At 37.0% G+C, this 144,179-nt stretch overlaps 7 protein-coding genes, 1 long non-coding RNA gene, 1 other non-coding gene and 1 pseudogene across 15 annotated transcripts; 5 read left to right on the top strand and 5 right to left on the bottom strand.

Moving 5' to 3' along the window:
- Positions 1-6,476: 6,476 nt before the first annotated feature.
- On the top strand, positions 6,477-9,860 carry LOC121986159 (translationally-controlled tumor protein homolog). Its single transcript, XM_042539986.1, has 5 exons — positions 6,477-6,626; positions 8,616-8,689; positions 8,927-9,055; positions 9,157-9,314; positions 9,590-9,860. The coding sequence occupies exons 1-5, from the start codon at positions 6,599-6,601 to the stop codon at positions 9,705-9,707; spliced, it is 507 nt and encodes a 168-aa protein (XP_042395920.1). The 5' UTR covers positions 6,477-6,598; the 3' UTR covers positions 9,708-9,860.
- Positions 9,861-28,306: 18,446 nt separating this feature from the next.
- LOC121986158 lies at positions 28,307-34,754 on the bottom strand. The gene is made up of 3 exons (XM_042539985.1): positions 34,402-34,754; positions 33,094-33,221; positions 28,307-29,053 (listed from the first exon to the last, which is right to left on the bottom strand). Exons 1-3 carry the CDS (start codon positions 34,568-34,570, stop codon positions 28,769-28,771), a joined length of 582 nt encoding a protein of 193 aa, XP_042395919.1. The 5' UTR covers positions 34,571-34,754; the 3' UTR covers positions 28,307-28,768.
- A 2,496-nt stretch (positions 34,755-37,250) lies between these two features.
- Positions 37,251-41,409, top strand: LOC121986157. Its single transcript, XR_006113349.1, has 3 exons — positions 37,251-37,503; positions 38,313-38,376; positions 41,112-41,409. It is a non-coding gene; the product is annotated as an uncharacterized LOC121986157 (long non-coding RNA).
- A 3,609-nt stretch (positions 41,410-45,018) lies between these two features.
- LOC121986156 (piezo-type mechanosensitive ion channel homolog) lies at positions 45,019-107,622 on the bottom strand. 3 transcript variants are annotated; one of them, XM_042539982.1, is made up of 21 exons: positions 107,257-107,616; positions 103,504-103,584; positions 100,138-100,297; positions 95,498-95,643; positions 92,519-92,675; positions 92,202-92,388; positions 88,160-88,275; positions 78,894-78,978; positions 78,002-78,217; positions 77,750-77,927; positions 77,124-77,252; positions 74,714-74,887; positions 70,446-70,679; positions 68,331-69,845; positions 65,628-68,173; positions 65,105-65,500; positions 59,419-59,577; positions 51,644-52,147; positions 51,412-51,550; positions 49,952-50,096; positions 45,019-45,480 (listed from the first exon to the last, which is right to left on the bottom strand). In XM_042539982.1, the coding sequence occupies exons 1-21, from the start codon at positions 107,351-107,353 to the stop codon at positions 45,345-45,347; spliced, it is 7,500 nt and encodes a 2,499-aa protein (XP_042395916.1). In that variant the 5' UTR covers positions 107,354-107,616; the 3' UTR covers positions 45,019-45,344. The 3 variants fall into 3 exon arrangements, with proteins under 3 accessions (XP_042395916.1, XP_042395918.1, XP_042395917.1); XM_042539983.1 differs by lacking the exons at positions 45,019-45,480; positions 51,412-51,550; positions 51,644-52,147 and having other exon boundaries at positions 49,979-50,096; positions 107,257-107,622; XM_042539984.1 differs by lacking the exons at positions 92,202-92,388; positions 92,519-92,675; positions 95,498-95,643; ... (1 more) ...; positions 103,504-103,584; positions 107,257-107,616 and adding an exon at positions 91,726-91,816.
- Positions 107,623-108,732: 1,110 nt separating this feature from the next.
- Positions 108,733-112,238, bottom strand: LOC121986155 (haloacid dehalogenase-like hydrolase domain-containing protein 3). Of its 5 annotated transcripts, none has more exons than XM_042539977.1 (4): positions 112,073-112,238; positions 110,023-110,322; positions 109,368-109,574; positions 108,733-109,268 (listed from the first exon to the last, which is right to left on the bottom strand). In XM_042539977.1, the coding sequence occupies exons 2-4, from the start codon at positions 110,278-110,280 to the stop codon at positions 108,957-108,959; spliced, it is 777 nt and encodes a 258-aa protein (XP_042395911.1). In that variant the 5' UTR covers positions 110,281-110,322; positions 112,073-112,238; the 3' UTR covers positions 108,733-108,956. The 5 variants fall into 5 exon arrangements, with proteins under 5 accessions (XP_042395911.1, XP_042395914.1, XP_042395910.1 ...); XM_042539980.1 differs by having other exon boundaries at positions 110,023-110,297; XM_042539976.1 differs by having other exon boundaries at positions 110,023-110,301; positions 112,073-112,237.
- A 5,547-nt stretch (positions 112,239-117,785) lies between these two features.
- LOC121987084 (ethylene-responsive transcription factor ERF034-like) lies at positions 117,786-121,177 on the top strand. Its single transcript, XM_042540989.1, has 2 exons — positions 117,786-117,884; positions 120,653-121,177. Exons 1-2 carry the CDS (start codon positions 117,786-117,788, stop codon positions 121,175-121,177), a joined length of 624 nt encoding a protein of 207 aa, XP_042396923.1.
- Positions 121,178-121,230: 53 nt separating this feature from the next.
- On the top strand, positions 121,231-121,923 carry LOC121986154 (annotated as a pseudogene).
- Positions 121,924-124,235: 2,312 nt separating this feature from the next.
- LOC121986153 lies at positions 124,236-124,907 on the top strand. Its single transcript, XM_042539975.1, has 3 exons — positions 124,236-124,356; positions 124,446-124,624; positions 124,719-124,907. Exons 1-3 carry the CDS (start codon positions 124,261-124,263, stop codon positions 124,816-124,818), a joined length of 375 nt encoding a protein of 124 aa, XP_042395909.1. The 5' UTR covers positions 124,236-124,260; the 3' UTR covers positions 124,819-124,907.
- On the bottom strand, positions 124,279-124,356 carry LOC121988241. The gene has a single exon (XR_006113975.1). It is a non-coding gene; the product is annotated as a small nucleolar RNA snoR35 (small nucleolar RNA).
- Positions 124,908-129,801: 4,894 nt separating the features above from the next.
- Positions 129,802-131,347, bottom strand: LOC121986152 (probable mannitol dehydrogenase). Its single transcript, XM_042539974.1, has 4 exons — positions 131,203-131,347; positions 131,006-131,119; positions 130,256-130,923; positions 129,802-130,157 (listed from the first exon to the last, which is right to left on the bottom strand). Exons 1-4 carry the CDS (start codon positions 131,316-131,318, stop codon positions 129,955-129,957), a joined length of 1,101 nt encoding a protein of 366 aa, XP_042395908.1. The 5' UTR covers positions 131,319-131,347; the 3' UTR covers positions 129,802-129,954.
- Positions 131,348-144,179: the final 12,832 nt, after the last annotated feature.

Below are 144,179 nucleotides of genomic sequence, written 5' to 3'. Positions count from 1 at the left end.
TGGTCGGGAATTTTTGTCCCAAAACTGTCAACCCACTATCCAGATGATAAACCACTATCATCTAGATAAACTGGTTGATTGTACCACTATAGTCAACCAAGATTTGTGTGCCCAGTTCTATCACAACCTTGAAAAGGTTGATGATAGAACCTATTCCACCATAGTTGGTGGTACTGATCTTCAGCTTACACCCTCCCTACTTCGCACCAGCCTAGAGCTTAGGGAGTCCGAGTGTACATTCTTATGTTATCCGAGTAGGAACCTACCCTTCGGTGATCTCTATTCCCACATTACTTTAGATGATATCTATATGCATTTCTTTGGGGAAGAGAGACCCTTGGGCCTGACCGAGTTCAGATCCACTCTTCTTCGTGTTCAGGATTATGCTATGTACAGAGTCCTGACAGCCTGCATACTACCCATCTCATCTCGAGACGTCTCGAAGATGCGACCGCCCCACTCGTTCTTTTTGTACGCCCTCAGCCAACGCCTTGATATAGACATAGCCCTCCATATGTTTCATAACATTGTCCTTGCATCTAGTACAGTTACATCTGGAGTGGTTCATATGCCTTACTGCCATATCCTGACCAAGATATTCTCCAGCTCTAGGGTAGACATCACTAGAGGGGTACTCATCCCGCTTACCATTTATGATGAGGTCGGTCAGCGTAGCCTTAGATTAGCAGGGGCAGAGGTCACTGCCGAGGGGATTCTGGCCTGGAAGGGCCGACCACCACCAGTTGCTGCCCCTGGTGCTCCAGAGGCCGAGGACGCACCAGATGCGGATGAGGAGTGGCCCGATTTTCTGGCAGAGGACTTTTTCACAGATCCTTCCACCTCTGTCGGACCCTCCACCTCAGCCGGGCCTTCATCTTCAACACCACTCTCTGTCGAGGATAGACTCACTCGACTCGAGGTCCAGACCACTCAGACGCGACGAGTTGTGTTATATAGCCATCGTTTCCTTCGATCTATGCGATCTGAGATGGATGCTGGTTTCGCATCTCTCCGAGGCGAGATTCAGCGTCAGGGACAGCATCAGCCGGCACCCGAGCAGCATCTAGCCGATCCTCCAGCTGACGATCCACCTGCTTGATTCTATCTTTTAGACTGTCTGGACATGTTATTCACTTCTTGGATCTGCCCATATTACTCAGATTTTGGTTTGTATCTTGGATCCTTTAGATTGTCTGAACATGTTATTGAGTACTTATGTGTTATGTTTTGTAAGCTTAGGTTCAAAAATATCTATTAAATTGGTTTTTAAAACTTTTAGGAAAAATAATTTTCAAAATTCAACTTTATTAGACTTTTCAATAATTGGACTAAGCCTAAGCTTTCCCCCTAGAAATCATGTTCCCCTAGACTTAAGCCAGAGCATCTCACAAACACATAGGTATACCTTGATTGTGACTGAAAGACATAGAACGGTGTGAGATGCATAGGGTACAGCCTGGACTCAAGAATGCTTATATCTGTGCATCAATGTGAGTCTGGCCGTTAAATACGCAATATACATCAATCAAGTTAAGTCTTCCAGTTCTAGTCAAATTTATCTGGACCAAATTGACTTAACTTGACTAACCATGTGAAAGCTGTTGTCCAGGCAATCAGCAAGTAGAAAAAGGTTAGACAGTTGGTGAAGGATACTCAATTTTCTGGTTAAGCATGTTTTTGATCTTTAGGGCTCTGATACCTCTTAAAGTCAATCTATTATACTTGACTCATGCTTGGACTTAAGGACCAACTGACTTCCTAAACCAAATTTTTTAGCTACTCTGCTTCCTCCCAGCCATAAAATTTAATAAGTGTTGTCTAAAATTAAGTATCAATCTTTATTTTCAAAATTTAAAACTTGTCTTACTTTGAATTCTAACTTTGTAAATTTCTAAGTAAAGCACAGTTTTGCAAAAATTAACTCATTGTTTTCAAAAATTAAAAAAATGAGAGTTATAAACTATTAAGTGCTTTCAAAATACTGTTTAATCAGATGTCTATTTTTGCTTATTTTTTGATATATGGCAAAGGGGGAGAATAGCAAATTCAAAACTAGCCAATTCAAAATACTTAATGAATATTAAAGGGGGAGCCTATATAGTAGCCAATTCAAAATACTAAATGAATATTAAAGGGGGAGCAACAGTTAAGGTGGAGCCTATACTTTAAATTCATAGAATTTAATTTAGCAAAATTGCTAAGCGTGTGTTAAATGTGTTAAACTATTGTGTTAATCTATTCGTTTGTGAAATCTGTTTACTTGACTTTGAATTCGAGTTGTCATAATAAAAAAGGGGGAGATTGTTGGTGCGGGAAGCATCCGACGATCGAACTCGTGTTTTGATAATGGCAAAGGATTCAAAGTTAAGGTGTTTTGTAATCTAACAAGACTGTTTGAGTATTTCAGGAAAGTCCTAGCTGCGGTTAGGCAAAGGAAAAACCCTAGGGGGTGGTAACCCTAGGTCATAGGGAGTGGTAACCCTATGCGAAAAGTCTTGGCAGGTCGATGGCTTTAGGCAAAAGTCCTAGGGGTTGGTAACCCTAGGTGGAAAGTCCTGGTGTCGCGAACCAGGTGAAAGACTGGACTAGCCGGGAAGCGGATGTCCAGCAGAAAATCCGGAAGCGTCGAGTGCTGAGCAAAAATCCAGTCGATCTGGAGAATCGCACTGACAACAGGTAAATCTCCTGAGTGGAGTAGGTGAGGACGCGTTCCCCGTAGAGGGAACAGTAGGCGTCGGGTCGACCTAGGGTTTCCGGTCGGAAATTTGAAGTCAGACCCGGACAGTCCGTAGACTGTCATAATATTCGTTATCATATTCATTCTGCTGGTTATGCTAACTTTGTGTTGCAGGATAGTTGTTTGGACTAACATGTCTTGCAGGTACAAAATAATGAAGTTTTCCCTCGGATGAACAGTGTCCGAGGCGCCTCCAAGCTCCTTGGAGGCGCCTCGGGTGCAAAAGCTGACCTGACTGCGAAGCTTCAATGGAGGCGCCTTGAAGGGAGTATAAGGCGCCTTGGAAGGCGCCTTGAGTAGGGTTTAAGGCGCCTTAAGCAGATGAAGTTCGACCAGATCAAGCTTGATCCACGCGGAGGATTCGGCAGCATGGAGGCGCCTTGAACAGCCTTCAAGGCGCCTTGAACACCCTTTATAAGGGGGTTTCGACCAACACTTCAGATCATCAAGTTCCAGGCTTTCTTTCTTCAACGTGATGCTAACAAAGTCATTCCGAAGTGCTGCTGCAACATTCCGACGACCCGGAGCTCTGTTTTTCTTCTTCTTTAAGTTGTCGGTACAAAGTTATTTTAATACTTTCATTGTAATTTGTAATTCTTATCGAGCTTATAGTTGTTGCCCACCGGAAGCGATCAAGGATCGCGGGCCTTTGAGTAGGAGTCGCCTTAGGCTCCGAACGAAGTAAATCCCTTTGTGTCTTTGTGTTTATTCTATTCCGCTGCGTTTTAATTACTCCGATAGTTTTCCGATAATCGAACGAAATAGCCACGAGCGCTATTCACCCCCCCTCTAGCCCTTCTCGATCCAACAGTATCCAGTCAACTTTGACCTACTTGACTCTTCTTTACATTGAATTGGTCAACCTTGACTAATCTTCTCAAACGTATAATTGCACCTACAATTTCCATATATTGTCAAACATCAAGACTTAAGTTTGAGTAAACTCAAGCTTAGTCAAACTTGTCAACTTTGACTTAGGGAAATTGCACAAACATAAATGACTTAGATCTATGAAATTTTATAATGAGATGGAAGTGTAGAGTGTAGAGAAGGTATAAATGGTGTACCATCGTAGTCCTAATACACATAAGCAAAGCTATGATCGCGTGCCAACTAGTACAAACTATGATGCTGATTTTTGAAGACTGACATCAAAGAGCAGGACCATAGTGTTGGTTTTGACCAACACTGTGGTTTTGATCTTCAGAAACCGGTACCATTATGGTGTTGGTCTTTGGAAGCTAGGGGTGTAAACGAGCCAAGCCGCTCGTAAATTATTCGGGTCTCGGCTCGAAAAAAATCCGTTTGAGTTCGCTCGATTAAGTTAACGAGCCAAACTCGAGCCTAATTTCAAGCTCGAAAATATTATCAAGCCGAACTCAAGCTTAACAGTATTTGGTTTGTGAACTTGCGAAGATGTTTGTTTAGAAGCTCATGAATATATTTGTTAAGAGGCTCGTGAATATGTTCGTTAAGAGATTTGTTTATCTTATGATATATATAACTAAATATCACATAATTTTATTACGAGCTGAACTCTAACTTAAGAACTAAAATTTGAATCGAACTCGAGTCGAGCTCGAACTTAGGGATAAACAACCGAGTCCAAGCTAAAGCTTCTTATTGTTCAGTTCGATTACACCGCTATAAGAAGCTAGCGACATTGGTAGTTAAGTTGCGTTGTTAGTTTTTGAAGACAAGTACCAGTGCGGATCTACTGCATGACTAGGGGGGAGCATGACCCCCTAGCTCTGGACACGAGTACATAGATTGGATTCACTGTATGCTTAAAAGTCATGTGATCGATGTGACAAAAGATACATCAGCCATATCAAATCTAATGTACTATCTTAATGCTCATCTCCATTTGTATTTTCTTCTGTGCCTCAATCTACAATGCAGATACCTTTTCTTGAGTCTCTCTAATTACCTTGATTTGTTTCCGTGCGGGTTCATCACTTCGAAATTGTGCTCTAATGCCATGATGATCAAAAGTAGCATGGAGTTCGACGGGACCAATGGAGGAGGACTTGCCTATGAACGCAAGTATGTATAAGATGATTCTCTTAATATATTTTCTTGTGAGTCCTCGTAAAATTATTTGAGACGGGAGAGGATTATTAGATATAGAGCTTGGTAAAGGACAACTTCTTGATTAATAAGACAATAATCACAATATGACCAATACGAGACGTCATATATCAATGTGAGTGTTCTATTTGTTTTTATAATTATTGTATGTTTATTATTGAGAATTATATACCATTTGTTTTTATCATTTAATATTCTGTGCTCAAATTTAAAATTATAGATTTGTCTCTGCCGATAGGTTGATCATGCTACATATTTATGGGGCAAGTCATCACATAATTCGAAAAAGTGTAAACTCGGAAATTTTAAAATTAAAATAAATATAAACAAATTTAAACTGTTTAAATTAATTTTAGAGAGAGAGAAGAGAGAGGCAAATGAATTGATTAATTAAATGTTACATTCAACGGAGATAAAATAAGAATCTAAGAGCACTAGGAAGAATGAAATTTGAGTGTTTTGGACAAAATTAAATTTGAGGTGCGCCCTTTAAAAATTTCTTTTATTTTATATTTAATTTAAAATTATTTACAGATGATTATATATTTTTTATACTTAATTTTTCGGTTAAAAAATAATGAATAATTATATTGGAGAATAAAAAATACACTAAGGTTATAATTTGGTAGGATGTAATCCATGTTTATAATGTAATAAAGATTATATTATAAAATTAATTATTTTATTTGATACCGTTTTAAAGTTAGAATATAATATAATCTAGATTAAAATGGTAATAAAATTTTCTAATCTCGATTACAAATAAACACTATATAATTTAATTACATTATGAAATCTAACTAAAATTTAAATGTCAAATATATCCTTAGTTTATTTTCGACATCAATCAATCATCGACGGTCCCTTCCACCACCAGCTGCCAATCGATCGCCGTCATCACCATTACCATCGGTCACCAACTAGCTACCACCAACCACCTCCGGGCACCACAGTCGGCCACGACCGTCGACCACCATCTAGGTAGAGGTACAACAATGATCTCCAGTAAAAATCATAGAATATTACTTATAAAAAATGTTGGACACCATAAAAAAAAAAATGTTACTTTTATAATAAAAAATTACATGTAGTAATGTAATAACGTTAAATTATATTATAAAGTTAATACACCAGCTTAATTATATTACCCCTAATTAAATATAGCCTAATGGATTATAGATATCCATTGATACATATTTAGGATCATTAAACATTTTTAATAAAAATATTTAATAAAATAATTGACACTTTGGCTTTGCATTTTTAAATTGCACATTATACTTTGTATTTTATGATGCATTTTTTCAACCAAAAAAATAATTTTTTTATTTAAATTTAATCAATGTGATTAAAGATTTTTTTAAAATTATTTTATGGAGGACTTTTTGAATATTTTTTTTATGATATTAAATATTTTTAATTTACGTTAAATTAATAGAGAGTTGAGTAAACCGTTCTTCAGATTTTAACCGTTTTTCATTTTTTATTAAATAAAATCATTAATGAAACTTGGAATATATTATATTCTACAAAACCACTTCCAGTTAGGGTTAGATATGCGCGGCTGAGATCACAATTATAGCCGTTGGTTCATCATCCTGCGGTTAAGATGAAAGAGTAGAGCCGAGACGGAAGGGTACACTGCGTCGCGAGCCCTAAACATCCACTATAAGTTTATCGGCCTCCCTCGATCAACTTCTCTCTCTTCCTCACGCCGCCACTTCCCTCCTATTCTCTGCGTGAGGTGTCGATCAACTCATCTCGGGCATCATGTTGGTTTATCAGGATCTCCTTTCTGGTATGAGTAAAAATCCACTTTTTATTATTTTTTTTCTCTTTCTTTGGATGCTTGTTTTTCGATTGATCGTGGTTTTCGTAGAATTGAAGTAGGGATCTGGCGTAAAATTGGGTCTTTGGGGTTATGCTTCCATAGCTGATGTTTCTTCATTTTTTCCCTTCTTTACTTGCCAATTCTATGTTGCTGCGCCGCTTTCTTATGCACGTCGAACCATGAGTACGATTTTTTTTTTAATTTCTTTTTTGAGATTAAGGTTCGTTCAGAAGAATTGTTCATGAATAGCTAACTAGTTCGCAAGCGGTGTGGTGGTGATTGCCGCGTCTTGCAAAATGGTCTCTTTCATTCTTATAATAGAGTCTGGAGATTTTTACGCCGCTTGGTTTTTGAAGCTTATGATCTTATACTAAAATCTTACAAAATTGTACTTTCTATAAGGAATTATCTCCACAGTTTTCTTATTTGACGCCACTCTTAGAGTTTTAACAATTCTATAAAATACAGTATTTCTTTGATTACAAAATTTATTTTTTTATCTTTAGAAATGCTTAAATTTAATTTAAGATTTATTGCAGTTTCGTCGCAGCACTTATATTTTTTGTGCTTTATTATGATTCAACTTGGCGTGGAGTGACTTCTTGTGAGGAGTAGATCTCCTTCAATTACGTTGCCAATTTTTTTAATAAGCTCTCTTGTGTATTAGAACACATGCATAAATCCATGTCTTGTATTAGGGTTGATACATGTATGCAAAAAAGTGCTATTAATCCATGTCATTTCAACGTAGGATCCTAAATTATCTACTTATCCTTGAATGACAAAATTGCAAATAAACATATTATTTTACTTATAATTTCAAATTTCAATTTTGTAAATATGCAGTTACAAATCAGGAAATCATGCATTAGATCAATTGGATTTTTTTTTTAAAAAAAAATAGTAATAGAGTTTTGTTGATTGGTAATGTTGCCCTTGACTTTGAAACACAAAGTTCTTTTGAAGCAGATCATTATTGATATTTGGACTATTTTGGTTAATTTGTTATATTATATTTGATATTTTTTGATGATAAGTTGACACTTGAATGAAAAAATAGTTAAAATGAAAAAATGTAAAGCGAAGGAGAAACATTAAAATAAATAATTTGAAAAATCATAATAGGACATTTTGGGAATATAATTCTAACTAAACATCATTGAGCTAAGTTTAGTTGAAACTAATGGTTTTTGATGGAATTTTGTAGGGTTAGAGACATGTGTAATATTAATTTTTTTAAAAGTAAATATTTTATTCATGGTTTTGAAAGGTTTAGTGTGTATAATGCAGCATTGATGTGGAAGTAACTATGGATAGACAATAGAGCATAAGTCATCCATATTGAGTCCTCTTTATATATATGTTCATCAAAGATGATTGTCATTATGGTTTTTGTTGTCTGAAATATAGGCAACTACCAAAAGTTGTTGTCTATTGGTTCATAGTCAATTGCCTGAGTTCAAGCTGGATACATTTTGAATGTGTCGCACTTTGAATGTTTCACAATTGTATTAGTCATTAGTTGCAATTTGAATGGAAGATATGATGATTCATTTTCCAACCTATTCTTGTGCGACAATGAACGTATTCATGAGTAAACATGTTGTATTCACTCTAAGATAACAAAGAATTCATATATTTTCTCCATTGCATAGCCTATTGAGAGTTCCCCTTGCAATATTCAATTCAATTTCCATCCATGCATTGATTTCACTGAGAAATTAATTTGTTTCTAATGTAAAATCTTATTTTTGGGTAGTCAAGCCTCTTTGTTTTAGTGAATAAATTAGAGATACAAGTGCATTTATTATTCATCCTCTTGGGCACATCTTAGTCTTGTTTCTTAAATTGCTCTTTTGTCCCTCTTTCTCAATATTTTCAATACTGTCGGTGTCAAATAATGTCTTCATGTTCTTTTACATATGTTTAATCAAATGTAATTGTCTTATTTTCTAGGTGATGAGCTCTTGTCTGACTCATTTCCATACAAGGAAATTGAAAATGGGATGCTCTGGGAGGTTGAAGGGAAGGTAATTTATTTCATTCTTATTTGATTTCAAATTTTTTATCATTTGATTTTAAATTAAGTTGATCAATCATTGCATTTGATTTCTATGTTTGTTTTGAATGTTCCCTGTCGTGAACTGACTATAATCTTCTATCAATAGTTATGTTACTTTATTTTGTTTGCTCAGATAACACTGCAATTAGTATTCTAGTGTTCCTTGGAAGATAAGAGTACAAATATTGTTTTCAAATTTTGGCAGTGGGTAGTCAAAGGAGCTGTTGATGTGGACATTGGTGCAAACCCTTCAGCCGAAGGGGGAGGAGAAGATGAAGGTGTTGATGATAGTGCCATTAAGGTTGTCGACATAGTTGACACTTTTAGACTTCAGGTTAATATTTTTTCACTTTTTCTTCTTAAATAAGCATAGACTTCATGATTTATTCTTTCAAGATATCGACTATAAGTTTTTGTTTCTATCATGGTAAACAGGAACAACCTCCATTCGATAAAAAACAGTTTGTGACCTTCATTAAGCGTTACATCAAGCTGTTAACACCTAAGCTAGATGAGGAAAAGCAAGAACTGTTCAAGAAACATATCGAAGGAGCCACAAAGTTTCTACTTCCAAAGCTCAAAGATCTGCAATTGTAAGAATTAAATATTCTTTTATACTTCATTTAGCTAGTGCTTAATAAAGTATATCATTTAGAAAATTTTGATATGCCCATAAAGAGCGCTCAGTGCACAGTTGTTTTTCAATGTGGGGGAGAAGGTTTCTAATGTCTGTAGCTTTACTCGAACCTGTCATCGAATGACAACAATTTTATTATTGCTCCTGGACTCTCCAAAATTTTGATATGTGCCCATGATAGTTGTAAAATCTTCACGTTTCTGACTAATCTTCTTTTATCATATTTGATAGTTTTGTAGGGGAGGGCATGCACGATGATGCAAGTGTTGTTCTTGCATACTACAAGGATGGCGCAGTCGATCCAACTTTTCTGTATTTTGCTTATGGATTGAAAGAGATTAAGTGTTAGAAGACATGCATGCACCAATGGAATAAGTTTTACTTATTTTTTCTACGAAGAATATTCAAGTTTATGTATTTGTACTGTTTTGGAGTTGTTCAAGTGGGTGGTTTGTACGACGATTTTTGTCTATTTAATTTATGAAACAAGTTGCTGTGGTTATTCTCGTTGCTTTTAATTGAAAAAACAATGCGACTCTAACTGAGATTTTGAACTGGTTTTTACTTAAATTTGTTCTTAATTTTACTTAATAGCACATTTCAGTTATTTTATATGATATGAATTTATATATTTAAATTTCTACAATTTGTGTATATCTATCTATTCTTTTGTAAACTTTTTTTTTTAAAATTTAACTATTTAAGTGTGGATATGAATTTGTAGTTTATAAAATTATAGAATATGAATTTTTATATTGATTTTCATTATAAGTTTAGACTTCATTAGATGGAAACTTGAGCTATAATTCTTAACAATAAAATTTCATAAATCAGACATTCATACCCTAATGGATGTGAACATCTTGAGCTATAGTTTGGCTATATATATTTGAAAAGGTCTAAATTTTATTTTATTTTTTATATGAAGAGTAATCCAAATGATATTTGTCGATTTATTTCTTTTTATACTAATTATGATTAGTTTAACTCCCAACTTAAGTTTTGAATTCTTTTGGGTAAATGAAGTTCTAAAATATTTAAATCATATAGTATAGCAATTGATTTGTGAATTTTAATTTGATTGGAAATAAGTTAAAAAAAATTATTGTTCTAATGTGTCAAATTGACGTTTGATAACACTGATAAATTCAGAAGAATTATAATATTAGTTCTTCTAATTGTATTTTTTCAAACATTAGTTTCATATTTCATATTAAGAATAATGATTTTTCAAATACGCCCAATTCGATGAGATGTATGAGCATTGTTCATAAGACGAAAGACATTGGAGTTGAGGTATCTATATCATCTCTGATGATTCAGGATAAACACGGGACGAGGATAAATCACTAAATATTTTGGATTCGATGGCTATTTATACTTGTTTTAAAAAATATACATAATTAAAAACTCTTGGTCTGTCAATTAGCTCGATCATATCCCAAATATTTAACGTTTTGTCCTCTACCCGTGACTACCCTACATCATCGGAGATGGTCCTAACCTCCACGGTAATGGCATAGCCATCCCAAGTGAACTACCCAAGCGGTGGCTCATGAGCGTCGATGCCAACGTCATTCCAAGCTAGCCCCCTCTTTTCATCCTCAACATCGTCACCCTGGACTAACTTTCTTTTTACCCAGATGAGATCTCTGGTCCGTAAATTATGGACCAGAGAATGATTCACTAATTGTGATTGGTAAATTATGATGGACTCATATATTTAATGATGAGATCCATCAAAATGGATCAATCCATAAAATAAATCATCCAATGGTCCGCAAATTGCAGACTAGAAAATCCGTACTCCTTTTTACAATGTTTTTTTTCCTCTTCCTTTCACGTAAATATTTTTCTCACCCCTATTGGGCCTCCAAGCTAAAGCCCAAGTAACCATAAACGGGCTCCACCCTTTCTCCACGATCGTCAGTCTCACTAAACAATTCTTGTACATCCTATCGAATCATCAATCAACGCCCCCAATCGAGGAAATGCAGCTGGGACGAGGGGGCGACAAAAATCTCCCGAACCCTAATTCTCCCTAACTCACCATGAAGACGGGCTTGAATCCGCCCTCGCTGAGTTTATTCTTAGGGCTAAACTTGTGAATGGCCGCCACCGACACGTCATAAGTCATACCCGAAGACCCTTCGCTCCTTGGACATGATCGCCTCCATGCCCTCCTCCCTCTCCTCCTTCCCCTCTGTTTTCGCCACGTGGAGCAAATGAATAAGCCTTCTCAAAAAAAAAAAAAAACTCAAAATTGAGAAAGTGGCCATCCGGCTGTCACCTTTGGTTCCGTCGAATAAGTGGTTGATGAGGCTCTTTTGGAATTTCTTGGACCTCGGCATCGCTGTCAATGATGAATAGGAGAAGATTTCGTAGATCCATGATCCGCTAAGTGGCTTGAAAGTGTTCGACGACTTACGCCCACGATAAATAAAAAGTTGAAAGAGGAATTTTGATATATCATTATTTCGATATTGACTTCTACATGGGGGTGTGAATTCGTCCATTTTGTTTGACAATTTTGACTACGCCATTTATTACGAGTGTGAGTGTGAGTATAAGATGGCTAATCTCGTCATGTATGCCATTGATGTGGACCATTTTGACATTTTATTCGCGGTGATCCTCGACCCCAACTGGTCAGGTTCCATGAGTTATAGTGTTCTACACCCTGTGCATGGTTCATGGTTGGTTGAACATGCCTCACAGGGTTATCTGGGGTGATTAGTGCGTAGAAGCTTGCCACTTGAGAGCGTGAGTTCGAACCTCGGGGTAGTCAGGACGTAATTCCTTGGTCCCTGTGTACCTCTTCCCATTGCGCACTAACTTCTCTAGCTACTGTGATTTACCTCCCTCATGAAGACTTTGAGCAGGGTATGATGCAAGCGCTAGGGATGAGCAATTGCCACATGGTTGGCTGAACATGCTTAAGTTATTTTTCATTCATTCATGTTAGTTATTTCTTTAATTTAATTTAATGAATATCTAAATGAAGATAGATAATCTATGAATATTCCGCTCCTATCTGTTATATTTTTGTTGTTTGGTCACAAACTTTAATGGTCATTGACTTGTTTGACATCCACTCTGAATTTTAATATATTCGTGAATATTATGTTTTCACAAATATCTCCACTCAAAATGAAATTTATTTTAATGTGGAACTGAAATACATTATGATGTAGGTAAAAACGGACTGACACTGAGGATCAATTTCTAATGTCAGCGAGGGGAGGGGGCCAGCGTCTCTTACCATCAGAATCGGACCTGTGCGGCCGATAAAAGTAGTTGAATTATCTGTAAATAAAAATTAATTTTTGTTCTTGATGAATAGAATTAAGAAATATTTATTTTAAAAAAAATAATTAAAAAGGAAAAAGATAAATATGTTTACTTGATTTATAATTAAGAGGTTGATAGTCCAAGGTGTTAAAAAACTTACTATCAAAATTTCTTTTGACGAAGGAACCTCTAACAATAATTTAAGAGTGGAACAGAAAGAAATTTATTTACATGTGATGTTCTAAACTATTGAGACCAAAATTCTATTTATAATCTGTTAATTAAATCTGACTGTTTGCTGACATGATAGTTCCGGACGACTGGACATGGATAAAACTTTATCTACATTGACACCAGACACCCAGACATGTCCGGGTACTCGGACGCAACTAACATGCCCTCGCTCAACAGCGCGTAGAGGAGGTGCCTCTAGGTGCCTGGGAGTTCGGGCGCTTGGACTTGGTCCAGGTGCCTGGACAGTCAACATCAAGTTGACTGTCTGGATTCTCCTCCATTCCGGCCCCGTTCACTTAGGTGATTTCGGCCATCTGAAATTCGGTTCACTCGAACTTATCTTTTGACATTCTTCTCGAGCAATCTTCTGCTCCAGCTTCTTGTCCCTCGGAAATGTCGTGCGTTTTCTTCTCGTTTGCCAGTGTACTCTTCTGCAGCATGTCGTCCCTCAGATGTACCGAGTCCGTTTACTTTCTCTTGTGTCATCCTTCTCATTAGCTGCGTCTTTCGCTCGTCTTCTTGTACTCCTAAGTTCCTGCACACTTCGACACAAGATATCAAATATACACATGACTTAACTTAACTCGGTTGACCATATTAAAATTATTTTGGAGTATTTACCATCTTTCTTTTTTTTGATGTATATTAACCCGAGTTAGAGTTTGGGAAACACATATAACAATAAAAACTAAAATTTTACAAACTACAAAATTATAAATATAATTTTTCCTAGATTTAAGCTCTCATCTCTCCTTTTATCACATTAAAATAAAGTTAAAAAAATAAAAAATATAGAAATATAAATTTGAGAGTTTCCAAGGAGTTAATGAAGTAGATACCGATGTGAAAAGTTTTTTAAAAATATATATTTTTTTTCGAAAAATGAATTTTTAAGATTAATAATCATATTTATATAAATTAATTTTAAAAATAATTTAATGCTTCCAAAATTCAAAAAAAATTCCACAACATTAAACAGAATGATATGGATCATAATAAAAAAATTTCAGAAAAATATCTAATTATTTTAACATAAATAAATTATTTTGTATAGAAACATATTTTTTATAAAATAAATAGAAAAAATAGATTCTGATTAAAAAAAATTCTTTCATATTGTTTTAAAGTATCAAAGGCAGAATAAATAACAACACAAATATTTACATTTTTGAAAATAAATTTTTGTGATTTTTTTCCATTTAAAAATTAGTTTTTCTATAAATAATTCATAGAAATTTTATTAAATTTAAATTTTAAATTATGATTTTTCAATCAAGAATTAAAAGGAAATTATTTATTTGATGAAAAATCTCAAAAAAATTTATATGAACAGGTTGTTTATTGTTGCAATATAGTGAAAAATTTAAGAAAAAAAATATGGAAAGTAATTATACTAAATTAATTTTGTAAATAAAATTAAGTAGATGGAATTCTGCTTTATCATTAGTCACGAAGTCGGCTTATTTCTTCTTTACCCACATGTATTCTTCTTTATTAGCTTTGTGCTGATCCTTAGGTGCTACAAAGTCATACTTTATAATTAACAGAATTTCAAAGTCAGTTTTGAAGAATACCACTTTTTCTATATTACAAAATTTCTTTCGAATTTCAGTGGGTAGATCAATGCTGGATCCAATCATTTCTTGTGCTTCGGATGGTGGTTAATCCTTTTGAAATATCTTGGTTTTGATACCATTTATAGAATCCATACGGCCGGTAAGAACGGGGGATTGTCCTAAAAATAAAAATCAAACTTTTTTCGACTTTTCAAATTAAATTAAGAAATACTTATTTAAAAAGAAATTAAAAAAAGATAAATATTTTTACTTAATTTATAATCAGAAGATTAGTAGTCTAAGACATTTGGAAGTTTATTATCAAAACTCCTTCGAATGTTTGCAAAATCAGGTTTGCTGACTGTGTTGCACTTTGAATGTTTCCTGGGCAAGTGTTTAGTCATTAATTAGTTGCAATTTGAGGGAAAATATGATGATTCTTTTTCCTCTCTATTCTCGTGAGACAGCGAACGAACGAATTCATGAGTAAACATGTTGTCTTCACTCTAAGATCACAAACAATTCAAATATTTTCTCCATTGCATAGCCTATTGATAGTTCCCCTTGCAATATTCAATTATTCTTTCATCCATGTGCTGATTTCACTGAGAAATTAACTTGTCTCTAATGAAAATTTTTATTTTTGGGTAGTGCAAGCCTCTTTGTTTTAATGTGAAAAATTAAGAGATGCAAGTGCATTTATTATTCATCATCTTGTACACATCTTATTTTAGTTCCTTAAATTGCTGTTTTGTTCCTCTTTCTCAATTATTTTTTTTTGTAATTTTTAATGTCATCCAATTTCATATCAATTTGCCTATTTCTCTTTGTTGTCTTTAGATATCTTGATTAATTGTTTAAGGATGTTTATGAATGCTGTTGGTGTCAAATAATGTCTTCTTCATGTCGCATGTGTTTGATATTTCTATAATCGAATGTAATTGTCTTATTTTCTAGGTGATGAGCTCTTTGTATTATGACTCATTTCCATACAAGAAAATTGAAAATGGGATGCTCTGGGAGGTTTAAGGTAAGGTAATTTATTTCATTCTGATTTGATTTCAACTTTTCTAACATTTGATTTTAAATTAAGTTGATCAATCTTTGCATTTGATTTCTATATATGTTTGTTTTAAATGTTTCCCGTTGTGAACTAACTATAATCTTCTACCAATAGTTATGTACATAGTACGTACGATATGAACATAAACGTGGTATATCATAAACCTAACATATTTAAAGCATACATGAACATAAACATAGCATATCATGAACCTCAACATATACATAGCATAACATGAACATAAACATATCATAAAATCTTTTTAAGACAAGTTTGGATCGTTGACATTGACTAGTTATTATCATATGATCGATCGATCAATCTCAGTTGTAACACCATGGTACCAGGTGGCGGGACATCAGCAATCACTTTTTCGTTACTGTGTCTTGGGCTTTGTTGGCGGGGTCTCCAACAACCCTTTTGTCACTGGGCGGTGGCCTATGGAAATCTGATGTTGCGTTCCCTCTGAGTCTTAGCTTGTAAACGGGGTCTCTCTGGGACCTTTTTCCTCACAGTATTCTCATAAATCATTACCATAATCGTTTCGTCACAGTCAACTTACCCGATATTGGGCTCCCTCTAGGGCCTTGTCCCGTAAACGGGGTCCCTCTGGGGTCTTTTCTTTTACGGTATCCTTATTCAAGCTTTATCATTATCATTTTCTTTATCACTAGGATGAGTTGTTAAGGTTACTGATTTCATAACATTTATCATGAAATTTAAGCTATAACTTGTGATATTAAACAATTAACATGTCAACAAGATCATTTAATAGCCTTAATACATGGAATATGAAGATCCCCACATATTTTTACAGTATTTAAGGGACCTTAAATTTTGATAAAATATCCTAAAATATTCTCTATATAGTAACCATGAGTTTCATAATCCTAAGGGTCATTGTATGCATAAATAAAATGAAGAAACTACATAAAAAGTTAAAACTACAAATAAGGATCCGATTTAATAAAGTGGGAAGAATCCTAACACGTTCACCAATGATTAAATGACATTAAATTAATATTTAATTCATGTAAATGTTCTTCATATAGTAACTATGAGTTCTATAATTTTAGGAGTCATTATATGCAACAAAAGAATGAAGAAACTATATGAAATGTTAAAACAACAATCAATATTCCGATTTCATGAAGTATGAAGGAACCTAACGTGTTCACCAGCAATTACATGACATTAAATTTGGATTTAATTCACCTAAAAGTTCTCCATATAGTAACCATGAGTTCTCTAATTTTTAAGGTTATTATACGCTTCAAAAGTATGAAGAAACTTCATGAATGTTACAACAACAACCAATATTCCGATTTTATGAAGCATGAGGGAACCTAACATTTTCATCAGCAATTAAATGACTTTAAATTAAGATTTAATTCATCTAAATATTCTCCATACAGTAACCATGAGTTCTCTAATTTTTAATATCATTATATGCATCAAAAGAATGAGGAAACTTCATGAATGTTAAAACAATAACCAAATGTTCCGATTTTATGAAGCAGGAGGGAACCTAACATTTTTACCATCAATTAAATGATTTTAATTTCATATTTAATTCATCTAAATATTCTCCATCTAGTAACCATGAGTTCTCTAATTTTTAAGGTCATTATAAGCATAAAAGAATGAAGAAACTTCATGAATGTTAAAACAACAACCAAATGTTCTAATTTTATGAAGCATGAGGGAACCTAACATTTTCACCTTCAATTAAATGACTTTAATTTCAGATTTAATTTATTTAAATGTTCTTCATACAGTAACCATGAATTCTCTAATTTTTATGATCATTATACACATAAAAAAATGAAGAAACTTTATGAATGTTAAAATAACAAACAATAACATCAATCATGTTACCCGAAATACACAAACTATATAAGCCAACTAAAACATTAACAAGGTAGGGTGTAGGATCGAAAAGCGCGCGCGCGCGCGCGGTGAATAGTACTTGTAGCTAATTCGTTCATTTTAAAAAAATCGATCAAAGATACATAGCGGGATAGTAAACATCAAACACAAACACCAAGATTTTACTTGGTTCGGAGCCTATGACGACTCCTACTCCAAGGTCCGCACGTAAGAGTGCTTTCGATGGGCAATCATTATAGCTTCAGAAATTTACAAATCGAAGTACACTTTAAATGCAATAAATAGAAGTATACCGACTGATACAGTGCATAATAGTGGGGTCGAACAACGGACGTGGTCAGAAGTCAAGCCTGTGTGGCGGTCAGAAGTCAAGCTCACGTGGCGGTCAGAAGTCAGACCTACGTGGTGGTCAAGAGTCTGGCCTACATGGAAGTCAAGAATCCGACCTATGTGGAGATCAAAGGGTCAGGTTACAAGATGGTCCTGGTTAGGCACAAGTGGCAGTCCGAGGTTAGACCTACGCGCCGAGTAGGAACTCGGAAGCAAGGATACATGTCAGGATTTATAGCTTTGCGGCACAGGATACCTGGACCAAAGCGTACAAGTCGGGATGTGCAAACCAAGGATACAAGTCAGGACTTATAGCCTTGCGGCACAGAACACAAGGACATAAATGTACAGGTCGGGACGTGCAAACCAAGAATACAGGTCAGGACTTATAGCCTTGCGACATAAAGCACAGGGACCGAAGCATACAGGTCGGGATGTGCCAACCAAGGATACAGGTTAGGACTTATAGCCTTGCGGCACAGAACATAGAGACCAAAACATGCAGGTTGGAATGTGCAAACCAAGGACACATGTCAGGATTTATAGCCTTATGACACAGTATACCTGGATCAAAGCGTGTAGGTCGAGATGTGCAAGCTATGGATACATGTCAGGACTTCTGGCATAGAACACAGGGACCAAAACGTGCAAGTCGAGATGGGCCAGCTAAGGATACAGGTCAGGATTTCTAACATAGGACACATGGATTAAGGCGTACAGGTCGGGACTGTTAGAACCCCAAGGTTGTTTTGGTGTGATCAACAAGTTAAGGTAGGTCCTGTTTGTTTTAACATTGTGTCTAAGTGTGCAGGAGCTTAGGAACACAGGTAGTCGAGTGGAAGAATCAGCTAGCGAGAAGGACGACAGTCCGAGGGATGAGATGCTGCGGAAGAGAACACCGGCGGACGAGAAGGAAGCGTGCGGTGGTTCCGAGGGACGAAAGCTGGAGCGGAAGATTGCTAGGGGAGCAAGAGACGCAGCTAGCGAGAAGGACGGCACGCGGTGCGTCCGAGGGACGAAGACTGCGGATGAGTACGCCGGCGGACGAGAAGGAAACACGCAGTGATTCCGAGGGACGAGAAGCCGGAGGGAAGCTCGCTCGAGAAGACCGGAAGTTGGGTTCGGGTGAGCCCTTTTCCGGATGGCAGAGATCACTCAAGCGAGCGGATCCGGAGGAGAAGAACCGGACCGAGGAGGGACTGAACCAGAGAAGAGGTCCCGGACGAAAAAGTCAACACTGTTGACTTTGGGCTCCGGGGCGCCCGGAGCCATCCGGGGCGCCCGGAACCCTTCCGGGCGCCCGGACCCTGATTTTGACCAGGATCGCGATTTACGCGATCTGAACATTGGGGGATAAAGTTTTATCCCCCCAGGGCGCCCGGAACCCTTCCAGGCGCCCCGACCAAGGCTATAAATATAGCCTTGGTCCAGAAGCTTTTTATCAACTCAGTAATTAGCATTCCAAACACTTGTGCGCTCACTGTTCTAGTTTAGCTTCTGTTTTTGTGCTTTCACCGGTGTAAGAGGCTTCTCCGCCCGAAGGAGTTTTTAGTGCGATCACTTTCCTTGGATTAACAACCTCCCCGGTTGTAACCAAGTCAAACACGGTGTCTCGTTTCTTTCTTGTATTTCTGCTTAGCTAATTTTATACAAGTGTTAGTTTAAGAGTTCGAGAAGGGTTGTTTTTATTTTTTTTTACAAGGCTATTCAACCCCCCCTTCTAGCCGACCCAATGGTCCTACAAGTGGTATCACAGCCGAGACGCTTAAGGAGGACTACCCGCCGAACGAAGCAACGCAATGGCCGGACCAAGCATCCACCCACCGAAATATGAAGGGGACTTCGCTACCTGGAAAAAACTGATGCAGGTATTTTTTACAACAGATATTGAATTATTTTTAACAATGGAATTTGGCTTTGAAGCTCCAGAGGACAAGGAAATAGATAAATGGACAAAAAAGGAGCAGGCCGACTTCGTGGCGAACGGCAAAGCAGAGTACCATCTGCTAAGCGTTCTTCCACCTCAAGAAGTCAACAGGATCGGTAAATACAACTCCGCAAAGGAACTTTGGGAGAAGTTCCTCAAGCTGCATGAAGGTACTCCCGAAGCCAAGCTCGCTAGACGAGATCTGCTTCGCAATCAGCTCACCAGCATGCGACTTGGGGAAGACGAGACAGTCGCACATCTGCACTCCAGAATAAAAGAAATCATCACCGGACTCACGAATCTCGGAGAAAAGGTAAGTAACCGAGATTCGCTCAGGTACGCGTTAAATTCATTTCCGAGAAATTCAAAATGGGCATCACTAGTAGATGCTTTTTACATTTCTAAGGACTTAGAAAAAATTTCATTAGAAGAATTTTTTTCAACATTTGAAGTCCATGAGTCAAGATGTGCAGGAATGAAGGAGCCCAAGAACAACGTCGCCCTCAAAGCTTCGAGAGATGAACCTGAGTCGGAATCCTCTCGACGACGAGGAAATGGTAATGATGGTAAGAAGATTCAAGAAACTCTGTAAATCTAGATCTACTAACCATCTGCAGGGGAAGAAGAAAAGGACGATTCGTTGCTACCACTGCGACGAATAAGGGCACGTCAAGGACAACTGCCCCAAGCTGAAGAACAAAGACAAGGAGAAGGGTAAGAAGCCTATCCAGAAACGAAAGGCCCTGAAGGCGACGTGGGACGATACGTCGTCCGAATCGGAAGTTAAAGCATTCTCCGGACTCGCACTGATGGCGAGACATCAAGACGACGACTGCGATTCAAGCTCTTCCGAAATGAGCATCGAGAGCATCGATGAAGGGGGAGACACGTCGGAAGAAAGCAGCAGCTCAGGGGGAGAAACGGACAACGAGATCAGCAAGGTAAGTCAGGTACGATCTCTTCCTCCCGATAAAATGTTTAAGTTCGTTAAACTTTTAACAAAAGATTGCTGCAAATTAGAAAGTAAAAATAAAAATTTAAAAGTAATTCTAGCTAAGTCTTGTCTCTTAGAAGAATTAGATAAATTAAAATTTAAAAATGAAAAATTGGAATTAGAAAATCAAAATTTGAAAATTCAAATAGATAACTTAAAAAACTATGCATGTTCATCTAAAACTAATTTTAGAAGATTTAATAATTTAAATTGGTACTTTAGATATCACCCGGGACAAATTAGGAACATTTCAATAAAATATGTCCCTAAAAACTTTTTAATTAATCCAGTAGGTTGGAACCTATATTGGGTTCCTAAATCATGCTTAAATTAATTTTAAAATTAAAATTAGCGCTTTAAGTGAGAAAATTAAATAAAGAATTTCTTTATGAGGCTTTGTCTAAGTAAGTGGTTGTTGCTCCAATAACCAAGAAGGCCTAGTGCCTCGCCACGACCTGGAAGCCAAAATATTGAAATAAATATTTAATTAACTTACTAATGAAGCATTAATACAAGAATTAATTAGTGCTTGAAAAAGGTTATTCAAAATATTTTATTTCAAATTAGAAATTGACTTACTTAGAAATTTTTTTTGATTTTTTTTAAATATTCTCAAAAATTATTTTTTCCTATGTTAAGAATTTTTTTTTCTTGAAACTAGAAATCTCAGCTTAAATTACTTAGAAAAATTTTATAAAATTCTTACAAAAAACTTAGAATTTTTTTTAGAAATACTTTTTCTAAGTCTTTAACCCTTAGATTGTTTTTTTTTGAACCCCATTTTTTTGTGATCAAAGGGGGAGAAGGGAAAGTATAAGTCTAGGGGGAGGTAGGTAGATGGATTTAATTTTTGTTCTATCTTTTTGCACTTAAATTGCGATTTAAGTTAATTTACTTAATTCTATTTTATGTCTATTTTAACCCTAGCTTAACTTGGGTTGATCACACCAAAAAGGGGGAGATTGTTGGAACCTCAAGGTTGTTTCGGTGTGATCAACAAGTTAAGGTAGGTCCTGTTTGTTTTAACCTTGTGTCTAAGTGTGCAAGAACTTAGGAACACAGGTAGTCGAGCGGAAGACGCAGCTAGCGAGAAGGACGACAGTCCGAGGGACGAGGTGCTGCGGAAGAGTACACCGGCGGACGAGAAGGAAGCGTGCGGTGGTTCCGAGGGACGAAAGCTGGAGCGGAAGATTGCTCGGGGAGCAAGAGACGCAGCTAGCGAGAAGGACGGCACGCGGTGCGTCCGAGGGATGAAGACTGCGGATGAGTACGCCGGCGGACGAGAAGGAAACACGCAGCGATTCCGAGGGACGAGAAGCCGGAGGGAAGCTCGCTCGAGAAGACCGAAAATTGGGTTCGGGTGAGCCCTTTTCCGGATGGCAGAGATCACCCAAGCGAGCGGATCCGGAGGAGAAGAACCGGACCGAGAAGGGACTGAACCAGAGAAGAGGTCCCGGACGAAAAAGTCAACGCTGTTGACTTTGGGCTCCGGGGCGCTCGGAGCCATCCGGGGCGCCCGGAACCCTTCCGGGCGCCCAGCCCTGATTTTGACCAGGATCGCGATTTACGCGATCTGAACATTGGGGGATAAAGTTTTATCCCCCCAGGGCGCCCGGAACCCTTCTAGGCGCCCTGACCAAGGCTATAAATATAGCCTTAGTACAGAAGCTTTTTATCAACTCAGTAATTAGCATTCCAAACACTTGTGTGCTCACTATTCTAGTTTAGCTTCTGTTTTTATGCTTTCACCGGTGTAAGAGGCTTCTCTGCCCGAAGGAGTTTTTAGTGCGATCACTTTCCTTGGATTAACAACCTCTCCGGTTGTAACCAAGTCAAACACGGTGCCACGTTTCTTTCTTGTATTTCTGCTTAGCTAATTTTATACAAGTGTTAGTTTAAGAGTTCGAGAAGGGTTGCTTTTGTTTTTTTTTACAGGGCTATTCAACCCCCCCTTCTTGCCGGCCCAACGGTCCTACAGGGACAGACAGAATCAGATGGAGACATACAGGTCGAAACAGACGGAATCAGATTAAGGCGTACAGGTTGGGACAGACATAATCGAACGGAGGCGTACAAGTCGGGACGCAGGATAAGTGGAACCAAACCAAGACATACACGTAATGATACAAGGTAAGGCAGGTCAGGAGTTCACAAGACAGGGCATGCAGGACAGGGCTGGGTGTATAGATCTGGATTTGTGAAGCGGCAACGCAGGTTTGGAAATATAGGTATGCACCCCACAGAGCAAGGACGACAAGCATAGGGACCCAGTCCAGGGTTAACAGATCAGGGCAAGCATACACTACACGACAAGCAAGTCAGAGAATCGTAACAACCTGTTAGGAAATAATCACTGTCTGTTATAGAATATGCTAACGGTCTGGTGCTCACCACCCGCTGATTCCTTCCTAGACCTATAGGGGGACACCATGTGTCATTCACCGCCAGACAAAAGCCTGACATTCGATATTCTCTGACACCCGTCAGATTCCAGAAGCACCCATTGCAGTATAAAAGGGAAGCTTTGTCCCTTACGCAGGTACGCTCACCCGTCATTTCATTCTCGTCCTTTACTTTTCATCATTTTCACTGTGCTTCTGGGGAAAAAGTACCTGACTTGAGCGTCGGAAGGCCTGACCTAGGGACTTTTCCCTGGTTCTTGGTCTCTAACATAGAGGCGACTTGTCTGAGTGTGCGCAGGGCCTTCGCGTCATCATCTACATCATCACCCCCCATCATCCGAGCGTGTAAGACTTTCCGGCAGGTGCCAGATTGACCTGGCTTCGTAATGACTTTCCGTCAACACCAGCGACAATGCGACCCGCTATCACCGACAAATAAGAAAAGAGAATTTAAGGCTTCCGGTTGTCGGAGTTGAGTTACGACTTTGTCGGATCGTCCTTTGAGCAATTGCGCAGTAGAAAGATTGCCAAAATCAAGTGTTGTTCAGCCTCCACTCGAGACTGCCTCAAGTAGCCCATTGAGGGCACCTCCAACCTCCATAGGAGGCGCCTCCAACCAAGAATCTATTCCTGTTTCCATGGTGCCGATAAGCTATGCTGCATGCGTTGCTTATCCACCTTAAGGCACCTCCAAGCTCCATGGAGGGCGCTCTCCATCCAGCGTTCAAGGTACCTTCCATCTCCTTGGAAGGCGCCTTCACGCCTTGCTGCGTAAGGCTTTCAACCAAGGCACTCGAGATGCCTTCAAGCTCCATGGAGGGCGCCTTGGGAACTGTTCATCTGAGGCTTTTAAGAACTTTTCTCTCCCTGCAAGATGCGTTAGTCCAAAATACAAAACATATAATGCAAAATAGGATTAGCACAATAAAATATGAAATAATAATTTATTTTGATAGCCTCCGGACTGTCCGGTTATGACTTCGGATTTCACCTCTGGAAACCCTAGGTCGAACCAACACCTACTGTTCCCTCACTAGGGAACACACCCTCACATACTCCTCTCAGGAGAATTTACCTGTTGCTAGACCGGTCCTCCAGATTGACTGGATTTTTCCTCCGCGTCCGATGCTTCCGGTCTTCATGCTGGACGTCCGCTCCACGACCCGCCCAGACTTCCACCCGGTCCGCGACCACTAGGATTTCAATCTAGAGTCCCCAACTCTAGGATTTTTCCCAAAGCACTCGACCCGCTAAGACTTTCCGCCTAGTGTTACCACCCCCTAAGACCTAGGGTTATGACCCCCTAGGGTTTTCCACCCGCCTAACCGCGGCTAGGATTTTTACCTAAGAACACTTAGACTTTCTTGCAATCTCATTCAAACTTGTCAAACAACAAATAACCTTAACTTTGAATCCTTTGACATAATCAAAACATAGGTTCGATCGTCTGGTGCTTCTCGCACCAACATAGGAAACATGCCTTTGATCCTTTAGCTATTACCCCTCTCTTCTTGTCTTCCCATGGAGCTATGGAACCAGTGTAACTTGGTGAGGGTGGGGGCTTAAGGCCGGTGGGAATCAAAGGAGCAAGGTGGAGTTTCATGTTAAGTTTTATATAAGGTGGGGATATTAGGACTTGTTCTAAGTCTTATATATTAAATCATGTAAATTTTCATTCTAAATAGATTTTATAAATGCTAAGTCCTATATATAATTTTTATAAAACTTAATACTAAGTCTAAATAGAAACCTATATCCATGGTTATACAATTCCATATATATCCACATATATAAAATTCGTAAGTTATATATTTATAAATACTAAGTCATTTATATTATTTTTATGAAAACTTAATACTAAACCTATATCCATGGTTATATAATTTCATATATATATATATATATATATATATATATATATATATATATATATATATATATATATATATATATATATATATACCAAGTCATCAACTTGATATTAAATCCCAAATTCCATATATATCTGCATAGAATTGCGTAGGTTATAATGCTTAATTATTTTCATTAATCTTTTATTTAATTTGGTATGCACTATATAAATTTATATTTTCTTCTATATTGTTTAAATGAATAACCCACAATAGAACTTATAAGTCTTTAATACCATTGTTTACTAAAATCGTAATTAAATATACTAATTTCATATTTATATATCTCGATGTATATGTATATATCATATGGTAATATATATAATCAATATTATAATTTCTTAATTATTATATATATATATATATATATATATATATTAATTAATTAATTAAATGCTAAGTCCTATAATTTCTATATACTAAATTTTATCCATTTATAATTCACATATTATAGTTTCTTAATTATCATATACACATTACATTATATTTATACTTTATATTATAATATATATTATTTATATTTCATTTCTATATTGATTAGATGGATAAGTTACACATAAATACTAAGTCTTTGTATCTTATTATTTTCTTAATATAATTCACTAATCTAAATTTCTTAATTGTAGGCTAACTTAATTAATTAGGTCTATTTATGTAAATAAATTCTTAATTAAATTAAATGGACAATTATAATTAACCCAATAAATATCCTTAATTAAATAAATTTAAAATCTAATTAAATTGTAATTAATCTAATAAATTGCCCTTAATTAAATAAATCCGGGTTCTAATTAAATTATAATTTAATCCAATAATTCCCCTTAATTAAATAAGTAGTTTCGAACACTACAGAACTACTTGTGATAGCACCGCATCAACATCTAGTGCTCGGTTGCGTGCATGATTTTACTGTTATATTCTGGGAAACAGAAGCCCCTAGAGAACCTCGAAGTACAGTTAGAGATGAGACAAATCTGTTCCAAGGAAACTGCATTAAACACAGGCCTCAGTATTTTAGTCAGTGAATTTTCTTCTCGATTCGATGATCGACTCCCGATTCTGTTACGCACCGCATCAACTTTACAACTCAAATCACTGGAAGATTTGCAGAACCAGCCCTGCTGACAGCCTGAGATTATCCGTTCAGGTTATCTCAACAAATAAACTAGAATTGATTTTGTATAATTTTAATTCTGTAATTTTTCCAATATCTCTAGCAACATATTGTTCAACAACATATTGGGCTATAGTTTGATATTTTACTTTTTATATTATGAATATATATATATATATATAATTTAGTTAGAAGAGAAACTTATTAGTGTTTGAGTTTCTAAAATTAATTTGTGGAAACACCTTCATTCAAATAGACATAAATGTCAAAAGAGGCCGAGTTATAGTGCACAACAAAACGCTTCTGCAGTTGATATTCACTTTAGATTAATTTCTTCCGGTGGAAATATAATCTTGGAATGTTATTTGCGGAGCTATATGCCATTTACATTTTTAAATTTACCTTAATAGCTGATGAAATTTTCACATAGTCATATTGGAGGCTTGAGGGAGGAGTCTCGTGAAGTTAAAGAGTTTCTTGTGGCTTGTTGAGGCTTAAAATGTTTTGAAGGAAAAAAGACAACCCTTCTCATGGCTATGACAAAGGATCGTGGTGTTTCAAAAGAGTTAAAATTTTATGTTTTTTGGACAAATTTTATGAAAACATATCTATAGAATATTTTTTTTGTTATTAAAAATTAAAATGAATGAATTTGATCCATATATTAATTTCGACTCAAACTACTAGGTGGGTACTTTTAGAGCTTATCTATTCATAAAAAAAAACTTTTAAGAATATTGATGAGGATATTTTGGAAGGAAAAAAACAGAAAAGAAATCAGAGTATAATTAATGGAAAATAAAATGCACGAACAACTTTTGAGAATTTTATCCAACAATCTGTTGGTGCTGTGCATGTATGGATTTTGATATATAACTAAGGATAAAATTAGATTAGTGGTAATTTAAGTAATTGTATCAAGTTTGTCAAGGAAGGATGCTTGATTGGTGTTAAAAGAAAGTTCTAGTTGTGAATAGATAGTGATCAAGTTCTAGTAGATTTAGGCATCTAAGTCTTGAGTAGGAATCATCTAAGTCCTTACTAGAAATCAGACATGAGCTAAATCTTGGTTAGAGACCAAGCAGATACAATTTTTGATTGGAGATTAGGTGAATCAAGTCTGAATGATTAAAACTTGACAAATAAAATTCCTAGCCTGAGAGGAGATGAATCAAGTCTAAGTGATTAAGGTTTGATAGATAAATTCCTAACTGTGGGTTAGATAACACAAGTTTAAGTGTGTGGAATCAACTAAAGGATAATTGTTTGACACAAGTTTGGAATCAGTTGGAAGCTGATTGCTTGATAAAATTGAATTAGATAAGTTAGTCTAGTCAAGTAAATGTAAGTAACTTTATATTTTATATCATACTCATTACGTGTAATTGCTGTAGGAAAGCATACTCGACAGATCTAGGCAACCAGATGATGCTCTGGGGCGACTAGCTGGTATTAACTCTCGAAGAAGGGATTTCAGAGGGTCCATGCGACTTGAGTATACTGGCTACTGGAGCGGCTTTTAGGTGACTAGGAAGATGAAATTATTGGCAACTCGAGCAAGTTGGATCATATGAGATTTAACCCCTCTACATGCGATCGAAAAGGATATTAGGAAACGTTATCTACTGGATAAAAGTTATAGCTACGTCAACACATACATAGGCGTAAGGCGATTAAGGAGCTCCCAGATGACCAAGGGAGTGCTATATAAAGAGTTTTGAGGTAAAACTTGCATATCATCTATTGCTCAATCATCTAATTTTGTTCTCGTGTTATGAGTACTCTGTCGTCTTTTGTGTTACGACACACTGTGACTTATGTTTTATTTCTAATGGACAACACCTAGAATAATATATTTTTTATTTAATGATACCTTAATCTATTTTATTACGCTTCATATTTTTTTTATTTTTCTATAAGATTTAAATTAAAAATAAGAACCACAACTTGTTTGATCAACTGGTATGTTTAAACTATTAGATTTTATTATTATCTGTCTCACTTTGTTAAATCAGTCTAAATTAATTTATTATTTCTGTTATAATAATTAATTTAATTACTACCCGCTCATTTGCTGAAAAAAACATATTCATAACACTATTCACCTGACTCAATTTCGATCCTACAAAATCAACAACAACAGAAATAATAATATTTTCTCCATATCCAACACAAGTATATCTATCTATATCTTATTAGATAAAACAAAGAAAGACTTAAAAACAAAAAACATGACGAAGTTGAAAATACTTGTCATTGCTCTCAATTGAAAGTTTAATCATAGCTCAAATGCTGATCTTTGGCAATTCTGATTCACATTCAAGTCCTAACTTGAACAACTAATTCTTTTGCTGTTTAACATACTTAATCGATAATATTATCGAATGCAAAATTAGTATTAGCCTGTAAAACCAGAACAAGGTCGCAATCTGATTTTCAAGGACAAAAGTATACATTCGATCGATATCTTATTGCAGAAGGCTCATCCACTCGCTGTAAATACTATCTGGATCCTCAGCTTCAACTGGCATGAAAAAAACTAGCAGAAAATATGATAGGTCATGCCGAGATACTGAGGCATTGTTCTTCAAGATCATTGCAGCTGAAATATAACTTGTTCGTGAAGATCTGGGTTGAATTTATTGAGTCTTATGTCAAGCATGCGAAGAGATTCAAACAAAAGTTAGCAGTTCTAGCCGCTATCTATTGCTATTGTTTTTCTTTCCATCTTCTGGAGGCAGTGACATAAATTGTATAATTTGCTGAACATGCTCAACATCAACTCCATATCGTTTGGCGATGTCTTGGACATCCATTTTACCTGGGTGGTCCTCGGCTTTACCCTGATGCAAAAGGATTATTTGACGAACATGCTCGATGGAAAGTGTCCCAGGAGGTAATGTATTCTGTTCACTTGCTCCAGGCTCTGCTCTTGAACTCCGAAGCTTTGGCAATGATCTAGTATATCTTTCACGTACGATAGCCTACAATCAATGACTTAAATTAGAGTAAACAATTTGACCAAATCAAAGGATGCATACTAATTAGTATCACATCACAATTGTAGTCTCGTGCAGAAACTTTGTTAGTGATTATGGCATTGGTTAACACACCGATTTGGGGGAAGCTGATGGATGAGATGCTTGGCGAAATAGAACAAGAAATTGAACCCCAAATGGTTACATTCTGCTCATTGGTCAATGCAGGGTGTCATCAAATAACATATAACAGGATTTCAGGAATTGGTGTTGGAACTACTACAGCTCCATTGTGAGATTGAACCTGTGACATGGCACAAGGGTTTGATTTCCTCCACTAGGGATGGAAAAAACTGAGATATCAGATACCGTAAGTCCTAGAAGGGATCTTTCTCATGTTGCTTGAATTAGAGATTTTGATATGGAAACTAAAAATCATAGTAATAAAATAAAAATAAAAAATTAAAACAAACTGTGTTTCAAGTAAGGTAAAAAATTGATAAAACTAAAAGTAGAACTACTCACCATTAAACTGCCTTAATTATTAGATACAACGACCTTTTTAGGTGATAAACAGTAGACCTACTCACCAAAAATAGAACCACCCGCTACATTCAGACTATCAAGTATGATTATTGCAAAATCAACGTGTTGTCTTAGGCTTAATTATTTAGGATCCAACTATACTCTTAATAATTCTCTCTAAAGACTAAAGTTCTCTTTAAACCTTCTCTATGATTAGTCATTCAAACATTAATCAATAATTTAATTAATGAAATTATATCTATATCAACTCTTTTAAATTTCAAAAGCAATATCATCCAAACTAAATTTTTCCATGACATTTTCTTAAAAGCTTCTTTAACCACTTTGTAATATTACTAAATCTATCATTAGGAAAAGTGTATATTGATTCTCAAACTTACCATATTTTCAATATTTAAACCTAAATAAAAAATGATAGCGGTGTAATATATCATAATGACTACAGTTTACTTGGTTACTGATGACTTAGTCACTAGCCACACCCTGATGCTGGCAGAGGTATGAAGAGAAAGATGTCACAGAATTGACAAGGGATCACTAAGTAGGATGCAGTGGTTATGAAGAAGATGAGGAATTGGGATAAGAGATGGAGTAAAAAGTAACAAGGATGAGAACAGGACACTGGAGAATGGGATGTGATATAAAAAGGGAGACCTGAATGATGGAGAGAAAAACAGATCACAAAAATGATAGGAGAGAAGGATAAGAGAGCAGAGAAGCAGAAGGGAAAGAATACAAGTAGAAGTCTAAGTAGGAGACAAGGGAAAGAGAGTTAAGTGAAACAGAGTGCAGAAGAATAAGAGGAGGGAGAGGGACATGAACAGGAATAGAAGAAGAGGGAGAAAAGTCAAGAAGCAAAAGTTTAATTCCAATACCAAACAGATTCAGGTATGAGAGAGGCAGTGGAAGAAAAAAAAGTCTTCAAATTACGATCACAATTAGTTAACTAAAAAATTAGATAGGAAGCTTCTTAAAGACACTAAAAAATGAAAATTATCCACTAAAATGAGAACTAGCTTGAGTACAAAAATGCAAAAACATTCCTAAAATCCCCCCGTGCATCATTTCCGAAAGGAAGGAATAAATCTACAATCAAATTGGAAGACCATGCTTGTTTTTTTTTTTTTTGAAAATGATAAAGAAATGATGATATAGAATCCAGGAGAGTAGGAGAGAAAGGCAAGGAGGTTTTCCTTATTCCTTCCCTTAAAATGACTGCAATTAAAACGAGGTGCAAAACAGAAGCAAACAAAAAATGTCCAACTCATAATTGAGTTTATCAACTTTTGCTTTGTGATAAACAATGAAAAGTATAGGGCGAACGCCCATTTCATAATTTTTCTTTTTCACTTTTTTCCAACCACATTTCTTATCCTTTCAACCTTCAAGTAAATAGTATTAAGAATAGTCTACTATAGATATAGAAGATTTTAGATAATAGAATACTAAAATTAGCTGTAGAACCATACCAGACTAATAAGATATTCCAAGAGCCCAATGAAAACGTCCCACAGAATTTTGTATGAAGAAAATGACAAGGAGTTTACAAGAGTTGAAAGAATCAAGTTAGGAGGGAATACACTAACACATCTAACATGGGATATCATGGTTACCTTTGAAAAAGTTCATACAACAATCTCACCCAATTTTCTCATAATTTATCATCAACTAGCTGCACCTAACTACCCTTAGATACCAATATTTTTTATTTTATCCGTTCTAGTAATGCTACACGTCCAACAATTATAGGGACATTATTTGTTATATATCATAAACTTTTTTACCTATAACTAGGGCTGTAAATGAACCAAACGTTCGTGAACAAGCTTGGTGTTCGGCTTGGTAAGAGCTTGTTTATGTTCGTTCAATATACACAAGATTAATTAAACAAAAAAGCTTGAACAACTCATTAAACTAAACAAACAAGCTTGAACACATATGTGTTCAGCTCGTTAACGTTCGTGAACAATGTTCACGAACCATATTCATTAATAAAACTCTTTTCAATATGCTAAATAAATAATAAAATAAAATAAACAAATAGGTTTAAATTATCAAGCTCAATAACTAATCAAACAACTAAAAGTTTCAAACAATCAAACAAGCTTGCATTGAGAGCTTAATAACATCTAAACGAACCAAGCTCGAGCTAAGTTTAAGCCATGATTGAATTGAGAGCTCGAAAACATCTAAACGAATCAAGCTCAAGTCAAGCTTCAAACGACCTTAAGCTCATAAAAAATAAACCAAGCCAAGCTTGAACAATCATTTCAAAAGCTTGGTTCATTTTAAGCTTGGCTCGGCTCGATTATCTTATTAAACAAGCTTGAACACCCCAAAGCTCGGTTCGGCTCGGCTCGTTTATAGCCCTACCTATAATTTCCATTAATTGTCAAAACTTTTGGTACTTGACATTTCAAATTTAACAATTAAAAACTACATGTGCTAAAATGGACGTGGACTATCAATTAGTAATTATGATTTAACATATATGATGGAATTAAAAAAGGTATGTATAGTAATGCAAAAAAGCAAGCATAGGAATCTTGAAAGTGAACCAATCCATGTACTGGTAAATTAAAACGTAATAAAAGAAAAACTCATATCAACCAGTATTAGAGAAATGATCAGGCATTGATCAACAAATAAATGTTGAAAAAATAAAGAAATGAAAAACTTGTTAATGAAGAAACAGATATACTAAAATTCTTTAGAAATTTTCCTTAACATGATCAGTTAGATGCATCAGAAACATACTGATACTTAATGGAGTATAGTTGTTGTTAGTAACTCAAAACACATTGTTCTTTCCTTCAATCAAAGTGACAGTTAAATGGAATAAGTAATATATTCCTGAAGATTCATAAGTGTCTATGCCTCAAGGATTTAGACAAGAATATGAAATTTTCTCACTGCAATATGACAGCATGGAATAACACATAATTGACAAATAAGAAACTAATATTTGTGAAAATATCATCAGCTACATGTCATATAATATTTACCAAAAGTACGTTGTGTAGAAAAAACCCCTATTCCTTAACAATTAAAGATACTAATTATTGTCAGTGAGGTGCTCATGACTGGAATTTCCTCTCTACAAGGAATACAAAAAAGACAACTAGATATCATTCTATATAGTTACAACTTTTTGTACAAACCAAAAATGCAGCATTTAAAAAAAATCATGCATTTCAATTATTACATGACTTAGGGAGGTAGATCCTAAATATTTTGATTTTGATGTTCATTGTTGCAAAGTTGAATATTATGAGATGAAGCTTTAACTTTTATTCAGATGCACACCACTGTTACATTGGCTAAAACACTTCATATGATTATGAGAAGGTTGCTCATTTGTAAGTACATCACAAAATGAGAGAAACAAGACAAAAGCAACATTAGATAGCCATATGCAACTGGTACAAGCCCCAGGTATACATGCATTTACAACAAAAATATATATATTTAAAAACACACGAACACATTTAATTTCTCACCTCACCCATTACTGCTTTCCCTCCTGGCCTAGACCTTATCCTTCCCACCATTTGTTTAAGCATATCATCATATTTTGGATCCCTGTCTTCAAGGACACTACTCTCATGTTCCCTCGTGGCAGTGATCTCTGTGAAAACAAAGGTACATGACAGTTAAAATGGTTTGATTGTGTATATGAAATTAGTACACAAGAAAAATGGTTTCAAAAACAAAAGTAACTCACAAGACAACTCTACATAGTACTAGGAACATTCAACAGGGGATAATATAACACCTCTGAGATCCAAAAGAATCATAAAGTTAAGTTTTCAGTACAAGGATAAAGTTCTAGTAAATCAAACAAGCATAAATACAATGTCAAAGGAATTTAAACAGACACGACTAGTGTTCCTATACTTGCAATAACGACATAATTGATAAGACTCCAATTCTCAAGCATACTTCATAACTGCCATGCAGGGTTTCAGTGAAATCAGAAGTGAGCATCAAGGAATAAAAGTTCTTTGTCAATACTGAAAACAAAATATAAGAGAGAAAATTTAAAAGGAAAGCATGGAATGATAGTTAGGCATCTATATGAGTAAAGGAAGTATACATCTGATTTCACAAGAAAACAAAGGAACAAAATACATTTCATTTTGTCAATTTCCTTTAGTTTCTCAAGGATGCTAGATGAAAATCATCACATATGGAGGACACAAATTTACTGATCATGAAATCTAGTATAACTCTATTTCAGTTCTCTCAAATTATTAAAAGTAACCTACGGAGAAAAAGATTTCAGGGCCCTTGCCAATTTTGGTGAGAATGGTGCAGCACAACCATGCGGGCCTATAGTTGTATGTGAGAAAACTAGAGATTACTATTCAGTAGAATATATAACAGATTTGCCCTCCTAATTCTTTTCTTAATATGTTCATTTTACCCCGTAGTCACCTTATCGTGAAAAAAAAGGAAAAAGAACTCATGTTCATTATAATGATTATTTGTGAATTCGCTATTGTAGTAACCAACAATATAGACTTCCTGTGAAAATTAAAAGAGATTGTAGAAATGGAATTGAAGCACAATAAAGATGTAAAGAGGAATTAACAACAAAAATGATATTTCATACTAAGTAGAATGAAGTCACCAAGCCCTTCCTAGTTTTATCTTTTTGAGCTTCCGTATGAAAATAAAAAGAAAACCCAAGTTTCGTTCATTTTCCTACGAGAAGAAAAGTTAATGGATAACCAGGTCATGGGACAAACGATAACAGGAAAGCTACTTCATTTCTGCACCTACGAGAAGAAATGAGAACCGGATACCTGCATCAGGAACTCCAAGCTGATCTGGGGCATCTGTGGACGAGGCAGCAGGAGGAGGCGGGTCAGCAGTGGCGGAGGGACGCGCAGGTCTCTGCGCCGGAGGCGGCGGCGGCGGGTCGATCCGGCTGGGCCGCACCCTTCCGGTAGCACGCCGCAGGGCCTGCCCCATTCCACCTTATCTTCGTTTCTTCTTCTCCTTATTCTTTCGAGATCTCTATGGTGACACCGACGGAAGAGGCTGCAGCAGCACCACCGCCGCCCTGCTGGCTTGCAGTTGCAGGCTTCTTCACAAGGGGGAGGATTCGGGAACCGAAGGACCTCCCCTCCGACAGATTTTGTGAATAAAGTTGACCCAAATTGAATCGAATAGGTCGGGTTAGGTTTTGATCTAGCGAATTATTCGATTTGCTCCCTGTAAATTTTCATTTTTATATTACCCCCTCCTCTGTTTCTGGTGTAAATTTGCTTCTTTATTATTCGAACTCTTTTAATAAATTTTTTCTTTTTCTTTTTATAATTATTTTTATTCTAACTAAATATAATTCACAAGTAAATGTAAATCACACAAAATTTGTTTATAATTGTTCAAATGACAAGTAAACTAAATGATAATTTTTCTTATTTTTTAAATATTCTATTCACTTTTATTTTACCACTTGCCAATTCTTGCATGGCCGTTACTGGGGCAGACACCTGAAACGTTTCATAGAGTTATATTTAACGGTGCCGTCTACTCACTAACATCTCTATTACTAACATACCCTCACAGTCGATGTATAATTACATTATAATTTATATGAAATGATGAAAAAAAAAGTATAATCAATTCAGGTGAGTGGCATTTTGGTAAATTACGGAAAAATTAGGTTCCTTTTCATACTCATAGATTTTTTCGGCAGTTTACCGTTTGAGGACGTTAAGCTCCGGCCGCCTTTTTCTGGCGGGCACATAAACCAGCAGCTTCCTCTGGAAGAGCAGCAGGGTTTAAAGCCTTCAGAGGCACGCCGGAGAAGGTATATAAGTCCCTCCTCCTCATCTCTTCTTCGTCTCATCGATGGCCGAGGAACGCGACGACGATCGGCCGACCGACTTAGAAGGTGCTCTGCTCGACAAGTTCCATTCCGGCTGATGTTTGCGCTCCTCATTGATCTTGTCCTTCTTCTTTTGTTTTGGTTGTGCTCAGATGAGATAAGGACGCTGGATTTGGATGAGAGAGGATGCCAGCTGTGGTCGCCACCGCCCACGCCGCCGGAGGCTGCGGAGGAGGCCGCCTATCCTGAGAGACCTGGGCGACCGAACTGCGACTTCTACATGCGCACCGGAGCTTGCCTCTACGACTCCTCCTGCCGCTACCATCACCCTCGCGAGCGCTTAGCGGTAATGATTCCCCGAGTTCTTTAACAAGATCACCAACTATTTAATTTCTTGTTCTTCCATCTATGGAATCCGACTGATCAATAAGCAACAAACCTTCTCAGGCGATCGCCGGAGAAGCAAGAAGCGGCCCCGTGGCACGCAAAATCCGAACTCCATGCAGGGTATTTCAGCAGCAAATTGAAAATTTTAAACTTTTTTAATTTTATTTTATTGTATCGATCGACTGATACCAGTTTCTCTTGTTCTTTCCAGTTCTTTGCCGATACCAGGACTTGTAAACATGGCGACGCATGCATATTTGAGCACACAGGGCAACATCGACATGCACGTTTGACACCTACTAACAAATATGGATTCCCCCTGCGTGTTGTCAGTCTTCTCTTCCCTTATGTTCTTTCAGAAATCCAACTCAAGCAAAAGCTGAAATTACTCCGTCTTCTTGAATATTTTCAGGGCAAAAAAGAGTGTTCCTTCTACATGAGGACAGGGCAGTGTAAGTTTGGAAGAACCTGTAAATTCAACCACCCGGAAGACTATGCTTCTTCCAGAATTCTTCAGTCCTCTGTACTGCCTCAGACAAACTTGCAGAGCTCTTTTGCACCCATGCAAAATCTTGGACCGAACAGTTTCATGGTCTGTAGTGCTCTTTCTATTCTTTCCTTGATTCCATGTTTGTTCAAGATGTGATGATGCTTCATGCACTCTCAGGCCAGCAACTTAAATGCTCCTCCTACACAGCACAATATTGCTCTTCGGGAACATTCACAATTTGGTTCAGGGATGCCCTTTGCTACCTACATTGTTCCTCAACTAAATTTGGGTGTGCCTGATCATGATGATTATAAAGAGTTTTATCCGAGAGTGGCTTCCCCGATCGACCAGGCCAGTGATGATCAGATCGAACACATGCTCCCGGACACTCTCGATCTCGAGTACCCGGCATTCGAGAAGGAGAGTTTCAGGAGAGATTGATTTTCCAAAGCTTTTGAATTACTTTCAAGGCGATTTAAACTTTATTATTTTCCTTGTCATTGTTCTTTGAATTACTTTTGCTTAAAGAGATTGAAATTTTCTGTTCCTGATTGAATTGATGTATTCATATGTTCAGAAATTGTTCAAATTCTAATAGTTTCACATGGTTGTGTGTATCTGAAAGTGATTTAGGATATCGATCGATTAGTGTTAGAGAGTAAACCTACACTTTCATTGCTGTGGAGGGCCCTTGTAACATAAATAAAACCTTGAGAGATAGGATCGATTTTTAAGAACTGACGATCTGAGTTTATCCCATCATACCCAGCGCTTGTGTACTTGCATGTACCTCCTTCTTTATCCATAGGGCCGGCACTAGGGGCTAGCGGATCTATATTTTTTTTCGAAAGATACATTTAAAGATTGTTAAATATTAGGGGCTTTTCTAAAATTTCTCTTTTTAAATAGAAAATGGCATCAAATGGTCAACAAAAGAAAACTCCGGGTGGTAAATGGAAAAAAGAGCGATTTCTTCGATCCCTCTGCTTGCGACGACCAGCGGAATTCGCCGAGCTGGGCCATCGGTGCGGCGGAGACAATGTACAACGGCGCCAGCGACGAATAAGGCGGAGGCGGACACGCTCTCGCTACGCATAAGAAGATCCCTTCTGCGTCCTGGGTCCGAATTCTTCGGCGACTGACGGATCCGGCGCCGGCGTTCAGTTTCGCCTCCGTCTCTAATTCGTTTCTTTGGTGATAATCTTGTCTGATTCAATATTAAGTCATGTTGTTGTTTAGGTGATAGATAATCTTAATACGAAGCAATGGCATGTGGGATTGGGGTAACCAGCAACTTCTGTTTTTGGAACTTCTAATTTGCTGATGCTTGCTCTTCTTCTTTATGTTCTATCTGGTAACTCAATCTCTATTTAGAAACTCTTGAAAAATGTGCATCACAAATTCACAATCCTGTCACAGTTAACAATCCTATGAGGAATGATAATGCAAAATTACTCCTTTGGTCACAATTTGGAAATATAAAGAGTATTCATACTATTGTCAACCAGTTATCTGAAAATTTTCTAGCATCAATGTTCTCATGTATCTTCTCTTTTCTTTCTTTTAGCATTAGGTTTCCCTTACACAAGTAAGAATTGATATGAGTGAGCTTGATGAAGATTCTGATGGTTTTTTTTTCTACCTTGCATATAACATAAACTTAATATTTAGAGTTGAAATTGGTAACAGATCTAAAATCCCTTGGTTTTCTACCCAAATTTAACTGTTAGTGGACTGCAGGAAATGGAGCTTATATATTTCCAAGATCTTATTTCTAATTTGGCACAATTTCATGATATGCCTGGAACCTTTGTTAAGATGTGTTTTCTAATAGTTGCATGCACATTCTTGTTCTTCTGTGATCCTCATAGGTGAGGTTTTTCATCAAACCTTTGTACCAATTGAAATATGCTGCAGAAGGACTTACCAAGTTTCTACTAAAGTAAATTGTTAATTACTGGTTAACGCTAATATGGATTTGTTTGAACTTTGAATAATCATAGGAAAGAATGCATAAAGAAAGTACTGCTTAGCAACTGTCTGCAGGATCTCATGGAACTTCACCAGGTATCTTTTCTACTGTAGATATCTGCCTTTTTAGTGCTACTTAGTTTTTCAATCATCAATGACTAAGCTATACAATTTTGTCTACTGAGAGATTTGCACCGTGATTGATACATATGCATGTCTATTCCTATTTATTATTTGCTTGGAGAACAAATTTTTTTCCTTCTTATTTTTCTTTTTTCTCAAACAACTTGTAATATCTGGTAGAGTTGTGCCTATTTTGAAAAGTAGGCATGGCTTCTTCTTCTTTAAGGCTTGGTGGACATTTAGTTGAAATGTTGGATGAGTTTTTTGGTTAGTATTCCATCAAAAATAAGACATGCTAGCCTAAATTGGATGTTTTCCTTTTCTCGTAGTCGCTTTGATCAATTTTGCTTTCATTTCCAAGTATCACTGATCAATTAGTTTTTCAGGTTTCTTTGGTCCTTGAGCTTACAAGTTTTATGCAATATGGTATTCTGGCCTGTGTTCTTCACTGGGTCACCATGCAAGACATATATTTGATGCTTGACTCAATGTATCTATAAAAGAAAAGGGGTCAAGCATAATTCAACATGTTCAACGAAATAAAACAGAGTTCAAAAGGCATAATACAAGTAGTAACAAGCAATTATGTAGAAATACCTATGTCTGAGCTTTTAGCAAAATTAGGTATGTTGATGCATGATTCCCTTTCTTGTGAGTCTTCCTGATTCAACGAGAGTGAGGAAAAATAAACTACCACTGTGATTTACTAAAAATCAATAATAAATTTCTATGATTATGCAAAGGCACTTGTCATTGCAGTCAACACCCGAATTGTATATTGTGATAAAAATTGCTAAAACATATTGGCACTAAGGAATTTACACATTGAATTGTCTGCTATTTCTATGCTCCTTTCTATTTCTATGATCAGTACAATTATTATTATTATTTCTTTCCTAGCATTATCAAATCAGAATTACATGTTAATCAACAAAGCACACTTTCCGGTGTGGACCAGTTCCAACAATAATTTGCTTTCCAGAATCTGTTTGGTCTCACTTTGCCATTATCCTCTTATGCTTGATTGAATGCATACGTATTGAGAACTCAAATCAGCATCTAATCAACTTATTGCTTTCAACCTTGTTTATGATGCCCTCCATAAAAGCTCATATCTTTAACAATACATTAATACTGATAATTGACAACATGAAGGCTAATTAATTTGCTCTATAATTAATTTTCACACCTCGCAACAGCATCAGTAAACATGAACTCATATGTGTTATCTCTCCATCTATGTTGATGGTTAAAGCCATAGAGCACCTGCTTCCCTTAGCAAGGGCACAAGATTGCCTCCAAGGTGCAGCGACATGACTCTGTCCGTTAAGCCAATAAGCCGGCCACCAATAAAGACGGCTGGCACTGGCGGCCTTCTCCCCAACAGTTTTATCAATGCCTTCTCCATCTCTGCTCCTCGTGGTTCCTGGTCAAGCTCGTAGACTACAGCATTAACTCCTAGCTCATGGAACAGGCTTTTCACAGTGTAGGTCATGTAGCATGAGCTCAAGCTAAAGATGACCACAGCTCGTTGCGAGGCTAAATTCATCACCTTATCCATATAATTGTGACCAAGATTGTTGGGCAATGGCTGAGTTGTAGTTAGCTATGGGGTGTTTGAATTGTGTATATATAGGTGTGCAAAAGTTGCACTAGGACTTGGAATATCAACAATACAAGCGATTTGACATCAGAGGAGGGAGATAAAGTTGGTAGTTGAAGGACTTGGATAATGTGTCCTTTTTTCCATTTTTTTTTTTTGGTTTCAGGTGCATATATAGATGTGGCCAACACAACACTTGCAGGAATATTTTGGATGCCAAAAAAGTGGATTGGATTTTGATAAGGATTGAAATTCCCTCTACGTGGTTTTGGATTGCAATGTGTGTACTGGGGATGTCTCTGGGCATAGGAAGATGCATGTATAAGGGAATCAAATGTGCTACTTGGCAGCATATGGGCAGATGGCAAACATGATCACATGGAGATTGATCGTGAAGACAGCCATTTGCAATCGGGAGTACGATAGCGTTGACATCTTAAGATACCCTGCTTTGCTCTCTATGACATCCTCAAGTGATGGATTGATAGCATTTGAATGGAAGGAGAATAGAGGAGGGAATAAGAATAAGATGCATTGACTTTTAGTTATATTGCAACTTGAAGTGTTTATCATTTTTATGGATGTTGAAGATGTGGAAAGTAATCTTTGAAGTTAAGATGGGGAGGGATTTAACTTGCCGTGCCTATTTTGAACAGGAATTAGTCTCATATCTAATATGGTGCAGGGATGCCTGCGATTAAGTAATGTACCCGGAGAGCATATGCTTAATTAGGTGAAGGACCTTCTTTTAGTTGTAGAGAACACTCTTTGTCGATTAGCTGTAGAACAAGTTTAAATTTCGGTCAAACTCGACGGCTAAAAGGGTGCAACTAGCCATACACCGAAAAATCTTATGGAGGGTCCCGCCATAAAATTTCTGTTCTATAATTTTTTTTTCTCAGAATATATTCTTCATCTTCCTGTAGCATTATCCTTGCTCAAAACATGAATCTTCCATCTGTTCAGCTATGTGCGCATTGCATATATGAATAAAATCCTGCACCATTATACTTTTTGATGAAGGATCAGGTCTCAACCTTTGAGCAAATTAAATAAATTCATGTACCTCAAAGTTGATGTTTCTTGAGCTAAAGTTCCATTGCAGGACTCATCTTCTTCAAGTGGATCGGGTCATCACTTTGTCAAAGAGATTTTGAATATTTTCTTCCAAAGTTATATTCTTCTAAAGAGATTTAGTGTCATTTTTTTTTCTTTCTTTTATGGAGAAATATTGTAGATAATATCATGTTTTGTTTTTTTTTGTTTTTAAAAAGCTTAGATGCTTTGATGCGGCTTTTGTTGTCAAAGTGATGGCTTTAAGAAATGAAACATTTTTATTATTGTAGGGAGAAAAATGGTTTTATAATTTTTATCTTTTATTTTTATCCTTCAATAATAATGATGTTTTTTCTTCTTCTTTTGTTTATTGAACATGTAATGTCTCATAAGGTATGGTAGATATATCATTACTGTTTGTTGGTGCTACATATATTGCTTTTGAAAATAGCACCACTTTTAGTTTTATCGATTTTTTGATAGCCCTAGACATTTTTTTTCCCATTAAATGATATATGTGGTATTTTCTAGCAAGTAAACATTTTAGCATAGAATCAATACAATAACCACATATAGAAGGCTCTAAAAGCTCATCTCTATATCGACTAGAGTTTTTAGTTAAAGTTATAGGTGGAACGATAGAATATTGACTAGGGCCTTGAAGTTTGCCAAACTAATAGAAGACTGCTTAGACGACATAGGCTCGGGGGCATTTCAAAAATAATCAAAGGACTCAGAGTACATCTTTTGCCAAAGTTACATCCTATCAAGAAGGGGTTGTTAGAGCTAGGAAGCCCCCATGGGCTTAGCTGAGGTGGTAGTTGAATGGTTATTTGCCACTTGAGGTCAAGGGATTGAACCGTAAGACTGGCATAGCATAATGTAATTTCCTGCACCTCATATACTCATCCTCCATTTACCTACCTCCTCAATTATCGTGATTTATCTCCTTCGTATTGATCCTGTAATTGACTGGCGGGGGTGGTGAGGACGAGCGAATCGTCTTTTGCCATCAGGAAATATATTGCTCTTACTTTATTATACAAAGCTCTTATTGAGGGCACAATAAAAGAAGGATATAGCTAACTTTCTTACTCAATATTTTGTGGGTCAGCAAGTGAAGGTAAAACATTAGCACTATCTTAGAAAGCTCTGGAGGCCCCTATTCTAATATTAAAATAGAAAAATATTACTATGAATTTTGTCTCGGTGCTTCTACGAACTCGGAAGTGACTAACTTAGCAGAGTTGTATTGTTAAGAGGTCATCGAATAGCATAGTGATCTAGTAGTAGATCGAGACTCTTAGTTTGTAGTTTGCATGTTTGCATTGGGTTATAGGCTTGGAGTTGCATTTTGGTATTTAACCAACAACTAGTGTACATCATCTCAATAGTTGAGGGTATGCTTCGAGCATATGCGTTAACTTTGCTAGCAATTGGGAATATCCTCTCCACTTAGTTGAATTTGCTTATAATACTAACAACCACTTGTGCATTTATTAGATGATACGCTTAAAGGCATTATATGGTGACGAGATTGAGATAATTGAGAGGATCAAAGAGAGATTTAGGGTTTAGAGTTTATAATCTAGAGTAGATAGAAGAGGAGCTATAATTTTAAGTTCTTAATAGGTGATTATATATCTCTATCAAAGGTGTCGTAAAGTTTGATCACTAAAAGAAGTTGCTTCCTTGATGTTTCTAACAATTTTAAGAGCGAATCAAATACACACTTGCTTTGTTTTCTACTTCAAGCAAGGAGCATCAATCTTCCATGTTTTGTTGTTGAGAGAGTATGATTCTGAATCTAACATCCCATCTATAAAACTTGTGAAGAGGCTCATACAGTTTTCTTTTATACACAGCTTCTAACTTCATAAAATTTAGCAATTGGCTTGCTGAAAGGTTATATCACCAGTCTCAGGCTACTGGTTTTGGAAGTTGAAAGTAATCTTCTTGTGTCGATTCATATCGTTCAGATATCTCGTCGCATTGTACTCCTCTTCGTCATAGACCTCATCAGAGTATGCCCTCCTGCTGACCTGGTCCTGTTACACTAATTCTGCTCTCGTTGTAGCCTTGGAACCTCCACACATCAAGAAGTCTGTTATCCTTCTACTTGCGTAATGAGATTGATAAAGGTGCATTATTTCTTCTTGCATTATTTCTTCTTCTTCTTCCTGTCTTGTCTGAGAAAAATAGTTAATTTAATTTGTTGAGTTCGAGCAGAGATGGAAGCAATGTCAGTCAAAGGAGGAGGGCAGAGGGAGAAGAGGTGGCCGCGAGAGCTCCGCTCGAGGAGAGGCTAAAAATGGAATAAGGCTGGCAATATCACCTAAAATTGAGCGAAAATGAATTCTTTTTTTTTTTGTTTTCTTTAAAAGATCGTCTTAAATTCCACAGCTTAAACTCTCACGGTGACACTATCAGACTGTAAACTCATGGTCACGATAATGTCAGGAGGTTACGACGATCATGAGTTTCCACTGGGCTTTACAGGTAGTTGGGATTGAAAGACATACAATTCCAAGACTTGATCTCACTTGCATAGGAAAGATTCATGTACCAAGGCCAACCTCATCTCCGATCAACCGTGCTGGTAGCAGCAGCAAGCAAGAGGGCTTGTGTTTAGCATTGTCTTGTTTTGCCGCTGCTCCTCATCACAATCTGTGAAAGATGCATGGAAGGTTAGAGATTAATAGATAATAAATGGCAGGGAAGGGAACAAATAAAAGAAAGAAACCACAAAAGAGAAACAAATAAATGAGAGGGCATGGAAATTTTTTTAAAATAATAATAATAAATCCAGGAAACCTGGAGAAGCAGAGTTTCTCATCTGTAATAATATTATAGATTAGCAAAGCTATGAGAAAGAGTGAACAACTCTGGTACTACTAGCCTATCAAGTCGGTCAGATGATGAAAACATAATTCACAACAAAGATGATTGTAGTTTTATTTTGTTGACAAAGCATATGAACACCCATTCCATGGAAATATAGATGAGAACCAAAACCAATGAGTATTTGAATCTCCAAGTGAAGGAGCTTTTGTATGTTACAAAGGGCATGTTACAACTATGACTTTCCTTCTATGCAAATATTCTCTCAATAAAACTCTATAAATATGAACCTTCAAATCTTAGACAGATATATTCCCTCAATCAGTTGGAGAGATGAAACTTCTTCAAGCTGGCAAACTCCAAAACTTGGTCGACTTATGACTGTCGGCATGACAAACAAATGCTTCTTATGTGGTTGCTTTCTTCTTTGTTTGTCACTGGCATGCAGTCTTTCGAATTCATTTCTCTCCTTGTATGAATTAAAGAACCTGGTGGATCCTGTTGCACAAGGAATATGTAAAAATATCAGATACCAATTTTATGACTCGTAGGAACTGACAACATATTGTATCTTTATCCACTGCGTGAATTGAAGCAGATAAATGAACATGTAATTTTACTCAGAACTCATAGGTGATTAAATAGTTGGGGAGATTACATGGACAAAATAGTGTTGCAGCACTCTTGTTTGTCCCACCTTGGTGGAATCCAAAGTTGATTAATACATTCATTCAAAATGAACCTGTAATAAGAGATTGCTACCAAAACTAATATGTTTTATGTGAGATAAAGAGAAGCTCAAGTCATGAAACAAGAAATACACTGACCAACTTGAAGGTTTTTTCGACTTTGTAGATACTTTTGTTCAACAATTGATGAAAAAAATGACTTCAAGCTGTTTTAACTCTGAAAAAATCAGAAATAAACTAAAATACAAGATCAGTCACATGAGTTGAAAGCAAATAAATGTCACCATGCCATTAACCCTGAATGTACACTTTTAGCATGACAGTTCCAAGAACAAGATACATTCAGCTTATAGAGTTCCACAATAAAAAAAGGACTTGCATGTAAGTTTGCAAAGTTGCACAACTTGATATAAGACAAACGGTGTATAAATACAAGAAAAATTAAGCTTTGTAAGTAACATCTATTTACATATATTGTTACACCTAAGATTAACGAGGTTATCATGGCATTTGGATGTTGCCAAAAAATGGCAATCCAATGTTACCTATTTCAGACAAACTCATCTGCAAACAAATAAATAATTAATTTGATAAATCTAAGAAGAGCTAAATTCAAAACTTCTCAAGTACATTTTGATGCCAAATGAAATAAACAAACTTTTGATTTTGATGTCAATTGCTGTAATGTTCTTCACATGTCTGTAATCTTCTTTGTGTGTCCAATCAATCTTTAGTGACATGGATGCCTAGTTTCAATCTGACTTGGTGTACTCGAGAAGCATGTGTGGAGATCTGTAGATCTTTATTAGGGTCCAATAGAGAACCTCCTCAACTTCTAACTCGCCTTCAGCTCGAGCAGCATATATGTTCTCACATATTGCTATCAGTCTACACCCAAAGATGTGAAACACTTTTATGATATAATAAAGAGAATGCAAGAAATGCTGAGATACATATGATTTTTCATGGATGATTTAGTTTTCTGACATTGTAAAATAAAGATCAAGAGTTTGAGAAGAAAGAACAAAACTGCAAGCGAATTAGCTTTGCTGTTGTACCTTTTATCGGCTGTGTTTTTATACCGTAGAACAATTAACAATAACAAAAAAAAATTGAGTCTCATACAACATCTATATGAATCTTTTTTAATCATTGAGCTATATGCGAGGTCATATGAAATATTAGAAATCTGATTTTATAGAGCACTCCTATGTCCTAATCAACATTATAATTTATAGAGCATGAGTCATGCAATATTACTGAAGCATAAAAAGTTTTCCTTGCTAAGCATTTGAAGGAAGCTGACCAAACCTGTAATAACATGCCACTGAAAATATATAGATAAAAATATCAACTTGTGACTAATTTCCATTTTGCAAGACTTTCTCGTCCTAAGGAAGCCTATTCATGTAAAATGTATCGATAAAAGAATATTTTTAATTTCCATCAATATCGAACAACTATCTACATTGGAATCATCATTGAAAATATTACGACTTAATAATCAAATGCATTAGTTTATGAAATATATAAATCAATTAATTGATTGATTCATATAATGTGCATGCATGATGCTCAAATCATGTACCCCACACATACCATTTGCAAGTCATCTATGCCACTTTTTAAATAATTTATGTTTTAAAATACAAAAAGTACAGTATTGTCAGATTCATTCTTCCAATTACACAAAATGGAATAGTTATATTAAATGAACATTTTTTTTTAAAAAAAAATTGCACCCTGAATTCATTGATTACTACATAGCATGATTTAAATCATAAAAAACACATGTAATGCCTATGAAACTTTTTTTAAAAAACTTTTTAATATAAAAATTTATTTGCAATTTAACCAAAATTTAAATTATTTGAAAATTTATTATAAAGTTTAGTGTGTGATTGTTAAGTCAAATATGGATTTACTTCAAAAATATATTTATCGTCCAAAACAATAAGATATTTCATTTTAGACTTCTTGAACTCGACTTCTTATTTGATCCAATTAAAGTACAATAAAGTATAGGAGTATTGATGATAAATTTTAGATATTTATTTTGAAATAGTAAATAAAGGATCTATAAACAAATATTACATATTTAGGTTTTATTAGGTATTCAGGTGTAGTGGATTTAGTCCCACATTAGTACTTTTAGGTGTAGGTTTTATTGCTCCCTATAAAACATAGTCTAAAATTTCATACCGTATCAAATCAAACTGTTGAAACATATTGTTCTCGTAAATTACCAAAACTCGATATTAGTTGGCAAAGGTAATAATATGAATATTACTCGGCACAGGTAATGTCTCATGTATCGTTGTGTCAACCATACTAATCAGTATTTTCTTATGCCACAACACTCAACACCTCTTACATACTATAATATAAGTCAAGATAATGTCCAAATCGTACCATTTTAGGCGGCAAACAAAATTTATATTTAAGTATATAGTTGTATTATATATAATGGATCCTTCCCTGGGACTCCGCATGGCGGGAGCTTCGTGCACGGACTACCCTTTTTTTAAGTATATAGTTGTATACTTGTATTATCTTTTTTCCTTTTTCCACCTCCAATTCCCCACCAACTGCATACATTAGAACATTGACACAATACTGCAACGTCAAAGATTGAAACTCCAGCATAGCTCAAGATTTTGAATCTTGCTATAAAATACTATGTAATAATTCTCATCAACTAATACAACCTTCACATGGTGCTAGAGCTAGTTTTCAATTCTGGGACCTATGGGTTGGGCACATAAATATTTCCATCGCACCACCCTGATCCAATCTTCTCTATATCATTTTCCTGCTCCTTGACATCTCTTGCACGTGGGCAGCTACTGCTCACACCACATATGGCAATCCCTTGATGACTTCTCTATGAGCCAACTCCACAAGAACATCTCCACATGAACATCACCAATTCAACGAGTTCCTTGAGTTCTTCTTCATCAATAGATCCAAACATTGCATCTCTAGATTAAAGGCTTTTCTTTATTGGGTCATGTCTAGAGCCTACACTAGTTAAAGGAAGCAATAAGAGGCATTTGATTTATCAGTAAGGTATAGTGGGATAATCATGTATTGGTACTTTTAGGTTTTTGGAAGCACCAATACATTAGAAAAATAGTCTACAGTTCTAGGGAAAGAAGTGTGGTAGGGAAAAAGTTTGTAGGGAAAGGATAAGAAAGATTTTACCTTGTTGATGTTCCTGGAAGGAAACTATTAAAAAAATATTTTTGCATTCCGTAGTGCGGTACTTTGCTCCTGCCATGAGTGTTTTAAAGAGCTTTTCTTCCCTTGGGGACATGCTTTCTCCTATTGGATTCTCCCCTGCACGCTATCATGTCCTGGTGTATGTGTCCCTAGTGCTTTACTTGAAGGATGAGTGTATCCTTGTTGCTTTCGATATGCGTCTGAACCTCTCCAGTTTGTTCGCTTAGACCGTTGCTAGTGTCGACAGAGATTCCCCTAGCGGCCCTTTTGTAATCAACCCTATATGGACGCATAGGCCTACTCCCGTATATTCCACGTAGGGTCATATTCCTATTTACCCATCTAGCCGTCTTCATCTACCTGTTTGCCGTATATTGGTATCTTTATTGTGACTTTTCATGGTTCTCGTTGAGAACAATTCAACCGTTGGTAGGAGAATTTGGTAGTTGGTAAGAAAAGTCGCTTGTGCAATCCCACGCACAAGATTTTCTGGCAAAGGGTTCAAATCTGGAATTTATCAGTTTGATGAGTTAGGTTGTTCTGCACTCTATTCGTTCAACAGGAATTGACCTGCCCTAGCGCGACTTAGGTGTCTTTTTGAAGTCATGGCCTTGTCTCCCGATCCATGCATGTGGGGCTCGTACCCGCTTTTGGATTTGCTCTTCCCGTCCCATTCACTGCTATTGCACTTTTTGTGGTGATTTGTTTGGTCTGGTCGTGGGCATTTCCCTTTCCCCCTTATTATGTTCCTAGGCGTTAGACTTTTAGGGGCACGGTGTCTTGTTAGCGAATTCAATTGTGTAGAACCCCCTTTCTGGCTTCCCAGTGTTCTGTTTATTTGGATGTTGACTTGCGTACTGCAACAGGATTTGTGTGGGTCCCAAGTTCGGTAACGAGCCTTTTGTTCCTTTGGTGAACCTCTGGAACTTCCCCAACGCAGTAAATCCTTGGGTGTGTTTTTTTCGATTGGGAGGTGCCAGGGTAGTGGGTTTACCAACAGGGCTCTATCCTTTGTACCACGGACTGTTTAGGTCTAGACTTCTCATTTGGAATTAGACATTCGCCTCTCCTAATTTAATTGTTCCACACCGACCAACGCGTTGTAGGATTTCTCTTTTCCAGGTTCTTTGCATTTCAATTTTTATGTTGCATGTTTTTCAAGCATGCGAGTTATGTTGTGTGGCCCTGAGCAGCCTCTCACTCCTAACTCCATAAACCACATGAACCTCAATGTGTAGTTCTACACTCCTTAGAACTGACGCTCATTGAGTTTTTCAACTCTGACTCTGGAGTTGGTTCTCCCCCTCACCTAGTTCCTTTGGCTTTTAAAACTAATTTTTCTAAATACATTAAAGTAACTAAATAATACACAAGATTTTACAAAACATATAATTATAATTCTATTTTTGGGCTTAAAATCAGCATTTGGGTGGATTTTGGTGTTTCCACTTGATTGGAGCATAAACCAAAATGGTATGAGGAATGGGTACCAAGGAATTTCTTTCCCACTACTTGTTTCCTTCATTGGTCTTTCCACCGTATGGTTTATAACAGATATACATCAACTTTTAGAAATGTAGCAAGTATAAGAGTTAGTTGGTAGAGTTGTAAATTAGCCGACTATGATTTTTTTCGAGCTTATTTTTTAGAAAAATAATTGATCTAGAACTAAATTCAATATAGATCAATTTGAAAACTTCTATTTTCAAGCTTGTTTATTAAAATGAACCTGGCTTGAGCTTTTACTGACCTCAACTATAGGAATAGTTGTCCTCATAAGTTTATAGTCAAGTTCATTTATCTTGTTGAACTTTATGTTTCAATTATTTTCCATTCTCTTTTCTTATTGAAAAAACAAATCTGTTTGCACAAGAGCATTTGGTTCATTCATTTACAGCCATGATCTTTATGTTCAAGAACAACTCTGTCTGCCTAAAATAAAGGTTAACCATATGTGACTCTAATTCATGATTAGATGAAATGTAAGACAATGAATTGATTTTTAAAATGATCTATGAATCAGTGATTTTGTAGTTGAAATTGGAGGAAACCACAGCCATAGTTTTACATGTTATCTTCATCTACTATTTTCTGTCCATATTAACAAGAGAGAAGTCTGAAAAAAAAAACTCATTACCTGTCACATGAGGGGAGATTCTCATAGGGTATTCTCATTCTCAAGTCAGAACACTGAAGTCTAATAAATCGTCCAACAGCCAGAACAAAAGTAAGATAGAGACTCCAGATGCTGAACTTGCTAATAGTTTCACCAAGGATACCTTCTGGAAGAAGAAAGAACAACACTCGTGAAGATACTAAAACAATAAATAACATGTTAGGTTAATCCCTGTAAAAAAGTTGCAATATGGATCTCAGTAATAGTAGTCACTAGTAATAAGGTCACGTGGACTTTTTTTTTCTCTCGAATAGATTCCATACTACAAACAACAGAAACTTTACAAATGCAACCTTTAGGCTTTGGTACAAGCGAAAAAATAAATTTATTCAGACTCTTAAGCAGTTTCATCAAAAAGCAAAAACACTAAAAACTTCACTAGATTTTCAAGATCACAAAATATAATAATTTGAATATCATCTATTATCATATGAAAAATATTGCCGACCCCACCTAGTGGGATAAGACTTGGTTGTTATTGTATCATATGAAAAATATTCTCATTAAATTAAAGGAGAAACAATTTTATCTTTCTAAAATAATTACAAAAGCAATGAACATAACTATATTTCTTTCTTCATATATATTGTTAAGAACCAGAACATACATTACTCTTTGTTGATCAATGCTCCATTGTCAGTCTACTTAAATTTTCTTTCCGCACTCCTTTCTATGCTATCTATTTTCTTTTCATGTTTTTAATCTTATTGTGTTTTCCTTCATCTCCTCTTTACCCAATCTTCATCTTTGTTGTCCATTCAACCTCCTCTTTGTGTCTCTTCACATACTTCATTCTCATTTAAGGGCTCACATATTCTTTTACTAAATGCAACAATGTTTTCTTTTCCTCTTATAAGTTACGACCTGTTCACTAGTTTTCATTTTTTTTCCTCTTCTTGTTTTCACTGAAAATATTGAACGAGAATTAAAAAGAAAACATTTTACCAACTCTGTCATTAAATTGTTGGGGATCATGGTACAGAATTAATCAATTAAAGCATGATTAACCTAAGCCATAATTTGACAAATTCCTTATTTCTATAGCTACAATGGGTTTTAACAAGCTTGAACTATGTTATAAAGTAGACAATACTTGAATTAAATTGGATATCGAGAATATATGTAAGAGTTAAGATAAGCTTCAAATGGGGTTATCTTTCGAGAAAACACCAAAATGCCACCTGGGCAAGAGAATTTTCTGCTTTTTATATAGAGGCTACCATGCCAAACTTAGTAAAGGCATTCTTCCTTAATAAAATATGTTGAGGAATTGACAACTAGAGATGACTATGATAGCTGGGTCCAAATGTTAAGAACCTGTTTAAATCCATAGAAATTTATTCAATAGATGCTTGTTGTATACTTATGTATTGTACCCAATATAACAAGAATGCAAAAAAAAAAAAAAAAACTGTACATACGTGGTGTCTCTTCAGACACAACAACAACACTTGGTCCAATCAGTCCATTGCATTCCTGGGAATCTGTAACATTAATATTGAAGGACCACCATGGAGGGTTCCCATTATTTATGAAAAGATCGCCACTTACAGATTTTACCTGCATTTTAAAGGACTAGGATCATTTGTTGTTTTGCAAATTAAGCCATTGCCTTGTGGGAAAATATTAGGCAGAGTCACAAGAGTTACATACAAGTGCTTCAAGAGGCCTTACTTCACCAGAGCTAGTTACCCGAAAGTATTGAGGATAAGCATCAGGTATATTAAATCCATCTAGTGTGCCAGTGCCACTCAGCACTTGTTTGACATTATCTAAGCAGGGACAATTTTCAACATTTGATTCATATTTCACAGCTTCCTTCCCCTTTGGCCTCTCCCTTGTGAAGATCCAAGTGAAAATAATAGTGGTATTTTGATCAATGGATCTGGCATATCTGCTCTGAACTATAGAGGGGGCCATAAAAATGGTGCTTGAATCAGCTTCACAGCAGATCAGTTGAATGTCGTCAATATTGTATGTATCCAGATAATTATGAAGGTTAAGTATGTCATAGTTACCCAGACTGCCCCCGGGAAATTTTTCACATATAGTTGACTGGTATAGGGTGAGCCTCCCACCCAATGATTTGATATCAATTTGAATACTAACATCAACTACAGGATTAGCTATGTTGGTTGGATTACCACTGCTGTATATCTGTAAGGAAAGATAAGGCATCATTTTAGCAGACTGTAACCTCATGAAAGCAAACAAGATCTACAACATCAATAACTGGTAAATTAAGACCGTGTATGGATTTCGCCAATAGACATCTGAACTACTTATCACAATCTATGCCAAACTACACATCACTAGGATTGATGATTTATTAAGAAATGTTCAAGCATGGTGCCAGAGTCATACTAGTGCAATGACATTGTATCAAATACGATCAAATTTGGAGGTCCAAGGCTGGATTTGAGAGTTCTTTACCAAATTACATTTGAGGGCCAAAGTACCTTGGGAGTTAATTAAAATATTAGGTAAACACATTTAAAGCGTTTTTCCTCTAAAAACTGTATTTCAAAAGCAACTTTGCCAATGCAATTGGAAGAGTATTTTTTCCAAAGAATTGTTTTAGATAGTTCAAAAAAATAATATTGATATTTAAAATAAATAATAAAATATTAATATCAAATACCATGATTATTAATATTGAATATTTAAAACAATATGAATATAAAGATATGACATATTGTATCATAATATTAAATAAGAATTTGATGTATAAATTAGTATTTTATAATTCTGCTAACCGCTTCTTAACAATCAGTTACTTGATATGTACATCTTCCCTTTGAACTTCAACAAAATGAACAAAGTTGCTCTTACAATTTTAGAAATATTTCTTGGGTTAGATTATTATGATGTGAAATTTCTCTCTTAATTGATTGACCAAGGAAACTATCAACATTTATACAAAGTTCCACATTTGGTGTCATGATCTGAAGTTTTCATGGATAATGATGCAAGAACCTTTTCAAAAGCTCAATGTTAGGAAGTATTCATCTTTCAATTTGCTTGTACTTGAGATGTTGCTCTTGCTGAATTTTTATTGTCATGTGCAGACTGGAAATGTTGAAGAGATTGCTTTAAAGATATCAGCAGTGCCAAAGGCACAAGGAACCACAAAGGGACTACTATTATCACTCAAGGTTGTGATCCAGTAGTTGTGTCGGAATATGGGAAGGTAGGACTTCATGAGAATTTTTAATTCATGAAGAAAGCATCTAATTTACAATCAAATTTGTTCCCGCATGCAATTGGAATACATATGTTTACCAATAAACTTTACAAATGTTTACTAGTTGCATAATAGCAAACTCCAAGTATTTAAGAGAAATAGAAGTTGATGAGAAAGCAAAGTATCACTAGCGAGAAGATTAAAACATGGTTGTAACTTGAAACATCATTGCCTTTTGACACTGTGTCTAAAGAGATGTTCAAACTGAAGATAGCAATGCCAACAACAATACAACTATATAATTTTTTACTCCAACACTTGAAATCTGGACATGTGAGTAATGTTATACAAATGCAATTCAAGATGATGATCATGACACCAAGTTATCGAGAGTACGATATAAGAGTGACAAACAAAATGAAACTCATAATTATAAAATATATAGGAGAGTTTAGCTGATTCTGACCAATAAACGAGGCTTATCATACTCACAACCTTTCTTAATATAGATATGATGTATCATATAGTGAACCATTATATTAGAACTCAAGAATATATGTGTATTGTTATTATATAGTTGTACCAGTTTCAATTCCAATGGTACTACCAATCCAAGTTCAAGACTAATTATTTACTTTGGGGGTTAGAAAACTATTTAGTTGATCCAACAAAGATGTTGCAAGAAACGATATTCACATCTGATACACAACATTTATTTCGGCATTAGTGAGTTGGTCGAGATTCTTATAATAATTTGTAAACTATTATTTTAAATTATCAATGAAGTGATCTTTTTTCTAGTTGGCATACACTTTTACTGGAAATAAATAAATAATAAAACCCTAATGGCACAATACAATTTAGTACCAAAATTACATCATTTTGATTAGAAATCAAAACTCCAGCACAACTCAAGATTTTAAACTTTGCATTTAAACATTTATCATGTAATTAGACTTTGTTGTTTTCTTTTAAACTCTTCAAACTTGGTTTGTTAACAATATAAATACACAGATTGATATCTTTCCTAGCTAATAACTTGATTTTTCTTTTTTCTTTTTTGACAAAATGGCTAGCAAATCAACATTGATACGTATAGAATAGGCTTTGTGTTTGATTCTTGTCAATTTTAGTATATAAAAATATATTGCCCTAGTTAAGTCAGTCCACTTATTGGGTTTAGGCCAATATAGCTCCTTCACCCACATGTAACTAGGAATATTTAGAATAAAAAGTGTATACATTGGTCCATTTTTGACAACTTTAGTATTTACATAAATTTCAACCTTAACAAAATTGGAATATTATAACTTTGATATGTATAGTGGGATGTAATAAAGCCTCCTTCCTGCATGGTATATTACAAACATAAGATTGATCCACAAACAAAGGCGTAGAAGCTTATAGCCATAGGGATTTAAGGAAAGGCTGTTATATCCTGCAATTCAATTAGGGATTTATCATGGATTAGAGAGTTAATTAAGGTAAATGGTTGTTTTTTACATTGAATTAATTCATCTAATGCTGAATTTTTATATAGGGGCTGAATTTGATGTACACGGGCTCCATTGGCATTCCATTGGAAGTTTGTTAGGCTCTTTAAGCTCACGGTTAGGTGGAGCTCAAGTTAATATTGAGTTGGGCTTGAAATAGGCTTGAATGGGAGTCAAATTGATTAACTTTGGTCAAAACCAAAGGAGATGTTTTTTAAGTTAGGGTTTTAGCTTGGTTCGAGGGAGAATACCTGGTCACCACCATCCCCTACTCTCTTTATGAGCTCCACCTTTGTAATTCGTAGCATTCTACTTTTATCTCTATTTTGGATGATGTATGATTCACTAGACTATTTCAGAAGTTTCAACTAATCCATGATGGCGATAGATTACAATCAATGACATAACATTAGATTCTAATGGCACATTGAACCTTGTTAATATTCCTTTTAGAAAGTCTATTGTATGTTGTAAGAGGGGACTTATTATCTAAACATCCTAATGTCTCCATCAATAAATTTAAAGCTCAGTTAGTGATGAAAGAATATACTTGGGTATATAAACATTCACTAAGTATATACATTCTCTCTCATGATTATAATCTATAATTCCATTCCTCACCAATTAGAAAAAGTGCAACATCTCGTTCCATTTGCTAAAACAGACATGTGGAAGTCTTCCAACAATGAAACATAATTACGACAGCACAAGACTCATATGAGGCTTCACCCAAGGCTTTCCTATGATCTACTGTGATGTACAATGACAAGCTTCCCTAAGGCAACACATTACAAAGACGTGAGACTTCATGTGAAGATGACAAGGTTTTTAATTGGTACCTGATTACCACGAGGCAGGTGACTATCGACCTACTCCATTGCTTAGCACAACCACTAACATTGAACATCCTCATACACCTCTTCCTAGTTCTTTGTTGTCTACTAGGGTTGGTGCTCGGCACACAACCAACCTATCTTGATTCAGTCAATGACCATCTCTAGCTTGGAATAAGATTCCAAACCTTGATGTGACTAAGATTACCTCAATATGCCTTTTGCATATATTGATAGGTATATCTTTGTGGTCATTATATCAATTCAATATTAAAAGTTCTTTCCTTCAGAGTGATCTAGATGAAGTATACAAGGACTAACCTTTGGTTTATTGCACAGGAGTAGACTAATCTTGTGTTTAAGCTGAAGAAGTCTTTATATGGGTTAAAGCAATCAACTAGCACATGATTTGCTAAATTCTACAATACTTTTCTTTAGTTTGAGATAATTAGAAGCACTTAAGATCTATCAACATTTTATACTCTTTCTTAATTTAGAACATATATTCTTCTTATCAATGTTCAAAATCTCAAGTTGTATTGAAGTTTCAGTCTTTGGGTAAAACAATATTATTTCAATACCGCATCGACGTTCCAACGTATATGTCAGTGATGAATCAGTGGTGAAAGGAAATGAAGAAAAAGAAGAAGAAAAAAAAGAAGACTTTGTATGCCATGTGAAACGATACAATTTTAACAATGTATATTATAGAAGCATAAGTTACAAAAAATTATATTAGTTCAATAATCATAACGCATGTTGTAGCATGCCAAAGGTTGTCGAATGCCAACATAACATAATACTAATTGACAAAACGCTACCCAAATTATTATATGCGGCAAGTAGTAACAAGCTTTGGAAATTTATTTAAACAATAGGTTTTGACCATAGTACCCAACACCAACACACTGAGATTTCAAGCGATGATTCTTATTGTTTACGTTCATGGCATTCTTATCGCCTATAATGATGCTATAAGAATCACAGAGTTTGAAAACTATATTTATCAACACCTTTCAAACCAAGCACTTAGGCATTCTAAAGTATTTTCTCTATATCCATAGAGGTTGGTTGCTATAGGAGAGACATCTTAATTTCATAAAGGAATTATATAGTTGATATGCATAAAGAAGAAAGTACACTAGGAGTTAAACTAGTTATAACATCCTAAAGTATGCTAAGATCTAAACTAATTAAAGCACTAGAGGAATTATTATCCGACTCACACAATAACACGAGATAAGTAGTTGAAAGTCTCAAGCAGTGTAACAGTTTTGACCATACAATGCTAGGGTGCTGAAGTATGCTAGTGGCAAATTGGAGATGGAGGAAGCAACGAAATGAAGGGGAAAATAAAGATAAGAATATTCCTAGGAGTAAGATTTAAAGAATGTGTTATATTGTTTAAATTTTCAAGGACCTAGTTGTAAATTTACGAACCCTGATCCATATATTTCTCCCTTAACCCTAATCTTCTCCCACCCATGAACCCACCACCGCCTCCTCCTCCTAACCTCTGGTGAAAACCTAAGGCTCTGTTTACTTCAAATGATGGAAAGGGGAAGGAAAGGAATTGATGGTGGGAAAAAATCCATAGGGCAGAGTAAAGAGAAAAGAAAATAATTTGAGGGAAAGGAAAAAGGAAAGAGAAAAAAATGAAGGAAAAAAAATCAAGAATCGTGTGGAGCCACCGGTCTCGACCGCCCTAGGCGACCTTGCGCTGGCCCGATGAAAGCGGCCACATGAGGTCGCCGCTTCATAGGGATTGCTAATCATGGTGGCGCTGCGTCACCTTGCGCGAGACCTAGTTGCAACTTTTGCGAATTGGGTTGGAGAAATTCGACTATAGAGCGAGTTGGGAAGGAATTGCTTTCCGCCCGATTTGGGCGGATAAAAAATATCAAAAATGGATCCATAGACAAATCCATAATTTCATTTGCTTATCTGGTAAACAAAATAAAGGAAAATAATTCATCTTTTTTATGAAGTAAATAGGGGAAAGTTTTTCACTGTAGAAATCTTTCTATAGTTTTTTATTTCCGTCCTCCCAAGTAAACATAGCATAAAGTCCTTTTCTCAAGTTGTTGCCATCGTGACCCATCATCGTTGCTACTGACACTGCACGCTGACACCAGAATGGTTGCAGAAATGTCGTTCACATAGTTGTTGCCCCTCCCAACTGCTGACACCCATTATAGTTGCGCCACTCGCTGTTGGTCTTGCACTAGCGTTGTATCTTTACAACTTCCATTAACAAGGTAGCAATGACAATACCCATTATTTATTCCGCCACAGTAGAGAAGTTTATCCGATATATTTTTACTTATAAGAGTAGCAACCCTAAGTCTCGTGTTGGCTTTGACAGCTGACTCACAACACAATGATATATTCATGAAAGGAGTGTAGCGTTTCTTAAGGCAAACCAGTGTGATTTGAGCCAGTATCAATGGAGGTTTTTCAATTTGTTTCGTTATAATCATTTTATGCATGATTAAATATAGAGCATTAGTGATATTAGATAGCCATGATAATACCTTCAAAAAAGAAATCATGAACATATTTGCTTGATTATGAAATGAGAAATAAATAAAAAAATTGTAGTGGATTTTTCTTACTTGGTTCTCTTAGCAAAATTCTCTTGTGCATGGTTAATTGGATAAAATAGATGCTATAATTTTCTTGCTACTTGACAAATTTCTATTAGGTTGCTTGTTATCTTCATATTCTAGTTGTTTAGCTATTTTACCTATTCTTTGTTGAGGCTCATCTCTTAGATTACCAAAAGGTAACTCTGACTTAAAATCAAACTTTGCAAACCTAGGATAGTTCCCTTGAAAGAATTGAAACAGTCATTTGAGCTATGATAAATTAAATTATAAAATTAATTATCTAGACTAGGCAGATAATAAATAAATCATATGAAAGAGCTTCGGTTCTGTGCTCTTAACTGAGTTAGATGATGAATCTGACTAAGTTAACAATGAAATAAATGCAACTCAGGTATCATTGAACTTTGGCTCTATACTTATATAAAAGTGCATAACTACTTACGCCAGAATAAGAATTTAATAAATTCTTATAGCATTGGTTCCACGCTCAAAAAGAACTTTCAAGTCTTTTCACACATTCATACGCTGTGACCATATTGCATAAGATGTTTTACTCATGCATTAGTTCTGATGATCAATTAGTATATCAGCCAAGTGTTCAGAAGGTCCTAGATTGCTAGATTGAGCATATTTGTAAAAAAAGCTAACACTCTTGCAGTATTTTTGAACCAACTTGGAAGAATTTAGGGGACTACCTATATTAATGTAGAAGGGGACTCCCTTAGGAGAATGCCCTAAAAGTTCCCCATCGACAATTATGGTAGTTGTCAGCCTACAACCTGTTATCACGACAGTAGAGAAGTGAGGATTGGAGCAGCAGGTTGGGGAACCCATATGGGACGCAAGTTTGTCACATTCTGACAAAGCACATGAACTTACATAGGCCATGGCAAAGACTTCATAGAAAATGGGAGGCCCTTCCAGAAAGATGCCAAACAAAGCAGTAACATTATTCCATGTCTGTGACGACTGAGATAGATAGGAGGAAAAATAATGTTTAAAATGGAGGAAAAGAAAGTTGCTGTCTTTCTAATTTTAGAAAGAAAGTTGGGTGTTTTGATCTTCTTGTGCTTCTTCACTCTCACTTTCTTTCCGAGTAACCAATATTTTTTAAATCTATTTTCCTTCAAGCCCTCCCTAATTTCCCCTCCTTAAGTTCTCCCTGAGTAAAGAGGGGTTAAAGAATCCCCTGGCACACAACTAACTGGTTTTCTGCTTCTATCAGTGAATCCAAGTACCCTTGCCAAGTCAATATCAAATGTCACAAACTCAAGAAATTCTCAAGAACAGAATTAGTGTAGCACATTACCAGCATAGGGGCCCAGATTACACATATTAAAATGAAGAATAAACAAATGCCACTGCAGAATTTGGTCATTTTACTTTGTCTTTGGCCTAGATTGTGTCTTGCTCTGTTTAGATCAGCATCACATTTGACAAGAAATAAACTTGCATAGATGTCCTCCAACTATCAAGAAAGAAATGTCATTTAAAAAGAAAAGAAATTTTGAGCAGAAGCAACATAAACTATTATATCAACAATCGCACTATCATTAACCAAACTAAACAAAATATAAGTGATATTTGGAAACAGTACAAATGATATAAGCATCATAACCTGATTATTTAAAAAAATAAACATTTTCTCATGGATAATAAACAAAGTGTTCAGGCCTATGTTGTGGACCATGGTCAGAACAGTTTCACTGATCAATATTTCTGAAAGATTAATTCAACAATTTGCCACTTTTGTCCCTAGTTTGCAGTTAATTTCTTTTAGTCTCTATGCAGTATTAAGCCTACTCAGGTTCCTCGAGACACAATATAGAGAGATGAGGTTAAATCATGGTTTGAAATATCATACCGTGCCGAGTGAAGAGGTCAAAACTTATTGTTCCAGGAAATCATTGAAACTCAATACACTCAACACCAAAGTTTAAAATCTTGAGTGATCTTTGATTCCGGCACTAGGGGGACCGCTAAGGTAGTGGATCTACCTTTGAGTGATCTTTGATTGGAAATATATTTTTCCAGTATCGTATGACGCTTTGATGCATGGTGTTGGTGACAGATCTAATTGTTGAAAGAGATGAAACATAGGAAGGAGACATTGTCTAGCTGAGTGGTATTAAGTTTCTACCATAACATTCAGATATGTTTTGATTATTTTACCTGACATGGTACACTCCTCCCTATGTTTCCTCTCCTTCCTTCTTTAACTCCAATCCATTACCCATATTATGTATCGAAACATATCGTTCTAGTCAAAGACCGAAAACTTTGACACGGCTCTAGATTTTGAACCTTGACTTAAATGATCTCAACTTGGTATTGCCTAGTACCTAATTGGTTACTTGTCAACAGATGTAGGGCTGAGCAGTCAGTTCAAAAACAAACCAATTTATCCAAAACCAAACAAACCAAAATTTTTTCAAGTTAACCAAACTGACCGAACTTTCAAACAAAAACCGAACAAACAGAATCAATAAAATATAGGGTAATTCGGTTTTTGATCAAATTAACGAAACTTTTCAATATTGATACATTTCTATCCAATTTTAAATTTTAAGTCTAACGTCTTTGAGAACATGTGTTTGCCTATCATTGCTAGTGACAACTTTAAGAATGTGGTTTCATTGAAGATTATCAAAATCACAAGTTAAATATTCTCTCATCCAAATCCCTAACAAAATTTTGGTTTATTCGATTTAACCAAATTAGAAGTTTTAAAACCGAAACCAAACCGAATTAACAGAAATAACCGATATTTTTTTTTAAAAAAAATCAAATTTCCAAAATAACTGAACCGAATTTTTAAATTCGATTAAACCAAACTTAGATGTAGTGCTAAATATGCAAAAGTTCGTATTGCAAAGTTCGACTGTAACGTATCAGCAAGGACCACTACATCTCAATAAGAACTTGAGTGTAGTGCTAAATAGGCAAGAGTTCTTACACCATAAGTTGAATAAGAACAGATATGATAGGAAAACTAATAGCTTAAGATTTGGAACATGGAATATAGGAACCCTCGCTGGTAAATCAATGAAGGTAGTAGATACGATGATTAGGAGAAGAATTAGTATTTTGTATGTAAAGAGATAAAATAGGTAGGCGAGAAGACAAAGATGATAGAGAACTCGGGTTTTAAGTTATGGTATAGAGGAAAGAGTAAAGCAAAAAATAGAGTGGGTATTGTTATAAATAGTTCGTTAAAAGATGAAGTTATAGGAATAGTTAGAAAAGGGGATCAAATTATAGCCCTTAAGATAATAATGGCGAAAGAAACTATGAACATAATTAGTGTATATGCACCGTAAGTATGATTAGATGAAACTACCAAATCAAGGTTTTAAGACGACTTAGATGAAGTATTACAAAACATTCCACTAAATAAAATGATTTTAATAGGAAGTAATTTAAATGGGCATGTCGGAGTGAAAAATGAGGAATATGAGAAGGTACATGGAGGTTATGAGTTTGGAACGAGAAATGAAGGAGAGAAAACTATATTAGATTTTGCGATAGCATATGACCTTATATTAGCTAATATATTTTTTAAGAAAAGAGAAGAACACTTAGTCACGTTCAAAAGTGAGAATAATAAATTACAAATTAACTTTCCTATGGTGAGGAAGAAGAATAGAAAGATTTGTAAAGATTGCAAGGTCATCTCGAGAAAACTTAACTACCCAATATAAGTTGGTAGTGTTGGATATACGCCTCAAGCATAATATCAATAGAAAGAAAATATATACAACTTCTACAATTAAGCGGTGGAAGTTAATATATTTAAAGAATGAGAAACAAAATATATTTACGGAGAAGGTAGGAGTACAAATATTAAGTGACATATATCGTGACTTTAATATGACATGGGAAGATGTATCAAAGTTGAAAATAGTAGCTAAAAGTGTACTCGGTGAATCAAAGGGACATGCACCACTAAATAAGAAATCTTGGTGGTGGAATGAGAAAATACAAGAGAAAGTGAAGGAAAAACAAAATTCTTGTAAGGAATTATATATTTGTAAGATTGAGAAATTTTTTTTAAAATATACAATAGTAAAAAAAAAAAGGCTAAGAAAGTAGTGAATAAACCAATTCATAAAACTTTTGAACGATTATATCAAAAACTAGATACAAAAGAAGGGCAAAGAGACATTAATAGAATAGCTAAAGTGAGAAAAAGAAAGACAAGATATCTTATCCAAATAAAATGTATTAGAGATGAATGTAATACAGTACTAGTAAACGAAGGAGAAATAAAAGAACGGTAGAAGATATATTTTGATCAACCTTTTAATGAAGATTTAAGTGACCAACTTAACTTATATAATTTAAGTAGGCCAAATGAGTATAGAAATTTAATTTTTATTGTAGAATTCAAACTTCAGAAGTAGGACAACCGTTGGACCAGATGATATTCCGATAGAGGTATGGAAGTGCATAAGGAAACAATATATTGAATGAGTTACAAAATTATTTAATATAACATTAAAAATGCAAAAAAATGTCAAATCAAATGAAGGGTAAGTACTCTAGTTCCTTATATAAGAATAAGGGAGATGTATAGATTGTGCAAACTATAAGGGTATTAAACTAATAAGTCATATCATGAAACTTTGAAAAAAAAATAATAGAAAAAAGATTAAAGAAGGAGACCACGGTGACTGAAAATCAAGTTGGGTTCATGCCTGGAAGGTCAACAATAGAAGTTATACATCTTCTAAAATAACTAATTGAAAAATATCAGGAGCAAAAACAAGATCTACACATGATATTCATTGACTTAGGAAAAGCTTATGATAGTCCCGAAAGAAATTATATGGAGAATTCTAGAAAAGAGAGGTGTTAGCGTAACATATATTGAACTAATTAAGGATATGTACAAGGATGTAACAACCAGAGTAAAAACTTCAAATAGTAGTATTTCCAATAAAAATAAGGTTACATCAAAGATCAGCTCTGAGTACCTATCTCTTTTACACTAATTATAGACGAACTCAAGGCACAATACTGTGGTATATGTTGTTTGCAGGTGATATTGTTTTGGTAGATGAAACACGTGAAGGAGTAAATGCTAAACTAGAATCTCGATGGGAAATACTAGAAGGGAAAGGTTTTCGATTTAGTAAAATAAAGACAGGATATATGAAATTTAAGTTTAGCAATATTTTACGTAATGAGACAATTGTTAAGAGAAGAGATGATTTGCCTGGAACCGAGAGCTTTAAATATTTAAAATCATTCTTGCAAAACGATGGAGGGATTGAAAGAGATATCTTACATAAAATACAAGTAGGATAGTTAAAATGAAGAGGAGCATCGGGTGTTTTATGTGACGGTAAAATACCTCTAAAACTTAAAGAAAAATTCTACAAAATTACAGTTAGACCTGCTATGTTATATGGAGCTGAATGTTAGGCTATAACTTGAGCACATCAGCAGAAGGTGAGAGTTGTAGAGATGAGAATGTTAAGGTGGATGTGTGGACATACAAGGATGGGCAGAATAAGAAATGAGAGCATTAAAGAGAAAATCGGAATTGCATCTACTAAGGAAAAATTCTGAGACGCACGTTTAAGATGGTACGGGCATGTACTTAGACGATCAATAAATGCTCTAGTTAAGACAAATAAACATATCAAACGAAAAAGAGGAAGGCCAAAAAAGACTTAATTAACAATAATAAAACAAGATAAAATTTATTTAAATATAAATGATATAGTAAGAAATAGAGCTCAATGGCATAAAAGGATCCATATAGCCGACCCCACCTAATGGGATAAGGCTTGGTTGTTGTTGATGGTGGTGGTCAAACCGAACTTTTGCTCACCCCTAAGGAAAGGTACCAAAACACTTGTCAAGATTGGATTGGGTGACCGCTTGTCCCATAAGAATGCACGCACAAAGCATGGAGAAGCCCAAGGCCAATACCAACAAATAGTAGCATATGTAGAATCCAGACAGACAGGATTCAAACTGATGAGCAAGGGTCTTGGTATCATCTTAAGATACGATTGTGTGATCATTTCTCCAACACGCTAAAGGTATCAGAAAATAACCAAATTTATAGATTTATAATTTATGTCACCATGCCAACTCACTACCTAACTATGTTGGCAAGTAATGAAAGGAAAGGCAACTAAAAGACGCAATGATAACTGTAATTGAACAACTGGTCATTTTTATGCTCGAGAAAATTCAATTTTCAACATGACTAACTAGTATTCTTAGTTGCACATTTAAACAAGATGAGAGGTCTTGTAATGTACAAGATGGGAATCACCATATGGCAATCAGTTTCCTTATTGCTTAAAATATGAGGATTGCCAAAATCATATACCTAACTTTAACATGTTATTCAGCAAGTATTAAACTTGGTCAAATTCAGTTGAATCTGACAAGTTCCTTTCTAATAGCTCGAGCTTGATGGGTAATTATTGTGTCTTGACTCAAGGGATTCAACCTCTTCATCCTTAGCCTGTTCTTTTATGTTGAATGGGCTGTTGGTGCATGTGCCATTACCTGCTTGACTGCTCTTACTACTGGATATGCCTCCTGGGGTGCAAAAGCAGAAGCCAAAAACCAGGATTAGAATAATCAGATGTATGAGCAAATCTGTCAAGGCAAGAGCCAATTCCATGGGCACAAGCTTCATCATGAGAGTCAAATGCCTTTCTGTCGGCTCTTTGGATTAATGGTTGACTAAAGGGGTGCTACTGCCAGCCAGCAAAACTTCAATATTGTTACATTTTGACATATTTTAAACAAATGAATATAGTGTCAATTCCAGAATAAGCGGATTACCAACTTGAGGAAAGGAAAAAATTTCACGCATATTAGTAAACTTATGTCCTAATAGCAAATATTTAAGTAAAAGATAGAGAAATAGATAACATCATAAAAAGAAGGTACATACACTATTCTTTTTTACTCATAGTACTAGCTGGAATAAATAAAATCAAATTTTTAGATGAAACATATATTACCTTCAACCAATCATAAATTGTCAGAGATGTATAAGTGCATGACCAATCCAGTACACATCGGAGTTCGTATAAGAATGGTATAACACGGTAAAGTCTAAAACCCAAATAATGTATTTGTGTAACTTTGCTTGTCAAAAAATGACGATATAAGGTGCTTTTGTTTGGAATCCCATAGCGGATTTGTAATGCCTGTAATACTAAGGAAATAGATTTTGTTACAAATATAGCTCGAAGAGCAAGTTCTCCAATATGATTGCTTGATATTCTCATAGACCAAGCATAATCTGTGATTGAGTATGTGAAGAGGATGAGATTGAAAAGGTAAAAAATAACTTTGGTGATGCCAAAAGAACATAGGTATATAATGCGGTCAAGAACAATTAAGAAAAAGAGTACCTGTACATAAAGATAAAAGAAATAACATTAGAAACCATAACTATGTAAAGATTAAGACACGACAACATTTACTTAATAGCAAGATTCAAACATGCAGAGGAGAAATAGAATATACGAATGCACTAACCATCAGTATGAAAACAAATTCCTTGGGAAACTGATCTTCAAGTCGATAAACATCAATAAGCTTGCTATTGTTCTTGATAACTGATTGATAAAACATAGCAACTAGAAAGAAAACTGCCAAATCAGCACCAAATACATATGCATATAAATCAATTTCTCTTTTGCCGCCTCCAATCACAGAAATAATAGGGTATGGGAATTGAATATTTTTGAGAATTCCAAATTCAAGAGAGTTCTGAATCTCTGCTGCTACATCTGCAGCTGGAGTTAATGATCTGTACCATTCTACTGGCACACATCTGACAGGAGCACAAGCATACACAACTTCAAGAACAGCAAGAATGATATTGTTATTTTCTTGACTTCTGTCAATGCTTTGAATTCGAACTCTACTAGCAGAATGGCATGGCAATTCATCTTCTGCATCACATTTTTTTTCATGAGATTTAATAAGCAACTCATTTATTTTAGATTCTATGCTCTCTGGTTGGATTCCACCATCTGGCCATGGATTAACTTCCATCGACAGTTGTACAAAGTATGGGGGTGCCTCTGATCCTCGAGTAATTGACCTCCAGTACCTAGTGAAGCTTCTCGATATCATCCACAATGGATTCATTAGTGATGAAATTAGCCTTTGCATCTTATCCTTCCAACCAGTTACTGACCTAAAGCCTTCGTCAAAATGATGTTGGCCAAATGAAATTTTAAAATCTGCCACTGGTGCCCACTCACCGTCTTTGGCTGTTATTGAACTTTGCAGAAGAGTTGATATATACACAAGAAACAGAGGTAATGTGCTTACAACAAAGGATGCCTTTATTTTATGTTCAGGGAACCCCAATTTTTGCAATAGAGGTAGCTCCATGATCAGTCCACAGTGCTGGATAATAATCTGATACAAGTATTGCACCAAAATATTGAACTCAGTGTAGATCAGCATTATAATCCAGAACATGAAAGTAGGGCCAGAATTTACACAAAGGGCATAAAGGAAAAGAGCAGCAAGGTAAAACATTGATAGCAAACTAAAATTCCACAGAAACACAAGTATGAAGCAACAGTAGCAAACAACATCATTATTTGAGCGCATTTGTGACCATATAAACTGAAAGATCCTTCCTATTTGCAAACTAGCTGATGGTCTTGTTGTGGCTGTACTAGAATTAACAGAGGACATTTCATCCGAATAAGCATATTCTGGATTCCACTGTCTCTCTAGTCCCTTATCTATTGCAGCATCTGTATTGGAATGCCCAGTTGAATCAGGGTCTTCAGGCTCAATGTTTAAGAAACTCACAATGTTAGTAACTGCCTGATTTCCAAGAGACTGAACTTGTGAAACACCATCACCAATTAGCTGCACGGCAGAAGACAAAGGATTCTCTTTATTCTTGATCTTGTCTCTCTCTCTTCTATGTGTATTCCACAATGTTAATTCATCTATATCACCAACTTCGCTTATCTCACAAATATTATCTGAGTTATGCTTCATATCTACAGAAATTGAGCTTCCGCTTTTTGCACTAGTTGGTGAGCTTTGGAAATCAGATATTAACTGAGACGTGACATTTGTGTATATTTCAGGCACTGCAAAGTCAAAGGAATGGTAGAATTCATTATTGCTATCCTCATCCTTCTTAGAAGGTGATCTAAATTTGTTATCCGGCATCCAACCTACTTTTTCTTTACTGATGGATGAGCTTCTGTGTCGAAGACCTGTTTGCAGTGTGCCATCGTCAAGAGGCTGAACAGAGTTAAAGCTATTGAGCTGAACTTGTAGATTAAGCATCTCAGATTTTATCTTTTCAACTTGCATATTCCGTTGACATTTTTGTTCTAATGTTTTACGGGTATGCTGCAATTGTGCAATTTTCCAAGAAGCCATTTTTTCTTGCTCTTGAACCATAGCACCAATATGTTCTGCTTCAAGATATCTCGCTACATAATCAAACTCTCCAGGGTAGAAGATATATGACTGCACAGAAACTAGAAGAAAAATTATTATCTCAACCAACGCAGACCTTGATGTTATTCTGAATCCATAATCATATTTATAAAAACCAATAACTTCATATATGTAGTCAATCTGCTCACACTTGCCAGCACTAAAGACACCAAGATAGGGAGATTGATAGGCAAGAGAAAGTACAATGACTGTAAAATTATATATTCGCAAAAATTTGAAGATTTTGTTCTTCTTTTTAAGTATTTCTAGTCTCATCCGGAAGAACACAAGGGCAAAGCCAAGGTATCCAAGATGCAAAACATCATATTCCAAAGTTCCAGTAATCAAAATTAAGGCAAGTACAATATCTAGTAAATGGCAATAAGAGTACAGCCTCAGATAGTCAAGAAATGTCCAGAAGCTTTTTGTTTCAAATGAGAGATCTTTCCATACAGATGCCCTTATCCTTTGGGACATCATCTGAAAGTAGGTATGTGATTCAGAGAAGCCTAAATAATGATCAGCACGGAGTTTGAAAGAAGAAAAGATAAAAACCAAATAGTAGCTCACAAGCATTCGTGAATCATCAACAATCATCCCTGCATTACAGAAAAAATAGTTGTTTCTTCTAGTTCAGAAATGATAAATAAAAATCTTACAAATACATGAATGTATAAATGGATGAAATAGCTTTGCGCTTCTGCAAGTATGTTCACTGATATGGAAATCAATTTAAACATAGTCACAGAAGTGTACCTAGCCAACATTGCTTGCAAAATCTGAAGTAGCGGTCTGACTTACTCCAACAATCATGGCAGTGAATTTCAACCCCACTAGTTTCCCTAGTCCATGGAACTAGATCTTTCCAGGTGACAAAGTATTCAACAATCAAGACAGAGGCAAATATGAAAACAAATACAGGCCACAACTTACGAATAACTTCTCGTTTTAGAAGAATGCACGTGACAAGGCATAATATGTAAAACATAGATATAGCATTCAACACTGCAAAACTTGCCAATAATAATACGATCATGTTAATCTCAAGTCCTCGGAGTTTAAATAAATTTTCTAACCAAAATTTTGTAAAGCTTTTCAAAGTAGTCTTCTGCATCTCGAGCCTCTCTTTTCTTAAAGCAAGGATACGTTTTTTGTTCCACTTGTGGCTTTCTTTGGAACTCCCCCATATGTCTGAAAACAAGTATCTCTTATTGTTGTTCTCTGAAGCATTAACAAACTCTGGTGTTCTGTTGAGGTTGGAGTTAAAGGATGGAGAAAAGGTTCTTTCGCTTGAAGTAATTGAGTCTAACAATCCCTCATTTTCTTCAGCACACACCATAGCATTTCTTGATGAATGTTCTGTTGAAATAAACAACTGACATGGTTCCTCCCACTTACCCTTATGTACTAGAGCAGCCGGCATCATGCTTAACCAGTGAAATACATTGTACTGTAGTGAGCATGCAACAATTACCAAAATTTTTCCCCTTAAACCAGACTCAAGGCCCCAAAATCCTGGTTCATAATACCTGAAACCAAGAAAGAGAGCTAGATGATAGAGTTGCTGATCAGGACACATGTCAGCAAGCTTGCACCACATTTGGAATAAATATTCGGACACAACCAGTAATCCTGTATAAACAAGGAATACTTTGGATGGAATCCTCGCAACTTTTGGTAGAAAAGAACAGAGAGTAAGACCAAGAAGATAAACAAGACCAAATACACTTATTGAAGACAAAGAAGCATAAAAGAGAGCAATTGACAAGAGCTTTTCACTATGCCATATCAGGAACCTTCTGACAAAACCAAGAAATCCAAATTCTGACACTGCAGATGAATCAACTGTCTTATTTTTGCTCTGTCTCCTTTCGTAGCTGTAGAGTTGCATAACAATTAGAACAGCAACAGATTCCCAGACATTCTCCAACAAAGAAGCTTCAGGATTAAAACCCAAATCAGGATATAGGTTCACCAACTTAGACACCCATGATGCCAAGACAGTAGAAGTGCTCAAGCTATAGGTGCAAATAAAAACTACTGCTGAATAGACCTTTAAGGGAAACCAAAGTCTAGTTTTTGTCTGCTCCACGAGTTGCCTTCCAATTATCCAAACCAAGAGGAAGAAAAGATATCCAAACGATACATAATTTGGTGTAACAAGGTAGAGTGTGAAAAGGATTGTTAAAAATGCAACATATGTTCCAAAAGAGTGATAGGTGGACAAGAATATTTCACTCACTTTGCGGAGATACGCTGCTATCTGTTTCTCTACACAATACAATGAATATTGTTAAAGAAAGAATGAAACAAATATCAATACTTCAACTAAATCTGACTGACTTAAAATAAAGTATGAAATATAAATCAGCAATCAACTACCTCAAACAGACCAACAAACTAGCAAGCGAAGGTGAAGATGGAGAAAGTGAAGATAGGGAAAATAAGAAAGTAGGATACAAATATGTTTTTTACTTGTTACTGATGGCTACATTATTGCGTATTTAGGTGAGAAAAAAAAGGAGAAACAAATTTGTAGATAACATGCATGCCTAGTCAGAGCAATGTGTAAAACAAGTATTTTGCAAATTCCATGATATACAATTTTAACTCTTCATGACAGAATACCAAAAGCAATTCAAGTATCTTAATGGCTATCCTTTTAACAAGATATGTGATGCACATGTTAGATTTAACACTACCTAATACCCAACAGCTAGTCAGGTAAGCATCGCATCACACAGCTCTACTGATTGTGACAAGTTTAAAAGGGTTATGACCTAACTTGTGATGCAAAGAAAGAGAAAAGGGCAAAAAAGGTTTGTAATGCACATGATTTTCTGGTGCATAATCTCAATTAAAGGCATTTACCATGTGAAGAGCGTTGGTGTCTGTCTCTGGAGCTTGTTGAGTTGTACACAGATAGCAGCACTGATTTCTTAAGACCGGCTTTTAAGACACTAAATCCAAGTGGAGGACGTGGTGTATGTTGGAGAACAGCAGAAAATGAACAGAGGATGTCGAATCCATGATTTTGCAAAGCAGAAAAACACACCAGTACTCCTATCTTCAGAAAATCCATGTAGCCAGCATGCTGCTGCAGACCTGCAAGCCAAAAAGCACATACTTTCACTCCAATTCAGTAAGAAAATGGAAAGAACTATAAGTGTCAAGTGATGACAATGACATTTGATGAGCTAAAAGTTGATAGCATAACTAGTGTAATAATCATGACAATGCATTCAAGAAGGGTTGGATTAACAAATTCCAACACAAGTACTTACTAGTCAGATCAAGTAACAGTACACTAGATTAGTGTTTGTATAGCTATTTCAATGGTGTTTACTTTTACCAAGGTTTGTAATTTCAATACCAATTTGATTTCAATATCAGCCAAGAATGGTGCTGGTTGGATTAACAAATTCCAACACAAGTACCTACTAGTCAGATCAAGTAACAGTATATTAGATTAGTGTTTGTATAGCTACTTCAATGGTGTTTACTTTTACCAAGGTTTGTAATTTCAATACCAATTTGATTTCAATATCAGCCAAGAATGGTGCTGGCTTAGTGTCTAGATATGCTGACAAGAGTTGGGCCATGACAACTAAGCTTTGGAACTAATTAATTGAATCCGTGGTGAAATTTAACCTAAATAACTTCAAAATAAAGCCTAAAGATACTAGTTATAATTATGGAATGTCGTGTATAGGCTCAAAGTGATTTTGAACCAGTGATAAATTGATTTAGAATGGTTCAGTCGAGTGAGTTAGGATTTTAGGTATTATTAAATATCCATATTCCTACTCTCCCATTTTATTCTTGAGTGAACCCTCTTCCTCTCTTGAGATTGCACCCAGTAGTCGTCATCGCTGCCTCTTCCTGAAACAGCCATTGCTGCCTCAGCCCCAAGCAACTGTGGATCTCCTCTGATGGCAGCTGTCACTGATCTTTATGCTCTTGGCAACCTTCACCACCCCTTTCTCATTGGCAACACTAGATTCAGTCAAGAAGAGTACCTCTTGCAATCTCATTGCAGACAGTGGCCCTCACTTCCTGCCATCGTTTCCAAGAAGACTTTGAAGCAAGATGTTGCTTGGTCAAGTTTGTGCCATCAATGATGCCTTATCAGCATAAGGTGCCGCAAAGACTACGAGACTGTTTTGCAATATCTGTCCAACATTGGAGTGGTTGTCAAATCAGCAACTAGTTGCTAAGATTTGATCTCATGTTATTAGTATTAGGGTCATGCTTTCAGTGATCAGGCTCGACCTTGGATTTTGAAGGTTGGCAAAGATTAGGATTATCCTTGTATTTGATACAACGTATCAAACTGTATATGAGTACATTTGGAGGTTAGCATCAGTCATATCCCTCACACTTTGGAATCTCATACCGTGCCGTACGAAACATATTATTCCGATAAATTATCGAAACTCAATACTACTTAGTCATTGTGTCAACTGTGACGAGTATCATTTCATGTTAACATTCAACACCCCTTGGCATGCTAAAATTGAAAAAATGTTATTAGACTTTTTTTATAGTTCAACTCCATACAAGATAATATCCAAATTGTAGCAATCTAGATGACAAGCATACATTGAGCTTGACTATATAGTTATCTTATGTTTTTCTTCATCTCTTTCCTTCTTCCACCTCCAATTTATCATTACCACCATAAGTCAAAACGTCAGCACGAGACCAAAATAGTGTGATCCTAGTCAAAAATTGAAATATCAACACGACTCGAGATTTCAAACCCTATGAGCTCACAGTTCTAATAACTGGTATTAGAGCGAGATAGCTATTGGAGGACTAATTGCCAACAAAGCCAAGGATCAAATAGAGCATCTATCCACAAAAATTTGAGAGAGAATTTTAAATGTGGAAACAATGGATGAGGGAATCCTTTAAAATTGAATTTGATATCACTTTAGTAATGTAAAATGGTTTTTTAAAGCCTAGGGAAGTTGATGGGAATATTATGGATATAAATTATACAAAAAAAACTAAGAGAGCATATGGAAAGTTGAATAGCTAAATGTCCTTTCGACAAATGAGATCAACTGCATTTGTTCCGATTCATATACCAAGAAGCTTTAGAAAAATAGTTAGTCCTATTAACATGTAATAATTAGTCTAGTAGTTAGTGATGATCAAATAACTCAAACCAAAGTTTAAAAACTCCAACCATGTGCAGTTTTGATTTTGATAAGTAATTTATCATGTCATGTCGATATTGTTTCGAGTCCTATCTAGTAGCAATTAATGATCAAATAACTCCAACTGAGTATTTAAACCAACTGAAGTTTAAATACTCGAGTTGTGCTAAAGTTTTGATTTTGATAGGTACTATATGTGTCATGTCATGTCATAATTGAGTCTTATTTCCTTCTACGTGTGTGTGTGTGTGTGTGTGTGTGTGTACACACACACATGACATTTTTATGCTTCAGGCCGCCAATTCAGACTTACGCTGCGAACTAGAGACGCACAGGTTTTTTTTTATTTTTTTTTTAACTTGTGGTTATGTCATTTAGGATTTTGTCTTTAGAGTTTAGGGATTGGGTTATAGTATTAAGCACAAAAAAAAAATTCAAATAATATATATATATATAGAGCTTGGGATTTCGTGATCTACGAGCTTGGAACTTAGCCCTTTTAGCAAAAGTACTTTGGCTGATACAAACTAAGGAGGATGTGCTATGGATAAAGTGGGTGCATCACTTACATGAAGCGTGCAGATATATGGACATGGGAGGTAGCCCATTCGGATTCCCCTCTGATCAAGCGCTTGCTGCAAAGACGAAATCTTCTATTATTAACTGTTGGCTTCCCGGAGGCTACTGGACAAAGACTAGCGGAGTGGTTTGCTCGAGATGGCGGGGTGGCTCAAGTATATGACTTCTTTAAACATCCTGATCCTAAGAAGGCATGGACTCGAACAATGTGGAAGACCTACTTACAGCCGAGTCATGCCATCACACTTTGGATGTTGGCAAAGAGGCGTCTTCCCACAAGAGACGGACAAGATTACATGGAGGATCAACAATGCACTTTTGTAGACAGGTATTGGAGTCGCAGGAGCACTTATTCTTCGAATGCCCCCCTATTATAAAGTTATGGAAGAGGATCCGAAATTGGCTACACGTGCAGCAGGAGATGTCAACCTACCAGAGGACATTGAGTCTTCGAGAGATACTATCGTGGGAGTAGAATGTTGGCAAAGACCCGACATCTTGCCTTGTCCTCTTTGGTCCACTATGTGTGGAGAGCAAGAAATAGTAGTTTCTTTAATGAGGTGCAGTTAGACTGTGAGAAGATTTTTAAAAGTATACAAATTCATATATTCCAATCCTTAATAGTGTACTTTGATTGACACTTTGTCAATCATGAGCCGCAACTAAAGTCCACTTATTGTACGCTTTGTACTATATATAAAATTTTAATTATCAATATATATATATATAAAAGATACTAGTATTATGTTGATTACTAATACTAAATTGGGAGAAGGGGCTAATGAAAAAAAGGTAAAGTCATGATCATGACTCCGAAAGCAATGTGAATCATGACTGAACTTGGCGAGTTTGTCACCCTCTTTCTACTCACTGTCATTGGAACTTTTCCCTCCACTACTTTCCTTCCTCCATGGCTCCACCCTTGACCAAGTATGTCTTCTCATCTAATTTGGGCTTTGATTTATTCATCTTCTCTAATTCTCATCCTTGATTTCTGGATCACGAGTTGTCTAGACAAAACAACTTTATGGAGGAAGAGGAGAAAGAACAGAAGCATAGCTGTCCGAGTTGGTATCAACACCATTCCATGTCTCAATGCGGAGCAGAACAGTAAGCATCAGCCATGTAGAGCAGCATGGCTTGATATGTAAACCAATTTTTAACATTGTGCATAAGGAATTGATGAACTGAAGAAATAAGAATCCTTAAATGAGTGAAGTTATTGGGATAAATCAATTTTTTATGTTTAAAGCATTATAATCGGATGATTAAAACAGATATAATAAACACCTTACGAATAATTAGAAATTATGCCTATTAATCGAGATTATACAAAATAGAAAGATGATTATTTCTCAATTAAACTATCAGTAAAGATATTGATATAAATTGTACCTAATTGGGAAAGAATTAGATGAGTCAAGGAACTACTACGCTCCAAGGCTTTTGATATAAGATCAAGCTGCAAGATATATGACACTGCAAAATGCGCTTCACAAAAGATAACTAAAGCTTGCCGCAGCTTTTTGCTGATAGAGTGGCTCAACAGAAATACCAGGAAGAAACACACTGAAAGAAAACATTAAAATTCTCAGTATGTTACCTTAGCATAATATCATGCAGAAAAGAAGACAACTAGAATTACAAGGAAACCCTTCATTTATCACAAACACAATAGAATAATCAATTCGTATGTCTAAAAGATACGAGACAAGAGCATGTCAGGTAAACTAGGATGTAAAGAAGCCATGCAGAGTAGCTGTACTCCATGTGAACTTATATTATCTATTGAAAGTTTTGCAATTAAATAAATAACTAAAGAGCACAATAAAACATTTCCAAGATTAAAATACACCATACATGTGGCTCTTATTTTTTTAGAATGCAGGCATCAAAACTCATTGAAAACTATCCAAATTTAAAATATAAGTATGGACACCATCCATGATTTTGTTTTGTATAAGTTGTAACTTTTAATTAAATTTATATTATAATTAATTGTTTACTTAATAATTAATTAGATTGTTAATACATTTTTTTTCTTATATTTATATTTGTGATTAATTCCACTACCTCAATTTTTAGAGTTAAAAATGCTTGCAATTATTTTCTTTTTTTTTTTATCTTTAGTTACTTATCACGAGTTTAAGTCGTGAAAACAACCTCTTGTAATGCATGATAAGATGCATACAATAGACCCAATATGATCCGACCCTTCTCGAGATCATGTATTAGTGGGAATTTCATGCACCGAACTGCCATTTTTTTATTTTATTTTTTTTAATCCTGGTATCCAGAACTTCGGCCCGACTAGTCCTGGAGGTGGACGGTCTTCACCCATTTTACCCGTAAATCCGGTAGTGCAACGACACTTGACACGGCAATCCAGATGCATGAGAATACTGTCGTTGAGCACATCTTATCTAACTCTAGTTGTTCTTTGATGCTCAAACCAAAGTTAAAAGACAAACCTCTACAAAATCTAATCGAACCCTAGTAAGTTTTCCATAATATTTCGACATCAAAAAATTGAAAACAAAAAAAATCTTTGTTGATGTTTTAAAATTTTATCAATACCAAATTTTATCCTGTATATATTTCTAAATTTTAAATTATTTGTTTAAAAAAATTGATAGCTAATTAAGCTAAGTTAAATTAATATTTACAATTTTAGGCTCAATTAAAATTCACTTAGATTAGATAGAATCCATTGAGTACATGGGGATTAGGATCAAGTGAGTTCAAATTGGACTCAATTTGGATTTATTTTGGCAAGTTTAAAAGTTAACCAAAAATGATAATCCCAGTTAGCCTCATTGACTATCCCTGGGTGACCGGCCCGGTCCCACGGATGTTTCCCACCGGCCACAAGGGAAATCGGAAAGCGCACGCGGCGGCCAGCCCAGAAGCCCAACATCCTTTGATTACGCCTCCATTTAGAGGAAAAATTCCTGCAAATATACCATAGTTGGGGTTCGAACTGCGAGTGCCTGGGTGACAACCTGGATGTCCTACCGCGGCACCATGGCTCCGGAGACAAAAGTTTAAAAGTTAACCAAGTTTATATATAGGATGGACTAATTCAATGTATTTAATTACATTATTAATATTTTTAAAAGGTTACAAATTATTTAATTCCCTTTCTCCCTTCTCTCACCACACACCTCTCTCCCTCTCCCTCAATTCCTCTTGCCTGTTGTTGCATGTTGTCTATTGCCCACCCACAGTGTCAATCGTTGCCCTCCCATTGCAACCAATGGTAAATTCTACCCGTGTCTATTGGCATATCTCAAAACTTTAATTCTTGATGAAGGCACAATTATTCATGGTTTTGAAATAAAGTATTATAACCAATAAAGACCAAAAATGATATGATGACATTTATATTTATGAAAGAGCATGCTAAAATTTGTTGCGAGTTTAAACTACTTGGGGTCACTACATTAAAGTAATCTCTTAATTGAAGCCTATGTAAGGTAAGGATCTATCATCAATATTTTGATCAATAAAATAACTTTATATTAGATTAATTACAACTTTGTTTTGGCCTCTCTAATCCATGGCCATTTAATTCTAATCAAATCAACATATTTAACTATAGAACCCCTAGATGTTTTTGGATTTTGTACGTTTGTTATAGGTTGTAGTAAAAAAATTCTTTTGTGAATAACCAAGACAGTAAAAGTATTATTTTTATTTTCATTGAAAAATATTAGAATTGAATCAAACTAGTTGACAACATATAACAACTTATAAAAATTTAAAGCAAAATAAAGAACAAAAATAAGAATGTTGTTCACCGTACTATAAGCAGCATGAACAAGGCCAGGTTTCATGACAAGAAGAAACAACAGCACAAGGGTAATTGGACGAGAAATTTTGCGTAGCCCCCAAGCTATAGTAGCTACAATTAGAACTTTAGTGTCCTCCGTTTCTGCAACAAAGATTGGAGACTTAACATGATAGTATCATATATTCCTTAAATTTTCTAATGCAACAATAAAGTAGTTAATAATCAACCTCTGATTTTGAATAGAAAGTATGATCCTAGAAATTCATTCTAAACTAATTGTTATTTCAAAATTTAACTAAAATGTAATAAATTTTAGTGAAAGACCAATGAAAATTAGTATACAGCATTTCAGTATCAAACCGTACCAACACTTCCATTGGCAAAAGGTTAGTCAAAATAAGTTGCTGATCGGTAATACAGATTTTAGTACTGATGGAAGTTGATAAAACTAGCAGATACCAGTTATTATCAAAAATAATTTCCAAGAAAACCATTTTTTCTCTCAATTTCCTTATGCAAACTTCAAAAAGATAGAGGACACCAGTGACATCTAGCACACAGTTACAAGAAACAGCAAAAACAAGCTAAAGGATAAGTACAATGAGAATCAAATGCAAATGTAGCATTACCACAATTACCTTCAACTATATTGTCAGTATTAGATAATTGCCCACCCTCATCATACAAGTACTGAAAAACAGAATTGTTTGCAAGATTAACCAATGCCACAAGCCCTCCTAGACCAAATTGTGCAAGTAGGAAAAATCCCGGAATAGGATAATGCCATAGTCCAATAGTTTCCCAAATCACCATGTCCTAGATAAGCATAAAAATGTAAATTTAGGTCATATGAGTGCCACAAGAAGCAAATGTGTGGAAAAATCAACTACCTTCTGGATTTTTTTGTTAAGGAATGTGAAAGCCACATTGAATACGTATGTGCTAGTAGCCCACAGCAGAATGAATACTAGAAGCATCCCATTTAACCGGTGTAGTTCAACAATAGAGGGAAAGGCAAATAACACATATCCAACATATGCAAGCAATCCAAAAGCACATATACTGTTGAAACTGAAGCTCCAAAAAGAAAGTGAAAATAGCAACACCTGTGTCATGGTCACATGAGACGTTTATCAATATGGAACAAGTAAAAGAATCAAACAACAATGAAGTTGATATAGATACATTTTACATCTTATTAATTGTCCTCCCATGTTAATTAGTCAAAGGCAATTAAGTGAATGTAGATAGACCCACAATTATCCCAGATCCTCAGGCACACTATAGAACTAGAATGAGAGTGAAGGACTCTAGTGGAAGAATTGATGAACCTACAGGTAAGGGGTGAGTATAGAATAGTAGGTTATGTATGTACGTCTAATTTCCTTATCTTTTCAGGTTAGTGACGATGATTTCCTACGTATAGATTTATCAGTATTAAGTAATCTCTTTTTCTATCAGACAAAGATTTTCAGTGTTCTCTTTCTTTGTCAGTTCCCAAGTTTCTTGAATAATTAACTTCAAACTCCATGCCCTTGTTATTGAGTCAATTTAAATTAAATTCAACTGACTCACTGCTTTGCTGAAGTTGTCTGCAGTTAATTAATTAGTTCTTGTTGTTTTATCATTATCATGAATCTACTTGCATCATCTACCTAAAAAAAATAATTTTTCAGTCTTCACTTGAAATTTAAGAACAATTATAGTCTAGAATTGACTAAAAGACACAAAACAAAAGCTAGAAAAAACATAAGGAAGCACAAAATGTAGGAGACACCATACCGGAAAACCATAAATGAAGAAGTTAACGCTGAAATTCCGGAAAACAGATCCTCTCAACATAAAATTAGTATGCCTCATACCTGACCTGCAAATGATAAACTGTTAAGAAAATTTCCCTAGAATGAGAAAACCATTAAAAATCCAACAGAAGATACCAGGTTAAATACAAGATTTGTGTCAAAAAATTATAATAATCAAAAAGGCTTCTAAAAAATCAGGAATGAGAATGTCATTTCAAAAACTTGGAATACAGATAAAGTTAGGAAACAGAAAATAATTATTCGGTTGATCCCCAAGGTTGTCAACTCTAACTATATATATATTATCTTATTATTATTCTACATTACAACCCTATGTTTCGTGGACTTGCAACTAGATCGTCATCTAATTGTAATTAGGTCTCAAAAAGTCCCTAAAGTAGTTCAAATATATTATAAAACCTTATCTTGCTACAAGTTTACCAATTCTAAGACCTCGCAAAGACAGCAAATCTACTAATGGATTCTTGGAGCTATAAATGAAATGATAATCAACTTACTTTGGATTTTTTTAAGTGACAGAATGGCAATCAATCTTTATATATTTCACATCTTGAAATAGAGGATATGCATGGTCACTTGATTGTCAAAATATAGCATCATTAGTTCAGTTAGAGGATTTTCCAATTGAATAATCAACTATTCAGGACAAATGAGCTCACATATGACCAGCCTCAATACGCTATCTAGCCACTACAATCTGTCAATCTGTTCCTTGCTATTCGGAGATATCAGATTCCCTCCCATGCGAATACAATAACCCTAAGTGAAATGCATAGCTATAGGAGAATTACAGGCTGAATATGATCACCTAAACCATATAGAATACTTTTTGTTGGAACACTCTAAATTTATCGTAAAATTCTCACAGGTGCCTCCTAATGATCATGGCACAACATCACAAAAAATTGACTAATCACAATGACAACAAATGAGATGTCTGCTCTGATTTGACAAAGCAACACTCTAGCTTTATGATCCATAGGAGAGTCAACAAGCTAATACTCATAAAGCCAACTTCCTTCAACAAATCAAGCACATAATTTCATTAATAGATATGAATACCTCCCCTGAATGAGCAATCATTGGACCAAGGAAGTACCTTAGATCACCTAGATCCATGGTGTGGAAGTGAAGATGAAGATACAATTTTAGATTTGTGATTTTTAAAATCATCACCAGATATAAGCAATAAGAAGAATGTGATTTCCAAATTGAGAGGTAAGGTGAAATTCTGAGAAACCTAAAAAACTTCTACTCATCCAAAATTGGAGAACAGTAACTGAAGTTATCAAACTATCTATAAGGGATTGTTTCAGCAACCCAAGAGATTGCTCGATTTATATTTATTCACTAAGATGACTATGATGACAGACATTCTTGGCATCCATCTGATAAAATGGGCACTGGAGCATTGTTGCAAAAGTATGGAAAATATCTTGAATCAATGCAATGTTAGCTACCATAGGAAGAGCATCGAGACAATGAATACCGAAAACTTAAGTGTATCACTTGCCCACAAACCTTGCATTTAACGAATCCACTATGCACATTCAGATGATATCTTGACAGAAAATATACACAATCATCAACTATGAATTTGCTAGGAGGAAGAGGAAGAAACTCTCAAGTTTCGTTAGCAGTGTTATTATCTCATCTTTTCTGCTTGTTTTCTCGCTGAATCACCTCAAATAAAAAATGCCTACGGAATAGTCAGGACTGGAAGCTAAAACTAAAGAAGAAATAAAGGCTAAATATCCAAGTGACAGAGAGGCATAAAAGATGCAACAAGGAAAAAAATTTGAAATAATTCATTTGTGGAGGGCAATAGCAAAGTCTGTCAAAGACTGAATGATTGTGGATGGTGCGTCAAGAACAGTAGTGTCTCAAGTGTTTGTCATGGTACACTTTTGGCCTTCTGTTATCCATTCATAATGGATGAGGATATGGTGCTATTATCTCTACAGAAGGAGATGGTGAGATAGAAAATAGGATACAAATAGAAAGCACCTCCACAAAAGCATTAAAAATAGATGATTTGGTTGAAAAGACAGGAGTGAACACAAAAAAAGTTCTATATGCAAATATAAAGGGACATTGTAATTCAGGAAAGTAACAATGATACTTTGTTTATGTGTTACTAGCCAAGAAAGACCTTCAGGAGCAATTTGTCTTTACCTAAAGACTTGGCATAGACAAAATAAGTACAACGAAATTCCCATGGTGGAACATAGTATATTGGCATCGTATGAGAAAAGAATGGTAAATGGAATCTGATGGTTCTCTCTACCAGGTACTTAATTCTCCTTTGAGCAATAATATTTTGTTGGTGTATGAGAACAAGATGTCTAGTGAAGAATAATTGGTTAGAAATTAAAAAAAAAAGTAAGAGAACAATACTCCTTAAAATTGTCTATCTTTAAAATTATATTACACACACCAATCTCAGTCCTTATATCTACATAAAAGGGTTGAAAAGTGGAATAGAAGTGAGATGATCTTCCATTAAGAGAAGTCATGATATTCTACAATAGTCGTCAAAGAAGAATAAAATATTTAAAATAAAAAATTTAAGCAAGCATGACAAGGAACCTAAATATCATAATGCACTAAAGAAAAGGATACAAAAGCATATTTTTGGGAACTATTAGGGGGAAACGACCAAACATGCTTGTGCTTCTCTAACTGACGTCGCATAACAGAGGGAAACAATGATTAACAAGCATTGTTCCAAAAAAATTTTCCTTCTATCAGTTCTTCCACCATATGAAACACACCATTACAACATAGGTCATTCACTGTTCTTCCAGTACTTTTTGACTCAACTAGAATTCCTTATCATAAAAGTACGGTTGAATATGGTAGGTTAATTATAGGGATTGTGATTGATTAGCTTGACGTGATTGATTGTAATTAGCAATATGATAGGCATAATAATAGGGAGTATGATGTATATAATATATTAGTGTATTTGATAGAAAAGTGAATGTGAGATATATCTTTTTCATATTTTCTCTTCTACATGGTATCAGAGCAAGGTTTAAACCTTCTCTGACCTAATTTTTTTTTCTGCTGCCGCCACTACCAGAAATCCTAATGGCTAATACTGCTGCACTGCCTGTTGCTGCGCCAATACCAGCCCTCTCCTTTCAGCCTCCTCTCATCTACTGGATCTCAGGCAGTTGGATCTCAAGTGCTGCTGAATCGCCGGAGGAGGGGATCAACCGACACATTTTTAATCTACGACTACTCAGATTTCTGTCATAAATTTCTCCTGCAATGAAGTCTCTTCATATTCTAAACCCAATTTAGCTACCACTATTAAATTGAATGGGTCCAACTATCACTTGTGATCCCGTTCATTTGAACTATTTATGGATCTCACAATAAGAAGGAACATATTATGTCCAGCCCTCCTGATCCTAAAGATCCAAAATATTCAGATTGGGTTTCAGACGACTGTTCTATTATAGCTTGGCTCCTCAACAACATGGAGGAGTCCGTGAGCACAAATATTATATTCGTAGAAATTGCCAAAAAGATGTGGGATGCCTTAACGGGTATGTATTCGAATGACAAGAATGTTTCTCGTGTTTTCGAATTATAAGAGAAACTCTTTCACTCGCCAAGACGGTCAGTTTGTTAATAACTACTTTGCTACTCTTAAGGGAGCTGCCGATGAAATTCTATTATACCATCCTCTCTCTTGTGACGCTAAACAATCAATGGGATGAATTCTTTGTCGCAAAGTTCCTATCCGATTTAGATTCCACTTGACCGGTTAGGTATAATCTAATAGCACGTGAGAACATTCCCACATTATCGAATGCTCTGCCTCAGATTCTTCGTGTGACCACAAGTCATTCTGACATCGGTTCTTCCCCATCTTCCGATACTTCGGCTATGGCTACTTGTGGTTGGAGGTCCTCTCAGGACCGTAATGGTGGTCGCGGTCGGGTCACAAATCTGATGCCACGAGGGGTGGTCATTCATGTGTTCACAGTGGACGTTCCAACCATGCCTCAGAGAAATGTTGGGCGAAGTTTGGTAAGCCTGATTAAGCTAATAGTGCATCTACCGAATCATCACCAAACGATGATATGGTCTGTTTCTCGTACTACTATGAGAAATTGCTTTGTTCTTCTACTAACATTCCTTCTGTCACTGCTGCCTCATCCTCTGCTGGTGTGTTTGCTATATCTCATGATAAGCCTTGGATGTTGGATTCAGGTGCTTCTACCCATATTACTAGTAACAAATTTGTCCTCTCTTCCTCTTTTGTTTCCTCAACTTTATCTCATGTTCGTCTAGCCAATGGTACCTATTCTCCGATTACGGGAATAGATGTTGTCAAATTTGTTGGAGTGTATACTAATAGTCAAGCTTTTGTAAACATTTATTTTTGAAATAAAAGAATCACATTGGTCAATATCTACATTTATTTGTTAAATGTAATTGTTCAATTAATTTATATAAGTAGATAACATGGTGTGTGGTGTCACACTCAGAAGATCATGTTGTCGGTTCTTTATAAATTATAAACAGTTGTTGACGACTAAGATGAAAAGGAACAAACCATCGGAATAGTCGTAGTGTAATTAAGTATTAGTTTATCTTGATTAATAAATTACACTGGTACACTCTAAGTGTATTGAGTAGGACCATTTTAGGTAAGTTCTTTTTGTACTGACTTAATAAAAAAACTAGACCTTAGTTATTATGGAAGTGTGTGCTCTTAATCCTAATATAATAACAAACACATATATTTAATACTTATTTCTTTGACTTATCAAAGGGTGAGGTTTAGCTCGATAAATCAATATGTCCGATAAGTTGGGAAATGATATTACTTATAGTGTGTGTTGTTGATTATAGAAGGAATCTGTGTCCTACTTATCTAGGTTGAGAATGTCCCCAAGAGGAGCTCATAAGGATTGTCATGTTAAACCCTGCAGGTGGACTTAGTCCGACATGATAATAAAGTTGAGTGGTACTACTCTTGGAGCTAGATATTAATTAAATGAGTTGTCAGTAACTTACTTAATTAGTGGACATTCGTTATTTTAAACACAGGGAGACTAACACACTCATGATAAGAAGGAGCCCATAATGTAATTTGGGATTGGTGCGGTAGTGCGATAATAACTCTCTAGTGGAATGAGTTATTATCGATGAACTTGAGTTGTGTTCGGGGCGAACACGGGATACTCAAGCTCATCGGAAGGCCAAAACCAATTTCTCTTCTAGGTCCCCGTAGCCTCATTATAGCCTCAAGTCCATCCAAATATAAGCCCATCTTGGTGTCCAAGAAGGGGGCCGATCCAATGCTTGGTGACCAAACAAGGGCCGGCCACATCCTCTTCTATAGGGGCCGGGTAGGGGCCGGCCACAATAATTCAAACAAGGAGGGTTGTTTTGAATTTTTAAAATCTTCTCTTTGTAGAAAACTATAAGTTTTAAAAGAGATATTTCAATTTTAAAAACTTTCCTTATTTGAATTAGGTCACATGTTTTAATAGAGAGTTTTAAAAGTTTTAAAGCTTTTCTTTTTTAACCATCCTCATGGTTAAGAAAAAAAAGGAATATAAGTTTTAAAATTTAAATTTTCTATCACTATATTAAAAAAAGAAATTTTATAAGAGAAGTTTTAAATTTTAAAACATAGTTTTAATTTTTAGAACTTTCCTTTTTTAACTCCTACTTTAGGAAAGAGAGCTTGTAAAATTTTATAAGAGTTTTTCTTCTTATAAAATTTTATAAAAAATAATATTCCTTTCCTCTTATGGGAGCCGGCCACCCTTGCTTGGTGTCCAAGAAAGGTGGCCGGCCATATTGAAAAAAATAAAATCATCAATTAATTTTTGATGATTGATTCAATCAAAAGGAAAGAAAAGGAAAAATTAAAACGGAAAAGGAAAATTAGAGGAAGATTTTAATTTTTGTAAAAATTCTTCCCTTATTTGCCTTGGGCAACTAATATAAAAGAAGGGGTGAGGAGGCCTCATGAGACATAACTCTTATTCTCTTGCTTGGAGGATCTCTTGGTGGTCGACCCTCTCTCTTCTTCCTTTCCCTTTGCTCTCTTCTCCTTGGTGGTGGTGGTGGCCGGATTTTAGAGGAAGAGGAAGAAAGATTTTGGGTGGTGTTCATCTTGGAGGATCGTCGCCCACACGACGTCCAAGCCGAGACGAGGAATACGGCAAAAGATCTCGAGGTCATTAGCATACAAAGAGAAGGTATAATTAGCAATTGTTTTCCGCATCATACTAGTTATTTCTTTTTGTAAGAATTCCAAACACAAGAGGCATTAGATTTAGTTTTTCGAATTAGTTTTTCGATTTTGTGTTTTCTTCTTTTTCGAATTTGTGATTCGATTGTTCTTTTTGGTTAACCTAGAGTTATTTAAGGAAATTAAATATTAGCTTTCCTTAAAAGGCTTTGTCTAGGCGGTGGTGGTTGCTCCCATATCCAAGAAGGCCATGTGCCTCGCCATGCAGTCCTGGAAGCCAATTTTGGAAATTAATATTTAATGAAATTAATAACATAGGTGGATTTGAATCAATAGTCTTAAGTTCCGCTTGTGATTCAAATCTAAACCATTAAGAACAGATAAGTTAAATTTGGAATCAATGATGTTAAGTTCCGTCTGCGATTCCTAATTTAACTTCTAAAGAACACAATAGGTTATTTAAGGAAAGGTTCGATACTTGTACAAATTTTTGTACAGTGGGATCGGTACGATTTTCCTAGGACTAACCAACAAGACTCACTGCAAATATCACTCTTGATAATGTTCTTTTCCCACCAAAATTTCCTGATAGTTTAGTGTCCATAAGTCAACTCACAAAAACTCACAACTGTTCGATATCGTCTTATCCATCCTATTGTATTTTCAAACCTGCAAAGGAAGATGATGATTGGTGGGGGACATGAGCGTGATGACCTATGCTATCTGGATTCTGTTACACCTACATGTTCTGGTACAGTCACGGAAACTGTTTCTTCTTATTAATGGCATTGTCGTCTAGGTCACCCTTCTCCTTCCTCTCTTAAAAATTTAGTTCTGTTCAATCTACTGTGAGTTCAGCAAGCATCATCGCACGGCTTTTCCTTCTAAAATTGATAAACATAATTCTTTTGCTTTTGAACTTGTTTATTGTGATGTTTGGAGACCTAGTAGAGTTGAGCCTAGAGAGGGCTTTTAGTATTTTATAATTTTTATTGATGATTATTCCCACACGACATGGTTATATCCACTCAAAAATATTAGTGAGGTTCCTACTATACTATTATCGTTTTATAATGAAATAAAAACCCAATATTCTTTGACTTGCTCACTCTCCGTCATGATAATGCACTTGAGTTCACTCGGAAAATTATTTCTACATTCTGTGATTCTCATGGCATAATTCATCAAACGTCTTGCTCATATACTTCCCAATGAACGCAAACACCGTCATATTTTAGACATAGCTCATACATTGTCCCATGTATGTCCCAAAGTATTTGTGGGGTGATGTGGTTGTCACAGCTTGCTTCCTCATAAATAGGATGTCGTCTAAGGATATGGGACGTCCTAAGTATTTCTTGGGAATTGAAATTGCTCACAATAATTCTTGAGTTTCACTATGCCAACGAAAGTATGCTATATATTTTCTCAAAGAAACTGGATTGCTTGGAATGAAGTCAGTTGATACTCCTATAGATATCAATCCAAGTGTTTGGGATGATACTGGAAAATCTTTGAGGATAAGGTAAAATATAGACAGCTTGTTGGGAAAACTCATTTATTTAAATGTAACGAGACCTGACATCTCCTTTGCATTAGGAATGGTCGGTCATTTTATGGATAAGCCTAAGCAAGTTCACTAGGATGTTGCAATCAGGATTCTTAAGTACATCAAGAAATCTCCAGGGAAAGGGCTGTCATTTAAGAGATGGGCACCTAAAGATCGAAGCCTATTCTAATGCTGACTATGTTAGATCAAAGACCGACAGACGGTCCACTTCTGGATATTGTACTTATATAAGGGGAAATCTAGTAACAAAGCAAAGTAAGAAACAAACTACCATTGCTAGGTCTACTGCTGAAGCTGAGAGTCATGGCTCACACAGTAACTGAGATGTTATGGCTAAAGAATTTGCTTAAAGAATTAGGATTCACCTACAATGAACCACTGCTTATGTACTTGATAATCAAGCAGTATTCACATCGCAAGTAACATAGTTTTTTATGAGAGGACTAAACATATTGAGGTTGACTGTTACTTTATTCACAAGTGTAATAAGCTAGAAAATTGCTACTCCATTCACATCGTCATTCAACCAAGTTGTTGACGTCTTCACTAAAGCATTAGGAGAAAAATAATTCTCCAAACTTTGTGACAAGCTCGATATGATTGACATATATGCTCCTGCTTGAGGGGGAGTGTTGAATATGGTAGCTTAATTATAGGGATTGTGATTGATTGTAATTAGCAATATGATAGGCATAATTATAGGGAGTCATATGTATATAAATACTGGTGTATTAATGCATCTCTTTTTTGTAACCTTTTGTGATTTGAAGGAAGTCAAGGAAGAATATTTAGACTATTTTGAAGATCAGATCTAAGTCAAAATATCTTACAAGGATTGATTCCAACTTGAATGTAGAACAAAAAAATTGGCATCTTTAAAATACTGCACCAACTTTGTGTCTTCATACTTTTCATTAAATATCTTTTCTATTTATTGTTCTGTTTGTGAAATTTTTTCTATTTTCTGTAATAAATTAGAAATTGATTAATATCAACACTTCAACTTGGAAGTGTGGAATTTTGGTATTGTATCATAATTTAGGTCTAGTCCCGCGTGTGTAATCATTTAGTCATTAGGTTTTGTACTTCTCTTTGAATCTCAATTAGAAGAAAGAAGATAAAACAAAATTCAAAGGACTAGCAACAAGGGTAACTGTTGGTGATATGATGGGGTGAAACGAACGTTAGTCTTTAATACCAAATTATACACTAGTACAAGGAACCACAAAACAGGGAAAAGAAAAAAGGAAATATTTTGCTCCACGTGAATAGCAAACAGATTTTTCATATTATTTATTGTCCTTTTTAGACTTGAAGGGAAATAGAACTCCGTCTGAATTATATGGAGGTGGCCTGCAATACATATTAGTCACTAGATGTATAACTACCTTCTTAATTATATTTATCTGAATTGTAAAATTCAACATACCGAGATTCACGAATGAAAAATGAATGCCTTGATGGAAGAAGTTGCTCCACCAAACTGCTATTCTTCATAGACATTATAAAGTCCATTTCTTGCAGATCACACTTGACGGAGGATAACTACCACAAAATGCAGGAAACAAGAATAAGTTGATACAGAAATTGTGTGTGTGTGTGTGTATATTGATCACAATACATGACCTAACAAGAGGATGATTTAACAGATGGACCGCTCAAATTCACTTCAATTTCCAAAACATGAGGTATTCAACAACGATCTAAAATTTGGTATTCGTGCAAAAAAAATAGTCAGTGTCCATGTAGGTTTGCTCGAGATGACAAAGCTATCTATAATGTCTACAGAAGGATAAAATTTGTTTCAAAATATTTCATACCATATTCTGCATAAGATTCATATGTTTGTTTGATTTTCAAAAAGCCACTTAAATAAATTTCTTGAAAATTTGAGCAATTTTATATGGGTGAAGAACAACTACATATGGTTGTCATCGTCGGAATAGGTTGCTCAAGATGGATAAGATTTTTACAATCTCAACAAAAGGAAGAAATCGTTTCAAAATATTTCATACCAAATTGTGCAAGAGATTCATATGTTTGGCTGATGTTCAGGAAGCCACTTATATGAAAATTGGGGGGAGTATATACATGTGTGAAGGACTGCATATATGATTGTTAAGTGTCTATTTATGAATATGTAAATGTACTAGGGCCTTAGTAAATGTTACCAATTTAATACGTAGGCATAGGTAGAGGTGGAGAAATCTAGGGAAAAGATCCTAATTCTTCTCCGATAATTCTCATACTATCAGAACCCTAATTCCCACACCTATTATATTTTCTCATTGTAAAGAAGCTCAAGGACTAGTTACCCTCTCATTTCCCTATGTGAAAAGACCAAAATCTACTTCTCATCTAGTGAACCTTGAGAAACTATATCTACATCTGCTCATCATTACTGTTCAAGAACAACTAGAGCATGCTTCTCCCATAGAGGACCTTGCACAACAAGCGCAATCTTCTGATACATCTACATTTGTATTCTTGTCAAAAACCAACACCCAAACACCAACTATTTGAGTGGAAATACAATGTCCCTAATTTCACAAGCAGGGTTTGAAATCTTGACCTGAGCCACGTTTCAGTCAATGGCCAGTTCAAGAGGGTGTTGTTGCTCCCGGTATTGACATTGAAGATGTGTCCGAGGAGAATGTGGTGCAGGTGTTGGTGTTGGAGGAAGAGGAATAAGATGAGTAGGAGCCGGAGGTGTGCCAAAGAAGAACAATACTTGGTCTTGATTTGTTAATGCTTCGTAGAACTTCAATGGCATCACAAGTAGGCCCTTCTATTCTGGATAATTAGTTGAAATGTAACTCCTTCCATGACTGAAAACAATCAAACATCAGATTGGGCAATGGTTTGTAACTATTAAAGAAAATGCATATACAGACTGGGTGATACAACCAGTTTAGGTCCATCAAGTAACTATTGATCAAAACTTCTTGATGGCCTTCTAAAACTCAAAAAATCAAAAGTGAACTGAAGCAAGATCTGGACTCAGACTCCCAAAAACACAAATCATGTGTTGCATCAAAAATATGAATGATGTGAATCCAAATTGCTTAACAGCCTTCCAAAATTGCAAAAGTAAAACTGCAACCACACTTGGACTTCATAGGTTCCCAGGAACACAAACAATGGGCAATATGAATAATTTGGTCTATCAAGAAGTTTTGGCTCAAAACTCTTTCATGGTCTTCCAAGATTCCAAAACCTGAACTGTGACCACATTTGGACTCTCCGAGCTCCCATGAACATAGCTTATGTCTTGGATTTGCAATATGAATAGTTTATGTCCATCAAGTAGTTTCAAATCAAAATTGTTTGACAACCTGCCTAGACTCTGAAGGGGAGCCTTGGCACAACGGTAAAGTTGTTGCCATGTGACCAAAAGATCACGGGTTCGAATCCTGGAAATAACCTCTTGCAAAAAACAGGATAAGGTTGCGTACAATGGATCCTTCCCCGAGACCCCGCATGGCGGGAGCTTCGTGCCTAGACTCTGAAGGGGAGCCTTGGCGCAACGGTAAAGTTGTTGCCATGTGACCAAAAGGTTACGGGTTCGAATCCTAGAAACAGCCTCTTGCAAAAAATAGGGTAAGGTTACGTACAATGAATCTTTCCCCGAGACCCCACATGACGGGAGCTTCGTGCACGGGCTGCCCTTTTTTTTTTTTTTTAACCTGCCTAGACTCTAAAATCAAAATGACACCATGATTTGATTCCCAGGTTCTCATATTATGTGTCAAACGCCCACTATAAGCTCTTAGGAACATTATATAGCAGTAGTATGATAGCAGAAGTGAAGTCACATTCTTACAAAATTCTCCATTATAAGAACCAAAAGAAAAAGAAGAAAAAAAAAAGCAAATAGACATGCATGGTCTCCTTGAATGTTGTTAGATGTCTTCCGATAATGAAGAAGAGTTGACCAAATTGGAAAAAAAAAAAACAGAATTTCAAGCAAAGAAAAAATAATCGCACCGAGAAGAGGCTGAAATTAACCCAAGGCAATGCTCTTTGTTTTAACTAAAATAATGTTTTGGTTACTAAACTACGGACGGTCAAGTCATTTGCTCACTAGTTCAGTTTATCCACAATGTGAACCAAACTGCACAGGCTTGAAGGCTGCATGGTCATATGGAGGCATGACAAAACAGAAAAGGTGTACAATTTGCACATAAACAAATTACGGGACATGATTTAGACAACAGTGAAATTAAAGTGCACCGTATGGGATTTTTTGTCATCGAACATTTGCCATTTATTCATCGGTTACTACTGAATGGTGGGGACAACATACATGTGCCGACCTTAGTTGGGAAGAGTATTGCAGTTATCCATTATTTTCAGATTTTTTCCCCCATGTTTATACAGTTTAATTAGGAATATGTTTTCAAATTGTCCACTCAGCCAATCCAATTATTTGATCCTATGTTTCACATAACAGATATAAACAATATAGGAAAGAGAGACTGAAGCCTTTGGCTTACAGACATCCTCTTTCTCCAATGGAATACTCATGATGGATATTGGGGGAACAAGCACATCCAATGTAGTTCTGCGACAAACTTATTACTAAGTCCTCACTCTTTGCTATTTTTTGTTATTTTTCCTCTATTTTTAAAAATCTCTTCTTCCTCAAACAACAATGTGAAATTTTATTATTGAAAGGAGTGTACCAAGGTTTTAAAACTGACAGAACACACGTGTCAGCAATAATCACATCAAATGTTGCAAATTAAGTTCGTAATTTGTTCCGAGGTACAAAAACGGAGGCCCCAATGTACAAGGCTTCTACCATTGTGAGCATTGTAAGGTTGTTTTTTTAACTTTTGGCTGTCAGAGGCAGAAACCATGACTTAGAAAAAGATTAAAACAACCTAAAAAATTTTACTGTCAATATCATATAGTTGGTGATGCAAAAAAATAAAATAAAATAAAAATAAAAATCTTATATACATCAGAAAAGTACAAAATAAATCAAAATACCCTTAGTGATTTTCAGTTGATCTTGTGTGCTAACATTTCAAACCCAAGCAGTATGCAAAGCAATTGAGATGCTGATTACTGCTATAAACAAATGGCGATAATGCAAAATAGTCCCTAAAAGGTAGCAGGTAATGATCAGAAGAAGAAGAATATGGATCATAAATGCCAATAGTTATACATAAGAGGCATACTGAAGACTAGCAGAAGATGAGACATGAAAGGCACCTTTTTCGCACACATATCAGATCAAATAATTTATTCAACTTGTAGACACATTTATTAAAAAATATTAAAGATGTACAATTAATACAACGATGCTATCATCTGGAAACCTAGTTTAAACTTGAACCATATTTTGGATAAGAGCCTAGGAACTCTTAGTGAAAGTTGTAATTGGTCATCAAATTTGAATCCAGTTGAGCTTTTCTTTCTGATGAATAATGAAAAAAAATGAGAAAAAATAGCCCAATGCTTACCATGTAGTAAAATAAAAGAAGAGATGCCCCAGAACAGAGTTCGGGAAAGTCTGATCTTCCTGTTATTTTGTACAGGCCAACAAAATCAGCAAATGTGAGGAACATGTTAGGAAAACTCACAGGAAGCTGGTAGGTGTAAATGAGAAGAATACTGAAGCAAGTATATATCAGGAGAGGCCTCCACCACCTAGAAATATCATAATTGATCAAAATTGTCATAGGAAAAAAAGTCAAAAAAGCTAAGAATCTACCATTGCCCTGTTAATATTGCCCAAACAGTGTGATAATGTGAAATATGTGCCTTTTCAAATGCTTACCGAAAAAGGCCAAGAAAGTTGCTAGTTAGAGACCAATCAACAAGGCCAATACAACTACAAATAAAGAAGGGTAGAGATATCCAAGATGGATGACTAATTCCCACAACGAGCTGAATAGCTGGAAGGATTAAACAGCAAACAACTCTCAGGTGATAACCTAGAAAGTAAAATCAAACATGGCTATTAGCAATATAATTATTACAAATTAACATATGCATCCAAGTATATATAAGCAAATTAATTGATAAAAACATATAAAAGCTCAGCTGCATGTTACAATAAGTTGTCAACCATATTGAATTACTCTTTATAAAGCCTCTATATGTAGATCAAGGAGACATTTTTAAAATCTTTAAACGTGCTGCTAGAGTATGGGTCTCTAAAAATGGTTCCAATCAATTAAATTTTTAATATTAGTGACTTGTTAAATGTATACTTCTTTCGTATATGTCATAATGGCATACACTTAAAAATTTACTCAATGTTTGAATGAGCAATGAGAAAATAACTTTCCCTAGTCATCTATAAATTGGAGAATACTTTCTTTTAAATTTGCAACATTGGAGCAATCCCAAATTCGAAGACTCAAAAGGTATTTATTACTGCATATGTTAATTAATTATGTTTTTGACTTGTAAGTTTAAGTATTTTTTTAACATTTCAGTAAAATATTGCATTCATCATAATTTTTTAAAACTTGAGTTCAAAGTTATTGTAGATTGTAAAGTGTGAATTTTTATGGAACTATGTAATCACTTTTGAAATTTGTTTATGAACATCAAAAAATTTTAAGCATAATTTTGTTTGATAAAATCCTAAACAAAGCTCATGGATATAATGAAACAATTCAAAATTCTATCATTTGATTTTAATTTGGTTATGCTCCTTCCATGTAACTACACTTATTCAAGTGGAAGAAAAATAGAGAAAATCTAAAAGAATTTAGAGAACAAATTTTATTTGATTTTATAAGTATAAAATCTACAAAAAAAAAATGGATGAGACTTGACTCAATCAAACATGAAGATTTTAGAGTTAAGATTTTTTCAATAAAATCAAATTTGAATTTGAAATTTTGTTATGCATTCAAATTGAATGGGATAAAATTATATTATATTTTATCCGCTCATGACGAACCAGTCATGGTCGATCCCAAGCCCAGATAAAGAAGGAGGGTTGAGTTAAGTTGCCCGCCAGCGTTAAAACTATGGCAAATATTCAATGAATGAATCCATTTTTAAAGATATTCCAACAAAATGAATTAAAAATAGTAAAAGAAAATTAAAGGAATTATTTTCTCAACTTAATCAAATATAATTTTCATTTAAATAATATGTCATGCCAAACTCTAGTTACTATGATATGCGACGGAGCATAAGCTAAATACTTTGAACCTAATTTTTCCGTCGTTTGCTTACACGATCTCCCTGTCTCTCCTATTGTCACAGAAGTCAAAACACAAAGATCAAGGCAAATTTATCCTATGTAAATTTTAGCATCTTAAATTATTTTTTTAATGTTAAGAAATTAATTAAACTTAACTGAACTAATACTTTGGGGTTTGGAGACCATAAGAAATTCAGTTTAGGGTTTTAGGGATGAGTGCAACCCATCTAGTAGACAAAGTTAGGTGAATTTAAATTGTGCTATATTTGGATTTATTTTTTCACTTTAGATCTAAACCAACCAAGTTTATATATAGATAGTCTTAATCAATTATGTTTAATTAGGTCAGTTAAATTTTTAAATAGCTAGGAATTATTAAATTTTCCTCTCTCTACATACTCTCATCTTCCCTCTCTTCCCCCATCATTCCTTCTCTTCCTCTACCTTGCTCACCACCGCCTGCTTGCACTATTTGCCAGCGAGTGCCAATCCCATTCTCCCGTCTCCAGAACCTTTATCTCTCTTTTAGTCTTTCTCGTGGTCTCTCTCCTTGTCTCTCTATTAGTGCCACATAAGTTGCCACCGTGAGGGATAGAGTTACAAAGTAAGGAGATCTAATTGAATTTGCCTCAGTTGCAATATAAAAGTCTCACACGCTAGTCAACATGAGGAATGCTAAATTCCACCTATACCGACTAGCATGGCTCGTCACTTTAATCCATGGTTATCATGAAATCTTGGTATTTAATTAACCCAAATTGTATAATTAATAAGTAATTATTTGGAATTAGATCTTAGTTAAATTTGGTTTTAAAGGATTTGAGTTGGATTTCATAGGATTTAAGATTGTTTAGCCAACTAAAGTTCATATCGTGACACCACTCACGCATCCTGACTTACTTCTGGTACACTAGCAAAATACTATCTATTGCTCATGTCGATCGAAGTGAATGAATTTTACTGAACACTTGAGATTCCAAGTTCATTAGCTAACCTCAAACTTTAAGTCCACTCTGAACTGGTAATCTCAAAGTAGCCAAGTGACCAGAGAGAGAGATCTGATTTCTCTAGCTGAGTAGACTCTCTATAACATCTTGCCCGAAAAACATTTGAAATCTACTAGTTCTACCATTAAGTAGGAGTTGAAGTTGAACACTCTTCATTAGATTTTACTACTGTCCACATAAGGAAGCAAAATCCAGTTGACCAATGACCCCACAGATTGCACCCAGTAAGAACAAGTTATGTATATTACAAAGACTAGAAAATGTTTAACTAGAAAACTTGATTAAGAAATAGTAACTAGACATTCACTGCTAAAATTTAAACTCATCATTATTACCAAGAAGAGTAACCGAGTATTATATTTGTTAAGTACACTAATTATACAATAATAATAATTGTTTTCATAAAGAACCAATGAAAAATCATCAATTTTCAAATAAGTTATCAAAGGAAGAATGTTAAGTGTATAGAACTCTCAAAATCCCAGCACATGGGATATTAAAGAACCTCAGCTGTGGCTTCTGGATTCCCACATCATGGAAATCAAATATTACCTAATAGAAAAGAAGAAAAAGACAAATGGCCAACCTATATCATTTGTAGACATTGAAAAGTTTAGCAAGAAAGAGCCTTGGTGAAATCTATTACTGAGAACTTCAACTAAAGCAACAAGAGCAGTTGATAGCTGTATAATAACAAAATAAATAGCTGATGTTGGTCCCCATGGCTGGTCTCTGCAATAGAAGCACAATTTGTCATATAGAGCAACTCCAGACAAGTTAAACTAATAAAAACTTGTTCAAAAAGGCTAACAGAGATGGCTAAGGTGAGATGCTTTGATTACCTACATATATTGCAAAATTAAGTAAGAAAAAGAACTAAGACTAAAATGAAATGTTCACCTTATGCGTAGGTTTCAGGAATTACCAAATTTATTTTAAAAAAGGAAATATAGAACTAACAAAATTTACAGGAAGATAAATTGGTCATAATACCCATCCCAGTATTTTGCAGGAAGGAACTGAGGGTGGTTATTAGATCTATCAACTTTTAAGATTTTGAAAAACCAAGTGGATTACCGATATTCACTCTTGTTAGAATTACTAGTTTTTAGTCCCACGTGAAGTATTTTTTCTATGGCTTATCATGGTTGTTTATCTATGAGACTACTATCTCATTTCTTTTAAGAATAATGGGGAACTTATTCATGTTTCTTACCCTAGACGATTCCCTCTATATGTACTCATATTCACTATTATTGCTTTACACTTTACACCCTTTACTATTTACAATTAGCCAGCAATCAGATTGACCCAAGTCGCAACCTGCCCAGCCTATTTGGCATCTCTAAGTGGCTTCTCCTGTCTTAACACCAATTTGATAATCCACAAGATTTTACACCTTCACTATTTACAATTAGGCCACAAATAGACTGGCCACGGTGGCCACCTGCCGGGCACATTTGGCATCTCTAAATGGCTCCCCATCTTGACACCAATTAGATAATCCAAAAGATATGCCCTACACCAATTATCTTGCCTATCCTCAAACCGCCGATGAAAACAAAAGTATAATTAAATGTTACAAAATATTTTTTGAACTTACTATGTCTATTCATGGGTAATAAGCTCAATAACTTGAGTATTTGAAATACAAATATAGGGTCAACAATGGTGATAGAGAAACACCCTTGGTCGTTGTTATGAGACCTACTGGCTAGTGATATTGGTAGGACATGTTACCAGCATCTGAGCAAAGAAAGAGATGTTACCATAAATGTGCTTAGATCTTGTATTGTTCAACTTTTCTATGATAAACATAATGGAGCTCAAAAGTCCTAAAAGACTAGTGCTAGGAAGCATCGAGAAAGTATTCAAGCAATATAACATTTTGAATTGAAGGGAGCTTCCCAGGAATAAGGCAAACACAGAGAGGATGTTGTTATTGTCTGAAGTAGGAGCTACTCACAGGCAAAGAGGACATGAAAAATATCTGCTTTCTACCCTTGATATGAAGATGAGGTGCTCTCAAAATAAGAGGAATAGAGGATGGCGGGAGACGTCATGAGAAAGATTCTAGTAAATGGGCCATGGACTCCAAAGCTACTGTTGTGTTGGAGGTATAACCAGTAGGCATTGCATAATGTTGGAGATGCAATGCATAGAGGAAGGATTTTGGCACACCAATTATTGCTCGTGAAGTAGCAGCTAAAGAGAAGCAATTAGGAATGGAGGAATCGGCAATAGCTAGTAGGTATGCTTCCCAGTCAACTTTGATACGATATCAGAAATATTAGGGAGATTAGCAGCGCTGTGTTAAGCATATAATTGTACACTAATTATACTACAAGAGATCAAGTTCACAGGTGATGCACAAAGGGAAGAGAATCCAAAGAGGGGGGCACCTCCAAGCTGCCAGGAGCTAGGAAACCTGTTTCCCTTCTCTTCTTTCTTCCCATGTTGCTGTGAATATCAAGTCCTGACAGAGCTTTCTGTGTGCTATGGACGCTGGAATTGCTGGAAGTAGCAGGTATGCTGTGATTGCTAGAATGATTGCAGGAATAGCTAAAATTAATACTGGAACCACAGCTGAAATGGCTGAATGGTGGCTGTGGATGCAGAAACAAGAAGGACAAGGAGAAGTTGGAAGGAAGAATGAGGGAAGCCCAGTTTCAATGGAAAATTAAAAATTTTAATTGATTGATGATGCAATGTCTTATATGTGAAGATTATAGACTTTCTACATGCTGTAATGATTATGTAATGAATACATTGAATAATGCAAAAACATAATTGCCTCTATGTTAAGTTATCCTTATATGGGTTGGATGTGATCGTGCATGGATGCTGGTGGCATCGTGTTGAAAGTTTCAATTTATCCTTATCTCCTTGTGCAGTTGTGCTGGACAAGATCAAGAATGAGATTGTAGGTATGCTTCTACTGGTGTTGAAAGCTTCTCAAGTAGTGATTGATTGAAAAACTCAATTGACTTGGTTTGCTTTCTCTTGGATATGCCACCTTCCATGGAAATACCTCCTGTAAGTTACAAGGTGCTTGCCCTTAAGCAATATGCCATCTTAGTGCAGGTGTAACTTCTCTGCTTCACATGAAGCCTCTGCTGATCACAAACCTAGTTAACAGAACAAAAATTCCCTTTTCCTTGAATCTAAGGAGAGTCCAAAACAATATATGATGTTGCCAAGACAAGACCATCTTTGAAAGTAAGCAGCATAGGTCCAGTTGTGTCTGAATATCTACTAGGCAGGCAAGCCAATTCAAGAGCAACTTTACCAATGTCTTTTGATGTGAAAGGGCCCAAAAGTAGTAAGAAAAAAGTTTCTTATTGCTGCGCTAGAGTAGAAATATCTAGCTGTATGTTTGTAGCTTCAAGAGAAACAAATCACCATCTGCAAATCCCAAGTCCCGATGACTTTGATCACAATGTTTAATAGACTGTTGTGTCTATTGGAATCTCTTGTGATAGTTATAAGAAATCATCTCATTATAGCAGAGCATGTCAACCATTTCTAGTTGTGAGGTGCCAACTGATTAGTTTCAAAATAGGGAAGATGACCATAAACAACTTCAAGGGGGTGAGCTTCAAACAGGTGCTATAGACGCTAGCATTGCAATAAAACAGATCAAGGAATCCAGTCAACCAACTTTAATGATTTATCACCAGTAGAACATATAAATATATTTCAATGCAGCAGCTGATGACCTAGGTTTGACTGCATTTTCAGTTGATTTGCCAAACTGAACTTTAGAGATGTACCACTGAAACAAAATCACTCTTTCCAAAAAGATATTGTAAATGTCAAGACACAGTCACAAATGAATGCCAACAGATGGAGCTTTCGTATAGAGGTCACAGAGTAGGGGTGAGATAATGGCAAGAAGTGAGCATATTTGAGAAATCTATTGACTACTGTTAAATGAGTAGTGGACCCCTTGACTTCGACAAGCCATCAATAAAGTCAATTAACAAGTCTTCCAAAAATTGAGTAAGAATTGGTAGGGACGATAAGCAACTTGCAGGCTAAAGTTATTCAATGTTGTGTTTTGACATGTAACAGGTTTGAACATGTTTTTGCACATATATGTGCATGCCTTCCCATACAATTTGGCTCCTACACAGTGAAGAGTCTTTTGATACTCTTCATGAGTATAGTCATCAATCTCTTTAGGCATTTCCTTTAACAATGGTAAATTCGCAGGTAGGAAGAGTATTTTTAAAAGAAACCAAGTTATCTTATATCCTCCAATTTCTGCAAATTCTTTCAACTTATACTACTAAAACAAGACTCTTAGGGTCTGGGTTCCTAAACGTTTTTACTCTCTTAAAGGGAAGTCATGGTTTGATATAGCTATGAGAAATAGGATTCATTTTAGTACTTCAATTGATATTTTATTCAGGAATTTAAGTTCATTTGTTATTTAAATTGATGCATATGTCCTACGGATAAGAGTAATATTAGAATTAACCTTTTCTTATGGATTTTTAATAGGGAAATTTTAGAAAAGGAGGCCTTGTTTGGGCATTTTTGGACAATAGGGGCCTAATTTGAGCTTTTTCCCTTTCATAAAGACTATTTTGATCCAAGAGACAAGCTCCATTGAGATCGCATGCACAATTCATGGATAAAAAGAGATCGAATGCCCCATTTAGGTAATGAGATTAATAACTTTCCCGTGGAAAAATTAATATAGAAATAGTTTCTCAATTTCTTAACAATATTGTAAGCTAATAAGTTTTTTTCAAACATTATTTCTGAAAGACCATGAGGTTTATCTTTTCTAATAATTAACTTTCTACAAATTTTTCCTAAAACAAAAGGTTCTCGAGATTTTAAACCTGGACACTTCATGAAGCCTAAAATCTGAGAGCCTACTTCCTCAATCTAGATGGCAATCCAATTCTCATATTTAATATGAAACTGTTTCGCACGGCAATTCCAAATGCTTGGGAATGTCAGAAAGTAATTGAAACAAACATGGCAGATAGCATTCCCTTAATACATTATTAGGATTTTTTTACATGAATTAAATACACTCAAAAGGTTATGCAATGGTTGTATATATTAGGGCTATGAGGTTTCTTCAAAAAAATTAATGTTTTTCAAAACAATTGAGACACCATTGAAAAATGGCTTTGAGTAACAAGTGGCAAGTCCGTTCATCTGAGAGTAAAATATAAAATCGGGGGAGAAAAACAAGATGCATGTCACCTCACAAATCCAATTAGCTTGAACCAGCCAGCATCAGCAACAATCCATTTGTCCCCTTTAATATGCCAAAGAATATGAAATATTGTTTCTGCTATAAGCACAAGTACTGAAAAGATGACAGTACAGCAAGCTATAGTATACACTCTCCAAGAATTGAATCCTGCCAAAATGAAATAGCATATCATGAAAAAAAACTAATTGGCAGAAACCAAAGAGATTTATTCCAAAATAATCTAGTAGCTAATCTGAACCATCACATTAAAACTAAATATTCTGCTTGTCAGCTTATTGGAAGAAACCAAAAAGAATTATTCCAAAACAATCTAGTAGCTAATCTGAATCATTCACATTGAGACTAAATGTTCCACTTCCTCGCTTAGATTTCTGGAAAAACAATATGACAGCAATAAAAATCAAAAAGATCAGAGATTCAGAATTAGAAAAACTTAAAAGAGAAACATAAATATAATAATAATTACATCATGAAACAATGGCTGGCAAATCAGGTCAAAATTTGCTGAGATTAAATTAAATTAGATTTTCCATCTAGAAACTTACATTTTTTAGCGAATTTCAAAGCAAAGCATAATAAATTAGAAGTTCCGAACTTCCAATATCTTCCAAGAATATAATTGTGAATTAGAGTATTTGTATGTACTTATTAGACTTCCCTATATAAAAAACCATGTTGGGGTGAAGAGAAAAATTTTATTACATGCAAACTTTTAAGGCAATGAAGATATAGCGATATAAATGGAAAAGTTGTGGAAGAACCAAGCGATGGTTGTTCCCAAATGAAAATATGGGTCTGCAAGAAGTGTTGACTTGCAAGTAGAAGAAGGCCAAAGTTGTCTACGATACTCCTGCAGTGCAGGACTCTTGAGCAATTGGTGTTGAGGTGGGAAGCTTCACAAGGCACTAGATAGTATCACTAATTTATATAAGTGAGGAGATAACGTGCAAGAGGAGCTAGTGTCACAAATGAGATGTCAAAGAGATAATGTGCAACTGGAGATAGTATAACTAATTTATATAAGTTATATCGTTCTCAAAGAAGTATCCAAAAGAACCCAATGAGATGAACACCAACCAGATGGAGGAAAACGGGAGGAGTAAGAAACTTTACCTCTTTGCCTATTAACCTTTAATTGAACTAGAGGATTTGATTTTCAAGGAGTAGTGTGATGCCAACTTGGAAGAGCCCTTTGATAACACTCTAGATGAACCATTTGACGATAAGAACTTAGATGATCCTCCTATTGACTTGACCCTTTCGAAGAATGATAGACTGCATCTATCTGACTAAAAATATAATTCATTCTGCTACCCTCACATGCATTCACTGATTGCAGGATACCAATTTAATGATTAACAAATCAATTAAGACTTATACTATCATGTGTCCATTTGTGGTTATTCATGACTTTAAATCTTGTTAGCCTAATGAGTTAGTTTCCTTATCTACTAATGTTTTTATCAAGTGAGTACTGATTATTATAAAATTCTTAGTGATATGGTAGATTATGATCTTGCATTCATAAATTTAAATCGTCTCATAATTACTTCTCCAAAAACATTCATTTCTTTATTTCTTATTGTGAGGAAAATTAATACTCATGCTTATTTAATTTATCATATTCTTTAACCAAAAGTTAAAATTTTAAATTAGAGAATATGCAAATTACTAGCAATATTTAATTCCATATTAACTTTCTCAAAGGTGCTTCCAAACGAAGACCATAGTGGAGCTACAAAGAGCATTCCTTCTTTATAATTAGCCATTAGAAGAGGCGGCTCAAAAGCAAAAAAGGTGTCAATGAAGCCAATGCTTAGTCCCTCAAGAATGGGAAAAATAAATAAAACTATTCTTTACTAATTTGAAAGAGTGTTCAAAGAAGAAGATAATAAACTAATGTGATTTCTCAAGAAATAAAGCGAAGATAGAGATAAACTGGTTTCTCTTTTTTTAGGAAATAATGCTTGACAAAATTGATGAAACAATTGCTCCTACCCTTGGAGTCAAGTTCACTTTAGCAGAAGAATAATTCAGATAAAAATTTAGGGTTTAAATTATCTTTAAATTATAAAAGTTATCAACAAGTGTTCAAATTATTTTATGAATTTCAAAAAGCTGACAAGGTCATTATTGTAAACTTTAGAAAATTTAAACTGGTCTTAGGAGACTTCGAACAGTTCGTGTAAAGTGATTCTTCAATTTTAAAAAAATTCTGCTTTCCTTAAAGTCTATGATTACCTCCTTTCTGAGATCATCTCCAGTGTTGTATCAGGTGTTCTACCAATAAAACAAGGATAGAATATAGAAAAGAAAATTGGGGAAGTACTAAAAGTCTAATGTCCTTTCTTAGCACCAAATCTCCTTAGTGATATTCACTCATATCATGTGTGAGCCTGAAATCATAATCAGGAGAGTCAATGAAGAAATGATATGGGACCTCTCCATTGAACTTCAACTCAGCAAGGTTCTGTGCTAACCTCAAATAGGGTAGAGAAAGTTCCCTTATAGGAACTTAGCATCAGCCAATTTGCAAAATCCTAGGCATTCAACCTCTATCCTTTTACAATGAACAAGGTTTAATACCTGCCTTAAATAGGGTAGAGCAAGTTAACTTGTAGGAACTTAGCATCAGACCATTTTTGCACATGCCGTCATTATCTGGCCCATTGTGTTACATGCATATTAGTGTACCATATGACATTAAAATTAGGATCAAGAAAAAGATAAATTACAAGCAAACATATTAGGTAACACCTTCAGCACACTAGCCCTGAAGAAAAAGATAAGTTCTCAACCCAAATCAATAGTTTGGACTTATTGCCTAAGTTCATCTGAATTAGGTAAAAGGTGCAAGGGCCGTATGAGGTGGTTATTTAGATGGAGCGAATACAATGGATATGTCATTTTTTTCCCTTGGCTTTGCTCATCTCACATAAACCTTATTTCCCCGTATTTATATTTAGCGGTGGAGTTCTTTTTCCTTGTATCTGTGTGTCTCCACTTCCATCTAGTTAAACCAAATTAACCAGAACCACATCAAGCAAAGCATTTTGATGGAAAAAGCTGGCTAAAAGCTTGAATCTATAACTTTAAGACATGCAAGCATATCCATGTTTACTTTAAGAGAAAAAAAAGGTTGACAACAATAAAAGAACTGCTTTATCATTTGGCTAAGAATTTTTTTAGCAAAGATCATCATCAACTTATAAAGAAGGTATTTTGAGTTCCTTAAAATGAAATAACAACTAATTTCCCAACATTCTAAGGAATTGGAAAATTGGATCCTAATGAGCTCCACCAGAACAAGAATCCAAAGTATGCAAATAATTCATGTAAGGGAAAAATCTTACCTACTCTTGGAGTAGTAAATTGAATGGCAAAAAACAAGAGCATATTGACCAGAGAAATCAAATTCCAACCAACCAAAGAAGCTGCAAAATAATAGGAAAGTTTATTCACAGAGGAAATGATAGGCATATTCCAGTTTATTATGAATTTTCCATTAAAATAAAAAAGAACATGTGAGCAATTTCAGCACATATGTGCCACAAAAGAAATATGACAACAAGCATGGTAAGAACATTTTAGTTATTCCACCAAAGAAAATTAAAATTCCAGATTTATAGCCCAGGTATACGTAGATGACATAGCATTTGGGTCAACCAACTTAAAATTTTTAAAAGAATTCTTAACTTTAATGGAAAACGAATTTGAAATGAGCCTAGTTAGAGAGTCAAACTATTTTTTAGGACTACAAATTAAACAAATTAAAGAAGGAAATTATGTTCACCAAGCCAAATATACAAAAGAACTAACTAGGAAATTTGGTATGGAAAGCTCTAAAGAACTAAAAACACCTATGGCAAGTACCATAAACCTAGACAATGACTCAAATAGTAATTCAGTTGACTTAAAACACTATAGAAGTATAATAGGAAGCTTACTATACTTAACTGCAAGCACAAGCAGACCCGACATATTATTTGCAGTGAGTATGTGTGCTAGATATCAAACTTGCGCTAAAGAATCCCACTTATCAAATGTTAAAAGAATAATTAGATATCTAAAAGGAACGGTAAATGTAAGAATGTGGTACCCAAGAACACCACAATTCGAGTTTGTTGGCTATTCTAATTCAGATTACTTGTTGTAAGTTAGATAGAAAGAGTACAAGTGGAGGATGTCAACTGCTAGGATCATCTTTAGTTAGCTGGTTTAGTAGAAAGCAACATTGTGATTTAGGTCAGTAATTCAAAAAGTTGTAATAACTATTAGACATAGTTCAAGAAAACAAGTAAACCATAATTTGTGGGCAAAAACAACTTTCCGGGCAATAAACAGCAACAGTTGCAATGCCTTCCAAGTATCTCTAATAAAGAGAACTGGATTGAGAAGAGAAATAGACTCCTTAAAGCAAATGGGACGAATGCAGAGGAATATACTGTTGAATTAAACAATTTGTCAATGAGACCAATTGTTTAATCCAATACAGCCACTAGGGATGAGATGAGGGTGAGCGCGTTTAATCTAGAAGATGCTTAACTGTGAGCGAGTATAGCACTACAGATCTAGAAGGCCTGAAGGGGAAAAAAAACTATATTCCAGAAGTGTATGGTGGAATAACATTGAGACCAAGCCACCGAGGTAAATGAGAAAACTAGATGCCAGCAAGTTGAAAGTGGTAGAGGGTGAAAAGGCAAAAACATAGTAAATAATTGACAGAAACAACACAATCTCCACAGGGCCACTAGGGATGAGACGAGGGCGAGTGTGTTCGACCTAGAAGATGCCTAACTTGAGTGAGTATAGTACCACGGATCTAGAAGGCATTTATCAAGGAGAAATGCTTCACGGATCTGAACAGAAAAAAAAACTATATTCCAGCAGTGTGTGATGGAATAACATTGAGACCAATCCACTAAGTCAAATGAGAATACTAGATACCAGCAAGTTGCGAGTAGTATAGAGGGTGAAAAGACAAAACCATAGTAACCAATTGAGCAAGACAATACAATCTACACTAATTAGTGATGATAAGTCAAACTGAGTGTGACAAATTTAGTGATCAGTACAGTATTGCATATAACATTATCTGGCCCGTTGTGTTACATGCATATTAGTGTACATATGACATTAAAATTAGGCTCAATAAAAAAGATGAATTACAAGCAAACATATTGGATAATACCGTCGGCACACTAGCCCTGAAGAAAAAGATAAGTTACCAACCCAAATCAGATTCAATAGTTTGGATTAAATGTGATGATTAATAGTTTGGCACACTATTACTGGATAAATTGTGATGAATAATTATTAGTTAGTCATTTAATTTTAAGAATAATATGCTATATTTTTATGAAAAGGGGTTAAAATGATGTTTTAAGGATTAACGTGCAGGTATAATCTTGGATTGGATAGAAGCAAGGGATGGAATGGTATTTTAAATATGATATTATATCCCCAGTCCATAGACACTTTTTTTATTTTGCTTTACCTTCATATGTTGAATCTAGGATGGCAATCTCTACATACACTCATTTAGATACGAAATATGGGCTTTTCATGTATATTTTATAATGCATTAATTAACTTTAATGGAATAAAAATATGGTTAACTTAGGTTAATCCTAATGTTGTAATGAATTATGGAAGGATGATAACTGGAGCATAACGTGATAGAACTTAAAGTGAAATATAAAATGAACCAAATGATGATTGAAACACAAGAGATTTATCAAGAGAATTAGAGTGGAAATGGTGAAAAATTAATAGCCAGGCCATATGATCTTATTAGGACTTCGGTCACTTTCGTTGGGGGGCTTCAACTCATTGTTGTATTTTTTTTTTTTTATTACAGCTTCAGTCCTCATTCTTGAGTTGAGAATTAGGCCCATTAGTGTGCTGGCTAAGGGCTTCAACCCATGTATGGTTAATGAATATGGCTATTGGACGTCACTCTAAATAAGAGGTGAATTGGAAATTAAGATTATTAAAAATGATGATAACTCTAAGATCGATAAATTGAGATTTAATAAAAATTACAAAAAAAGTAACAATTAAAGAGGTAACATTGGAGATAAAAATTAACAAGTTTTTATTTCTTGAACTTTCTAAGAGATATAATTCATGCACATCCATTTCGAACCCCATATGCACATTTGGGCTCACTCTGTTATGTGAGATATGATGGATATGAATGTCTGACATATACTATTAGGGATACGGTGGTTGTATGATAGAGACATCTTCCAAAATGAAAAACTTAATCCTTCAAAATGGACAAGAAAAATCTTGCATCCTCTCAAGAAGAGGCATCTATTTTCCTTACTAGTTCCACAGTTGAGAAATTTGACAAGAAAAAAAAAATGCAAAGAAGTAGTAATTGCCCATGCCATGACAGACCACGTTGTTGATAGTGGAAGAGCAACTGAAGTTTTTTTTTTTTTTTTTAAGGAATTGGTGCTGTTACAACTTCATGACAGGTGATTTGCACATGCTCTTGATGTGAATGACAGATATGTTCAAGAGACTAAAATAAAGTTGAAGAAGGTGGGTCCTGAGATATATGGCAAGATGAACAAAACTAATCTAATCCTTAGGGGTATGGTTCAGCAACATTCTTGAATAAATTTTTCCAATTCAGTTAGCACTGCTCTTGTAGAAGCACAGACTGAAATTTGCCTAAACCTCACTTTTCTTAACATGTGTAAGAATATGTGGTTTACCATTTTGGTCATTGAATAAGGAATTATGTCACACGCAAGAGCAGATTCTGAAAGTTAACTCAATGGACTTGAAAAGAACAAAATTAGAAATCTATGGGAGAATTCATTTCCCTTGACGAAAATAACTAGAAATTGATTTTATTGAAAATCACTTTTTTATTGAAAATGAGAAGAAAAAAAATCCCCATTTTAATTCTCAACCAAATTGTACGCATTTAACCTACGTAAAGACACACATGAAACCTACTCCACCAGTCTCTATTTAATAAACCAAATCAAATATAGACTTCAACCAGTCACCAGATAAAGAAAAAGGAAAGAATCATGAAGGCAGATAGCTGCGCTATCAAACGAGGAGAGAAGGGTTCGTTGACCGACCTGCCAGAAGCAGTAGAGGCAGCAGGAAACTACCAAGAAATCCCGTCATCGGTCCTGTCCGGGTACGAGCTGACAGATCATCAATCCAGGGAGGCATAAACCCTATCTCGAATTCCCCCTCTGCCGCCGCCGCGATACATCGGCGACTTCCGGCGAACGCAATCGCGCATGGGGATCAGGAGAAAGCGGGGATGAGGACGAACCACGGATACGCCGATTAGAATGTGCTCGTCACGGGACGGATCGGGCTATTGCAGCCAGATTTGGGCTTCGGGCTCGGGCGGCACGAAACGGGATTCCCCGTTCGCGGTCGGACGAGGCACTGCGCTTCCCAAATTAGACTCCGCAGGGAACGTTGCTCCGTCAGAAAAGAAATAATTGCAAGCTTTTCACACTCGATTACGGATCACCCATCGGCACACCCGGGAATGACAATCCTCTACCATCCAATTCCTAGACGGGTTTCGGTCGAGCGACTTGTAATTCCAGTACGAATACTAATCTCTCGAAAAAGACTGTAACGGTCGGGGAAAGGCAACATTCTTGATGCGGCCGTCCATTGCGCTAGACTGGAAGGTGAGATCCCGGGAAGGGGAGCGTGGGACCCACTAAGGACAACTGTTGCTAAAATTTTTGTGGGGACTTGAAATATGCGGACGCGTACATATTTTACTTCTGCCTGGTAAAATTGTTACCTACCGTCAGCAACTATCTCCTATTTATCATATACTAATAAAAAAGATGAAAATTATTTTGAAAAGAAAACTCCAAGAGTGATTTACTTCCGAAGACACGGAGTGCAGATTACACTTTACAGTTCAAAAGATAGATTATTATATTCATTGATTAATTTAGATAAATACTACTTATTAAGTAAATGAGATATATTCAAATTAATCAATCAACTTATGTGATCCCACCTACCGGAGACAGATTAACAGAGATGTTGGACCCAACGTTCTTAGATTAATCATCTATTAAATTCATCTATTAATTTATTAAAATTAAAATTCAAACCTTACCAACCTAAAAAACTGATAAAACACTTGAACCATTGCCTCAGTCTAATAAGACATTCTTAACGTCTATATGAAAGTATTCCTTTTTTATTTTTTTATTTAGATATCTAAATCCTAACTAATTCTAAAAATGATTGATCCGACCGTAAAAAAAAAGTAACCACATAAGAATTTTTTTTACTGACCATCAAAATAAATCAAAAAAATACTAAACTCATTCAAATGATCAACATCTTAAATTTGTCATCCCAGAGAAAAATATCTATAGTAAAATTTTCCATCAACCAACAAAGTAAATCAAGTCTATCCAAACAGCTAACATTCTTATATTTATCGTCCCATTAAAATTCAAACCTAAAGATGTCTGATTAAGAGTCTAACTGTTTTACGGTAATCCTGATGGCATATGAAAATTTTCCTAATGCATAGACTGAAAGAGTAAACACCAAGGAAAAGATGGCCTACAAGATCAAATTGTTCCTTCACTTGTGTTTCCTATCAATGATAGAAACTCATCCCAGCATATTACAATCACAGTAGAGTTTCAAGAATCTCAGCCAGCCAACACTACCTGTAAGAAACACAATTAATAGCCAAATGAAGGTAATTTCTTTCTCCTCCCTTTTTTTCAGTTTTTTTTTTTTTTTTGTGTTTGTTTGCGTCTGCTTGTGATTGCAGATTCTAGGCTTCTTGAGCTGCGTTAGCAGTTTCTTCCTTGGTGAGCAATTCTTGAACAGCCACCAGATCAGGAAGCACAATTGCACCAGATTGTCTCCAACTTTCGGCGTCTGATGTCTTAAATCTATCCAATAGTATACTGCGCATACCGACGCTTCTGGCAGGGATGTAATCCTTGCGCATACTGTCCCCAATGTGCAGTGCTTCGTCTGGGGCAATGTTTCCTGCCATCTCAAGTGCAATCTCGTAGATCCTTGGATCTGGTTTCTCAACACCCACTATGCCTGAGAATACACCAAAGTCCCACTCTGACCTCTGGAAATGCAACTTTGTTAATCTAACGACATCATGCACCCTCATTTGGAGATCATAACATGTGGACTATAAAGGGTGAACAAGGAGACAATCTAATACCTGATTGAGTCCTAAGGCAGGAAGAATTACATCTTGATATCGATACTCTGCATTGCTGACAATCCCAACTTTGAGGCCCTTACGACGTACCCATCTAAGGAAGGGTTGAGAATCAGGAAATACAGAATAGGGTGCAGAAGATCCAAACGTTGAATATATGCGCTTGAACACTTTTTCAAATGTCTCATTGTCATATTCGTAGCCTGCCTGCAACAACCAAGAAAGGTAAATGGAAAACTTCTAAGTATCAAAATAAACACATGAAACAAGCTATTTTGACATGTGAGCACACATTTATTGAATATAATCACATTAATCATTTGAGAATACTGTCAATCTTTGACAATTAACAGTCTAGTACCATTTAGCAAACCGACAACAAATCTTATAAGGGTGAATTAGCATACCATAGATTCTAAAGAGTGAAAAGCCGCAACAAGGTCTAACAGAGGGAAAAATAAAATAACCATTTAGTGAAATGGCAAATTTTTAAGAAAAGTTCTTTACCTGCCTGGATATTGCATTCACTTGTGTGTATATCCCAAATACTAACTTTATCTAGTGACGTCATGACAAAAGCTAACAGAAAAACTATAATAAATACCGAGGAATATATTTAAAAAGTTTGTTTCAACGTAGACTATGTTCTGCTTACCCTGATAAATGAATCTTTAACACATGATCTCCACCAATCAATATTCGACATTTTAGCTGCGTGCCCAAAACATGGATACTCTTTTGCCATGTCTGTATATGCAGACTTGAAGCCTTCGTGCATGCGCTTGTAATCAGGACAAGCCAACCCTACTGCTTTAGCTGCCATGCAGTAGTAATCCCCAAGTTCTCCCTTGTAAGCTATTAGAGTGCCAGTAACATCTACAGTTATACAGCGCAGCTTGGACAACATCGACATTACGGTGGTAGTTGAGTCTTCCTTCAAATGTACACCTGACTTCTGTTAGCTCAAGTGATGTTACAGCAATAAAAAATTGATCAACTGGCAGTCAAACAGCTTGAAACAATGTAATTCATCCTATGCAAAAATGTTCCACATGTGAAATTTATTACAAGTATGATTATACAACTTAACAGTTGAAATCTCAGAATTGCAAACTTTTAGTTGCAAAAATGTAAACCAAAAGGAATTAGTGCTTTCAAGGAGATTCAATGATACAAAAATGTTGCTGAACTTCAAAGTTAAACATAACCAAAGTCACCAATTGAAATCACAAAATAGAACTATAGAGATCATTAAAGAAAAACTGACAGAAATTATTAACTCGTCTAGTTCACCAGAACAAAGATTAAAATTTATTCTCCGATAAGGAAGAGTTTTTCTGAGAATTACATTTGCTTCAGTTGATTGGTGTCTTTTCCAGAACTTGTTTGGGGATGAGAAACCCTATGGCACCATTAATAGAATAACACAAGATATGACAAAAAGAAATGAAGGAGAAAAAAATTGGGCATCAGGATATTTTGTCCATCTCTTATTTTGCTGTAGCATTTGAAAAAGTATGACTAGAATAAAAAATGATTAATCAAGGACATGAAAGAATTTAGCAACCTTAAATTAGTGATGCGTGGAATCATGACATATAAATTAGTGAATCCCTAAAGTGAAATTGTTTTCAAATTCCATTCTAGCTACCATTTTTTATTTTTCAAGTCTTGACAATGAGGTATTCCTACACCACATTGGATGTGAGACGATTCCCATTCAGGATGGAAGTGATAAGGCTAAACCATTCCCAAAAGTGACATTCGCGACAATGTTATTAAAAGTATTCAAGCCCCAGATGCTTTGACAGAAAGTCGTTCTGATCTAGCAACTAATTTTGCTGTGCTAGAAAAGCAGAAAGATAAGATTAACTTTAATCCAGATCAGAGTATTCAAACAGAATTATTTCCATTTAATCCTGATTCTTCTCGTTAATCCAATAAACCGGGCCATAACCAACCCTATTAAATCTTGTCAAGGGAAAAGAGATGTCATATGACCACATAAGAGAAATAACAACAGATGAACCAACCTTCGTAATAAGCCAAAACAATAGAATCACACAAGCACTTGATGACTCCTACGCAGAAGAACTATGATCCGGAAGTTCCTCAGCAGCAATATAGATGAACAACATCAATTCATTTATATGATTTCCAATGATACAATAACATCAAAACAATTTTTTATTTCAAGGGAAAAATAGCTAAAATGCAAACTAGTCAACACAAATTTCAAACTTTATCCTCTTCGAGCTAGGCTTATGAAATCATTTCTAAGAACAAACTAGACAAATTCAAGATTGTTCTTTCAACCAGACAGAAACTTTGTAGAAGTAGAGGAAATCAACAGAAAGATCAGATCTTAAACCCAAACGCAACAACCGGAACAACGAATATCTAAAAGGGATCTATCTACTTGTTCATCTCACAGAAGTTCAAAGACTACATAGAAACACATCAAGCATCAAGGGAAAGCAAAGCAGCGGCAAGATCTGATTTCTCCATACAAAAGAAATCACGAGAACGAACAAAAACATACGCAGATCCTCGGATGGAAAAGGGACTAACCGAGTCAGGAGGAGAAGACAAGAACGCGAGACTTTTGGTAATCGAAGAAGAAACAAAAAAAAAAAAAAAAAAAGGCAAAGAGAGGTCCGCAGGAAATCCAGTAGCAGGAAGCGAGTATTAATCGCGGAGCTTACCGCCGATCTCGAGCTCGAGGTTTTGCGAAAGATCAACGATTTCGTCGAAACCGAAGTGGTTTTGTCGGCATCGGAAGAAACCAGCGGAGCTCAGACGCTGGTTTTGGGCTCCGTTCTACTCCCTCTCCTTTGGGCGGTTCTGATTCGAGCAAAAAACAAGTACGTTGTAAAAACATTTTTAGAAAATGAAAGTGAATAGATGGAAGTCCATCAAATTAGAAATGTATAGATCAAATTTGATTATCTCCCCCTACTATGGGTGTAATCGAGCATAGTCGAGTCGAATTCTTGAATATTTGAGTTTGACTTGTTTATAATCGAGTCGAGCTCGAGCTTTATTTAACGAATATATCCATGGCTTACGAACTTATTCGAACTTTTATCGAACCTAAACGAGTTTAATAAATATAAATTATAAATTTAAATATTCATTAAAAACTAAATTATATATTTTAAAAAATATATAAAATATTCTTGTTAAAATTTATAATTTTATTCTAATAAATAAATTTAATATATTTGTCTATGTTTTTCATAAGTATAGTGTAAACTCTATAAATTCAATATCAAAATTATTATTTTTTTATTTAAAAGTTGATTTATGAGCTTAACGAACATGTTCACGAGCCAAATATTGTGAAGCTTGAGCTTAGTTTGTTTATCTTAACGAGCCTCATTAAACAAGCTCAAACGAGCTTTTATCGAATCGAGCTTCGAATAGCTCACGAGCGACTTGACTCATTTACATCTCTACCCCCTATTACCCAACTATAGCTTCTTGATTTAACTCCCATCTTTTTGCTACAATTTGATTATGATTCACCAATTTTCTTATCCAAAATATATAATTTAGGATTTAAAAAATATTTTCTTAAATTTAGATACTTATTTTTCATTATATAATATATTAACTTCCTTATTTTTTTCCTCACCTCTATGGCATTTAGAGCATTCACATCAAATTTTTTTATTACTATATCTAAAATTTAGGATAAATGACTTACTTTATTAAATTTAGATAATTATTTTTTACTATACATTACATCAAATACCCTAAAATTTTCATCATTCTTAATTTTTTTATTATTTTCTTCTCTTTCTTCTATTTTTTATTATTATATTTATGAAATGAGTAGAAGGAGGGACATTGAAAAGATTGAGTAGAAGGAGAAAGATTAAAAAAAAAAAAATTATGGTAGAAGTTTCATTCTCTAAATTTAGATAATCACTATTTATCAAATCTAATTTTAGGGAATGGATATGATAACTGACGCAGAGGGTTTTAGTTAACATATCAAAAATTTAGAGTAAAATCTTTGGATAGGGTAGCTGATGTTGATGCTTTATTCCCTAAATTTAGAGAAGTACCGTTCATAGGATTTCAGATCCTCTGTCCCAACAATCATGTGTCCCTGTGTCCCCTCGTCGATCGGACTAGTCGAATCACATCTCAAGCATACAGTGCACATCATGAGGATATCATACTCATCTCGAGAATGTCATGATCGCCCGATCGATAAGGGGGCACATTATTGTTGGGACAGAGAATCTGAACATTCATAGATGTTAAATTTTAAAAATGGATAGAGTAGTTGATGTAAATATTTTTTAACTATCCTATTTAAAATTTTAGTTAAAATTTTTAAATAAGACAACTGATGTGGATTTTTTTAGTTTGTTTTTATCAGTTGTACCTAAGGGTGAGTAATAAGTTAATTCGGTGAATAAATTAATCGATTTAATATTAGCTAACCGAATCGAATCAAAGTTTTACTAAAATCAAATTAACTGAATCTAATTAAAAAGTGATTATTTTAGTTAACACCGAATTAACCAAATTTATTTAAATAATAATAAAAAAATGTATACAAAATTAATAGCAAAATAACTAAATTTATTTAAAAAATAAAATAAAATATACAAAATTAATAGCAAATTAAGTAAATTTGTTTAAAAATAATAATAATAATTTATACAAAATTAATACTAAATTAACTGAATTAATTAATGTCCATTCCTAGTTGTACCCAAATTTTATAATATATATACACACATGAAAGTTTAAATTCAAGTGAACCTTGGCAAATAACGGAGATCGAGCAGTCGAGCAGATGTCTAAGGTCATCTAAGTATTTGAAGTGTTGGTTCAAGTGACCGGGATCAAATACACTTGAAGATTGAGTTCTAAAGGGTGTCAAGAAGGGGTGAAACACATTTAAAACGAGAGAAATATTGTATTCGGCATTTTGGTAGAAGCTTTCTACTTAGTAAATAAGAAGGTATTGTCACATGCTTAGGATAAGATTGTTCGACAAAAATCTACCAGCACTTTCCTTGTAATAATGACAATTGAAATCTAGATACATAGTCACACGACTGAACAAAAATAATAACATGAACCCATAAAGCTAGAAACAACTACAACCATGTAAGACAAGAAACTAGACTCCGTATCGGTACAACTTACCTCAACAAATACATAACAGACAAAAGGACATCATAAATCCAAAAATTCATGCACAAGTTATACAATACATGAACTAGTTTGGAAAGACAAAATACAAGTAAGAGTAACAGCAGAAACAAAAAACTATCGATGCGACGTGGAACTGGTAGCTAGTAGGGGTGTCAAAAATGAACCCGACCCGACGACCCAACCCGAGTCGACCCGAAAAAAATCAGGTTCGGGTTGGACATTTTTGGGATTGGGTCAGGTTCGGGTTGGAGGGTTGGAGAGTAAAAAATGTTCGGGTTGGGTCGGATCGGGTTTGGGTTGACCCGGGTTGACTTAAATATAGGGTTTTGTGGGTTTTTTTATGATTAAATCAAATTTTATTTTAAAAATTTAGATGTTTTTATGTATATTTGTATGATAATGATGGAGTATTGAGATAAAAGTGAAGAATTATAGAAAAATAGCCCAAAAAAGTCATTTTGAATCGGATTTTCGGGTTATATGGGTCGAGTTCAGGTTGATCGGGTTGGTCGGGTTCGGGTTAGAGTTTAGGTGTTTTGGGTTGAACTCGGGTTCGGATCGGGTTCAGGTTGAGTTAAAAAAAAACTCAACCCGACCCAACTTGACCCAACCCACCCGAATTGACACCCCTAGTAGCCAGGACCTCTGAGCGACACGACATGTCATCTACCTACTAATCTAGAAATAAAAGGGAAAGCAAGGGGTAGTGAGTATAACATACTCCATAGGTACAAGAAGATAGTACGTGATAATAACATAAAAAGATCAAAGGGGGCAGTCTCAAGAAAAATACTAACTATAAAAGTAAGAGTGTCACTATAATCGTTTGCTAACTAGAAGCATAACAAATAATAATAATACTCCACTAACCTGTTTAACCAGGTGTGATCAATAAATCAAGAGTACATATTCTACCTCTAAACCTGCACAAATATATGCATAACTAGCATACAAAAACATATAACAAGTCCTGACTAGCTCAAACTGCTAACATGAATGGATCTCGTGGGCAGTCAGGATATATATATATATTTGCAGGAGAACGCTCTACCACAGATGGTTCAATGGGCAAACAGGAAAAATAACTAGTCATTGTCACTGGAGAATACTCTACCACGGATGGTCTTGTGAGCAGACAAGATATCTAAGTGTACAAATCAGAAATGGTAAGTAAGTCGTAATAATCACATTCAAGAGTGAATTCAGCTAACTACACTATGGTATGGTCTCAATAGTATATATCAAATATAAAAATGATTGTTGACGACTCTCTCAACTACGAATGAGAGACAATGGTCGACAATGGGTACAACAATGTATTGATAGAAGGATCTAACCTCATTAGCGTTTATGCATAAGCCTAAATAACAAACAAGACTTCATAGGATACTCAATATCATACACTGCAATGTGGTCTTCTACTAATACTCAGGCATAAATAAATGTCAAGTCATTACAAGTGAAAATAGGAAAATACATAAATTAGGAAAACAATAAGTATTTCCTAATAATAATTATTCTCTAATACTAGGAAACAAATAACTATTTACTTATAATAATTATTTCCTAATACGCCCTCTCAAGATGATGTCCCATAAATGACACCAATCTTACTACAAATAACAAACAACCGAGGTCGAGAAAGTAACTTTGTAAGTGCATCAGCCAACTGATCCTCAACAGGAATATGAGTAACTCGTAGTTCGGAGGTCTGCACCAAATCACAAACAAAGTGATAGTCAATAGTCAGATACTTTATCCGAGAGTGAAAAATAGGATTAGCTGAAAGATATGTGGCACCCAAATTATCAGTAAAAAGCACAACAGACGTGGTAACCGGAAGAAGCAGATATGACAAAAGTGACTTAATATATTGGATCTTAGTTGTTGCAGAGGCAATGACATGATATTCAGTCTCAATCGAAGAGCGTGCAACCGTGCGTCGTTTGATAGATTTCTAGGAAACCAGATTAGCACATAAAAAATAATAAATGCACCCGTAGAACATCGATCATCTAGATCTCCTGCCTAGTCTGCATCAGAGAAACCATATAGAGTAAAAAGTGTATCCGCAAGAAGACGAATGCCAAGATCTCTAGTACCATTGAGATACTGCAGTAGACGCTTCACATCACCTTAATGTGTCTTTGAAGGAGCATGCATAAATTGTGAAAGCTTGTTGACAGCAAAGGAAATATCAGGACGAGTCATATGGAGATGTTGTAAGTCACATCAAAAGATGAAGATCCATCATGCAAAGTAAGATGAGAGCCAGCAGCAATAGGAGTGGAGACCAGCTTGGAGTCAAGCATGTTGTGTTTGGAGAGAAGATCAGTGACATACTTTTGCAGAGATAAGAGAAGACCATTTGAGGTTGGGCGAACTTCAATACCGCAGAAGAGGGAAAGAGTCCCAAGATCCTTAATCGTAAATTTTGCATGAAGCATCACTCCCTATAATGATTAGATCATCAACATATACAAGGAAATAGATAACAGTATCATCCCGAGAATAAATAAATAAGGAGATGTCAGCTCGGATGCGATAAAGCCAAGAGAGATCAAGAAAGCGCGAAGCTCCAAATATCAGGTGCACGGAGCCTGCTTCAAGCCATAAAGCGCCTTATGTAAACGACACACATGATCCGGAAACTCAGCACTGCGCATACCCGAAGGTTGTACCATATAAACCTCCTCTGCAAGATGACCATTAAGAAACACATTATTTACATCGAGTTGGTGAAGACACCACCTTTGATTCACATCCAGACTAAGAACAATGCGCATTGTTACTGGATTAAAAACAGGGTTGAATGTATCATGAAAGTCAACACCAGGGTGCTGATGAAAACCCTTGGCAACAAGACGAGCCTTATACCGATCAATTGAGCCATCAGAATTATGTTTAATGAGAAACATCCACTTATTACCCACAAGATTTTGGTCTCGCGAAGGTGGGACAAGAGTCCAAGTCTGATTACGGAGAAGAGCATCATACTCTTCATGCATGGCTTGTACCCAATTCGGATCTTTGAGCACCTACGTGACAGAGGAGGGTTCACAGATTGTGGAAGACTAGTATGAAGAAGCTACTTTGGATTAGGTTTGTAGATGACATTTTTAGAGCGAGTTTGCACGGGATGTTGGTTTAGAGAAGCGAGAGGGGGAGAAAGAATCGATGGGCTAGAGGGTCGGTTGCCACTAGGCAGCGTGGACGACCCAACAACAAGAGGTGATGATGGCGAAGATGATGACAACGGTGAAGAAGTCACTTGCGGATGACTACGATCAGTGGCAGGTTGCGGCATCGATGCTGGAGGGTCCCACAGGAGAATTGGTGCAGCATAGAGCTCAAAGTCAATGTCTACTACTGTAAAATCCAAGGAGGAGGTGATGACAAATGGAAAAACATGCTCCACAAACTTAACATGACGTGATACAAAGACTCTTTTGAGAGCTACATCATAGCACAGGGAAGACACTCTAGGTGAGAGAATAGCCAAGGAAGACACAAGAGGTTGACTTGGGATCAAGTTTGTGGTGAGAGTAGGGGCGCAACTATGGAAAGCATAGACACCCGAAAACTCGAAGCTTAGAAAGATCAGGAATGGTGGTGAACAATTTTTCAAAAGAGGGTATATAGGAGAGACCGACCTTAGGCATGCAGTTAATCAAATAGACTGCCGCAGCAAAGGCATAAGACCAGGAAGTGAGTGGAATAGATGCTCTGTGCAACAAAGTGAGATCAGTTTTGACTATATGGCGATGATGACGTTCAGAGTATCCATTGTGTTCAGGAGTGTGTGGAGAAGTGGTAAGATGACTAATACCATGAGTAGTAAGAAAGGAGCGAAGGGCTAAGGATTCACCTCCATTGTCAATGCATAGTATTTTGATGTCATTGAGAATCGATTTTCAACAAGAGTTTGAATGCAATAAAGGTAGAGTATACATCCGATTTATTGCGTAAAGGATAAAGCCATATATACTTTGTAAAATGATCAACAAAGATAACATAATATTTGAGTCCATCAAAAGATGATATAGGAGATGTCTAAACATCAGAAAAGATAATATCCAAAGGAGCACGAGACGTGTTGGATCGTGAAAGTCAATAGAGGGGGGGGGGGGGTAAATATCAATTTAAAAAAAAAATCGAGAGTACACAGCGGAAAATGTATAAGCGAAAAGTAAAGAGCAATGCTAACACAGTTTGATTTACTTGGTTCAGAGCCTGTGTCGACTCTTACTCCAAGGCCCGCACACAAGGGTGTTTTCGATGGGCAATTCACTAGCAATTCGAAACTTATTACAAATCCAAGTACAGGAAATGCTAAAATAAACTCCGACAATAATAATAAAGAAAAGAAGAAAATGGAAAGGCACTTTGTCGGAGTAGCGTCGCAATGTCGCAGGAGCGCAAGAATGCAGATTGTGAGTTGATGTTCTGACTCCAGCCTTAACCCTCCTTATATATGAAGTTCAGGGCGCTTGGAACCTTCAGGGTGCCCTGGTTGTGACGTAGCTAAGCCAATCAGTGAACTCCATGCGGCGAAATGACGTTGGGGATATATTTTTGCCTTAGGGCGCCCGAGTACCTTCCGGGCGCCCGGACCTCCAGGCGCTCGGGTACCTTCCGGGCGCTCGGACCTTGATTTCCAACAGCTTCCTTCCTGCAAGAAAATTTTAGTCTGAGACACTTATATCTCCTGCAAAACAGATTATTAGCACAGTTCATAGTTTAACAAAAAGAATATTAATTAGATTCCGTCTCTCCGAGACTGGAATCTAGTCATGATCTTGACTTAGAGTTCCAAAATGGTTCTAAGTCGGATCGGCGCCTAAGTTCTCTTCCCGGAAACGCGTCCTCACATTCACTCCCCTCTAGTGGCTTACCTTTACTTACTTTCCAGACGTTAGGTCAACCCTTTAACTCGTCTGGACTTCGTGCCAGCTATCCGGTCAGCCCGTCAACCTAGCTGGACTTCGTGCCAAACGTCCTGTCAGCCCGTCGACCCGTTTGGACTTCGTGCCAGCTATCCGGTCGGCCCGCCGACCTAGCTGGGCTTCGTGCCAGACATCAGGTCAGTCCGTCGACTGTCTGGACTTCTCCTGCACACTCGGTCAGAGTGTTAGATAACAACGAAACTAACTTAACTTATTTTGTCATTCATCAAAACCTGGGTTAGGTCGTTAATGCTAACCGCACCAACAACGAAATACTAGATTTATGAAAGGACAATTTATGACTCTTATTAATATTTCATGAAAAATTAGACAAAGTATTCGCAGGAAACGAAAGACCCAAGGATAAAAAAATGTTGTAAAACATCTAATGATGGATGACCTAAACATCTATGTCATAAGGAAATAGATGACGAGATAAATATAGAAAAGGCGAAAGGCGATGATGGCATAGACATAAATTTTGGCTAGTAATAGACACCATCTCTATGGACTTCGCTGACCAGTGTCACTCCCGTACGATAATCCAACACCTGAAAATAGGAATTAAAGAAAAAAATGTAACAGAATTAGTAGCACAAAGTGCTACGACAGAAATCAAATTTTTTGACATAGATGGATAAAACATTGGAGAAAACTAAAGGGAAAGATGAAGTAGAGAAAGAGAAAGAACCAGTGTGTGTGATAGGTAGTCTAGAACCATCACCAATGACGACGCTATCATTCTCAGAATAAGGTTCATGCAACGAGAGAGTAGCGAGATCAGTGGTGAATGATGAGAGGTGCCAGAGTTAACCACCCATTCTCCACTACAAGAAAAACTCTCATAGACATCAGTGGAACAACAACAGTTTTAAGCAAAAACCGATGTCTTTGAGTATTTTACACCGGGTTTCCCAAAAACCGGTGTCTATGAGCGCAGATTTTCGCTTATAGACATCGGTTTTTTTAGCCGATGTCTATGAGCGCCTTTTTTCATTAATAAACACCGATTTTAACCGTGATTTTTAAAACCGGTGTCTATGAACCAAAATTCTGGCGAACTTTCTTAGCGCCCTTTCTTTTGGGTTTCTCCTCGCCCACCATAAATCGAAACCCTAATCCTCCGACATCCTCCTTTTAGGAGTTATCATTTGAAAGACGAGTAATGGATCTCTCGACGGTGATGTGGACGGCGGCCGTCGTCGGCGCTGTCGCGGTCTACTGGTTCGTGTGGATGAAGCAACCAGCCAATTTATCTCCCCAATTTTGAACAATTCGACATGGAGAAATCAGCACTCCTCTTCCTTTGATCCCATCTCTCGCTCCCTCTTCCCCCTTCTTTTGTTCCTTTTCATTCCGTCGATCTGTTGGCCAGATGAAGAAAGGCCGAGTTCTGGTGGAGCCGGCGGCGGCAGTAGCGGAGACGCGGTTCCGCGGCGTGCGCAAGCGACCGTGGGGGCGGTTCGCGGCCGAGATCAGGGACCCTGGAAGAAGGTCAGGGTGTGGCTCGGAACCTTCGACTCGGCCGAGGCTGCCGCCCTGGCCTACGACTCCGCCGCTCGCGCGTTCCGTGGTTCCAAGGCCAAGACCAACTTTCCCCTCGCCGCCGACGCTGCTGCGTCTCCCACCCCTACTCCTGCATTCCGCTGCCCTCCCTCCGCTGACCCAACCCTAGGGTTTTGATAAGATACAAATTGGAATTAAGCCGACCCACCTCATTCTACGCAGTCATCACCGAGAGGTCCGGGACCTTGCAACAGCGGCATCGTCGTCTGCAAATCTCGAAGCGAAGATGAAAATTGTGGCGGCTTATCTCCTCGCCGTCCTCGGCGGCAACCCCAACCCCTCCGCCGATGATATCAGATCCATCCTTGAATCAGGTCGAACTCTCTTCCCTCTCATATTTATCTTGGTTTCATTTCGGTGATCCTTGTTTCTTGCTTGTAGTGGGAGTGGAGGCAGAGGATAAGACTTAAGAGGATCAACCACTTCCTCGCGGAAGTCAAGGGCAAGGACATAACGGAAGTCATCGCTGCCGGCCGGAAGAAGTTCGCTTCCGTGCCCTCCGGTGGCTCTGTGGCTGCCATCGGGGTCGCCGCCCCTGGTAGCAGCGGCGCGGGCGGCGCCCTAGCTGTAGAGGAGCCTAAGAAGGAGGAGAAGGTGGAGGAGAAGGAGGAATCCGACGAGGTGAAACTCCCTGTCTTTCCCTCCCGCAAATTTTCGTTTCCGACATAAATTTGTGGTTTTTTTTCTTTCTCGTTTCTCGTCGCCAAACAAACCCTCTGGATAATATAGATTGGCCAAAACACATTTTTTATGTAAATTTTATCTGATTTTATAGTTACTTTTTTTAAATTGTTCGTTTCTCATTTTATGTTTTTCTTATTGCAGGATATGGGCTTTAGTTTGTTCGATTAATGGAGGTGGCTATAGCGTTAGATCCATGTTAGTTAATTTAATGTTCTGCTATCGTTATGATTTCAAAGTCAGACAAAGTAGAATTTACAAGTCTTTCTGCTTTCCATTTTGTTTTGTTATTCTTGAATCGACTGCTTATGGGCTTTCTTACATGCTCGCCATTTTATATATTTATGCCAGTGATTTCATTTGATCAAAATGCATATTAGCGGTATCTAATTAAATTGTTCTATCTGATCTTCTTTGATTTATGTTGAATTAGAAAACTTTGACTGTTGAGTTGGATCTACCATATATAAATAATATAGTAGTGAAATCTCTCTTAAGAACTGAATTCCACCCACGAAGAAGAAATGACTGAAGAACAATCAAGTTTATAGTTATTCCTTCAATCTTCTTTTAGATTATTTAATCTGAAGAGTTAGCTACATGAAGGTAGAGGAAAAAATTAGGACAGTATGATGAGGTGCACCGAGAATATTCGTACTTTTTTTGGCAATTTTTGCCAAGGACTGCTGCCTGAGGATTCACTTGGCTTTCTATATTTTAGTTTAGTTGTTCAGGACCTTAGGTGAGTGTGATTATTAGTTCAGCCTCTTGATGAATCTTGCTTAGTTGCTTTTATTGTTCCTCAAATACTTGTCTGATGCCCATATTTTTTAAGTTAGAATCGCTTCTTCCAATTGTATGGTTTGAATAATTTGTTTCTATATCTTCTCTTGTGTGTATTGATCCTTCACCAAGTTTGTGGTATTACACAACCTTGTTAATTTTTTTTTGCTATGATGGCTTGCAGTTTTTTACTTTGATTATTGAATTAGGATATAAGGCAGTGTGAGTTTTTCAGCCCTGCAGTAAAGTAGAATGAATGTGATTTATTCAGTAGGTTGCTTGCCTAATTACTACTTGCCTATAGGAAAACTAAATCAGCGATTAAAGGTGATTAATCATCTCTAGTTTAAGCCATTTTGTTCTTCAAAGAAAGTATCTTTCTTCTAGTGCTCTGTCAAGCAAATGAAACATTTAATAAGAGTGTTGATGCAGGCATTGACAATGAGAAGGCAGTCAAGCTTTATGAAGTTCCACTCGTCAAATTCTTGGAGCAGAAATAGCCTTGTCATTTGGGTGGTAAGTTCCTTAAATCCAAAATTTTGTATGAACTTTTAATACACTAGGAAAAGCATACAAGAATCTCTAGCAACATAAGACTCCTTATCAAAGGTAACACCTAACTCCAGTTTATGGATGATAGGTGTAAATGCTCTTTGCCTAAATGATCTTATAGAGCCTAGGAATGTATCTTACTTGTTTCCTTTATTAATATCGTCACATCACATTATGCAGACTTATTTCTTTCGTCAGTTTGGAAAGTCGGTCGTACGGGCTGACTACCTTACCCATCGTCAGGGTTTTATCTTGGTATGCTTGAAGTTTTAGAGACATTTTTATATTTGATATCTTGTTCATTAGTGATGTTGGCTTCATGAGTATAAAGGCCAGAGGTTAGACTCATGGAGTGTGATAATGCATGAGTATAGGATAAAACCTTTATTTGTTAGTTGTCTTTGGGCTTGCCATAGATTGCCATCTTAAATTAATACAAATGCATGTCTGCTTTACTTTGGGAGTGTTTCCAGATAAAATCTTGTCTTTCTAACTCGCTTAATTTATTCTTCATGGGGAAAAAAAAAGGAAGAAGGAATCACTTTTGGTTAGGTTGTAATTGGGCTCTGAAGCCAATCATTTACATCTTATGGTTACAATTTCTCCTTTGAAGATAAAAACATTGCATTATAATCTTTATTTCTAAGAAATTTTTTAGTAGTACTTTAAACAAGTCTTCAGTATTTATAGTATGACTAGCATCATTTATTCTTCTAGCGGCTACCAGTGTAGCCACTTCATATGATTTGCTAACTTAATATCTAAAGTGCTACTCAAATCTTTATTGAGTACAACTTGACAAACTAAGCACCATCAATGTCTATGCTCCATTATGTTCTAGCTTGATGGAGAGAAGTAGAATAAATAGTTATAGACTTCAATATTCATCCCAAATTACCTATCTGTTATTTTATGTATGGGATTTGTATTTGATGTAATTTTACTCTTGGTATTAATAATATAATTTCTTATTCTTAGTTGAGTTTCAATTGTTAGAGATGAGTAGCTTTTGTTGTTTGGTGCAGATGTTCAATACAGTTTATGTAAATACTAACTTGACGCGGTTGTTTCTTTCTTGTTGGTTAGCATACCAAGTTTGTTAGCACCTAGCCCATGCCCTGTGCTTTTACTAGTCTTGCTTTTGCAGATCAAATTACTGGGTCTCTTGGTACAGTCAACTCTTAATGGTTCAACATCTAATCTTGCGGACTCCTCAGGCCGACCCTATACCACATTGTTTTCTGGCCAGTCTGCGGCAGTGCCTGGGTTTCATCCTTCTGGTTAGACATTCCTACATAAACTTTATTAACATATTCATGTGAAATTTTGCTTGTATGTGGAATTTTGATTACGGTTTGTAAAAAAATAGGTGGTCTTCAAGGATTGCATAATATTCATGGAAGCTTCAACCTGCCAAATGTGCCTGGTTCGCTTGCATCCAGAGAGGCCGCAATGGGTGGTGTACCATCAGGTGGTGTTCAGCAACCAGGAGGAAGCAGTCCTAGTGGACGGTTCTCATCAAACAATCTTTTGGTTGCATTATCTTAGGTCTGGCATGAGTTTATTTCCACATTACTTCACTGCATCATATGGTCCTTTGAATGTGTTTTATAGTATTGATTCTGGATTTTTTTTCATGCAGATGCCTCATGGCTCTGGTGTCACAAATAGAGGGGGTATTAATGTTGTTGGAAATCATGCTTTTAGTAGTAGTAATATTAATGAAGTCACTGGGTCAATAACTGGTATTTCCTCAAGTTCAGCTTCTGGGAATCGTAGTTCTGTTCCTGGTTTGGGAGTTTCTCCGGTATTGGGTAATGTAGGGCCAAGACTTACAAGCTCTGTAGGCAACTTTGTTGGCAGTGGTAACATGGGAAGAAGCATCAGTTCTGGAGGATTATCTCTGCCTGGAGGATATTCAGGATACCAAGATGACATCAGAGGTAGTACAATAAATAGTATATCTCTTCATCAGAGGTAGCTTTGTTCTTCTATGCTTCCTTCACTGGATTTGTTGTGTAGTCATATTTCTTTGTTCAACCATTATCATGCCTAGTAAGTTGTTGTATGATGCTGTCGGTTCTTATCAATCTGTACACTTGAATTAGAAGGAGCAAATTATCTATGTTATATTCTAAGCAGCATATACTAAGTGTCATATATGAAAGTTTTAGATTCTATGTTATATTCGTTATCTTCCACAGCAGCCTTTAAAAACTCAGTATTCTATTTTATTTGATACATGTACACATTTATTTTAGTTATTTGACATATGGTGGATTTATGTGTTTTTACAGTTTACAAATCTCAAGTACTCCAGAGTTGAAATTGATGAAGTGTGGTTCGAGTGTGTTGAATGCATGCTAGATTACATTTGAAGTGTGGTTCTACCTTGATGTGTTAAAAGAATGTTCTACCTTGATTTTGATATCTATTAGCTAGCTTTTGATGTAAAAAGAATGTTTGAGTATTTTATGGATATTGTTGTAAGAAGATTATTTATATAATTTGTGAATATTTGTGTATTTTATGGATATTATTGAATGAAGAATATTTGTGTAATTTGTGAATATTTGTGTTTTTTTTTTTGTTATTGTCGGTTTTTCATTGTTTCGGAAATCAAATTGTGCTGTTAAAAAATATACATATTACATCGGTTTTCCACCGCTGTAAAATCGGTGTTATTAACTAATATTACATCGGTCATTTACTGCTGCCAAAACTGGTGTTATTAACATATAATATTACATCGGTTTTACACCGTTGATGAAACAATGTCGTTAAGTGATACTACACCGGTTAATAACCGATTCGAAGATCGGTGTCGTTAAGTGATACTACACCGGTTTTAACCCAATGTCTAAAATGGCAGACTTTTAATATCGGCTTCATAGACATCGGTCGAAAATGAAATAGACACCGGTGGAAAACCGATGTCTATGAAGGTTTTTGTTGTAGTGCTCGAGAATCAGATGAAGGTGTATAATGAATGGTAGTGTGCGCAAACGACACACTATACATGGGACGCAGAGCACGCAGAGGAGCCTACAAAACTTGTTGGTAATCACCATGATAGTTTGAATACCGATTACGAGAATTCTCTGTTGGAGCCATAAGAGCAGTCACTGGCGTCGAAGATGGAGATGGTGGTGAGACTTTTAACTGGGCTTCATAACTGAGAAGCTACTCGAATAATTCATCAAAGGTAATAGGGGTGTCACGAACTTGCAGAGCATGTGAGATATTACAGTAATCTTGGCTAAAACCATTCAGGACACGAATAAAGAGCTCATCAAAGTCAACTTTGACATTTATAAGCACAAGAGCGTCAATATTTCTTTTGATATCATGCATATAATTAGTGATAGACCTGTTACCCTATTGAGGGCTGACAAAATTTTGACGATGAGTCATAATCCTGCCACATGAGGGAGCGGCGTAGGTTCTCTCCAACGTCTGTCATGCGTCTCTAGATGAAGTCGATGAAGAAATAAATTGCACAAGAGTAGGAGACATTGAACCTATAATAGCGTTGAGGAGAAGTTGATCCTGGCGGAGCCAGAGAATATGATCAGAATTCGCCTGAAGGAGCATGACATCTGTAGGCGTTATCTACGCAAGGGGGCAGGGACTTGAGCCATCAATAAAACCCAATAAGTCATATCCAAATAGAAGAGACATGAATTGCAAGCGCCAGGTAGAATAATTGGAGGTGGTGAGTTTCAACGGTGCCTGAGCATTGACGTTGAGAACCACAAGAGTGACAGGAGAATCAGGAGTATTTGTGAGAGATAGTCGGCGGGTGATGTTGTCGACGGTAGCCATTATAGAAGGCGACTGGTAGATATTGTGGAGAAAAGAAAGAAAGAAAGAAAGAAAGAGAAGAAGAAAAAAAGTTGTTGTTAAGCTTAGAGCTCTGATGTCATATTAACGATAGAATTCACATATATTATTAATGGTAGCATATGGTATATATAAATACCATTACAAGTGAAAATAGGAAAAATACATAAATTAGGAAAATAATAAGTATTTCCTAATAATAATTATTCTCTAATAACTAGGAAAAAAATAACTATTTATTTATAATAATTATTTCCTAATATCTAAATGTTGCAACGTAGAATACATATCATAACTATGTTCTACCCTATATCAAGTAGAAAAAACCTAATCCTAATCGATTAAGTAACCATGTTCAATTCCACCTAATGATCCAAATCTAATTAGAAAACTCTAATCCATTCACCCTTCCAATCTGGATATCAATTGTAACCAAATCAATCTACGAATCCTATAATCCCTCTCAATGTAGCAAATAAAATCAATTGTCAACATCACTGATTACAACATGAGATGAAACAAAACCTTAATTGAATTCATTTAATTTCCCCCTATTTCGTTCACATTCTAACCTACATTTCCATTAATTAACAAAGTATAGAAAGAGGTTTCATTACCAATGTTTCTCCTCTTCTCCCGTAGCAGTTCACAGATGCGTCAAACGATGATAGACCTGCTATCTAGATCAGATGAAGGTTGTCCAGATCCGATGAAGAGTTGTCAATGGTTATGAGGTTGCCCACGGTTGTGGATGGTGGTGGTTGCGGCGGCCGGAGCAGAGGTGAGGCAGGTATGTAGTCGGCAGGCTTAACACCAAATAAGGACAGCTAGCGTGGGCAAGGGTGAACACCGACGGCTATGGTGGCTGCAGTCAGCTGCCGCATCTAGCTATTGAGTGTGGCGACTAGAGTAGTGGAGAGATGGCGATTTGGTAGAGCAGAGGAAAGGAGAGGTCGGATGGGGTACGAAGTGCTGGTGATAAGGTTCTCGGGTAGTCGGTGTGGCATTACCCCAACGTGATGCAACCATGAAGGGGAAAGCGGCGCGACTAGGGAAACACGGGAGGAAGCCGACTGCTATTGCTAGTGACGGGGACCACAGAGAGGTTGCCCCGATGACCGTCGACTCGTCGACGGTCGTAGGGAGGAAGACGAAAGCGACAACGATGTGAGAGAGGTTCAGGCGAGAGAAGCAGCGTTCGATGATTTTAGGGCACTGAATATAGGATTAATTAAATAAATCTTAAGTTTAATTAAATCAATCAACCCCCACTTAGTTATATTCCAAATATTGTTTGATTTCTCTTAGCCAACTAAATCTATCCCTTAAAATGTATCATCTGAGCTCGGATTAAATCCTAAAAAATTTCTAAAAAACTCTAAAAATTCTTACAAGGCATTTTCTTAATTAATGTCATTATTTAATTATTATTTGGTTGTCATATTTAACAAGTAGAATTTCATATTCAAGGAGATATTTTTCAATAATCTATTGTATTATTCCTCCTTAATCACAAAAAGATGAACTAGGTAATACTGAATTTGGGGTGATCTATCATGTCTTATAGAATTTTTCCATTGACTGGTAGGATAAATTGGAAAGCGCTTATAGTGGATGACCCAAAAGTCCAACATCCCATAGCTGCGTCCCTTATTTGGAAATTTTTTTTTTAAAAATATGCTTTAATTATAGATTAAATTATAAATATTTAAATGACAATTTAATACCCTTCCACTATAGCCTTGAAGGCGATTACTTAAGCATCAAAGACTTTATAAAACATCTCCGATGCTGTATTGATCTTGACAAGAACTGTGTGAGCTGTGGGGATACAACACTTCGAGACAAAAAGATAGATTCAACTAACCCAGTATTCAAATATTACAATCAATTAATCTTGGAGGTGCAAGGTCTGGATCCGGTCACGAAAAATTTCTATTGGTCATTAAAAAAAAAAAAAATTATAGCGTACCAGCTCACGAGCATTGCAAGCATCCAAAAATACATTACGTGGGGTCATCCAATCCTCCTGCCAACTTACCAAGCATCAACCATTTTGGTGCAAGTGCCTTTTTTTTAATATAATATATTATAATATTAAATTTATATTTAAAATATTCTTAAATACTATAAATTAATATTATTTAATTTAAACTTATTATGTAAATTTTTTATATTATAAATTTATATATGAGTTATTAACTTAAATAAGTAATATTTAAAAATTTATATTACTTAAGATTATAAATATTTTAAAATTTATTAGTTGACATAGTAGTAGATCATCACACCCGATTTCAAGAGTTTCTTCCTAGATATGAAGGAATCAAAAATAAAAATACTCACTTTGCCCTTAGAAATACATTAATTGAGCATTTGTGGGAATAATTTGGTAATTCTGATAACTAAAGTTCATAATGATGTATTTTTAATGAAGTGTTATTTGTTTTGTGAAAATATTTAAAATATTTTATCTTGATTGTTTATGATTGTGTATTATTTTTAAATATTAGTATGTCTATTAAATTATTTTTACCAAAATTAAGAATGAAAGTACTAATTTTTATTTTCTTATAACTAAAACATAATAGCATAAAAATTAGTTATTATGTGCCATAAAATTATTAATTTTAATAGTAATTATTATCGTAATAAAAATATTTAATAAATTAATATGTATGTTAGAATAATAAATTATAAGATGAAAAATATAATAGTGTAAGGAATATTTTGTTTATGTAGGAAATGATGTGTATTGATTGGAGTTGGAAAATTATTTGATATTGAAGTGACACCAAATTGATATTGAAATGACATCAAAATATGTTTTGTGATTGGAGATGGTCTCAAGGAACAAGTTTTGAGCTTCTAGAGGCAGGTTGTGGATTTTAACCGCAACAAAATCTTATATCAGTTCTACTAGTCTCCCAATACAAATCCAAATTTGAGTAAATTAAAATACATATGAGAAGGTAAAAACTACGGAAAACTCAAGTCGCGCGCTCCCTCATGCAACGATAAACTTCCTCACATTCTCAAGTAGCACTCAAAGTGTTCCCGATATCGATAACAAATCGATAGCGGACATCAGCCTTTGCGACCCTCTCCATGGCTTCGTTCACATAATCCATGCTGATAAGCTCGATATCTGCCGTCACATTGTGCTCTGCCGCAAAATCTATCATCTCCTGAGTCTCCTTCATCCCACCAATTGCACTCCCTACGATAGATTTCCCGCCTGAACTAGATCAAATTAAACACCAATGCACAAAGCACAAGAGCTAGTCAGAAATAATGAACATGGAGAAAGATAAAGGGCAATGGGTGATTACGTACCTAGAAGTAAGGGGAAAGCATAGATCTCTAATGGCTTCTCTGGTGCACCGACCATGACCATTTGTCCAAAAGTTTTGAGAAGAGACAGCAATGGAGTCACTTCATGATTTCCTGAGACAGTGTTGATTATGCCGTCCATGGTTCCCCAAGCGGCCTTCATCTCATCGGGGTCTTTGCTGACCAGGAAAGCGTCGGCGCCCAGTCGCTCCACGGCCTCCTGCCTTTTGCTCGGCGACGTGCTGATCACCGTCACCTTGGCGCCGAAGGCCTTGCCGAACTTGACGGCGACGTGGCCCAGCCCGCCGAGGCCCACCACTCCGATGTGCTTCCCGGGGACGTCGAACCCGAAGCGCTTCATGGGACTGTAGACCGTGATGCCGGCGCAGAGCAGCGGCGCGCCGCGGTCGAGCGGCATGCCCGCCGGGAACCGCACCGCGAAGTGCTCCTCCACCACGACGGAGTCGGAGTAGCCGCCGTAGGTGACGGTGCCGTCGACGTCGGTGGAATTGTAGGTGAAGATCATGCCGGGGCAGTGGTTCTCGAGGTGCCCCGCGCACTCGTGGCAGCTGCGGCAGGAGTTGACCATGCAGCCCACCCCGGCGTGGTCGCCCACCTTGAACCTGTCCACCTTGCCGCCCACCTCGGTGACAACGCCGACGATCTCGTGACTGCAACGCCAACAAATTAAATTCCGCCAATATAATTTCGAAAACAGAGCAAGTCCAAGATCTGGATGCATAATTAAATTACCCGGGCACGATCGGGTAGACGGAGTTTTGCCACTCGTTCTTGACGGAGTGGAGGTCGGAGTGGCAGATGCCGCAGTACAAGATCTTGATGGTCACATCGTTCTCCCCATTTTTCCTGTCAAGCATTTCGACAACCACTTCTCAGGCAATCGTCCGATCATCTTTCGGAAGAATATTTGCATGCACAATTAGCAGTACCTCCGGGAGAATGTGAAAGGCGAGAGGACGCCTGAGGTGTCTCTGGCGGCCCATCCGAAAGCAGGGCTGCGGCGGACCTCCTCCGGCGATGCGGCGACGTTGTTCCCGTTCTCCATGTATGGTTCTTAGACGGACTAGTAGTTGGGTCGATGAAGTGGCTGTTAAATTGGCGAAGCATTTGAGGAGCTTAAATAGGAAGGTGGATGCGTAATCAATGACTGTTTTGTGATCGGTTGCGTAACTGATGACGTTTCATTTCCTAATTCAAAAAGGGATGCTTTTAGACCGAGCCACCTGCTAACTAGCCCAACTATATTTAGTCCAAGTCGTGTTTAACATGATCACCGGTTAAGGAATAAAGGTTGCTCAGACCATGGATCCGAACGTGACCCGGGCATAGTCAAATTGGAACGGTCAAATCATCTGAAAACTAAGAACAAAGGGTATGAAGTGAAGAAGAAACTTTTTAAAGAATATTTTTTTAAGAAAAATATATACTTTTTAATTTTAATATTTTTTTTATCGACCAAACTACCCTACTTAATAATACATTGTGAACCGATACGGATATAAATAAGTATAACTATATAAGTCTGTTTCACAAGTCAAATGTCAATTATGTTTGAAATATCAATTTATAAAGACATTGATAAGAAGATGAGGAATAAGTGAGCAATAATATTATTAATTAGATCTTGTCTTCCTGATCTTAGGAGTTCCCGACCTTAGGAGTTAATCATGATCTCAATTTAGACTTCCAAAATACACTTAAACTAGAACAACACCTAAAGTCCTTAATTGAGACTCATCCTTACTAGAATACTTTTCTCAGTGACTTACTTTACTTATTATACAAAATCGCTTGATTCTCTTTTGACCCATCAAATTTTCTTGCCAATTTGTCAGGTCCGCAAATCTAACTAAACTTCAACCAATTGTCAGGTCCTACGGACTCAGCTGGACTTCCCATCAAATATCGAGTCACTTCCTTAACTCATATAAACTTTCACCCTAGCTATTAGGTCCAATAAATCTAGCTGATTTTCAACCTGGTATAAGGTCCTCTTGATCCGTCAAATCCTACATACTTGATAAAAAAATTAGATCACATCATACCTAACTTTAATCCATTTGTTATTTATCAAAATTTAGGTTTAACAATTGGTGTTAATTGTATCAATAATTTTTTTTATGTAATAATAATCTACGTTAAAGTTATAAAAAATATAAAAAAAATATTAATATGAAAATGATTTAAGAGATTAAATAATTTGGATTTGTATTTATTTTCTTGATTATTTCACTTAGTTTTTTTATTTAAATCCTTACCTTCTCTCCTTGACATTTATTAAAAAAATATATATACAAATAAATATACCAAAAAGTAGGAAGTAGGTAAATAAATTAAGTAATAAAGATAGTCAAGATTATTTATGGAGGATGTGAGTGAATTTAACACTTTCAAAGAAAATAATTGTTTAACTAAAAAAAAATGTTAAAAAGATATTTTTCACGTAAAAGAAAAATTTGTAAATATGTTTTTGAAGAATCTCAAACTATTTTTCAAAGGTATGTTTAAGATATTTTTCAAAATATTTTTCAAATAATTAATTTTAAAAACAATATTTTCTACCTAAATTTCCAAGCCGTTTTCAATATAATTTTTAAAGTAATTTCAAAATACTTTTAAAGCGACTTTTAAAAAGTGATTCTCAAAAGAGTGATTTTCAAAACAATATTCAAGGATGAAATTTTCAAATAATTTTCAAAAACATTTTGTAAATATATTTAAAATGAAAATTTCAAACTAATTTCTAAATTCTTTTTAAACACAAGCAAAGAATTTTACAGAAGATTTTAAGAGTACTTTCAACTTTCAAGTAAATAAATTTCAAAAGATTTTTTAAAGTAATAGTTTTTAAAGTAATTATTTTAAAAACACCTGGAAAGTAATTTTTAAAATACTTTTTAAAAACACTTTTCAAAATTTTTCAAGTATTTAGAAAAAAATGAAAGACTTAGCGAGAATTTTACAAAACTTTTCAAGTATTTAAAAAATTTCAAAATCACTTTTTTAAAGGAATCTTTTTCGAGAATGGGCAAAGTAATTTTCTTTTATGTAAAGAAATTGAATTTTTAAATATCCTTTCTAAGTAAATAATTTTCAAGTCTGAGAACAAATTTAATGACTAATTTTAAATAAGTGGATTTTTGAAAATATATTTTCAAGTAAATTTTTTTCTTAAATATTATCCCCCTTTAGTTGGCACTCCTCATTCACCTAACACCTCTTGATTACCTTGTTAGCAACAGAAAGTTCAACCTAAATATCTGATGGACTTAGTGTTGGAATTAAGTTCCTGGTTACCTGATTGTTTGAAAACTATGTATTTAATAAATCATAAATTAATTTAGTTTAATATCATTTTCGACTTAAGTTGATTAAGTCTAGTTAGATTAAGTTTTAATTAGATTTTAACTTCACTTTAAGTTAAATAAATTTAAATTAAGTTAAATTAGGATTAACTAAGTTGAAATTAGTATTAAGTTAAAGTTAATGGTTGCAAGTTTGATTAAGTTACAATTTTGTTAAGGTCTTTTATCTAGATAGATTAAATTGAGATTGATCCTGTCCGAGCGCTGAGTCGACGGACGCTGGGGACGTGGTGCTCTCCTCTATCTCCGACCAGCTGAACGGATCTCCGGCGAACCTGCAAGAAAGTCGAGCCGGGAAGGGGTTCCCGGCGACGACCCTCCGACGCTCAAGTCAGGCAAGAGGAAAACGATGAAGTGGCTCCAAAGATGAGTGATCGCATACCTCCGGTGAAGTTTGTGGGCTCTTATATAGAGCTCTAGGGAGATTTGTGCACAGCTATCGAGGCGTACACGTGTCCTTTACCATACCTCAGTATGAGCTTACCAGAGGAGCATGCCTGACACCATACTGCTACAGTCCAAGCATCTCTCTGATGGGACAACAGAACCTTCCGTCGTAGAATTCTGCGTATGGCCTGGTCGTCGAACATACCTGTTGTCAGAAGATGATGTTCCACAATATCCCCTTGTCCTTGTCTCTTTTTTCCCCGAGTCGAGCGTCCAGCCGCTTGGCAGGCACATCACTTCCGACCGGGCGTATGTATCGGTCCGACCGAGAAAATTCCCGGTCGCGTGCTTGGCTGAGAGTGTTCCTTCACAGCATTGCTGCTTTACGCCTCGGCCGAGCGGGCTACCCGCTCAGCCTGGCGACCCTGTTGTTCATCATGAGCGTCGGAAATCCGACTCCCCGTCGGGTTGTCTTTGATTCCGCCTGGACCCGTTCAGCCGGTTGACCTGACCCTTCTCCGATCGGCTGGACCTCATGCTGACCCTTTTGACTTCTGACTTCTACGTGTCATTGGCTCCCCACAAAGGAGGTCCCCCGTCTTTACTGCCGGATCACTTGCCTCCCCTTCAAGTATAGTCGAAGGAGGCGATTAGTCCGACTGACTGGACCGCCAGTCACGCCGAGCGACGTCTCTGTGAAACTATCCTCCGCTCGACCCCCACAGGGGTAGCTATGACCTTAGTCAACGCCAACATTCCTCGGATCTCTTCGAAATTTACGCCAATCTTCGACATTAAGGCCGGGCATGCCCTTTGTGACTCATGAAGGTGCTCATTAAATGCACTCCAGTGGCCGAATGCCATGTGGCGCTGCTGCGTCATCATACGGCGGCGGCGTCATCGTACGGCGGCTTCATACTTGCGGCGGCGTCATACTTGAACGTCATCGTACGTCGGCGGCATCGCGGGCGACGAGACCGAGGCAGTTTGAAATGGACGGCCCGATAGAGTCCTTGGTTTTTGCGACCTGCATCCGACGGCTGAGGCCGTTCGGGCTCAACCCTATAAAGCTTTCGCCTTCTTCCTTTCCCGCATTCCTGCTTTCGCATGCCCAGAAGTTTTCCCTGCCGTTCCTGCTCCGGTGATCCTGCTGCTGCTTCCTCCGGCGACCTCTCGCATTCTTCCTTCGACCTTCGTCTACTTTCGTAAGGTCCTTCTGCCATCTTCTTTTCATTTCTTGTTTTTCCTCGTGCTTTTTTCTTCTCTTCGCGTTCTCGTCTCCTGGTTACGATTCGGTCCCCTTTCTTAAGCTTTTTGCCCTTTGGTACATCTCTTGCTCCTTTTCCCGCTCGGCTTATGGCCAGCTCTTCTCAACCTCAAGACCCATCCCTCGGCCCGTGGTATACCACCATGGAGTCGCGCTTCAATCGGCGCGACGCCGATATTCTGATGGACAATTTTGACATCCCCTCTGACTTTGAACTTATCTTACCCTCCCCCTCCGCTCGGCCACACAAACCGCCGCGCGGAGCTATCTGTTTTTTCCGCGACCAGTTCATAGCCGGTCTGCGCTTTCCTCTTCATCCCTTTATCGTAGAAGTCTGTAATTTTTTCGGCATTCCGCTCGGAAGCTTAGTCCCTAACACCTTCCGCCTTCTATGTGGTGTTGTTGTCTTGTTCAGAATCCACAACATTCCCCTCCGACCTGAGGTCTTCTACTATTTTTATTATCCTAAACAGTCCGAGCTGGGTACTTACATGTTCCAGGCTCGGCCTGGTTTAGTCTTCTTTAATAAACTGCCCTCTTCCAATAAACATTGGAAAGAGTACTACTTCTATCTTCGTCTTCCCGAACGGGCCCCTTTCCGAACCCAGTGGCAGGTCGGACCGCCAACCTCCCCTGAGCTAAAGAGGTTCAAGACCCGAACGGATTATCTTCACGCTGCCAACATGCTAGCCGGTCTGAAGTTCGACATCAACAAGTTCTTACCTGAAGGGGTGATGTACATATTTGGCCTGAGCCCGATTTGGACTCCCCTCCCGAACAGCTTCGGTAAGAATTTTACTTGTGCATTCGCCTTGATTGCTAACTGATTTTCTCCTTTTTCCTTTGCAGCTGACATTGTCATAGAGTCCGTGATGGCCGGGATTTTGAAGAGGAAAGCGGCGGCGCTCAAGGCCGCAGATGCCAAGGAGATGGAGTTGCGTGGCATTGAGCCGGTCGGCTCACACGAAGGAGAGAGCGAGACCCACGAGGAGTCGGCCGCTCAAGTTTCTCCCCGGGATGTGGCAAGAGGCGCCACCCCCAGTAGGGGACCAACAGTCCAGGAGGAAGGCTCCGCTCAGGAGGAAAAGCGCCCTCTCCGACAAAAGAGGCGCCGAACGGAGACACCACTTCGATCGGCCACTTCCGCGGTCCAGCCGTCCGAACAGACCACCGCCAATTCTCGCAGCAAAGCCCGAGCGGTGGAGGCGATCTCGTTTGATCGGACCCCATCCCAACTGGACGCGTCCACGGACCCCCTCGAGGCCATACCTGTCAGCGCCCTTTCGCCCTCTCCCCGCCGAGTCCAACGCTCGGTCATTTTGTCCCAGTTTTTGCACCGGCCTCCGATCCTTCCCCAGCTTCCACTCAGACGACTCCCGGTCGGTGCCGTACCATCAGGGTCTCCCTACATCTCCCCACCGAAGAGTTGATGCCCGAGTCCGATCGGCCGACCGCGCCTGAGCACATGATCACCATGAAGGGGCCCCTAGCCGAAATGTGGGTCGACGCTCGGGCACGTGTCGCGATGATTCCACTCGGCAATCTGGCCAACAACCATATGTAGCAGGCCACTGGGGTAAGTGTGTTTTCTTCCGAAGTTTTTTATGCCGTAATTCCGATCTGCTATTAATATTCCTATTCATGCCAGAGATGGGTGAAGGAGATCGCTGTCTCCAACTGCTTGGCTATGGCGGACGAAGAGATAAAGAGGCTGAAGGGTTCGGGCGGTCCGTCCGGCTCCCAAGGCCCCTCATACGCCGAGCTGCAGAAAGAGCTCAAGAAGGCCCAGGATTCGTTGGAGGCGGAACGGAAGAAGACGGCCGATCAGGCCTATACTCTAGCAAAACTTGAAAGACAGGCGAAGACACTCGAACGGAAAATAAGTCTTGCTACCGATCGGAAGAAGACGGTCATCGCCGATCTGGATAAGAAAAATGTCGAGGCTCGAGGCCTGGAGCAATGGGTTAAGGAGCTGACGGAGCAGCTGGATGGCGAGAAGGCGAGCCGCTTGGGTGAATCCATCAAACATAAGGATGAGCTAAAGAAATTACAGGAGGCTCTTGAAGCTTCCCAAGCTGCCTTCAAGGAGTACCAGGAGGCTGAGCCCGGCCGAGCCGCAGCCCTGAGGCTGAAGCACATCCGCTCGACTGAATTTTCAGAAAAAGTGTGCGAGCGGATGTATACTACCTTTGAGCTTGCCATCACCGCCACGACGGAATATCTGAAGTCCAAGGGTCAGCTCCCTGACTCCGCCAGCATCCCGACCCAAGACTATGCGACACTCCTTAGCACCATCCCTAAGGACCTTTATGATTTTCTGGAATAGAAGTCTTTATGTAATTTGGTCGTTCGGCCAAAAACTTCCCTTTTTGTAATTCGGCCGCTCGACCTTAATTCCTCTAACTTCAATGAAAAATTTATCTGTGTTGTGCAACTTCGTTTTTACTTTGCATGCTTGTGGGTGATTGGTCGGGGCCTATGACACACAACTCAGCCAACTAGGCCTCCCGAGCAGACGTAGGTGCATACGACTTGTGGCATACGACTTGTCACTACTTTTCCTTGTCGCTCATCTTCAAGCATCTTTCGTTCCGGCCGAAGGTTTATAGTCGCTAGTTCGACTCTCGGGTTTAACGTCGGAGCTCGATGGTCTTTCGGCCGGGGGGTTTAAAGTCGCCGGTTCGACTCTCGGGTTTAACGTTGGAGCTCGACAGTCTTCCGGCAGGGGGTTTATAGTCGCCGGTTCGACTCTCGATATTTAACGTCAGAGCTCGACGGTCTTCCGGCCGGAGGGTTTATAGTCGCCGGTCCGACTCTCGATATTTAACGTCGGAGCTCGATGGTCTTCTAGCCGGAGGGTTTATAGTTGTCGGTCCGACTCTCGATATTTAGAGCTCGACGGTCTTCCGATTCGGCTGACGATGCCCTATACTTGCGCTAATTTTCCGATTTTTTACTCCTGCATTTCAAGTATACAGCCGAACGGAAAGTATACAGAATACATTACATTGGCGCACCTTTCACCCCGCCCGGTAAGGTTGGAGGTGGTTCGCGCTCCATGGTCGATCCAGCTGCCGTCCGTCTTCATCCTCCAAATAATAGACACCCGAGTGGAGTTTTTCGATGACTTTGAAGGGCCTGCCCATGGAGCCTCCAGCTTGCCAACGTCCCCGACCGGCTTTACTTTCTTCTACACTAGATCGCCGACCTGGAATGCTCTAGGGATCACGCGCCGGTTGTAGTTCTGCTTCATTCTCTGCCGATATGCCATCAGTCGAACGGACGCCTTGGCTCGCTCTTCGTCGATCAAGTCCAACTCCATCTTCCTCCGCTCGGCATTGTCATCATCATAGTTCTGGATCCGGACGGACTCTACGCCGACTTCAACTAGGATAACTGCTTCGCCGCCGTACACTAAATGGAATGGCGTGACGCTCGTTCCCTCCTTTGGGGTCGTGCGGATAGCCCATAGGATGCCCGGCAGCTCGTCCACCCAGCTTCCTCCTATGTGGTTAAGTTGAGCCCGAAGAATTCTGAGGATTTCTCGGTTGATTACTTCAGCTTGGCCGTTGCTCTGGGGATACGCCACGGAAGTAAAGTGTTGTTCGATGCCATAACTTTTGCACCATTCTTCTAGCTGCTTCCCGACGAACTGTCGTCCATTATCAGATATGAGTCGGCGAGGAATGCCGAACCGACAGATTATATGCTGCCAGATAAACCTTTTGACCATCTGCTCGGTGATCTTGGCCAGTGGCTCGGCCTCCACCCATTTGGAAAAGTAGTTGACCGCCACTAGTAGAAACTTCCGCTGACCGGTCACCATAGGGAACAGACCTACGATATCCATTCTCCACTGATCGAACGGACAGGATACTGTAGATGCTTTCATCTCCTCCGCCGGTCGGTGGGAGATGTTGTGGTACTTCTGGTAGGAGAGGCACGTCGCGACGGTCCGAGCGGCATCTGTTTGCAGGGTTGGCCAGAAGTATCCGGCCAGCAGGATCTTTCTAGTCAGTGATCGTCCGCCCGGATGTCCTCCGCACGATCCTTGGTGCACTTCCTGGAGGATGTACTCCGCGTCCTCTGAGCTCACACATTTCAAAAGTGGGCGAGAGAAAGCCTTCTTGTAGAGTTGGTCTCCCACGAGTGTGAACCGGCCGGCTCTCCTCCTCAATAGCTGGGCTTCCTCCCGATCGGACGGTGTCGCACCCGAGCGCAGAAACTTCATGATGGCTGTCCTCCAATCGCTCGGGAATGCGAGGCCCTCCATCCGGTCAATGTGCGCCACCAAGGATACTTGCTCAATTGGCTGCTGGATGACGACCGGTGATATTGAACTTGCGAGCTTGGCTAACTCATCTGCTGCCTGGTTCTCTGCTCGGGGTATCTTCTGGATAATGACTTCTCTGAAGTGGGTCTTGAGCTTTTTGAAGGCCTCAGCGTAGAGCTTGAGCAGAGCGTTGTTAATCTCAAAAGTGCCCGACAGCTGCTGGGCGGCCAGCTGGGAGTCTGAATGGAGTGTCACCCGACCGACTCCTACATGCGGGGCTGCCTGCAAGCCGGCTATGAGGGTCTCGTACTCCGCTTCATTATTTGTGGCTTTGTAGTCCAGCCGGACGGATAGGTGCATCCGTTCTTCTTGGGGAGAGAGTAATATCACACCAATCCCGCTCCCGAGCCGAGTGGACGATCCATCCACAAATATTTTCCACATAGCTTCGGGTTCGGGATTTTGCACTTCGGTAACAAAATCTGCTAAGGATTGCGCCTTTATCGCCAAACGGGGTTGATACTGAATGTCAAATTTACTCAACTCCGTTGTCCATTTGATGAGTCGTCTGGATGCTTCTAGGTTCAGCAGCACTCTTCCCAATGGGCTATTTGTCCGGATGATGATTGTATGTGCTAGGAAATAAGGACGAAGTCTCCGAGCGGCGATGACTAAAGCGAAAGCCAGCTTCTCGAGCCCAGTGTAGCGAGATTCAGCATCTTTTAGAATATGGCTCAAGAAGTACACGGGTTGTTCTTCACCGCTTGTCCTCACTAATACCGAGCCTACTGCCTGCTCGGTTGAAGATAAATAAATACAGAGCGGCTCACCTACAGCTGGCTTGGCTAGCACGGGCAAGGAGTTCAGATACGTCTTCAGCTCCTCGAACGCCCGATCGCATTCCTCGTCCCAATGAAACTTAGTAGCTTTACATAGGATCTTGAAAAAAGGGAGACTCCGGTCGGCAGTCTTTGAGATGAATCTTGATAATGTAGTTATCCGCCCGGTCAGGCGCTGTACTTCCCTCAGATTTCTTGGGGGCGGCATATCTTGCAACGCTTTTACCTTGCTGGGATTTGCCTCTATACCCCGCTCGGTCACTATATAGCCCAAGAAACGTCCGCCTTTTGCTCCGAACAAACACTTCTGAGGGTTCAGCTTGACTCCATACTTCCTAAGCGTTTGGAAGGTCTCCTCCATGTCCGTAAAAAGATCAGCCGCTCGGACGGACTTGATGAGAATATCATCCACGTACACATCTAAATTGCGTCCGATCTGCTCCTTGAATACTTTGTTCATCAAGCGCTGGTAGGTTGCTCCCGCGTTCTTCAGTCCGAACGACATTACATTGTAACAGTAAGTGTCGTCGGCTGTGACGAAGCTGACCTTCTCTTGATCTTCTCGGGCGAACGACACCTGATGGTAGCCCTGATAGGCGTCTAGCATGCATATCAGCTCACACCCGGCAGTGGAGTCTACTAGTTGATCAATCCGGGGCAGAGGGTAGAAATCCTTTGGGCATGCTTTGTTGAGATCCTGGAAATCGATGCAAACCCTCCACTTGTTGCCCGGCTTGGAGACTAGCACTACATTTGCGAGCCAGCTCGGGAACTGGACCTCCCTTATATGGCCGGCCTCCAGGAGCTTCTCGACCTCCGCTCGGATAATGACATTTTGTTCGGTGCTAAAGTCCCTCTTCCTTTGCTTCACCGGCCGAGCGTCCGGTCGGACGTGAAGCTCATGCTGTGCTATACTTGGCGAAATTCCCGGCAGCTCATGCGTCGACCAAACGAAGACGTCGCAGTTTCTTTAGAGACATTTGATCACCTCTTTTTTCTAGCTTGCCTCTAGGTCGGCCGCAATGAATGTGGTGGCCTCCGATCGGGTCGGGTAGATCTGCACCTCCTCTTTTTCTTCATAAACCAAAGAGGGTGGTTTTTCGGTTATGGTGTTCACCTCGATCCGTGGCATCTTCCGCGCGGACTTTGCTTCGGCTCGGACCATTTCGACGTAGCATTGCCGAGCCGCCAGCTGATCTCCTTGCACTTCTCCCACTTGGTCTTCGACAGGGAATTTAATTTTTTGGTAGAAGGTGGAAACGGCCGCTCGGAACTCGGTGAGCGCTTGTCTCCCCAGGATAACATTGTACGCCGAGGGAGAGTCGACCACGACGAAATTGGAGGTCCTCGTCCTCCTGAGCGGCTCTTCTCATAGCGAAATGGCTAGTCGGACCTGACCGGCCGGTAGAACTTCGTTTCCCGTAAACCCGTAGAGCGGGGTTGTCATGGGCATCAGCTCGGCTCGATCAATTTGCAGTTGGTCGAAAGCCTTTTTGAATATGATGTTGACTGAGCTGGCTGTATAGATGAAAATGCGGTGAATAGTATAGTTATCTATTACCGCTTTGATGATGAGGGCGTCGTCATGTGGCACTTCGACTCCCTCAAGGTCCTTGGGCCCGAAGCTGATTTCGGGCCCGCTCGCCCGTTCTTGACTGCAGCCGACCGCATGGATCTTGAGCTGCCTGACACTCGCCTTCCTTGCTCTGTTGGAGTGACCTCCGGTCGGTCCGCCAGCGATGATGTTGATTTCGCCCCGAGACGTGTTGTTTCTATTTTATTCCTCCCGTGCGGACGGCCTAGGCCGCTCCTTAGATACTCGGGGATTGTCCTCGTGCCCCTGAGGATGATACCACTCGGGAGACTTTCTGGATATCCGTCGACCGGCTTCATGGTGTCGCTGTCGCCTGTCGGATAATGGCGATCGACGGCGGCCACTCCAGGGAGCGAGGTGGGCGATCAGGGGAAGGCTTCGGCAATCTCGTGTGTTATGCGTGTCAGTCTGGTGGAACGAGCAAAACATGGGGGGTCCATACATTCTTTTTTGGTTTGGGCCGCTCGGCGGCTACCTCTTGGATAGCGTGGGATCTCGCGTGATGAGGGCGGACTGCTTCGGTTCGCGGTCCTCTGGGCGGCTGGTGGCCCTTCTGCTCGGCAGGGGCTGGCCGCTCAGTTAGAGCTTCTTTTCTTCGGGCTGCCTGTGCTTCCTCCACATTAATGTACTCATTGGCTCGGTGTAACATATGATCATAGTCTCGGGGCGGCTTTCGAATAAGTGAACGGAAAAAGTCACCGTCCACGAGGCCTTGCGTGAACGCATTCATCATTGTTTCTGAGGTGACCGTTGGAATATCCATGGCCACCCGGTTGAATCGTTGGATGTAAGCTCGGAGCGACTCCCTGGGCTCTTGCTTGATGGCAAATAGACTGACACTGATCTTCTGGTAACATCGACTGCTCGCAAAATGATGGAGAAAAGCGATGTGGAACTCTTTAAAGCTGGTGATGGATCCGTCTGGCAACCTCCAGAACCATCGTTGCGCCGATCCCGAGAGGGTGGTAAGGAACACCCGACATTTCACTCCATCTGTGTATTGATGTAGTGTAGCTGTGTTATCGAACTTACCTAGATGGTCGTCCGGATCAGTGGTTCCGTTGTATTCCCTGATCGCGGGAGGCACATAATGCTTTGGCAGAGGGTCCCGCAGGATGACCTTTGAAAATTGCCTGTTGATCCGCTCGGGGGAGGCGTCTGTTCAGGGAGCCTTGCCTTTTCTGTAATCTCGCCTGGGCGCCTCGTCGGATGAAGATCCTCGATCAAGGTTAGCTGGTGCGACTTCAGGAGGCGTACGGAATAGGGCCCGATGAAATGGAATCGGGGCAGGCGGTGCTTCTTCTTGGATGTCGATCGGACCCTTATCTCGGCCCCATGCTGAGATGTTCTCTGCTGCCACTCGGCCTCCTGACGTTGACATCGCTTGTTGCTCTAGTCGCTCGGCTTGCGCCTTCTGTTTCTGTTGCTCCACGAACTTAGCTGCTCTTGCCTCGATTAAAGTGTCGAGCTCCTCCTGGGAGAGCATCACGGTGTGAGGTCGTCTAGTTTCGTCCATCTCTTCTGCTCGGATGCAGGTGCGTTCCCACAGACGGTGCCAATTTGATCCTGTCCGAGCGCTGAGTCGACGGACGATGGGACGTGGCGCTCTCCTCTATCTCCGACCAGCTGAACGGATCTCCGACAAACCTGCAAGGAAGTCGATCTGGGAAGGGGTTCTCGACGACGACCCTTCGACGCTCAAGTCAGGCAAGAGGAAAACGATGAAGTAACTCCAAAGATGAGATATCGCATACCTCCAGTGAAGTTTGTGGGCTCTTATATAGAGCTCTAGGGAGGCTTGTGCACACCTATCGAGGCGTACACGTATCCTTTACCATACCTTAGTATGGGCTTACCAGAGGAGCATGCCTGACACTATACTGCTACAGTCCGAACATTTCTCTGATGGGACAGCAGAACCTTCCGTCGTAGGATTCTGGGTATGGCCTGGTCGTCGAACATACTTGTTGTTAGAAGATGATGTTCCCCAATGTCCCCTTGTCCTTGTCTCTTTTTTCCCCGAGCCGAGCGTCCAGCCGCTCGGCAGGCACATCACTTCCGACCGGGCGTATGTATCGGTCCGACCGGGAAGATTCCCGGTCGCGTGCTTGGCTGAGAGTGTTCCTTCACAGCATTGTTGCTTTACGCCTCGACCGAGCGGGCTACCCGCTCGGCCTGGCG

Source organism: Zingiber officinale, chromosome 5B (assembly GCF_018446385.1).
Source record: "Zingiber officinale cultivar Zhangliang chromosome 5B, Zo_v1.1, whole genome shotgun sequence".
NCBI lineage: Eukaryota > Viridiplantae > Streptophyta > Magnoliopsida > Zingiberales > Zingiberaceae > Zingiber > Zingiber officinale.
This window is presented reverse-complemented; position numbering and strand designations above follow the sequence as displayed.

Excerpts from the sequence above, each read along its gene's own strand:
- LOC121986159 (XM_042539986.1), top strand. The coding sequence starts at position 6,599 with ATGTTGGTTTATCAGGATCTCCTTTCTG. Across the intron at positions 6,627-8,615 it reads TTATCAGGATCTCCTTTCTG|GTGATGAGCTCTTGTCTGAC; the intron begins GTATGAGTAAAA and ends CTTATTTTCTAG. Across the intron at positions 9,315-9,589 it reads AAGCTCAAAGATCTGCAATT|TTTTGTAGGGGAGGGCATGC; the intron begins GTAAGAATTAAA and ends CATATTTGATAG.
- LOC121987084 (XM_042540989.1), top strand. The coding sequence starts at position 117,786 with ATGGCGAAGATGATGACAACGGTGAAGAAGTCACTTGCGGATGACTAC. Across the intron at positions 117,885-120,652 it reads AGGGTCCCACAGGAGAATTG|ACGAGTAATGGATCTCTCGA; the intron begins GTGCAGCATAGA and ends ATCATTTGAAAG.
- LOC121986153 (XM_042539975.1), top strand. The coding sequence starts at position 124,261 with ATGGTTCAACATCTAATCTTGCGGACTCCTCAGGCCGACCCTATACCA. Across the intron at positions 124,357-124,445 it reads GCCTGGGTTTCATCCTTCTG|GTGGTCTTCAAGGATTGCAT; the intron begins GTTAGACATTCC and ends GTAAAAAAATAG. Across the intron at positions 124,625-124,718 it reads TTTTGGTTGCATTATCTTAG|ATGCCTCATGGCTCTGGTGT; the intron begins GTCTGGCATGAG and ends TTTTTCATGCAG.
- LOC121986152 (XM_042539974.1), bottom strand. The coding sequence starts at position 131,318 with ATGGAGAACGGGAACAACGTCGCCGCATCGCCGGAGGAGGTCCGCCGC. Across the intron at positions 131,120-131,202 it reads CCTTTCACATTCTCCCGGAG|GAAAAATGGGGAGAACGATG; the intron begins GTACTGCTAATT and ends AATGCTTGACAG. Across the intron at positions 130,158-130,255 it reads TGCTTTCCCCTTACTTCTAG|GCGGGAAATCTATCGTAGGG; the intron begins GTACGTAATCAC and ends GATCTAGTTCAG.
- LOC121986156 (XM_042539982.1), bottom strand. The coding sequence starts at position 107,353 with ATGCCTCCCTGGATTGATGATCTGTCAGCTCGTACCCGGACAGGACCG. Across the intron at positions 78,979-88,159 it reads TTTTTCATTCGTGAATCTCG|GTCAGGTATGAGGCATACTA; the intron begins GTATGTTGAATT and ends TATCATTTGCAG. Across the intron at positions 74,888-77,123 it reads CCTTGTTCATGCTGCTTATA|TGTGTTTCTTCCTGGTATTT; the intron begins GTACGGTGAACA and ends GTTTTCTTTCAG.
- LOC121986155 (XM_042539977.1), bottom strand. The coding sequence starts at position 110,280 with ATGTCGATGTTGTCCAAGCTGCGCTGTATAACTGTAGATGTTACTGGC. Across the intron at positions 109,575-110,022 it reads TTAAAGATTCATTTATCAGG|GCAGGCTACGAATATGACAA; the intron begins GTAAGCAGAACA and ends TGGTTGTTGCAG. Across the intron at positions 109,269-109,367 it reads CTGCCTTAGGACTCAATCAG|AGGTCAGAGTGGGACTTTGG; the intron begins GTATTAGATTGT and ends TTGCATTTCCAG.
- LOC121986158 (XM_042539985.1), bottom strand. The coding sequence starts at position 34,570 with ATGGGGCAGGCCCTGCGGCGTGCTACCGGAAGGGTGCGGCCCAGCCGG. Across the intron at positions 33,222-34,401 it reads GCTTGGAGTTCCTGATGCAG|AGATCACTGCCACGAGGGAA; the intron begins GTATCCGGTTCT and ends TTGTTTTCACAG. Across the intron at positions 29,054-33,093 it reads GGAAAGCAGTAATGGGTGAG|GCTATCGTACGTGAAAGATA; the intron begins GTGAGAAATTAA and ends CATTGATTGTAG.